The sequence below is a fragment of the Cyprinus carpio genome, chromosome A10, assembly GCF_018340385.1.
Source record: "Cyprinus carpio isolate SPL01 chromosome A10, ASM1834038v1, whole genome shotgun sequence".
Lineage (NCBI taxonomy): Eukaryota > Metazoa > Chordata > Actinopteri > Cypriniformes > Cyprinidae > Cyprinus > Cyprinus carpio.
This window is the reverse complement of record NC_056581.1, coordinates 6648181-6792359: the sequence shown is the minus strand read 5'-3', so window position 1 is coordinate 6792359 and position 144179 is coordinate 6648181. Positions and strand designations below refer to the sequence as shown.

Below are 144179 nucleotides of genomic sequence, written 5' to 3'. Positions count from 1 at the left end.
ACAGAAGCGGCCCGATCTTCTTGCAACATTTACCCAGTACCCAGACCAAGACAAGCATCCCCCAAATGGAGACAGGAACTAACAATTGGAATCTGCATTGATTAAGGCCTTAAACGTGGAGAGTTTACACCTTTTGGGGACAGGTGTTAATTTGCATGAAAGACACTGGGGAACGGCACGCCCTCTACAGTAAGCAACATATCTCTAAACTCTTGGATCTGTATTACCTTTTATTCTACTTCTTGTAGATTGAGACCATTGCACCAGTCACACGGAGACAATTCAAATGATACCAAACATGACTGTGAATATCACTTCTTGTCTGTATGTTAATGCACTGTTTGTATTGTCTGCATCTCAGAAGATCAAAGTCTCTAAGGTTCTTCAAGTCTTACACAGGTTATACCATTCTAAGAAACAGTTATCATGAATTGACCAAATATATATTTTCTGCTGTTTTATTCCATAAAAATAGAACTCAGTCATTCAGACAGGACCAAGAGTATGAATAATATTCCTACAAAGTCTATCTTTGGGTCATTTTCCCATCTTACTGTACTAACAGATCTTGGGCTGACATCTGATTTCCGAGGAAGAATTTAGTCCCGAGAGGCATTCAGTGATGCCATCTGTATTATTAATCTCCATACAGTACACACTCTTGTCAGTTGTAAGTTCATTACTTACTATGATTATGTCAGTCTAATGAAAATGCAGTTAACCATAGTTACTTTAAATGAATGTGATTGTTCAGAGAGCTGCGGGGGTGTTTGTATCCTTGTGTTTTATCTTGATTCACTGGAAGGGTCACGGTGACTCACACTGACACACAGTACTGCCCACAGATTGATAAAAACATGAAGTATGACAACCCTCAGTTGAACTAAGTTCCCCTTTCTCATAAATCCACAACTGGTTTAATCTGGAATCTGTAGAATTAATGCAACAAGAAGAAAAATACACAGCACAACAACAATATAATAATAATAATAATAAATGTTGTTACTATTATTAAATATATTTAATACATAATTATTATTAAATATGCACATTTACTACATGTATAAATGTAAATACAATCATCAGAAGCACAGGTATTTCTGCCTGTCGCACCTCCTCCGGTGCCAACTTTATGGTGTTTGTGAGAATATACATATACCTGAAAAGTCTTTCTTCACTTCAAAACACTTTAATGTGGTTGGGTCTGTAAACAAAACGTAATTTGAGAGTATTTTGAGTCAGACTAAATGAGGGTAGACAGTTAGATTAGATTCAGTGTGATCCTCGGTTTGACAATAAATGAACAGGCATTTTAGTGATAATACCTCTATAGAGACAAAGAAAATCTGAGCTTTTAACTTGATTACAGAGTCAGTCATGTGGTAAACAATAGTTTTGCTACTTAAACATATTTTTGGTTAAACTGTTTTGCTTTTGTTTTATAAAATAAAGCATGTGGGAAGCGCCACACTATCACTAGCAAAAGTCTTCTTGAAACTGGATTAAAATTTATGTTATTATGTTAAGTTATGTTTTTTTTTATTTTTTGAGAAAGTAATGTTTTTTTTCTGTATTATATTATAATTTTAATTTAATGTGATGTGTGGATTGGATTAAACGAGAAGTAACTGACTGTTGCTGATGGATAACAACTGACTGTCAACATCAGAAAACACTCTTATCTCAGAGAACAGACACGATTAGTTCTGTGACATCTGCTGGTTTATTGTGAATGATTGGCTGAAAAGATTTCTAGCATCAAATAGTTTACTCACCATAAAAATACTAGCTCTCAGGGCCTACAAGACTATTGTTCGATGTTTAATGTGGATTTAAGCCATATCGCCAGTGGTTCAGAACCATACTTTTTCTAAAACATATTTCTATTGCCTACAGTGCATGAATGAATATGAACAGTAAATAGGCACATGGTATTTTAATGGTGGGGAAAAGAGGTGTTATTATATTTAAGTGGGGCAGCTTTGGCCTAATGGTTAGAGAGTTGACTTGTAACCAGAAGGTCGCAGGTTCGAGTCTCGGTGCTGGCAGGAGTTGTAGGTGGGAGGGAGTGAATGAACAGCGCTCTCTTCCTCCCTCAATACCCATGGCTGAAGTGCCCTTGAGCAAGGCACTGAACCCCTAGTTGCTCCCCCGGGCGCTGGATATATAGCTGCCCACTGCTCCGGGTGTGTGTTCACGGTGTGTTCACTTCTCACTGCTGTGTGTGTGTTTGTGTGGTTTAATTGGTTAGATACAGTTCAGAGTTTGGGTTTATGTGTTTGGATACTTGGCAAATGTCACGACTTTCACTTTCACTTTCACTTTCAAATGTCCAACATGCACTAAATGTTGTTTTATAAAGGCTAATACTTTATTCATTATTAAAGAACCAATATGTCTGAGAATTGAAAGTCCCCACCACAGCTAAAGATATGTTTCAGAACGATCTGATGAAAGATAAAAACATTGACAGCCAATCAGAATCCAAGCTTCTTAAAGGGGCAGAGGACAGAGCTGAACAGAAATGTTTAGACACTATTTAGTTTGTTCTTAGTGTGTCCTGGCCTTAAGATATACAGTGCGCTTGAAGTCAGAGAGATTATTATGATTAAAAAAAAAAAATCTGTGATGGTAATCATTTAATTTTTATTAGGAAATCTTATGCATCCACTGAGAGAAAAAATAACTGCTGTTGATGGAGACCGGGGATGGTTGTAACACGGGTCAGATGCAATTTCTCAAATAAGGAACAAGTTACAAATCAGCTAATTCACTTCATACATTCTCAATTTAGTCTTTATTACACTTGTAAGTAGAGTTCTGTGGCAGACAGCAGATTTTAGAGGAGAAAAACTAATTTTGAAGTAAGAAAGTAACTTTTTATACTACTGTCCTGCAGATTTCAGCTCCAACCCCAATCAAACACACCTGAAGCAGTTAATCAAGGTGTTCAGGGCTACTTGATAATTACAGACAGGTGTGTTGGAGCAGGGTTGGAACTGAAGTCTGCTGGATGGTAGCTCTTCAGGAGCAGGGTTGGAGATCCCTGTGTTACATCTTACCCCAGGGTATGCTACAACTAACCCGGACTATATGGGGTGAATTGTAACATTTCACTTCTTGTGTTTGAATCTAAACCATGCATTTTCTGTTTTATGCTGCAAAGATAACAGCTTTGCCATTTAATAGCAGGCACTTGTGACTAGTTTGAATCACAATTTGAGCACACTGACTTAAAAGATACAGACAGAAAGATACAGACAGAAATGTCCAAAATGTTACAACCATCCCCAGTCTCCCCTATATCTCTACACTGGAGAAAAACAAATGGATATGTATGTTTACTTCCAATTTCTTTTCGAGAAAATGGTTATTTTTACTATTTTTACCCAAACAAGGAGTTGTGTGAGCATTAGTGAATACACATGTATTGTAATTTCTGTTTAGTTTATACCATCCTCGCGCAGAAACTCCACAAGTGAGACTCACTGAAGTAATGGAACGCAAGACGCTCCAGGAAATCCTTTATATGGACAAAGTTTTATAAATCCCTTATATATCCAGCTATGCTATGACTGAATTAAATACAGATAGAGACGTTTTACCTGATGAAACATCAATACAATAAACATACGATTGTGACATTGAATGGTTATCTGTTTACTTCAAGCCACTTTTTCATCATGGATTTCTAAAACTGTGAGAACAATTTAAATGTTACTACATTTGTTTTTATTTGGGAAGCAAAACATGTTCTATTTTCAAAAGGATCAGGGGCTTTTGACAAAACATCAGGGGCTTAAGCCCCCAAAGTGCCCCCTTAATATAGCCTAATTAATATTTTTTTTATATTTCCTTTATGTTTATATTTTTTGTCACTGAATTTGATTTGATTTTTTCGTAATTTTATTCATTTTAAGTTGGTACATTAACAACACCATAAAAGCACATGCACAAGCTTTTGAAGCATGTGCCTACAGTACAAAATATGGCTGTTTTGTCAACTCTGAATTTAACAGATGTAGCAGAAATCTATTTTGAAACCTCCCCCCCCCCAGTAGACATTCATTCAATGTTTATTATATTAATATTTCACACATTTGTTATTTGACAATGTTGACTCATTGACTGACTGGCAAAGGAAACACATTTTCAAAAAAAGGAAGAATCATGAGATAATCAATTATTTTTATTTTTTATTATTATTGTTTTTTTTTTTTAGCTGACTGTAACATGGCAATTCAGACAATAGATACCCAACGTCTTCATAAGCAAATTTCGCGCGTGGCATCAGTCCATATTTCAAGTGTTCTCCATGGTGTCAAGAAGCATCAATGCTCAGGTGGCTTCAAGCAAAACTTTTCAAGAGCTGGATCAGTTCAGCCTCCTCTCTCTGAATTTTCAGAGCACACCAACATGACTCTGGAAGGAAACCATCACAATTTCAGCACAAAGCCTAGAGGAACACCAGCATCCAGCATAAGTGATCATGGTTTCTTTCTCTGTGCACACCTCTGCACAGCTTCCCAACGAAAACTTCACTCATCGAAACTTCAGCGACTGGCGCGTCAGTCCGGTAATAAGCATACATTTGTCCATCCTGTCCTGCTGAAGAGCCATGAGCGCTCTGGAGATGCCCTCGGGATCCTGGTGCAGCGCGAGGATGCTCCTGGCTCTCTCCACCGCCTTCAGGTCTCCGGCTTTCTCGAAGAGTTTCACCAGGACGTCCTGGTTGACGTTCTCGAAGATGTTCGGCGAGGCTTTCTTGCGGTGCGCCGTGTCGAATTTGACGCCGCTTACGGCGGGCCTGATGCGACGAGAGTCTGAAGACGCGTATGAAGACATGGCGGTTGAAGTAGACCGTTTTCGAGACGTCCTGTGTTTTATAGCAGCGGTTGTGCTCTCAGTGACTCCAGCATTAGAGAGAACAGCCGGTTTTATAGGGGACTGACCGAGAATTCCCTTCAGAGATGATGTCATACGGACGGCTCGTGAACGCCCATTCGTCCGACTTTATCCGCTGCGCTCAGCAGGACGCGCTGTGGGGGACTGTTCTGACGCACAGATGAACTTACCGAAGAATTCATTAATAAGTAAGTGCAGGGCCGCTGCTCGCCAAATGGGTGCCCTAAGCAGGATTTTATTGTTGTGCCCCCCTTCCTCAAATATATGAAAAAAAAAACACCTACTATATATATAATAGAACTTTAATAAAATAAAAAAACAAATAAATTGTATTATTTACAAATTAAAATTGTAGCTCTCGACAGTTACCTATGGCCATGACTTTGTTAATACAGTTGTCTAATTTATTTTATAGTCTCAAGGATTCAGAAAATCATGCAAAAGAAAATTAAGCAGTTTTACTATGATAAAACGCTCTTCTGTGTCAGCCGCGCTGCGCCGATGCGCTGTTTGCTTTCAAACCAAAGCATAAATACACTTAAAAAATGTATCATTGTGACGTGGATGATACAGAAGAGCGTGCGCCATCTGCGTATTGCTCAGAATTGTCAAAATGGCGCTACGCTGATTTGGAGAGACACAGAGGAGAGGAATTGTTGAATAAAGTCGTTATTTTTGTTTTCTTCATGTACAGAAAGTATTCTTGTGGCTTCATAACGTTACGGTTGAATCTCTGATGGCAAACTGACTATTCTGACGATGCTTTTCATACTTTCCTGGACCTTGACACTGTTATTTATTTGGCAGTGTTATTTACGGGTTTGAAACGACATGGGGGTAAGTGAATAATGACAAAATTTTCATTTTGGGATGGAGTATTCATTCCTTAAAGCTATAAGTATTGTTTATCAGGAGTATAAAAAGCTGTAAATTTAAAAAGTTTTAAAAGAAAATGTCAAAAACTCTTTTAATCCTCTGGTGTAGATTAATATTTTTCTCAATAGATTTTTTATTATTATTATTTGATTAATAATCAATAGAGGTAAAATGTATAAGAAATATATTATTGTTATTATATTAGTGCTGGGCAACGATTAAACATTTTAAACATTGTGATTAAATGCATTATTGTCTTAAACGCACTGTTATGCACAAAACAATGCATTCAAAAGTAGTGTATTGTGCACTTTTATTCATTTAAAAGTACTGCTATATGAACAAAAGTGTAATCATATTTGGTTTGCAAACACTTTAAACAAATAAGGTGCTTTTTACAGCAGCGTTCCTTTTACATAGCAGTTAAAATATTTATTGTAGCCTAAATCTCAACTTATAACAGTAATGTGAACTATTCTGACGATGCTTTTCATACTTTCCTGGAACTTGACACTGTTATTTATTTGACAGTCTATGGGACAGTCACAAGCTTCCCTGTTTTCATCTAAAATATCTTGTGTTCCATTGACGAACAAAGCTTTTACGGGTCTGGAACGACATGGGGGTAGGTGATTAATGACAAAATTTTCATTTTGCAGTGGAGTAACCCTTTAATACCCCCCCCCCCCAATTCAATCAAACATTTTAATTGTAAGTCTACATAAGGAGTGTTATCATAATCATCATACATCATTATTGACGTGATTATATTAGTTTATGGAATATCACCTGTAACTCAAGATTGGGAGTTTTCTTGCTTTACAAGAGTTGTAAAGTATGAGTACGAGTTTGTGTACATCATATCTGTTTTATTGATGATGATGGGGACACACAGGGTGAGACAACTAAATTGCTTAGTTCAGATGATTTCATTTCTACAAGTTTAGCATTTATAAATGTTTTATGTCACCTGGGAAGTACCTACATGATGTTCGCCTTCACACTTCATGAAAATGACCAGTGTTATTTAAAATTTCAGCAATAATTTTAAATATTTCATCACTTGTCTTTCTCCTGAAGGACATTACGTAGTAAACAAGCTGTTTCATTGGCAGACTGCTATGGAGCTCATCAGTGATGCTGGTTTGGGAATGAGGAACAACATGCAACTTTTTCATTTTCTGAGATAATGTTCAGAAATAAGCACTGACTGTTCTTTCCGCATGACGGTGCATGCATTGTACATGTGCCATGAGAAGAATATTCTTTTTTCATGGCATCTGTACAATATAAAAATGTTAATAATTTTTGCACACAAAAAACTATGTAAAATGTTACAATAAAAACCTGTTATTTGGCTGACTGTAAGTGAAAAAAATGCTACTATATTTTAAGAAGCAATTATAATTTAACAATTAAGAATCAAACTTTTTAATTAACTGTACTGTAAAATATTGTACAAATATTTAAGAACTATAAAGCATGAAATCAATATTATTTAAAAAGACTTTTCAGAAAGAAATTTCACAACCACAGCTGCCGCCTTTTATTTGACTGTTTTTTTTATTTCACATTGGAGAGCTGGTGAAATAGGGCCTTTAAATGCAGTTGTATTAAAAAAAATTAACCACTTTATTTAAATGCTCTAAAAGATGTCTAAAATTGCCTTTCTGAAAATGATTTTTTATAGGCTTTTGTTTGGTATTAGTTATATTAACAACAAAAATGATTCATTGCACAAGATTATTCCAGATTATTCAAAAAAAAAAAAAAAAAAAAAAAAAACCTTCCTATGGCTTTAAAAAGCATTTGAGAAACAGACTGTTCTTTTGCCAGCTTGTGTAATCCAGTTTCATAATAAGTGTTTATATGTAGTTCCCACAAGTCATTCCTGTTCTTTCTCTACATATGATGGGAAAGTGAAAGGTCTACTATAAATATGTATTTGACTGGTAAATGTGTGTTTTTATTCTGATACTCAACATTTTTGAGGAAACAGAACACATGAAGCTATTTCTGTGTGGAGCAATCGTCAGGGGGAACAGCTGGGAACATTGCCTATAGGCTCTAGGAAGGTCTGTATAGCACTCATAGGGCTCCAGTACTGTAACCTCTGGCACTGGATAACTGTGAGAACCCTCCCAATGATTTATAGTCAAAGAAAAACTACATTAAACGTTGTACTGTTCATTCAGTAGAAGGAAGGATCCCGTCACACTGACTTCCATATTAGGCTACAGTAATAACCAATGACTATCGTGTCTTAGAATTCTAATGTTAAATACAGTCCCAGTTATTCACTGCTTATAATGTGGCTGACAACCCTCAACAGGAGGCCACTGTTATGAAGTCATGACAACAGTAACTAACACTGAGTCTTCTGTCCCGACTAAATGTCTTTTTCCTTCACATGCCCTTCCTCTACTAGTCACCCATGAAAAAGAGCAGCTCCTGCCACGCAGCAGTTCCACAGTAATATCATCGGCTAATGTCTTTTTTTTATTATTATAATCTTTTAGACTATTTTTTGTTGATGTATGTTTTCGTGTCTTCTTCACTTGGATCGTATTTAAACACTTTATCCAGGTTTGGCAAAGTGTACAGTTAGTGACTTGAGAACAGCCCTCTCTTGTGGCTGAAAAGAGAGTCATGTTTACTTATAGACTAACTGAAGTTGATCAACCACAGTTTCTGACCGTGAAAGAAAGAAAGGAGGAGGAGAAGAAGAAAACTCGACTGAAGCATTTAAACTATTTAAATACTTAAAAATCTCAAGTTAGATGTGTAAAAAGGATGTGACAATACATTGAAACCATGATTCTGTGGGAATACTTTAAGATTCTGCCTCAGGCCTGCATTCATTTGATTAGAAGAACCTGCTGTGCTGCTAGAAGTAAGCATGATGCTTATGACCTGTTTTAAGGATTAGGATTATGTTGCCAGTCCCACACTGGCTGAGGCACTTTCAACCCACGAGTAGAGCCGCGTGTAGCATGACAAGCTCCCACAGTGCTCCTGTTCCCCAGTTACCGCGTGGCGTCCTGCTGCACTCTTAGGCAAGCTACGAAACTACTCTCAACTGTGGAAAAAAGTCAGTCATACGACGTGAGCAGTGGGCGGCGTGCAACAGGGCTCGAGCCCCTGCCCTTTTAATTACTGACACTAAAGTGCCCTTTTGGTCTGATCTACGTTTCCTCGGACCGTGATTGTGCCCTTGTAACGCCACTACTCCCCTGCCCTTCTCGAGGTATCTAGAGATTTCACCAGCTCCAGCGTGGATCCAGCCTCATAGAAAGACTTCGATGAAACAATGTGTATTGTGAAAAGTGTTATGGCTACAAATACATTTGAGCTGAAGTGAAAACACAAAATATGTCTACATTGAATGAGATTTTGTTGTGTTCTGCAGCCTTTCTGCATTGAATGTGGACAAATAAATTTGAACCCATACACAACATGAAAATATGTTGTGCTTTTGTCTGTGTTTTCACCTTCATTTGAATCACTAGTCACTAGTGGACAACAGTTTCTGAACAATGAATTAAAGAACACCTTTGGTTAGATCTTTTCAGCTGCTGTGCCATGGATTCCTACTATGGCTTGAATGCAAGAGGAACAAACAGGGTTTGTATGCTGATCAAGGTTACTTTATCAGGTCAGAATTAATCCCTTGTAAATGTAGTAGTTCTATTTTTGGGTGAACAATCCCTTTAAGATATAGCTATTTGATTAGATTCAGATGCCAAGTAGCTGCTAATTAAATAGCCTTTTTAAAACATTGTTAACAAGTTAAAGTCCCACTAAGCCAAAGTGAACAAACATTCTGTTAACGACGGTTCAGGCTGCTGTTTCCTCATCTATGCAAATACTGGTTCTCAGTACTAACGTCTGTATAGGCTTACAACTCGTGTGGTGAAGGAGGAGGACCCATTTGTGCAATCGGCAGTTTTAAAATGTCCAAAAATGAGACAGCAGGTGGAGCTGTTTACACGTTATTCTCTTATGCACGGCTGAAATGCTCAGATGAGATCAGCCTTGAATGTTTTAAGTCAAGGATACCACACATGCACACAAAAGGATGATCTCATTTTATTTATTATTATAAAAATAAAAAAAATAAAGCTCCAACACGGTCAAGCTGCAGCCTTAAAATAATTTTTAAAAACACCTTAAAGTTTGTGCAATAATACAGTAAAATAAAAATGTCAGGCACTATATCATTTTGCAGAGGGGTGGAATTTAATAAAATACTATTTTAATGGAAACATTTTTTAAAAAAAGCAAAAATCGTGGCAGAAAGATTCACATAATTATTGTTCTGTGTGTCGTGCCTAACAAACACGCTTTAGCAGTCACAATACAGCACAGCCTTGTGTTCAAGAGTAGGCCTACAAGCTGCACGTATAAAAATCAAAGCCTTAAAATTTGGCTCTTGTAGGGTACAGGAGGATTCTCAACTAGAGAATGGCCTTGACAATGACAGTCCAAGATAAAGAGAAATAAATAACAAAGAACCGCCAAAAGTAGCTGAGCCAGTATGTGTGGGTGGCCAATTATGCTCTGCAAACCATTTACGCCAAAATGGGCATTTGCAGGATTCCAACTGTTTGGCTACTGCTATCAAGCACACACTTTATTATGCCTATCATTAAAACCCGAGCTGCTTTTGACCAAAAGTACTGTGCACAGAATCCAGTCAGTCAGTCAAAAAAAAAAAAAAAGTATATATATATATATATATATATATATATATATATATATATATATATATATATATATATTATATATATATATATATATATATATACACACAGTACAGACCAAAAGTTTGGAAACATTACTATTTTTAATGTTTTTGAAAGAAGTGTCTTCTGCTCATCAAGGCTGCATTTATTTGATCAAAATACAGAAAAAAAATGTAATATTGTGAAATATTATTACAATTTAAAATAATTGAATAATTAAATTTATTATACTTCAAATTATCATTTATTTCTGCGATGCAAAGCTGAATTTTTAGGATCATTATCACATGATCCTTTAGAAATCATTCTAATATGATGATTCATTATCAAAGTTGGAAACAGGTTCTGCTGCTTAATATTTTTTCAGAACATGTGATACTTTTTTAGGATACTTTGATGAATAAAAAGTAACAAAAAAATAAAAAATAAAAAAAGAAGCTATGTTTTTAAAATATAAATATTTTGTAATAACAATATACACTACTGGTCAGTAATTTGGGGTCAGTAATTTTTTTTTCTTTCTTTTTTTTTAAATAAAATCAATACTTTTATTCAGCAAGGATGTGTTAAATTGATAAAAAGTGATAGTAAAGAAAATATATTATTAGAATAAATGCAGTTCTTTTTAACCTTTTATTCATCAAATATATTAGACAGCAGAACTGTTTCCAACACTCATAATAAATCAGAATATTAGAATGATTTCTAAAAGATCATGTGATAGACTGGATGTTACATGTGACACTGAAGGCTGGAGTAATGATGCTGAAAATTCAGCTTTGCATCACAGGAATAATTTTTTTCAGGAATGTATATATATAATAGAAAACTATTATTTTAAGTTATAATAATATTTCACAATATTACTGTTTTTTTCTGTATTTTTGATCAAATAAATGCAGGCTTGATGAGCAGAAGAGACTTCTTTCAAAAAACATTAAAAATAGTAATGTTTCCAATCTTTTGGTCTGTACTAATATATATATATATATATATATATATATATATATATATATATATATATATATATATATATAAACAACCAATATGCTAGTAATATGCATGCTAATAGGCTGCTAGTTAATGGTGAGATATGGTCTTTAAAATAAAGTGTTACCAAATAAATTAATACTTTCATTCAGCAAGGATGCAATAAATTGATAAAATGCTATAGTAAAGATAATAAAAAATGTAATTTCAAATAAATGCTGTTCTTTTGAAATGTCTATTCATCACAGTTTTCACAAAAATAAGTTTTCAACTGATGATAATCAGAAATGTTTCTTGAGCAGCACATTAGCATATCAGAATGATTTCTCAAGAATCATGTAACACTGAAGACTGGAGAAATGATGCTGAAAATTCAGCTTTGCCTTTAAGAATAAATTATATTTGATAATATATTACAATATAAAACATTTATGTTAAACTGTAATATTTTACAATATCACTGCATTCAAATAAATGAAGCCTTGGTGAGCATGATAGACATCTTTCAAGAACAAAGCCTTGTCTTTTTAACTTTTTTAACCAAGTATCCCTACTATAATTTCAAATCTCCTGCAGTTATTTTACACTCTCAGAATGCATATTAAGACATTTAAATTATACACAGGTATCTCTGGTTTAATGCCATTCAATAAAACAGTCAGTCTATTAAGGTGTATTAATTCAGATACAGTTTGAATGTAGTTAACATTTTATTAATATTTCTCTAACACTCATATACAGTGTCTTCTCTCACATCCTGAAATGTGTTTTTTGTATTCTGCTCTTCTAATAACTCAAAACCAATGTCTGTTGAATGTGGGTTGAATTCTTTCACCTAGCTTCCTGTACATTGAGGGAAGTGATGAGTGCAGTATTGAATGCTACCACACTACATGACCATGTCCTTCACATTACAGAGAGAGAGAGAGAGAGAGAGAACGTTTTCATTTACTGAGTAGTGTTCGCCTCCACAGTGCTAGAGAAAAAGATGGACTGACATGAATAGAAGAGAGATTTTTAAAAGCATCCGCTGCTGTCAGATTACAAAAGTATTATTACAGGTAAAGATAAATGATCCCTCAGATTAAATCCTCAACATGGTGACTGTATTTCATCTATTGGATTAGATAATCTCATCTCTCATTGAGTGTAATGGATGAGACTGGCTTACATTAAATAAGCCAGTTTGTGGTTTGTACAATAGCATCTCCACAGTGACAATGTGCTTTAAGGAGATTATAAAAAAATGAGCTTGTGAGGCAATTCACAGCAACAAAAGACAGAAATCCTGAACAGCAACGAGCCTGAATTAACATCTTGATCCACCTACGTACCTACAGAAAACGATGTTAACTGCACTTTAAATCCACCATTGTGACCCTGCAACACCTCACTGTTCAAAAAGAGGGCGCTCTCCACTCGCTTGAGTTTCACTGCTGACTAATCAATCGAATTCAAGAGCATTTAAGAGAAACCAGAAGGATGGACGGAACTACAGGTGCTGGTCATATAATTAGAAAATCATCAAAAAGTTGATTTATTTGACTAATTCCATTCAAAAAGTGAAACTTGTGTATTATATTCATTCATTACACACAGGCTGATATATTTCAAATGTTTATTTCTTTTAATTTTGATGATTATAACTGACGACTAAGGAAAATCCCAAATTCAACTTTACACTGGACCTCAAGCAACGTGGATTGTGTGCCTCTCCTCTCTTCCTCCAGACTACTGGACCCTGATTTCCAAAGGAAATGCAAAATTTACTTTCATCAGAGAACATAGCTTTGGACCACTCAGCAGCAGTCCAGTCCTTTTTGTCTTTAGCCCAGGCAAGACGCTTCTGATGCTGTCTGTTGTTCAAGAGTGGCTTGACACAAGGAACGCGACAGCTGAAACCCATGTCTTGCATATGTCTTTGTGTAGTGGTTCTTGAAGCACTGGCTCCAGCTGCAGTCCACTCTTTGTGAATCTCCCCCACATTTTTGAATGGGTTTTGTTTCACAATCTTCTCCAGGGTGAGGTTATCCCTATTGCTTGTACACTTTTTTTCTACCACATCTTTTCCTTCCCTTCAACTCTCTATTAATGTGCTTGGACACAGAGCTCTGTGAACAGCCAGCCTCTTTTGCAATGACCTTTTGTGTCTTGCCCTCCTTGTGCAAGGTGTCAATGGTCATCTTTTGGACAACTATCAAGTCAGCAGTCTTCCCAATGATTGTGTAGCCTACAGAATTAGACTGAGAGACCATTTAATGGCCTTTGCAGGTGTATTGAGTTAATTAGCTGATTAGAGTGTGGCACCAGGTGTCTTCAATATTGAACCGTTTCACAATATTCAAATTTTCTGATACTGAATTTGGGTTTTTCCTTAGTTGTCAGTTATAATCATCAAAATTAAAAGAAAAAAACATTTGAAATATATCAGTCTGTGTGTAATGAATGAATATAATATACATGCTTCACTTTTTGGAATGGAATTAGTGAAATAAACTTTTTGATGATATTCTAATTATATGACCAGCACCTGTAGATCACTCGCAGTCACTCAGCTGCCTTTGTAATAAAGAACAAAAGGTAAAAGATGTGGCTTCATATCTTAAAACTGCTACACCACCAGCATCACCACTATACATCAATGCTGATCCCGTTCTCCTGAGGCTATGCAAATGATGGAAGAGAGATGATGATTTCTTTTTTTTTTTTACACAGGTAACTTCAAATGTAGGTTGAAAAGGTCTGAGGGAAAAAAAAAACACACTGTATAAATGATTGACCATTATGTATTGATATCAAAATGATTGATAACGAAATGTAGTTTTCAAATAAGCCTGAAGGACTTGATTAGTTGGACCAGGTGTGTGCAGAAATTGAGTTTGACGCCCCTGTTCTATTTCATCACTATGAAAACTCTTTTGGAACCTTTGTTTTCAAGAGTGTAAAAATCCATACAAAGATTCCATAGACGATAAAGGTTCTCACAGACACCAACAGAGAACCTTTATTTTTAGGAGTATATCTTATTTCCAATCAAATTCATGATTCATACATAGTATTATTCTCCAGAGAGAGTGGAAGTATAATATTTTTTGCATCAACAAACAGATCAGGTCAAATAAGCCAATATTATTTCAGCATTCCAGTAAAATTACTTCATGGGCTCTAAAGTACATTTAAATTACACATTATCATTTTTAATTGTGTTATCTTTCACCCTCACATGAAAAGAGCTTATTATGTTTAACAGACTAATTAAACACTTGTGTATAATTGCAATTAGAACTGGGTTGAGCAGTTAGAAGTAATAACTAGCAGTACAGTTAAGAAATCTATTTTTAAAATGAGGTGAGTGGTTTGTTTGACTTTCATTGCATGTTCCACATGATGTGCCGACAGATAATAAGAAACTGACATTCATCCTTTTAGCATTTCTGGGCATTTTTCAGGTTGGTTGGGAACAAGCAGGCTTTTTAATCGCATTGAACAGGCGCTTGTGAAATATTATGTGGTTATAGTTGTTTTGTTTTTGTGTGTTTGTTTGTTTGTAGGTGTTTCAATTGTTATTTTGAGTGTGTGCTTCAGTTCAAGGCCTTTAAATACTTCACATGAGTATGTGTGAAGTTGAAAAAACTAGACTAAAATGCCATTCAACAAGACCCGCGGCCTTGAAAACTGAGCTTTTTTAGAGTATGACCTCTTGTTAAGGACATAAACAACACGAACATACCACATTTAATCAGATTAAAATAAATAAGGTTTAAACATACATGCATACATATATATTTAATTTCCATTAGATGCTTAGGCAACATTTCAAATGTAAGTTTAAGTTTTATTATTATTTTATTTTGAATAGTTGCTGTGCATTCTTCATCTCAAGCACAAATATCATTCAATCTCAGCCTCGCCCCCGGCATGTGCGTGTATATGTGGGACGGGTTCAGACAGGTTACAATACATTAGCTGTCCTTCAAGCACAGAATGTTCAAAATGTGAACGTCGTAACCACAGGAAACCTTGACGAGCACAGACACGGATAAAGAAGAGAAAATGACAAAACACGAGTCTGCCATCAATCGGCAGCTTGAACGTTAAAAGCAAATGCTATATAGTGGGTGAAGAATCTGGAAACAGGCCAATTTACAAAAACACATGTTTCAAAACAGACAAATAAAGACCCGACACCAGTTTTTTTCCCCAACATTTTTTTTTATATTTACTTTCATTTTTCTTTTCTTTTTTTTTTAATGGAGAATGTCTTAAACATTTTCTGTAAGATATGTTTGGAATTTGTAACAGAAGCCCTCCTAAAATGGGGTCAGTGGTCCAAACGCCCCAATTCCTCTCCGATATCAAACAAAACCCACCCTCCCACCTGAAACCTCTGACTCTCTCACACCAGATATCCCCTTTTAAATTAAACACGAAGGAAACTAAACAAAACAATAGTTTGCAGAGGCTCATTACATAAAACAAAGACTTGAAAAGACAAACACTTAAAAAGAGGACACGAAAAGGTGGTCATGATGATCTTCTCGTCATCTTTTGGTACCTGTTAAAGGTTGTAGGCCTCTCTCAGGTGTGTTTTATATCGTAAAGAATAAAGCGTTAACTTAACCGAGGCGGTTTTTTTCTTTACAGAGTGTCTACATGACTACATCGCCGATTGAGCGCTCACCTCTTCTCAAGCAAACGAAGAGGCAATGTTCATATACAATCAGCAGTTGTTGTTGTTTTTTCTTTTGTTAATAATAAAGCCATATAATACATTAAAACACTGAATTTTCTCTTTGGATGAGAGTTATTTTTAAATACATTAATGACAACATGCAGGTTTACCCTCGCCAAGTCTTGTTTTAAGATGTGCACCATGAAAAGTATTGCGCAAGAAATTCAGACCCTGTAAAAAAACCCAAAAAGAATGGAAAATACATGTGTGAGCGAAAGTCTCGATACCTGCACACAGAACTCTTGCTATAGTTATTAGCATGGCACATGACCTCAAATGTGTAACGCACAGGAAGTTGGAGTCTTTGCGCGGCGAAATCTCCAGTCGCCCGATTATTATGCAACAATAATAGTACAGAAAACAAAAGGTTTGAAAAGACGATTTGGTAAACAGTTCTTGTAATCATGTCCTTAATTCTCAAAACACACAGTACAGTAAAAGCTATCAAAAAATAACGTTGCTTTGCTTCAGGTAAATTCAAAGATGAGGCTTCAGTCAATCATATGCGTGGAAAATGGTCCACTCTAGAGAATACAGGCATTTAGAAGAGCGCACAGCTCAGCTATAGAAATACTAGCACTGAAAATACTTATAACAAGTTTGCTGATGCAAACTATTATAGGTACATTAATTACATAAATTGAATTGAAGTTTAAAATGTTCAACTTGTGGGCTACAACTGTTTTGTAAAAATGGAAAATAAAGGCAATAGAAAAACATTTGGTTTCACTCATTTCATATGCGTTACTTTAGCCGAGATGAGACGCAGGATGTAAGGCATGCATGCTCATTTTCTGAGATGTTTAACGTCCACTTCATCCAATCACATTTAACGCACATATCATAGGATTCCTTTGACTGCTCAAGCAGGATAGCAAAAAAAAGTCAGCATAAATTCATAGCAGTTAAATCATGCCTTTAACCACTGTGGTATCTGCAAAAAAGTGTGCAAAATTACGGTAGAGGCCGATACAAGTTTGACTGACTACAAAATGGATGGAGAAAGTAAACAAAAACATGCAGACATAATCGCTTCTCCAACCATCTTGCGAAACGTCAGGGATGGTTTTTGCTTTTTTCACCTTTTCGAGTACAAATTGGTGTAGTTTGAGTCATGAACAGGAAAAAAAAAAAACTAATGAAACAAAGTAAACATGACATTTGGTTGAGGGAACACTTGAAAATGTACATGTACATATACACGTGTCAACACTTGTTATTAATGCACTCATCTTAGCTATAATTGGCATTATGAAGGTATTTTTCCACATATTGTTTCAATACCAAAACTTTTTTTTTTGTTTTGTTTTGTTTTGCATCAACAATTATCATACTCGCTTTGGGTATTATTCACAAATAAGCATTAATTATGCTGGGTCAAGAATTATTTTGCCAAGCACACAAACAATGATAAAGAAATTCTGCTGAGCAAATCTTGGTTGTTAAAAAAAAAGAAAAAGATGTCAGAAAGAAGTCTGATTTATAAACGTAAATTTACAAAATGGATTGATTTTTTTTTGTTTTGTTTTGTTTTGTTTTTTTTTTTTTAGTTTTTTTTGTTTTGTTTGACCTTACACCACCCCAATGCTATGTCTATATATATATTCTGTATTTTATATACACTTGTAATATTCATCATGCACGTATTCATTCATCTCAATTTTCCCACCATTACAGATCTTACATTTCTTATCATCTATATCAGTAAATAAATAAGAACCATGGTTTGTTTTTCACTACGTCCTCTTCATGGTATTGTGCGAATCTCCCCGAAATGGTCCTGGAGAGTTTTGCATGTAGGGGGCATCACCTCTACCAAAAAGAGAGAGAATAAGAGGAAAACAGAGGGAGAGACAGACGGGAAAAAAAGAGAGAGACAGAAAGGAAAGGATGAGGGAGAGCGTTAAGTAGCTGCTGGGTTACTACGCCTGTGCGTTGGTGCCGTTCTTGTCGGGGGAATTGGCTGCGTTGATAGAGTTGGCAGTGCCGTCTGGCTGCATGGTGTCCTTGCGCGGAGGCATTCGCTCGTTTATCCGGTCCAGTCCGCGTGCTTCCTCGAAGCTTTGGATCTTGTGTTGAGGGTTGAAGCCTTGGATGGCTGGAAGTATGGAAGCAGGACGTTAGTTAACACTAATGGTTATGAAGTGACATACAGAAATGACAAAGTTTGGTTTTGTTTTGGGTGTTATTGCTATCCTTGTGCAGCTTTTTATTATTTTATTATATAGTCATATTGATATCTAAATCACAAAGCACAGAAAATTTGGAGCTTAATTTAAAAAAAAGAAATAATTGTTTTTAATTTTTTTTGCAGAAATAGATCAGAACATTAATTTATTAGATATGAACATTTCCAAACACTAAATGTAGCATGACTACAGAGGGCTGTTCTTCCCCAAAGAGCAGCCAAAAAAGGTTGCTGAAATAAAGCTGAATATACCAGTTGGCCAATCAACCAGCTGCGATGAGAAAAGAGAAGTTGAGGGTGTACAGTAAAGCTTTGACTAGTTTAGATAACATTAACCAGAAACGCTGATTTACCCACGTCAAGCCTGACTTTAAAGGCAAAAACAGACCTTGATCTGAGTTTATTTGTGTGCTTTTTGGTCAGGAAGTGAAACTGATAAAAACAAAGATTCAGTCTAATGCTGTGGTCTGCTCACACCCCAGCCTCTGGCTTCCCTTCTTAAAACAGCTGTGCGCTTGTGAGACTTTCCGAAACGGTCCTATCTCAACAGCTAAATCTACCAGTTTATCAAGCGTTACAAGAAATGGTTAACCCAAAAATGAAAATAATGTTATTTACTCACTGCTGGCATTTCAAACCTGTACGACTTGCTTTCTCATGTGGAACACAAAAGTTATTTGGAGAACTATTTTTGTCCATACAATGGTCCAAAGTCAATGGAGACCAAAACTTTTTCTCATTGTATAACACTTTTTTTTTTTTTTCAACATAAAAAATATTTTTGGTGCTCCACAGAAAAAAAGTCATAGATGATGAGGGTCAGCAAATGGCTCAACTATCACTTTAACACAAAATCAAAACTAATCATATTTGCTTTCTTAAAGGGATAGTTAACCCAAAATTGAAAATTTGATGTTTATCTGTTTACCCCCGGGGCATCCATGATGTAAGTGACTTTGTTTCTTCAGTAGAACACAAACTAAGATTTTTAGCTCAAACCGTTGCAGTCTATCAGTCTAATAATGTAAGTGGATGGGAATCACGGCTAAAACATACGATAAAACAAACAAAAAAAAAACCATAAACAAAACCCTGCGGCTCATGACGATACACTGATGTGTAAAGACACAAAACAATCGGTCTGTGCAAGAAACTGAACAGTATTTATACCATTTTTTACCTCTGATTCAATAAAGCAAGAAGACGACGCCTCACGCGCCTGCTGCTGAGAACGCACACAAGGGGATGCCCTCAGGAGAGTTCTAACAGTTCGGACATTGCATGAATCAGAGACTGCAACGGTTTGAGATTAAAATCTTGGTTTGTGTTCTACTGAAGAAACAAAGTCGCCTACATCTTGGATGCCCTGGGGGTAAGTAGATAAACATCAAATTTTAATTTTTGGGTGAACTATCCCTTTAACACAAGTTCCTTGTTATATTGACTCACATTGTGAAAGCAAAATGTTTTGCGAATACTACTGCAGGTTGAATTTTTATCCGTTTAGTGGTGCAGAAATCACACACTTCGCACTTTTTAATGCAAACTGAACTAAGAATCAAATCTCTCAATGTGCCAATCAAACAAAACTGCTATTTTTAAAAGTAACAAGTATGTGAACTACATACACACAAATAAATACTAAATGACATCGGCGACTACAAAAGGACGAGATGCACACGAAGGACAGACAGTTAATCCAAGGGGGAGGGTAACAGACAGACAACACTGAAAAGGTTTCACAGATGTCTTGCATACCTCGTGCTTCCTCTGCTTCTATGGTGGCTGTGTAAGCATGAGTAGTAGTGCCATGCCCAAAACGAACGGGGAAAGAAAGTGAGTCAAGTTATCAATGCAATCACAAGTCCATTCAAACCCCCTCCCTGTTTCCCATTAATTCATCTTCCCCTCCCAACACCAGCCCGAACGCTTCACATGCCACACAGGAAGAAAACTGAGAGGTTAGTTAAGTTACTTCATCCAGAACATAAACAGATTTTAAGACTTGTTTTTTCCTGGCCAGGTTTGTTTTTGAGAAACTGGGCTTTTGAATTGGAGATGCAAGGCTTTCTGAACTACTCTCGACATGGATCTAGTCTATTTTTAAAGCTGAAGGTATACAATAGCCAAAAAAGGAGAGGGTTTCTCCGTAAAAAAACACCAAGCAATGAACTGTGTATGCATGATGACAGTTTATTTGTGGCCTTCACAGGAAGATGAGAGGCAAGACAACGTTGAGCGATGTGTCACTTTTTTCTATTTTCAGCTACTGAAGAATCCTTTTATTTACATCCCCTCCCCCAGTGCACCAGCAACACATTACAATCATAAGACCACGTTGTAGTTCATTGTGTCTTGTCATATGACCAACAGAGCTGGGCTTTCCAAAAATGTTTAATGCCACAGATCTCCAAGTATTAAAATTTCTTTGGAAGTGCATTTCCCACTAATAATTTTTAAAGTCTCCTTTGTTCAAGGCAGTAAACTGTAACATTGCAAAATATTATTACAATCTAAATTAATTTTACTATATTTTAAAAACTAATTTATTCCTCTGATGCAAAGCTAAATTTACAGCATCATTACGTCAGTCTTCAGTGTCACATGATCTTTCAGAAATTATTCTAAAATGCTAATTTGCTTCTCAAAAAACATTTCTTATTATCAATGTCAAAAACTGTATATTTTTGTTAATATTACCATACTTTTTTTTTCAGGATCCTTTTAATAGAAATCTCAAAAGAACAATTTATTTGAAAGATTTTTTGTTTGTGACAATGTAATTTACCCCAAACCTTTGAACTACATTAAAGATTTAAACTATAAATGTATGAAAAACAAGGTGTAAAAAAATTAAATGATATAATGCAATATTTGGAATATTTTAAATAATTTTTATGAAACCCTAGCCAAACCCAAACCCTTTTGGAGGTCTCTTTTGTAGGGGTTTTCAAACAGGGATCCAGAGTGCCCAGAGTATTCTTTAAAAATCCAAAACCATACACATTTAGTGGTTATGTCAGAACAGTGGTGTAGGAGTTGCCTAGGAGTATAATACTCAGAAACGTTTAGCTATTGTGCCCATATGAGCAACAAGAGTTAAAGCCCATCATTTTCTGCCCTCTTTATATTGTTCCTAACAAATAAAAGTCTTTTGCAAATGCAAAAACAGTCTGGCTGGCTTTGCCCTGGCTCAAGTCAAAAGAGTCAACCCTCAAGTATGAAGGATACTATAGATATGACTCGAAAACCTTAAACCTGAACACAATTTTGATGTATCTTTCAAGTCTTTATACACAAACATTGTAAGAGACACCAAAGCTAAGGTGCAGTCACATTTACTGTTGCTTGCATTTTTAAATAAGAATCCACAAGATTAGAACTTTCATTTGAGAGGAGAAAAAAAGGTACCCCAAGCAGATCTCCCCACGCTGATCAACAGAAAGCTGCTTGGTTTAAAAGTGACTTCTGTGCAGTACTTCAAACATTGCTACACTTTTGACAACAGAACATGGCCTTTTTTTGCTAAAATTGCAGTAATATGACTGCACCTTTAGGGTTAGAGATCTGTTTAAATCCTAAACCCCTAGTATGTGCAGTATGTGATATATTATACAACATTCTGAATCATACTGAATTTAAATTCCCCTACTTTCATCAAAAACAAACCTGACCATGTTAATGTGGTTGTTAGTAGGAGGGCAACAGGATGCAGCAGGCTGATGAGTTTTTACAGTGAAGGCAGGGAGAAGAAGCATATCATACCCCAGGCGCTGGTTAAATTGGGTCATATTGCGTCATAGTCATAAGCTCACAGAAGCCCCTCTCACTGTGAAAGCATCACCCACAGCAGCTCCTTGGCACTTGCTATGATCTCAGCAGTGCTTGGAAGTTTTTCAGGTCCCTGTCGGGACAGGAAATCTGAAGCCTGTTGACTGAAATCCCCTTCTTGACCAAACCCTTGTAAAATCTCCCCCCTCTTTAAACGATGATAGGTGTGCTGCACCGTGAGAGAGGCAGAGCTGTGGGACGAGGCGGGACAGAAACAGAGCGAGAGCAAGAGAGAGAGGTAAAGACAGAAATAAAGAGTGTAACAGTAGCAGGGGGTCAGTGGAGAGCAGGTATCAGCCTCCACACCACCACAGAGACAGCTCAATGATGCAGGGAGCGAGACTTACCGCTCTGTAGGGTCTGTCTGCCTCCTGACAGCACACCCAGAGGCAACGTCCCAGTGGGGGTCAAGCCCTTTAACTGCAACACACTCTCGTTCTCCTCTCTGAAAACACACCCCCACACACACCGGCATACAAAATCAGAAAGGTCAAATTATCGGATATTTTTAGAGACTTATTGACCCTAAATTCTTCAACATAAATATATAATATACATATGTATTATATTAATACATTATAAAAACACTACATGTATGAGATAGATTTAAAAAAAACCCTCTCTCTTATTGTCTTCTGATACTACTTCCATCAAGTGCTGTTGCTTATGTTTTAAAGAACAGGTTCACTTCTCTTATGTGCAGAACAGAGTGTGTGTGTGTGTGTGTGTGTGTGTGTGTGTGTGTGTGTGTGTGTAATCCTTGGCCATGAGGGATTTGTACGTTAAGTGTATACTCACCTAAGAACAGAGAAAACTCTGGCCATCTTTCCAATGGCACGGATCTTATTTCGGATCACCTCCTTGCGGACTGCCGGGGTGCCACCTGCCACAAACATGCACAAATTGGGAGGGACAGAGCAAAAGAAAAATAGAGGGAGGGAATGTTAGGGTCTAGTTTTATTGATGGGAATAATTTTGCTGTATATCTGTCAGCTTGAAACCTTTTACATTTTATGAACTTCTTTTATCCAAAACAAAAGATATTCAACATCATTACCTGCAGACTAGTCCTATCTGATGACAAGAGTCATACATACTCCAGATCAAATAAGCCATTTCATCCTGAACTCCCATAAGGAATAAATAAACCCCATTTCAGAACTCAACGGCTCACAGACACAGAGAGGAAGTGTGTCAGGCCAAGTTAAAATTATGCAAAGAAGGACAAATCAAATGGGCATCAAGAACAGTAAATGGGACACTGTATTCCTTTCTGACAGCTCCTCAGAAGTGGAGTGGGGGCGTTCAGAACAGGTTCATCTGGTTTCATTACAGCAGAAGAGGCGTCACTGTACTTCACGGCTCTTGCGTTAAGAACAGTAATACTTTTTAAATTACTGAAGTGACTGAATGGAAATACAGGTTGTCTCAGCTCAGTTAAGCTGCTAAGGGCAATGCATGTTTGGCTAGAAGGTTAGCAATACATTTAATTCACTGATAATTGATAACAAAAAGAACGTGATTTGAAGGCATTCATGAAGTATAAAACAAGCACCGTTTATGCACAAACCATAAAACAGATTGAACAATAGAACACGAAGCCCATTTAAATCACACACTTAATGCTGAGTTTGTATTTAAAGCAATTCTTACCTTCACATGTGTCATCTCCCTCTGACATGAGCTCATCATCTGAGCAGATGTTTAACACGTTGACTAGCATCTCTGTTACTGAGAGCACATGAGAGAAGACCAATTTTAACAAACTTTTCAAAAACCATACTTCTACTATTAATTACATGCTTATGCTTTAAAACTGTACACATTACATGCTTCAAAGTGTTCAAAATAATGCATATGGTCATTATGTACAGATAATTGTCTGAATATTTACATGCGGATCAATAAACCATCAAATCAGAATTTATGCACAGTAAAACTAATTTTTAAAACCACATCCCATAATTTTGCAAATGAATTTCTGATGGACATCAAAATCAATGTAAAAAAAAAAAAAAAAGATTATTCCATTCCCATTTGCTCTTTACCTTTCTCCCCGACGAAGGGCAGTGACCACGTGAACACGTCCATGAAGTTGGGCAGCCAGTACGGGTGAGGAGAGCAATTGAACTGCCGGATGTTCATGACGTTGTTCTCGTATTTCAACACAGCAGCTGAGGGGTGAAAGAAAGGAAAAAAGTCAGAAAGCCTGTTCCGATTTTGAGAGACTTTAATTTTGTAATCGAATCTGAGCAAAATAAATTGCTATGTATATCCTGACTTCATGAATTTATATGATATGTATTACGATATTTGCTGAAATTGCATAAATGACAAAAATTAAACAGCTCAGCACAATGGCACAGGCTCAAAACTGTCTTGAGAGCTCTTACCTTTATTGTTATACACATCTAAGTAGTTTGGTGCAGAGAAGATTGTGATTAAAGAGGGGAAGCCTGTTGTCTGACTTTTTCTGTACATTCGATACCTAAGGGGGTCAGTGAAATTGTCAGTTAGAGTAAATGTAAAAGAGCTATTTACATTCAGTTCAGACCAGTCTGGTTTATGATTGTGGTGTGCAGTGTACTCACCCTGCATCTTGAGCTTCATGTGCTCTTATAACTGACAACAAGTTGTTATTCATCAGAAAGTCACATACTGCAGGGTAACTGTTAGAGACGGAGAGAGGAGTAATTAGCGATTCCAGCAGTCCATCAGTCAAAACGGCATGACTAACATTGAGAGGTGCGACTGAACAGGGACTGAGTAGGCAGCTATCAAACAAATGTGCATGTGGGCAGACTGTCAGCTGGAGTACCTGTAGAAATAGGAACATCCTCTCACACTGTTGTGACAAAAGTGCTCGGAGCTCTTTTCGCTGCCGTAGTCCTCGCCAGGGTCAGACCACAGCAGATCGCACATCGGCCCGAAAGCTGGCGGCTCTTTAAACCTGTCTAACTGCAGCACAACAGTGCAAAACAAACAATCAGAACTAAACAACAACAACAACAAAAAGCATTTCTGTTCTCCAGCACCATCTTATCTGTCACTGCAACAAAACTAATTCAATCTGTTCGCATCTGCTCAAATTTTCAAATCAGTGACAGATTTTTAATGACATTAAGTGATTACTGAAAGCAAACCATCATCTTATCCAAGCACACATTAATAAGGAAATAACTAAATACAATCATTTTATGGTCTGAAAACAAATAGACTAAAAAGTGTTACAACCAAATGTGCTTACACATATCTCTAATACTTTTTAAAAGACATGTTAAACTATTATTATTATAATTATTATCCACATAAACTATGATCCCTCCTCTTTTCTGGTTTGTACTTGATCTTTTAATGCCTTTGAAACTATGGATCTCTATGGACTCTCTTCATGAACTGGTTACGAAGTTAAAACTAACCACATCTGTAACTGACATTATTCCAGCTCGCCTAGCTACTTAATCAGGTTTTTGATGTCACTGGGCCCTGTATCCTATCAATAATAAATGTCTTTCTGTAGGATTTGTTCCAGAATATTTAAAGCATGCTACTGTTTAACCTCTGTTGAAAAAAAATCTAACCTTGATGTGACAGTTCTGTTGAATTTTAGGCCAATTTTTAATTAACCTTTTATTTTTTAAATCATTGAGAAGGTAGTTTCTGTCCAATTATTACATTTTTTAGAGTCTTTGAATCTTTTCATTCTGGTATTAGGAAACATCACCGTACATAATCAGCTCTTTCAAGAGTGTCAAATGATATTTTATTATCTGTTGATTCTGGGACCTCTGTAAAACTTCTGCTGTTGGATTTGAGTGAGGCTTTTGATACAGTCGATCATGATATTCTTATTTCTCATCTTGATCACTGTGTGGGTATTAAAGGTCATGCACTGAACTGTTTCAAATCCTATTTGAACAATAGAACTTTTTTGTTTATATAAATGGATGTCTATCCTCCAGAGCCTGCTTGACCCGCGGGGTTCTCCAAGGATCCATTCTTGCCCCCATTTTGTTTTCTTTATGTATGTTCCCTTTGGGATAAATTTTTTAGAAAACACAGAGTATTATTTCATTTTTATGCAGACGATACTCAAATATATGTGCCCATCAGAAATTAAGACATGGATGTCCACAGATTTCTTAAACGAGAGTAAGAATGAGACAATTGTTTTTGGACCTTTAGATGTCTCTAGCAGCTTAAATCAAGTATTGGGCAGCTTAGCTGCTTATGTAAAGACATCTGTTAAAAACTTTTTGTTGTCTTTGACTCTGCCCTGTTACTTAAGTAGGAAAATGCAGTAGTCAAATCATGTTTTTTTTTTGTTGTTTTTTCTGACTGAGTATACTGGCCAAAATTAAAAACTTTTTAACCCATGCTGAGTTTGAGAGAGTAATACATGTATTTATATTTTCTCTAGACTACTGCAATTAAATCTATATAGGTACTGGTCAATCCTATATGAACAGCTTGCAAATAGCCCAAAATGCAGCTGCTAGACTTCTTGCTGGCACACGTAAATATGAGCACATTACCGCTGTCTTACTCTCTCTGCGTTGGTTGCCACTAAAGATTTTTTTTTTAAAGTCTTAAATGCGCTGGCACATTCTTATTTATCTGAAATTGTGACTGTTAACATATCTGCTAGATGTTTAAGGTCATCAAATCAGAAACTGCCGAAGGTTCCCTGATCACGATTAAAAAGAAAGGGAGACCAAGCTATGTCTTTGTATACTGTTTTATTGTTTTGATTGGTGTTTTTTTAATTTATTTTGGTTTTACAATTTTTGTACAGCACAATGGTCAGCGACTGTTGTTTTATTGAAATCTTATTTTTTATTATTATTGCTATTAATGTTATTTATTATTACTTATTTTATTATACATTATAATAACAATAAATAAATAAATAATAAAATGGTTGACTCAAAACAAGGCAACCATCCTGACCATCTATTTTGCTGTAATTATATAATAATAATAATAGTAATAATAAAGTACCTATTTTAAATATAACAATAAAAAATGACAAATTTATATATGCTATTTATATAAATCATCATATTTATATAAATAATTTATTATTATAATAAACTGAAAAATGTAAACATTTAGGAATTATAAATTATTATTAATGAAATGACAATAATAAAAATAATAATATTAGGACACTTTAATATATTTGTAAGTTTATTACATTAAAAAAAAACAACATTATTATTATTAATAACAGCAGTGATTTAAAAGGAGATCAGTTGAAAGATGTAACTTCTCAGAGAAGTTTTCAGCATGCTGACATCTTGCTGTTATTTAGCGGTACAACTCCCTCTGAGAAGTTGCATGTCTAAATTCATCCCTTTTAAAAAATCATCACAATAGTGAAACAAGCATCACCTTCGTAACAAATTCAGCACCTTCCAATATTGTCCTGCCATGAATGTCACACACACAATGCAACAGCACAGGGCTGTCAGCGATGCCCCACATCTTACTTACTTTCCGGATGTCATCGAGGCAGGTGATCTCTGGGGACAGGCCTCCGTGAACGCACAGGAACTGCTGGTTGAGCAGAGCGGCCAGGGGAAGGCAGTCAAAGGCCTCCATGCAGGCATCATACACGCGCTCTGAGTACTTAATCTTGCCTGCGATGAGAGAACCACAATTAAATCACCACTGTACTTCCAAACAGGCACAAGCGGAGTGAATGAGCTTTTCAAGCCAAGGCTGTCACACTGTCCATTTGACATATAGCAGTAATGCTGAGTGGGTGAGGGCAGACAGAGGCTTGCCAACTTTCCAAGCTGGAGGAATAGATGGAGGAGGAAGAGGATGTTGCATGCCTTGTTAGGTGATGTTGTAGCAGACCTGCGTGTTAATTGGGATGAACTGAGGAAACCAGCGTGGTGGGAGGCTGATTAAAGGAGGCTGAGGCCAGAGACAGGTTACATGTGAAACAAGGACCGCATACTGCTATTAAATCCTGACATTTTAGAACGGGCCAGCCGTGCAGAGTATTGTAAACAGCAGCACTGACAGATAAGAAACAGGCTGCCTCGTGATGAGCAAAGAACAACACTGCAATGAGCCAGCAAGTGGTGAAGTAGCACATCATTATCAAAGGCTCTTTGATTATAGCTGGACGGAGAAACAGCCAGCTTCGATCTAGGCTGAATGAACGCATGCATTCTGCAGATCCTAACTGAAATGCCATTGGGTGGTTCCTGATTGGCTAAATTAGGGAGTTTTGATTGGAGAGTTTTTGGTGCAGAACATCAGATCCATTTGTTTTGTTAGTTATTTGGACTGCAAGTAACAGTTAGTTTGATAATTCATCAAACTGTAGATATTTAAAAATAGATATTTAAAAATAGATATCTATAAATATTTATTTGATTGATCAGATTTAAGATTTATATTTTATGTTTTGTAATGCATATTATGTATTTTTTTTTTTATATATATATATATATATATATATATATATATATATATATATATATATATATATATATATATATATATAATTACATTTAATAAATATATATAATAACAACATTTAATTTTGATAAAAATTCTAATTACACACATAAAGTCTAAAGTATATAAAATGTATGTTAACTTCAAAAAAATTGTACATCCTGCCCAATTTAAAATGTTAACATTTAGATGATTTTGAATGCATTCATTTTTAAAAATTATAAATCCTGCCCAGTGTTGTCCTCTAAACAGTGTGCAAACTGAAGACTAAAACGCAAATTAAAAAAAAGCTATTATTTGCATTATATTAGCTATGCTATATAGCAAATGTGTAAAATAAACTGTCCAAAATAACAGTTTTTCAGTGATTTAATAATAATAATAATAATAATAATAATAATAATAATAATAATAATAATAATAACCCACACACTTCAATCATAGTAAAATGTAACATTGTAAAAATGAGGGCTGAGGAAACTACATAGTGACATCTGGAAGCACAGTTATATTAGCCAAAATATTTCATAAACAAGTCGACGAGGGCTTTATATAACTGCATGAATGATGGGTGTCACAATTTTGTACAGATTCTGTGTGGGTCTGCTGATCATCAGCTGCTGGTGGAAAGCAGGCAGCCGTTCGATGTAAGGGTTTCAGTTAGCTGTCAGAATTTGTCATGACTGGGCTGATGGCTGATGTAAATCTAAGTAGGGAGTGAAGAGCCCTGACGAGTGCTGAGGGATGTGATTGAGCTCTGTGCCTGCGGCCCGTCATCCAATACTCCCAAGACATGATCTCTCGGGATGCCACAATGGTAATGGCGGGAAAAAATTGCCATGACAGACCTGAATTATAGAACGTGGCAAAATCTCATTTTATTCTCTTGATAATGTTTAGACACACACACACACACGTTCCGAGTTTCTAAAGAGCTGAGCTTACATTCTTGTTTAAAGGTGAAGTACTCCGTGAGATGCCGACACTCGTGGTTGCCTCTGAGGAGGAAGAGGGTGGTCGGATGGTTAATCTTCAAGGCCCAAAGATAGAGCACACACTGCAGATGCAAACAGAAAAAGCATGTCACAAAAATACACAACAAACAATAGCAATATTAGCCATTCTGTTTCTCACAATTGCATTGATACTTCAGTTTTTGTGTGTGTGTGTGTCTGTGTGTGTGTATTCATATTCACTACAGCTCAAATAATGAAAAACTGAAACTGTGTTCAGAGTCGTTTCTAAAGCACTAAACTCCACATCCTGCAGACTAGGACTGCCTTGTATATTTAGTACCCTTGATACAACTGTGAAAACGTGATGAATGACAGTGTACTGAATTGTAACATATGCATCACAATGCATTTCACATTATAAGGTAGCTGCAGTTACCCAGCCCTAAACATCAGTATGGACCATGTGTTAAAGAGACTGATATCCAAGTCAAACTTAAACACAATACTGCTGAACACAATCATTAGCGTTCTGATTCAGCTCAAACTAATATGCTGGAAGGCCACGACACAGCAGGTTCGGTTTTTAAGAGGATTATACCTCCATTACTCTGATATTTTATTAAAGGAATAAATCACTGAAAATTTTAAATCATTGTATCATATAAAATATGCAGTTTTTCTTTATGCGTGGAATTCTTTAATGACTGACTTCATTTGCCACTATCTTGGGTATAAAAAAAAGCAATGGGGCGGACTCGTCTGTCCATTTCAAACAGACATATCAAATATATATTTTTTTACATTTCTGAACTCATTTTCTATGACTAAGAGTTTAAACATTTTTACACAAAACTGGAATGGATGCAACTGTTTTTGTATAACATTTTAAATTATTATTATTTTGTATTTATTTCCAAGATGACCACTGGACCAATTTTTCGGTGATGTTTTGTTAATTTACATTGAAGTAAATGAACATTTAAAGGGTTAGTTCACCCAAAAATTCAGTCATTAATTACTCACCCTCATGTCGTTTCAACCTCGGAACACAAATTAAGAAACTTTGATGGAATCTGAGAGCTGTCTGATGCTGCATAGACAGCAACGCAACTGAAATGTTCCCAAGTCCAGAAACATAGCAAGGAGATCTGTAAAATAATCCATGTGACATCAGTGGTTCATCTGCAATTATACGAAGCTACGAGAACACTTTTTGTGCGCAAAAGAAAAAGAAATAATGACTTTATTCAACAATTTGTCTCCTCAGCATCACCCTGTAATCAGCGTATGTTGTTCTGTGTCAGCTGAGTCACACTGGATAGGATACACCGTTTCCGTTCAGATCGAATCACAACAACGTAGGAAAATAGCATACTTTGTTTACAGGGTGATGCTGAGGAGACAAATTGTTGAATAAAGTGTTTTTTTTTTTTTCACACAAAAAGTATTCTTGTAGCTTCGTATAATTGCAGATGAACCACTGATGTCACATGGATTATTGTACCTTGCTACGTTTCTGGACTTGGGAACATTTCAGCTGCGTTGCTGTCTATGCAGCATCAGACAACTCTCAGATTCCATCAAAAATATCTTAATTTGTGTTCCGAAGATGAACGAAGGTCTTACAGGTTTGCAACGACATGAGGGTGAGCAATTAATGACCGAATTTTCATTTTTGGGTGAACTAACCCTTTAATGAAAAACATTATAAAAACACATCTAGGCAAATAAATATATATTGCTAAGAATACTTTTTTTGTGGGGTTGGTAAAGTAAGAGTAAGAAACTAATTCTTGACATACACACTGATGTGAACAGTTTATGGTCAGTATTTTTTTTACATTAATACTTTTATGCAAGGATGCCTTAAATTGTTGAAAAGTGAGAGTAAATATATTTGTTATGTTACTTACAACAGATTTCTATTTCAAATAAATGCTGCTCTTTTGAACTTTCTATTCAAAGAATCATGGTTCCCACAAAAAAATTAAGCAGCACAACTGTTTTCAACATTGACAATGATAAGCCAAAATATTAGAATGATTTCTGAAGGATCATGTGACACTTGAGACTGTAGTAATGATGTGGAAAATTTGCCTTTGCATTACAGGAATAAATGACCTTTTACAATATATATATATTTAAACAGAAAAGTTATTTTAAATGTTATAATATTTCACAATATTACTGTTTTTACTGTATTTTTGGTCAAATAAATGCTGTCTTTGTAAGTATAAGAGACACCTCTTAAAAACATTAAAAATCTTACTGACCCCAAACCTTTAGACTGTAGTGTACCTTTTTTAATAAAGCTAGCATCCCACTGCGAACAGAACCTTAGTCTACCAGTGGCAGATAAGAACTTCAGAAACTGAAGCTGATGTACAATCCAAACATGCTGAACCACAAACACATCCGAGCAGAGAGAGAACACTTTGCTGTGTTAGGCAAGACGACGATTTCAATCTTTTCACATCCACTTCTGATATCATCTCTCAGCCCCAAGCTCTGAAACTGTGTAACTAAGGTGCCTAAAGTTAAAGTTGCCTAAATTAATGTTCGCTTCAAATCTTAACCTGTCAGTCACTCTGCGTGCTCCATTAGCTCATCTCCACTATCCCATTAAACACCTGCAAGGCTTTACAGGTCTCACATGGTTAGATTATCCACAGAACACCACTGCGTAACAGTCAACGGAATTTCAGTGTTAATCTGCAGAATACACAATTCATTCTCCATCCTTTCAGGATAGTCTGCGCTTAGGTTACAGTTATCTTTAAAGAGGCCCAGCAGCAGTGGCCATTTCATCAAGCCCTGCACTGAGAGGAACACTGAAAATGAAGCATTCTCCACACAGCTCTGGGTGTCAGGGTGGGGCAAAGTCTGGTGGCGTAACCTATGTGAGTGTTTGATGACTGCAGCGTCCCAGTCAGAGGGCATTAGCAGGTGGTGTGGCCGATGACTGAAGTTCAGTCCTTTGTGGTGTGTGATGTCCAGGGAGGGAGTAGAAACTAAGCGTGGACTTTGTTGTGAAACACACACGTTTTCTGTCTATGCATCTCAGGTGGCCGGTGGCCCCGGACCCTCAGCTGTGTTTGATGGAATTGATCAGCGGTGTGTCCGCTCTCTTACGCTGCTTCTTTTAACCATGACATTTCTCCCGTCCCTGAACTTTGTAACCAAAGCGCGGCACAGAGGTGGAAGCTTTTTGAGGACTTGTGCTTGCTGGCCCATTCAGAGTGACATCAGACATCAAGGCCAATGATACAAAAGAAGCCAGCTGATAAACCGGACCAGAAGTTTTCTTTAGCAAATTAAACTCGGAACTTGGATATTGAGAAGCGCATTCTCTTGCCTGCAGGATGGCGGGATCAATAATCCTTTAATGCCATCTGCTTCATCAATGTGGCTACTTTACAACGATGATACAGTGTTACAGACAAAGGTGACATGCTGATTGCATCATCACAATGCATGCTGGTACAACAGAGGCTGTTTGAATAGCACTGCCACATGGCATCCTCTGAGGGCCAAGTTAAATTAAATGTGTACATCTCAAGTGGCAAAATTTCAGTGCATCACTATGGCATGCTGTTGATTATTACAGAAAATAAGGTTTTGTCCACTAGTTAATAAAAATCAAATGCAATTCTATACACTACAACACTCATAATGTAAGTCTGTAAGGCAAGACATTCTGGACAGTTTAAAAACAGAAATGGGAAGCTATATGTTTGTTAATGTGTTTACGTTGATCATTATTATTTTTTTATTACAAAAGGGAATGCTGAAAAGTCTGTACTTTATTATTAATACTATTCTTAACTGTTAGCAGGAGGAGAACTTCTAAGGATGTAACTTCTGTATGTTGAGTTTTCTCCAAATAATCCTTCACAATTGCGAAAATTACTACTTACCCGAGAACATGGTATGAAAGGAGTTGAAATATCACACTAGTCTCATGTTAGCAGCTATAAATATAAATTCTTGTGGCTGCATGGTCAATAAAATATGCATATCTTGATGTTTTTCCATGCACAATGTTTTGCTCCATAGACTTCTATTGTAAGTGCATTACTTTACACACAGTTTTTGTGAACTGAAGAGAAAGTTGAAATTATTTTCTATGGTTATCAACAGCATGCTACTGATACTGCTGATCTTAATATGTAATGATGTACTGAGAGCTTAATATGCATTGAATCTATAGTATTCCTTTAATTATATTTGTTTAGGCATTATAGAAAGTAACAGTTGTTTACCACTTAACCCTATTTTACATAACTTGTGAATTTGAACATTACAAATTACACTCACCTCAATACTGAAATAGCCTCGATCCACATAGTCTCCCAAAAATAGATAGCGTGTATTGTGCGGGGAACCCCCCACCTCAAAGAGCTTCATCAGGTCAAAAAACTGCCCATGGACATCTCCACACACTGTAGACGGAGACAAAACACATTAAGAAAACCACTTGAAGATAAAATAACAAAAACAACATGACATCATCGTGGCCAAAACAAAAACATTGGAGAACGCTGCAGAAATAAAAATTAAGAAATAGCATACATTGTGTACACACGAGAAGGTCAAGGACATATCTTTATGAGCTCAAGATGGAGGCAAAAAATGGGTGCAGAAATCTTAGGATTTGGGTGCACAAATATTAAAACCACCAAAACGGAAGTGCACAAATACTAGGCCCACTCAAAACGGCTGAGTGAAACAGATCAATAGTGGTCGCCACAAACAGGATGTGGCCAAACCAATCAACCATTTCCGCTTAAACCTCCACAAGGTAAATGGTTGTAGGCAGAAACACCATCACAGTTATTCATGCCACAACGTCTTTGGTTTTCTCTTGCAAGCCAATTATCATGCACATAAGTGTGTGTTTAGAAAAACATGAGTGTGTGCAAAGGGGGGTTGCGGGGAGAAAGATGTAGATAGACATGCCCATTTATATCCACACACCTGTGTTTGCCTGAGTGTATGGCGAGTGCTGGGGGTTTCCTGTGGCCTCCACTGGGGAATTAATGTGTGGGGGTGTGTGAGATAGAGTCTAGGATGCAACTGTTTCTCTGACCTTTACAGAGCAACCACATTAGGGGTTGCTGTGGAAGACTAGCTCCGTATGAAAATAATCACGCACTTCTCGCTGACTTGAGAATTATGTCGAGGTCAGGACTAAAACTAAAGATCAAGTATGATGATATCAGAGATGCCCACTCAAATAATGGCAAAACCTAGAGGGTACTTTTATTGGTCTTGGATAACATTCTCTATGAGAAGAACTGAATCGCTGTTAACTAACAAACTAACTCTTGTTTATGAGAAAGCATGTGGGCGAGTACCATCGCCAGTGGGAATCGTGTTTTTCTGTCATCCTACGGCATTAGGTGTAGCATTGATCCTCTGAGATGTAGAAGCTGGCTGTGAATCACGACAGGTCTATAGTGCCGCCGCACAGTGAGTCATCAAGTGTGCAGCAGCTTACCTGTGATGGGGGCCTCCACTTCCAGCATGCATTTCTCGTTGCGGAGGATGTTGGCGCCATCGTTGATGATGCATAGGGCCGCGTCTTCCTCCAGGCGGCCCTCTTTCACCAGGTGGCTCTTCAAAAGCTCCACCTTGGGCTTGCCGTCCTCGTACAGCTCTTTCATGGTGAGCCGTGTTGTGGGAGGGTACGGCACTGCTGCAGGAAAGAGGAGAAAGAAGGACTGATTTTTAGTCTTGTTAGTCACAGGGAAACCCTGCTGGCAGACATTTCATACATTAGAGAAATAATACGTATATCCAAGACGGCATTATACAGGTTTTTAAGCTATTTTGACTGTACAAAATGGATTACAGCTTTGTGCCAATTCAGCAATTCAGACCACATATTGATTTGGAACTACCCGATAGAGCATCGCAGCAAATGTCTAAATTTACAGCTGTATGTTTACAGCGATGACTGTGCAGTCGATAACAGTGTGGTGAGGTCTCAGAGTCTATAACAGTATCTGTTGACCGAGGTGTCTCCAAGTTAAGGAAGTGCAGCTCCTTCACAATTTCAAAGCCAGATGGTACGTGATAAAATTGCAGAACCAAAAGCAGAAAAATTTGTTACGGTGTTACTCAAAATAAAAATATCTCAGCCCAAGAGTTTCTTAACATGCCACTTTCAGGCTTCCATCAAAAGTAACTTTTGGTTTGTGAAACTAAATTATTACATTTTCAGAACCTGAAACCAACCTGATTATTCAAGATTTTAAAACTAGCTGCTGGAAAAATATGCAGTTTTGAACATTCCTAGTGCTTGCCGGTGCAAAACTCTCTGCAATGATACTAGGGTGTTTTAGGTGGTTGCAGGGCATGCTACAGTTGCTTAATGCTTGCTAAAAAGAACCCACTCCCAAGTCTCTCTTTAGCCCATTTTAGTAGGTCAACATGACCATTTGTCCACCAGCCATAAATCATACAATATGCCACACAATTTGAAGTCATATCACATCACTCTTGTCCATAGCACAAACAGTGAGGGATGACTGTGCTATTCTTTAATACTAAGCACCACAAAGCTTAAAAAATAACGGCTGATTTTTTTCCCTAAACAATGTCAGTGCAAACCCTAACCTTACTGTCAGTATACTGCGAGTTCATGACTTTCTAAACTTTTCTTGACAGGTGTGAATGAGTTGATGAATGACGTCAGCCAGTTAACTTTAACATCTTTCCCTGAATACAGGGAAATTAAATTGATGTGTGAAATTTCATGGTTGCAAGACGACAAGTTATTACTCAATTCATGATGTCAACTGAAAGCATACAGTTCGCAAGTTATGAGGTTGCCTGAAAAAAGCAATGCCACACTGACTGCCAGAAATTAAAAGTGAAACATACGCATGGTTATAACAGTTGCCGTTATTGGTCAGGAATTGGGACTCTCCCACAAAGCTATGTGGGTTATCAGAACACACATGGCCACAGCTGGTCCCATCCCTTCCCCCAACCCACACGCACAGACCTTGTTAAGAAGACACGAAGCCCTGGCCGTCATGGAGAAGACAGCTTAAATAAACCCTCGACAACCTGGGGGCTGGGATTTTACATTCAGACACCATGTGCATGAGCGCTGAGGCGGGCAGCATGCAACCAAATGCCTGCTAGGATCGCTCTGCAACCCCTGAGCCTCAAGCTATTTTCAGTTGCAGGAATTCCACTACATTTAAACCAGTTTAAGAGGGGTTAGGAAGTTACGTCCTGAAGTCGGGGTGGGGTAGAAGGCCAGCTGTTGGCATCGATATGGAATCCTCTCCGCCAGGGTCACAGGCCAGGTTGGCACGGCTCGCTCTCCAGAAGAATGTGGGTCTGGCCAATGGCCATGGCTTTCAGTGCTGGGGCCACAGGCATGACAGACCACAATGCTTCAAGATCGAATGACTAGGAACCTTCCAAGGACTCCAATGGTGGAATTAGGAGCAAAGAATCGGTTTGGGTTTACAAAATCAACAGTTTTTTGATGATTTTGGGGTCTGTTCAGGCAGAAACCACCAGAGGGTGTTGTTCTTGTTGTATGCCAGTATGAGGAAGAGAAAGATGACGAATCTTTCATGCCTGACAGAATAAAGGAAGAACACCTGCTCATTTGCCTATTTTACCTAAAGCTGTAACAGGGCTATTATCTGGCTGGAGGGTTGAGTTCACTCTTCTGCGGCGATGGCAGAGAAAATGTGTAACCTCTCAGTGTGGCACATTTGCATGTGAAAATGAGGCCCTCAGGATACCAGTGGGTTTTTACTATCAAAGTACCAAAAATATGTATTTACCCAGCAGTGAGGCGACTGTACTACACTCGTGGTGTACTCAACCCTTGATGATGTCAAAATCCAACCCAATGAAGGCCCATTTAAAAGGAGATCGGTTTACGAGAATAAAAATACACCCACTTGCTCACTGCAAAGCTGTGCAACCATTAAAAGTCTAAATGCCCTCAAAGATACATTTGAAACAAAACTGAGTTGGTTAAGCTTACAAGGATAGTTTATCCAAAAAAGAAAATCCTTATTTACTAGCCCACGTCATTTCAAAATCTCTATGACTTACTGTGAAATGCAAAAGAACATTTAAAAAAAAGTCTCTAAGTTTTTGTTAGTCCATACAATAGGAGTCAAATTTGGTTGTTTTCGACTACACTTACATTTATTGTATGGACAAAAGAGCTGAAATGTTTTTCAAAATCTCTTTATTCTGCAGAAGTTGGCGAGTAACTTTTTGGGTGAACTATCCCTTTAAGAGACTTCTGGACCAGACCGCATGTATATTAATAAGGAAGCTAGAAAAGGCGTAACTTCCTGTGTTTGGCCTGATCTGTGGTTTTTAATCGCACTAACTGTTTTCTTTTTTTTTTTTTGGGGGGGGGGGGTGGGGGGGTGATACTAAGAGAACCTTTTAGGTAAGTTTTATGGACTTTGACAAGAGAGGTTCTAGGCAAGGATGACGAGAGCTATATTGGGTGGTAAGAGCGATCGTCGAATGAAAAGCCATGGTGAAAGGGTGAAAGATGGGGCCCAAGGTCTGTTAATCATGCATGAAGACAGAATAATTACACAAGCAGGGTGACGCTGACCCTGACAGCTCTAGTTTCTTATCTGTAAATAAGCCAAAAAGTCAAAACATCAAATTCACCTGCAGCCTGACAGGGGTACAAAACATTATAGCATCAGCTGCATAACTCACTTATTTCCAGACGATGTGCATTTGATGGTGATATGATTTCAAGGTGGGCATTCAGGGTGATGTTGATGTCACCCCTCCAAAAAAAAAAAAAAAAAAAAAAAATGCCACTGACAGCAACCCAGCTTGATTTGCTCTTTCATGCTAACCTTTCAAGCGTTCAACTGACTGTTGACCCACGTTTAAATGCACAACACAACAACTGCCAGACTGTCTGCCATTCTAAGCGGGGGAAAGTGAGAAAAGAGTTGCGTGGAAATGTCTAGCAACTAATCAAAGCTTTTAAAGGCACTTGACCTCATCTTTCCTCCACCTCCGTCGCATTGTTCCAAGCTTGGTTCGGCTGATGAGTGCATAGTAGAAAAGTGCCGCTGCAATCCTTGATTCCCCACGCTCCGTGCTTTAACTGTGGGAGGACTCATCAAAAAGCGGCCTTGGCGAGAACCTCAACTCCCACTCAGCACTTCAATCATACTGGAGTTCGTTCTCACAGAGCTTATAGTCCTTTTAAACACAAGCTTTAGTCATTTTATCTTCAAACACAATGTTTTTTGGACAAAACAACAGGCCGGCGCGCTCTCAACAAGCTTTTTTTAAAATATTTTAACACTTGAGTCGACTGAATTAATCTTTCATCAGCCAGAAAATATGCTAATACAGAATTATCACAGACGTGGTAGAAGAATACTGCTGCACGACTCTGATTGGTCAGTGGGTAGTAGCGCTTTCAAGGTGCTAACAATCTACAATTAACACTTGCATCAGACAATATTCCCTCTCCGCTGTCCTGATTCTCTGTATAATTGCCTCATATGCAGTGAAGTTGGCATCACTGATTCTGTTACTTCCCTGTTTAATACTGTAAAGCTGCTTTGAACAATCTCTTTTGTATAAAGCGCTATATAAATAAAGGTGACTTGACTGACTAGAATTCTCCAGTTCAAACGCGGATGACTGTCCATTGTGGCTTACAAAACAAATCCCACAAAAACATTTTCAGACAGCCTGCGATTGCACATACGTGTGGCGTAAAATCCAGGTGTTGGAGTGCTTAAACTGAAAGGAGGCATTCAGTGAAACCTGGAACCAATTTGGAGCTGAAATGCTCCCGTTCCTGCAAAAAAGAAGAACTGGGATTCTAGACAGAAAGACAGTTTGGCTCTTTTTAATGAGGAGGGTTTTTTTTTTTTTTGTCTGTAGCGATTTAGATTGCTGAACGGTCTGACTTGAAAATGGAGATGCAAGTCATTATGGATCCAGAACTAGACGACTACTAAAAAGCCCAGTGCTTTCAGCTCATTACAGAGACTGTCTAATTAAGCCCGATCTGCCAAAACACAGTGAGCTGACAGCAGCACATAAGGGACTGTGAGGAAAGAACAGTGGACAAACTAGTTGTATTTGAAAACAAGTCAAAGTTCCCCGGGTGCTTCTATACCCATGAAGCCACAGACCTAATGATCCAATTAGCTGTAGTACTGCGACTCACCTCTTTGACATAAGAAACTCCCACGAGTCCTTGATAAGTTGATGCTTAAATGCATCACCTAGCCAAGGGTCAATCCTATTTTTGTGTCTAAAGTAGGATTATAAATATGAGGTTAATTGGGATCACACAGATAACTTCAGTTAGTTTAGTACTACCTCGGACAAAAGAGCAAAGCTGAAGTGACAGTTCTCACTGATGTTGCCTAAACCATAAAGAAGGATGGAAGCAGATGTACTGCAGTGATGTGAATGAATGCACTGATGATAAATGTAAACCTATGGACTTAATCTTCTAAAGTTAATCTACTAAATTAATACACACACAAAATAATGCATGCATTTCCTATTATAAAATAAGAATGTAAAATTAAAAATAACCATGAAATTGTCCATTATGTATATTAACTAACTGTTAAGGCAATCAAAATCAGTTTATATTAAGATTTTATATATATATATATATATATATATATATTAAGATTTTATATATATATATATATATATATATATAAAGTCCTACAGTAAAATATACTCTTATAGTAATACAAAAAAACACCGGTAATGCAAAATCAAATGTTTATTTTTCGTACTTAACCGTTTTAGCAGGTTCAATTTCATGAATCCCATGGGATTTGCATATTCAGACCACTTTGAGTACCATCCATCCCCACTAATATCCCTATAATGATCTAATTCACTAATGAGAGCTTTGCTTCTACGTAATGTTTGCACACTAGAGCTTAAAACTTCATTCAATTCTAATTTAATTCGTGCCAATTCATCCCATGCAGCCTGAGCCAGCCTGTCAAATAAGCCATCAACGTGTGTCATTACACTTTTTAAGTTATCCAAAAGTCAGTCAACACAACAGACGTCCTGACTTGCTTATATTTATATCACACATAAACTGAATGTCACCCGTCAGCTAACGTTACCAGCGCGGGTTAGCCAACACAACCAGGCGAACTGGATAAAATCGTACGGTTTCACACAGAAAGTGTACCTTTAACGAGCCGTTCGGTGGTGGATTGTTTATTCTGCTCCTTCCCCGACATTCTTCAGTGTCTCTCGGTGGAATAATTGTAATTCCTCTTTGTAGCTGAACCCAGCTAGTCGCGTTAGCCCGCTAGCTTGGCTAAGCTACTGACGTTTCAGTTCGCGAGGAAGAAAAGTCCTGACCGCTCCGCTGTAAGAGCGGGGAAACGGAGTCAGAGCGCTCGTCCGGGTCGGCTTGTTGATATGTACGCTCAAACGGTGGGGGAAAGGGGAAGGGGGAGCCCACTGTAACGGCAGAGTTTTATTTTCTGCCGTGTCTGTCCTTCGGGTTTGCTCACATAGGCGACCCAGCTGCTGTCAATTTCTCTGAGGGAGTAGCGATGTCCGACTCAAGAACGAATCGTTCGCTGGAGTCGAATCTTTTGAGGGAATCGTTTGAACCAGATCATAAATCCTGTCGTGGACGAAAAAGACCGAATCGGTTCTCGAGTCAACAATTCACCGACTCATTGAACCTCTTTTGGACGTGTCCTATTCATAATGAGTTGATTTAAATAATGTAAGGTAATAATTATTCCTAATAAAATTAACTGGAAATATGTTTATGACTTAACTGTAAAACAGTTTATCAATCTGGACAAATTAACGCCTTTTTATTAAAATTCGGAGTAAAAAAAAAAAAAATCGTTGTAATCTGCAATATGTCCCAGTAAATGGCACAATTTTATAGCATATTATATGCCACGCAGGTGAAGCAATTACGTAATGAAGTAAAAGAATCACTAAATTGGTTTTATGAACTGGTTCTTTAAAATGAACTGTTCAAAAGAACCGAGTCTGAAAATGACTCAGACTTCATTTCTATGAAGGAGGGGAGGCGGAGGGAGAGTGAGCAGCGCGACAATAAAAGGCTTTGTACGAGATGTTGTCTGTTTTTGTCAAGCGACCACAGTTGGCTTGTATATAATAAATACGTATTCTGGTTCGATTTTATTGTAACGATCAATTTTCGTGTCTCAGTGCTTTGTCTTTCTTCGTTCTTCTTCGATCCACTGACTCGCCCTGACTCCCTTCTTGCGGATTAAACTCTAATCCACAGTGCAAACGGATTTCCTACAACATGGCGGCTTCTTCTCAGCACATATGTTTGTGGGTAGTGTAGTTTTTAACACGCATCTAACGCTATATGACGTCAGTTATATGCATCGCTATGCAATTATCCGCTAGGATAATCTTGATGACGTGAATATTTTTATATATCCAGACAGAAGCCAACATTAATAGAAACACACAAGAAGGAGGAGGTTAGAATTATGAATAGGAGAGAATTAATAAACAGTAATCCAGCATTGTCACCCAGTGGTCAACTAGAGAAACGTCTGATTGATTCATTGTTGATTTGAAAGATGTATGATTAAAAATAAAAATAGTGGTTTTTATTTATTTACACACCACGACATATATAAGTGCATCCAGACATACATTCTACTACCCCATAGGCTAATGACCTGCATATAGAAAAAAATATTCTAATTTAGGCTACACCTATTGTTTTCTTTTCTTTACAAAACTAAATCATGGAAACTGTGAATAATTTTGTTGATTTAACAGACTCAGTAGCCAAAAAGCGGGTATAAATATGACAAAGTACATTTAAAATATCTATTCATAATAAAGAGAGGGCTAATTTACATGTAACTAGTTACATGCAACAGCGTTACGTAATTTAATTACAAAATAAATGTAAAAGTAATCAATTACAGTTACTTATGAAAATGTTAACGATTACTAAGAGGGTTACACCTGAATATTTTCTGCAGAAAACTAGAGTGTGTTGAATAATATAAATTAGCTTTGCCTGTTTTTGGTATCCACGGTGCCTCCTGCCATTTTAAGCTATTCGGATGCTTTTGATTGGTTCTCTTGTTTGAATTTGCAGCGCAAAACGTCTGCCAAATACATCAGTCCAGACTGCTGCTGAAAGCTTTAGGCTAAGTACAACCTGTCTGGGAGCTGCCATGGCGAGTGATAAAATGCATTCCAGTGCTGGAAATGTAAAAATCAGTAATCAGAACCATCTCAAAGTAGGTGCTAAAGTCTGATTTTGTGGTGGCTGTGCTTTAAAATTAAATTATGAAAATCTTGAAAATTTTGAAAGTCTGACAGTTATCAGTGTTGAGAACTACTTTAAAGTGAATGCTGCCTGGTTTAAATGTTTGAAAATGATTAAAAGTTGAAAACATTCGTTAGAAATTTAGAAAAGTAATCAAATGTAATCAGTTACATTAATAAAGTAATTGAAATAGTTACACTACTTATTACATTTTGAATGGGTACCTTTTAATCTGTAACCTTTAACATTTCCAAAACGACCTTCCCAACACTGCCCATCGTGTAGCTAATTTGATGTAGGCTATTCTAGATTCATAGGCAAAAAATACACTGACAAAGGAGATCAGAGTGGCTAAGAGAAACTACTCTGAGAGGCTAAGAAACAAGTTTACAGACAATGACCCTGCATCAGTGTGGACAGGATTGAAAGACAATCCAATTTCAAGACACCATCCCCCTGCACTGTTTTGAATCAACAATTGGCTGACGATTTGAATGAGTTCTATTGCAGGTTTGAAAAACCCTGTCTCTCACCCCACACCCATTTTGATCTTCTCTCCATGGATCTATTAACACCTCAAGCAACCCCCTCTTCCCCTTCTGCACTTCAGGTCTGTGAAAGGGATGTGCATCAGGTCTGTCTGAAATCCAGTGCTGACCAGCTGGCCCCCATCTTCACACAGATCTTCAACAGATCACTGGAGCTGTGCGAAGTCCCTTCCTGCATCAAATGCTCCACCATCATCCCCATCCCAAAGAGACCCAAAATCACAGGACTGAGGGACTACAGACCTGTTGCTTTAACGTCTGTGGTCATGAAGCCATTTGAAAGACTGGAGCTGGTCCAGCATCTGTGGATGATGCAGTCAACATGGGACTGCACTACATCCTACAAAATCTGGATAAACCATGAGGATCTCATATAATATCTCATATAAGGATCTCATCCTTATATGAGGAACTGGAGCAGTTTTAGCAACCCAGAGCTGAACACACTCAAAACAGTGGAACCCCCTGCACTCCCTCCACTCACCATCATGGACAGCACTGTAACAACAGTGGAGTCATTCAAGTTCCTGGGCACCACCATCTCTCAGGACCTGAAGTGGGAGTTCCACATTGACTCCCTTGTCATAAAGGCCCAGCAGAGGTTGTACTTCCTTCGCCGGCTGAGGAAATCCAACCTGCCACAGGAGCAGCTCCCCAACCACTCCCCAAGATCTGCACTTATCCAGAGTGAGTAAAGGAGCTGGCAAAACCATTCTGGACCCCTCACACCCAGCCCACTTCCTCTTTGAACCGTTGCCATCTGGTCAGCGCTACAGAGAGCACCAGAACAGCCAGCATAAGAACAGTTTCTTCCCTCCTCATGGACAGTTAACTTGGCAAAAAACACAACACTATTTATACATTTATTTATTTATTTAACACACCACACTTCTTATTCACATTTCCTTGCATTTGTACATATATTTTTAAATATTTGTTGTATTATTATTTCCTGTTTACTTATTCTGTTTTTACTATCTGTGTCTTGTCATTGTAATCTGCTTGTGCTGTGGAAGCTTCTATCACCAGAACAAATCCCTCGTGTTTAAACATACCTGGCATAAAGCTCTGGAATGAAAAGTGTTTGAAGCCAAGATTCATCACCAGAGGGCGACATTCTACTGCACAGAGAGGGCGCTATGTAAACATTTTGTTATGCATGAACAGTAAAATATGAGCAAAATTAATGTTTGCTAACAAAACATATCTGAATATATCCCCTCTCAAATGTGATATCATGCTGGAAAATAAGTGACAGTAATGGATAATTTAGAATTTTACAATTCGCTGCAGATGCTAATCTGTATGGGACAGGTGTGAGAGTGTTTCATTAGGCTACCCTGAGTATATTGGAATGACCATTACTGAATGCATTAAAACTAGTGAACTGCTTCTGTCTGAATTATTAATTATTATTATTATTATTTTGATGCCATTTAAAATTATAGCTTATATAATATAGAATATTAATAGCTAAAGTGAAATAATTCCGCTCGAAACCCTGACAGAACGTTGCTATGCAACAACAACAACAACAACAACAACAACAAAAACTGTCCAGCGATATAAATGCTGTTAAGAGGATTCGAACGCTGTATTGACCAATCAGGAACAAGAACCGGAATATTCGTTTATAATGTTGCCTAGGCTAATGACTTAGTCTACATTAATAAAGTTATCCTAAAGTAACTCAATATCCATATAGCTACTTAAAACATTACATTTCGTTTAAGTGTCGTGGGCTGAGGAATTTTGGTTTTTAATTTTGATGATGACCTATTCTTAGCGTCTATCAGGGTTCACTCACAGAGCGGCTCTCCAAACCTACTTATAGCTTGTATTTTTTCTACCCCTCGGCGAAACGAGACTGAGAGAGAGTTCTGTGTGTGTTCGTGAGCGGGTGCACTGTGTTTAGTTGTTGCCGGACTCGCAGAGGTCGTAGACACCATGACGCTGACTGTCCACTTCAGGCGCTCGGATGGTTTATTGACGCTCAAAATATCGATACAGTGATGTTCACGACACATGGCGCGCAACTGGTTTGGGGTTCCAGCGAGACCGAAATCGCCTTTTTAAATGGGACAACTGAGTTTCCCCCCACCGTGAAAACCACTGCGGAGCCCAAAAGTAATGAGTCGTGTGGGGAGCAGCAGACCCTGGACTTGGACTTGACTAAGACAGTGATCACTGGGATGATGCTCAGCACCATCACCGCGGTCACTGTGATGGGCAACACTCTGGTTGTGATCGCGGTGTGTGTCGTGAAGAAACTCAGACAGCCCTCAAACTATCTGCTTGTATCTCTGGCCGTGGCTGATCTGTCTGTGGCAGTTGCCGTGATGCCCTTTGTCATAGTGACTGACCTGACAGGCGTCTGGCTGTTTGGGGAGGTTTTCTGCAACATCTTTGTTGGGATGGATGTCATGTGCTGTACAGCATCAATAATGACACTGTGTGTGATCAGTGTGGATAGGTAAGTTCATATGAACCGTTAAAGATTCTTTAAAGGTTTGATTCTTTTAGGAGAAAGTGGAATTCGCATAGGCTAGTGATCGTTTTTATCTGTTTTATGACACTTTTTATTAACGTTATTATCAAATTTTATATTACACACACATATGTGTGTGTGTGTGTGTGTGTGTGTGTGTGTGTGTGTGTGTGTGTGTGTAGCCAGCATTTATGGTTTGAAAATAATATTTACGGTTTTGAAAATAATAAATAATATGTATATAAAAATGTATTAACCTTGTACTGTAAGTAATATTCTTAGAAATAAATAAAACCTGTGAAAACCCGCCCCAACCTGATATTCATTTTAAAAAAATATCAATTCATAAAAAATAAATAAACAAAAATTCTAATAAATAATAATAATAAAAAAATAACGGTTAAAATCTACCTTTACTTGAACCCGCCTTTTATCCAAAAGCTACTGCAAAATAATATTTATGGATTTTTCAACACACACATATCTAGAGAAAAGAAGCACTTAATTAGATTTTTGACTCCAGACCTTGTAAAATATCAACAAAAACTATAACTAAAATACCAAAATGTCTCCTTTGTAATTGAAAGTACATGAGCTTGTAATCTGTTAAGCATTACATTGTCTATTCATATTTTTTTTCATAAAAATTAAAACAAACAAACAAAAAACACTAGTAAACCTAAATAAATAAACTCAGCATTAAAAATGCTTCCCTGTCATTTGAGGCTGGATGAACTAGATTTTGAAGCTGCGTCCTGGTGTGTATGCAATTTTGATGGTGCTCTTTGATAAAGTTCTGAGCTGGAACTCCAGGAGGTGAGTACTGCATGCTGAAACACCCTGCTTGGCCGTGGTAATTCAATTAAATACTTAGGTGCTTGCACAAGTCTCAGTGATGAGCACTGGCCTGACAACAGCATGTATCGCCTGCCTTAAACCTAGGAATGTTTCTGGCATTTGTAGAACAGCATATGGTGCAATGTATGTAGAATAACCTCGCCTAATGGTGTCTCTGTTATATTTGCCTATATACATTTTTTTGTTAAATGTATTAGCATAATGTATGATAAAAGATTATTTCAGAGCGGTCATATTAAATGGTATTGGATATTTCCTATTTTTTCATATTATTAATCTATTATTTATCACTCTGTTGAGCTGGATATTAGCCTTTTTTTCCCTTCTTGTCATGATTTAAACAGAATTATCCAATGACCTTTGAAAATATTTCCTTGCATAGCTGTGGGCTGAGAATTATGCAAATATTTAAAAACAATCTTTTCACTTTGTTTTATGGGTGACTAAGACTGCAAGACACAGCCTTGAAGACAAAGACTATTTCACTAACCTTTAAAGTTATACCGTGAATAGTACATTTTGCAAGTGCTGAACATAAATAATTCACAGATTAGCTGGCTATAGAAATATTCTCTTTTAAAGATTTGCAGCTTCATTTAGAAGACAATGACAAAATACCATCCAACCAAGGTCTCTATGTACCTGACGGAGATTTTTCTTTTTTCACCAAGGCTTTTCTTTTCAATAAAACAGCTAGTTTTATTTTTCTCTAACAACCTTCAATCTGTCAATATGAATTGAGTAAAACAGGTATGGGAGTATACGGCAAATATGTGATTACTTGTTCTTCAAACGGTCTGAATGCACTGAAAAACAAAGGATGTAGGATTTGAAACAATTTTCACTCAGAAATTGCAAGTGTTTTAATTTTTTTTTGTTTTTGTATTTTGTCCCCCTTTTGTAAAAAGTGAAAGGCAAAATACAACACATCCCAGATGAGAGGTAAATTAATGTAATTTATCATTATGAACAGATAAGACCTCTTAATAAAATACACTAAAAGGGTTTGAAATTTAGTGGATGATACTGAAAGTACAATTCTCTAATGATGTTCCTGCAAAACATTTGTTTCTACCTTTGTTTTCGAATACTGCAGTTCTCTTAAATTAATTAGCTTTGATATATTTGATAGTTCAAGGGTGCCTTTCATTACACATAATTGAACACTGAGGTGCAAATTCAATAATATGGATGTAATCAACACCTTACAACCCTTAACAATCCTCTCATATTAAGACCTTCAACTTTGCTTTGTTCTGCCATTTTGCTTTTATCTGACCATCATGCCACAGAAACTCTCAGTTTGCACTGAGAGTTTCTGACTGAAAGCTTGTTAAACTTCCATTTAGCTGCTTTAGATTTATGTACTGCCTCTATAGACCAAATAATAGCATGCAAAACATGCTTTTATTCAAGTATTTTATAACTACCAGTGTCTGACCTTGTGGTCCCTTACAATCTTTTGCTTTCCATTGCTTATGGTTCTTGAATCATTTCTGATTCATTAAGAGTCTCAGTAACTTCTGCTGGCTGATCTTCAGTCAGCAGCTGCCTAATCTTGAGAAGTACCCCAGAATACATTGTTCATCTCCAATACCACTTATGAACCGAGTGCTGTTTTATTCCAGTTATTATTTCATATTTTCTGAGAGGCTTGTGCAAGTGTTCTGTATTTCATCCAATATGACAGGAGACACAAAGAGAAAACAAGTGTAGAAAGTACTTAACATCAAAAGATGTCCACCCAGCTGATATCACAGTGTGCTATGCCAAGAAGAGACTTTCAGACATCAGCAAATCATGAGTGTGCCTTGCTAACATCACTAATCCTATTGGGCATATAGGTTTATTTGAACAAACCTCTTTTAAAAATAAATATGAATTAGAATAATATATTTTTTTAATATATAATTCAATTGGGGAAATAGTCTATATCTAAAACATATTATATTTTAATTGTCAGAAAATAAATAAATAACGTAAAGAGAGCATTTTAGAAACTAATAAGAAATGGTTTTATGGTCCAACGATTTATTTGGAGTTTCTATGTAGGTGTATGAAGGGTTTTAACCACCTTAAATGTCAGATCCAATAAGTGTCTCTAAGCCTTTCCTTGATCAGAGGGATTCTCATGCGTGAAATGAAAGCTTTTATTTTTAGAGGAGGTCAGGGGAATAGAGACTTTCTGCTTTAGTTAGTAAAGAGAAGCCAATGTACCATGTTACATTCAAAATTTAGATCCATAGAACCTTTCTGATGAAACCAGATTTTGATGAATGCAGTGTGTTGTGGGAAAGCTGTATAGAGTGTGATTTTCCCACAGATTTAAACTCACGTCAGCCACAAGAGCACCAAGGCTCAACATGTTGGATTGCAATAACCAGCGAGCCACAGCTCCAATTACAGAATGTACACTTTAGGAGTGCATTTCAGTTTCGTTGTCTTGTATCAGTGTCTAATGATGTGGACAATGAAATTAGATAATTCGTAACAGAGGATATAGTCCTTCTTTCGTGCCCAAGGTTCCCTATAAACACTATTATAAGACAGAGAAGAGAGAGATGCAGCAAGAAAGACTGCTAATACAAACATTACATATTCATAATGGGGAACATTATGAGAGTTTTTTAAAAGCTTTTGAAGCCATGCGGAGTGAATGCGCTAATGCTGACTGAAACTTTTTGACAAAGCCATCACGTTGAACATCTCAATGCAAGTTTAATTTGCACCGAGAAATTGAGCTCTTTTTTTTTTTTTGCTACTGACATTGAGTGCATTAATAAGAAATTAACAACTGACTGTGTGTGAATCAAATACCAACCAATCAAATATGGTTCTAATATGTAAATGAATCCACTGGAGCATTCAAAATGGCATAATACTACTTTTGGTGAGGAACAAACTTTGTGACTGTTATGAAGGTATGTTCTGTATAAGGCTCTCGAAGGCCAGAGTTGAGAACCCCTGTTCTATGATATGAATGTGTGTAGTAAGAATGAAATCAAGATGTACTACATTGGCCATGTTGACATCGTCATGTGCCAGTTGCGTCATTTCACTGCCATTCACAAATCTTGTGTATCTCGGCTGAAATAGTAGTCAAGTCAAGTCAAGTCAAGTACCAAATAGTAGGCCATCCGGGTACTTTTCATTTACCTTTTTACGAATGCTGTGAATTCAGACATACTACTCTTTTCACATACTGTTTTTCACCCACTATGCAGTAGTGAAGTAGGCATATTAATACACAGGGCTAGTTTGACCAAGTAATCTGTTGGCGCTTTTCCACTGCATGGTACGGCTTGGTACGGTTCACTTTTTGTTGGGTTTTCCACTGGGTACAGTACCTGGTACTTGGTACTTTTTTTAGTACCACCTCAGTTGAGGTTCCTAGTGAACCGTACCATTACCAAAACGTGACGTGTAAACTCTGCTGATCACAGATTGGCTGGAGAGAATCGTCACTACCTGCGTCACTGAACTTGCGACACAAACACAACACAACCGCTAGATTTAAATCAGCACAGCCAGCAAAGAATCGAACCCAACTGTTTTGACCGAGCGCACCTTTTTTTAATGACCAAAAGTGGCCGTTTCGTTGTCTGTTGTGGAAGTACAGACGTTCCTCTCGTTGATAGCAGATCCAGTGAGAGCTTGATGGGGCAACGCGGAATGAAAAAGTTTTTCAGGGGTCGCTGCAGTAGAGGCAGCACAGCTATAATGATATGTAAATAATCCCTTCCACTCTAAAGCGATACTACACTGCAGTGGAAATGCAAACTGAGCCGTGCCATGCCGTTCCGTGCCGAGCCAAGTCCTACCACGCAGTGGAAAAGAACCATAAAGAACCTTTAGCATCCATGGAAACTTTCCATTCCACAAAAGGTTCTTTATAATGGAAGAAGTTTCTTTAGATTGTTGCAATCTCCTTCACGCAAAGTAAAATTGTTTGTTTTAGGAACTGTTCACCGAACGGTTCTTTGGGTAACCAAAAATGGTTCTTCTGTGGCGTCACTGCAAAAACTCCCTTTTTAAGAGTGTTGTTCAAAAATCTTCACTTCACTTGATTAGTTGGATAATCTTTCCACTCAGGTTGTTGGTGAAACTCAGGTCAGAAGGGATTTCTTGGGTCTGGTGCTTTTGAGGTATTTTGAGCCATATCAGGCATATTACGGGGTTCTCTAGATGCGAGATCTTTGGGTTCAGTCGTTTTGAGGAATGCAGTTCTCTGCTAAAACACGTCATTTGAAGTTACCTCATTAACCGCGTTATCCTCTGCTTCCGCAGATACCTCGGAATAACTCGACCTTTGACCTATCCAGCGAGACAGAATGGACAGCTGATGGCCAAGATGATAGTCAGCGTCTGGTTGGTATCGGCATCCATCACTCTGCCGCCATTCTGCGGCTGGGCTCAGAACATCAATACTGCGGGAGTGTGTCTGATCAGCCAGGATGTGGGCTACACCCTCTACTCCACCGCTGTGGCCTTCTACATCCCAATGGTGGTCATGCTTTTCATGTATTACAAGATTTTCAAAGCTGCCCGCAAAAGTGGGGCCAAGCACCACTTTACTGCACTTCCCCCAATTCAGATGGCCTGTCCTGATCCAGCGTTGGCCACCGTAGAAGGGCTCTGCATGCATGGGATGAAGAACGCTGCAGCTAACGAAGAGTTTTCTACCCTCTCCTGCCTGTTGAACCGCGAACGGCGGAGAGCCTTGATTTTAAGGCGCGAGCAGAAGGCAGCCACCACCCTCGGGGTGATTATGGGAGTTTTTTCGGTCTGTTGGTTGCCGTTTTTCCTTTTCACCACAGCGCGGCCGTTCATCTGCGGTCTGCTCTGCAATTGCGCCCCCGTCTGGCTGGAGCGAGTACTACTGTGGTTGGGCTACACCAACTCACTCATGAACCCTTTCATCTATGCCTTCTTCAACCGAGACCTACGTTCAACTTATAAAGACCTGCTACGCTGCAGATATCGAAACATTAATCGCCGACTCTCGGCTATGGGAGTGCATGAGGCTCTAAAACTCTGACTGCTCACAATCTGTTTATATGATGGGATGGTGCATAATATATCTTCTTGACTCTTCTACAAGTTAAGCAGCACAGTTTGGAGGGAGTTCACTGGGAATTACAATAATTCTAATTAAGCAAAAATATTCTAATGTAAAACATTCTAATCTAAACATTCTAAATGATTCACTGCAATTTCCAGCTGAAATGAAAAGACAGTAAAATATCAATCACTTTTATTCCTTTTCACACAAATTGTGATTATAGGACTAATAAAGACTTATTTTCATATGGTTCCTTGCACAATGCTATATTAACAATTACATACTGTACATACGTTTTGAAGCAGAAGCAGCTCTATGGTCATGGCTGTTCTGGTCACCTGGTACACTGAGCAATGCACTTGCGATTTAGAGCACTTGGGTGTGCATCCAGTGAAACACAAATCACGATAAAACAAATGAGCTAAACTTGCATGGTTACTTCAGCATTGCGTTTTTATCTCACATTTGGATTTGTTAACAAGGTAGCTAAGGGGCGCTGCTAGACCCTTACCATTTAACAGCTTGGGAATCCAAAAGAGTGCTGGATGAGGTGGATATTTACATTCCATTTTAGAAATGATTTTAAGTGGCACAATATTTCCAAAAGCGATTAAAGCATTAACACTTTTGAACATTTCATCACTTTGAAAGTGTTGTGAAACTCGTAAGAACCAGTGTAACGTCCCTTTGCAAAAATGTCACCACAGGGAAATCGATTGAGCCTGGGTTGAAAGTTTCTTGAAACCACATTCAACAGGTCTTTTTCTATTTTCTATAATATACTTTTCACTGTTTACTCTGTACATTTCCAGCATTATGCTACATACTGTAGCAAGTTTTTCCAATGAACCTTGTGTTATGCTCTCAGCAACGGTTTTCATCTGGAGGTCAAAACATGATGCGAGTCATAGGGACAGTAAAAAGGCCTTAATGCACAGCTAGATAAATCTGTTGTGCTTGTGTAAAGCCTTGAAATTTACATGAGATGATAAAATCTTGATATGAGTGACAAAAGATAATATGGCCTTTCATTTGAACAATACAGCTATGAATTCATACACAATATCTTAAACAAATAAATAATAACAATATAAATAAATAAATAAAACAAGATGATGGTATTATTTTCAGAGTTTCAGTGATTGCTACATCAGAAATTTGATGCTTTGATTCAGGTACTATGTAAATCTGCATGAAAGTGTATTGCTTTATCAAGCCTTTAAAAGTGTCATGGCATTTTTAATTTGGAAATGAAATGAGTAGATATAAGGCCTGTTTCACACTACCTTATTGCCCTTTGTTTTAGAACTACACATTTACAATGTACAAATATGTTGTTTTCTGTGTTTTAGTGTGTTTTCTGTGATGTTATCTGAGCTGCAAAACATACCGATTCACAAAGGGTTTCAAGACCTCTGTAGAAAGAATATACATATATTGTGACAAAGATGTACTGAATATTCAGTTTATAATTTGAACCTCATAGTCAACATATTATCAGTGAGCTTGTGTCAGTATTCTGATTGTACATGCTGTACACTCCTAGATGGTGTACAAACCTAGCCGTCTCAATACTCATGTTTTCTTAATAAACATTACCCTAATAAATATTCGATTGCACATGTATTTCATTAGCATACTCTTAGAAGCCCAAATGTCTTGTTTATGGTAGAGGTCTGGAATATGATTAGAACTAATGTGTTTACTTCACCTCTCAAGTCAGCATTTTAAATTTGACTAAAGCTGAAAAAGCCTGAAATGCAATATAAATACTGATTTTATATAAAGTCATTACAAATCATTTAAAATCAGAAATAAATAGCAACAGTATGTACAGCAATATAATGACAAGACATATCTCTCTGTTGAGTTATCAGTAACATACCATGTGAACTGAGGTGGATATTTTAAGGCTCTTATGATCCGGTTCTTTTTAATGAATCATTGCCCAAATCCAGAAACAAGTGACTCGATTCAAGATACAATTTTCTCTAATCTCAACCTGAAACATGTACAGCATTAGCAAAAAGCAACTTTATTTCATATGAATTCCTTGGAAATACAAAATGCTTTCATTATAGCCTGAACTGAATCGGAATCGAATTAAAGTGAATTGTTTCGGGAGCTTATGAATCAAACTGATTCTGAACCCTGTTAGAGTGCTCTACCTACTTTTTTTTTTTTTTTTGATTTTTTTTTTGTGTAAAATTAACACCAATAAGTGTAGAGCCTCCGCACACATAAAATACTGTTTTTCCAGTGGTGCAGAGCATGCAGATGAAATTTCACAGCTGTGTCACAGAAGCTCTGATGAACCACACCACACGAACATCTAGTGGAGGTGTGATGAAGCTGCAAGATGCATCATTTAGCACTGAGGAAATAGTGCAAGTCTGCTGCTCAGAATCATCACATAACTTTTCTGAGTGCTACTCAAGGCCTTCTGCACACTTCCACTTGTATACTGAAATGTAAGTTCTGAAGTAAAGCTTCTCACTTGGGGGGTTGCCATCTGCCCTGGTTTCTCCTTCCCACAGCATTGGTGCATTAAAGTGACAGCTTCTACAATCTGCTTCCCCCCCTAGCCCCCTTCTGGGGGATAAAGACACTTTGAACTTCACTTAACCTTAGACAAGATTCATGGGGTTTTGGTGCATTAAAGCTTTGTGACATTCAAAGCTAGCAAGCTGACCAGCTGATGTTGTCAGATAAGATATAAGGCTGCCTGTTTTTGCATCATCATTAAGTTCTGCATCACAGGAAATAAAAAATAAAAAAAATAAGATGGTGATTAGATGATGATGATGATGATATTTCAAAGTCTTTCAACACATAAGTGAAATGTGAGAAGAACGAATTTCAGTACAAAACACAACACAAAGCCATGCTTACATATTAGCCACATCTAATAATGAGCAGACAGTTTTATTTATTTATTTTTTTATTTTTTTTTTTATTTTGAGGCAAATAAAAATGTTTTTTCTAAATGTGTATTCAAAAATTTTATTTAAACTAAATTAAAATAAATTGTAATTTTTTGAGTATACTTTACTGCTGTAGGCTAATTTTATTTTATTTTATTTTAAATTAAATTGACATTTTGTGTCTACTTGACTAATGTATTTTATTTTATTTTAATTTAGTTTAATTGTAATTTTTTGTGTTTACTTTACTGTATGCCACATTATTTAATTGAATTTCAATTTCAATTACATTTACATTTTTGTGTCTACAGTACAAATGTAGGCTAATTTCAATTAAATGAATTTAATTAAATTTAGAATTCACAGTATGTACAGTATGGCATAAACATACAGGATCACAGCATGTTTATGCCACATTATTTAAATTTATTTTATTTGAATTATTTTATTTGAATACTTTTTGTGTCTATTTGGCTAATTTCATTTCATTTCATTTTAAATTCCCAGTATGCAGTAAGTGGTACGTTTAATATTCCACATTATTATGTGTGACATGGTGGTCACAATCAAATCAACGTGAATCACACACTAAAGTCAAGCCATGCACTAATTAAAATGAGATCAAAGTGAAAGTGACAAAACTTCAAAGTAGTAGGCTACAGTTTGAATTAATGCTGCATTATGAAAATGTTAGGCTTTACTTCTCATATCTTTGCCAATGATGCCCGTCTCAACCCATATGCGCAGTAACAGTTTCATTACTTGTGATTAATTTCCAAAACCCACACTCATTAACATGCTGCAAAGACATGAAATGCTTCCCGCATTTCTAAGCCGTGTGTGCCATGTTAAAGATAAGCACAATGGAGCACTGGGCTGGCTCGGAACCGGCTACACAGAAGGTGGTGGGTTTTTTTCAAGCACTTGGCTTCCCTGCGGCAATCCTTTGTCTTGATCTGACTCATAGGCGGTCATGTGACCTGTCTCCAGTCATGTGGGAGTGGGAGTAAAACAGCCAGAAGCCCATTTAGACCTCCAGAAAGTGAAAGGCATGGCAGCAAAGTCTAATGACCTGATGGGCCACCTGAGGGTTTGCCTCTCTAATCACACAATGAGATCCACAGCAGCGCTCCTGCAAATCCAATTCAGCTCGACATTATGGACAGCTCGTTTCCTGAGGTGGTGCAGGAGAGAGGAGAGTTAAGTAAGTAGAAGGAAACTTTCAAAAGCGTGGTCAACTATTTCCAACATTTGGACATTTAACATCCTGTTGATCCACTGTGTGTTTCCTTACCTTTCTCTAACTTTAATGCACAGAATGCCTTTTTGTTTTTTTTGCTCTATTATGCTACTTAAGCCTTTTTTTTATTTAGCCCTATATATGTTTAAAAACTATTTCTATATATAATATGTGAGAGAGTCACTAGTCACTTCTCAAAGGCCTAGTGATAGTATTGTTCACTGCTGACACCTTGTGTTCAGTGACAGACTAGACGTCAATAAATCACAAAGGAAATACTATTTCACAATATTACATTATATTTTTTACTGTATTTTTGATTAAATAAATGCAGCCTTGGTGAGCATAAGAGACTTTTCAAAAGCATTTAAAAAGTGTTACAAACCCCAAAATGTTGAACGGTATTGTTCTATTTAACAAAACTATGTATGTGTGTCTTTAGCAGATTATTATATTAATGCAACATATATATTTTTTTCAGTGAACTGACCTAACAAACATTTGCTTGACACAAATTCTAACATGAAGCTTTTATTTTTTCAACATTACACCACGTTACTAAAAACGCTGATGAAACACAGAACTATGGACAGACACATAATCGTTGGAGTGCAATGCATGATTTGATAACACCTATGCCGTTTTAAAAGACACCGCAATGGAGACCAAGAACTAAAGGCAATAAAAACATAAGAATGCATCGACAATAGACATTTTAAATCCTAGTAAATGAAGTGGCTTTGTGTGGAACTTCTAGTGTTGACAGTAATTACAACCTACTGTAAGAAGCACCAACAGTGTACAAGAACCGAAAGCCAGAGCTTACCAGCAAGCCTGAGCTATAGATATTTCATATTAGTCCACAATATAACACTGTTGCTATTAGCACGAATAGAAGTCATACATCGCAGTGCTTTTATCTGTAAAACTGAATCAATTATGTAGCGTTAGTGTCCATGCATTTTTTAAATGAATGATTATGAACATTTTGCATTTTTGCTAGATGATAGAAATGTTCATTTAGTGATTGTTAAAACTGAACTTTTACATATCAACACCAAGAATTAATAAAAACGACATGATATATGTACAGTGCCATACATGTTATGGAGAAAATAAATTAAGTTTATAGTGTAATAGTGATGACAATTAAAAAAAAAGGCGATGTTTACGAATAAACTTTGTGTAAATATATATAGGCCTATTATTATAAACATCTCTGGGCACTTTAAGAATTTGAAATAGACGTAAGGCGTAAAGAAACGGCTGGAGCAGTTTATGAAATCGATATTCCATTACTAATAATCTGGTTTTTCTGTAGGGATATGAGAACCTTCATCCTGTCTTTATTATGTACACCAGAGACGTACAGAGACTGCTGTATATGTGAGTGAAATGTGATGTGGCGTCATCTTCCGTGCTTATCTTCAAATGTCTGCATAGCATCCGCATTAGATTAGAGTGGATATTACTGGCATCTCTGGAGGGCGCGGGGGGTTAGTGTCCAAGTCCAAATGTCCAAATGTTAGAAAAGGGACACTTTCTTCTTCAGGTCGTTCCGTTTCCATAGTGACAGGCAATCAAATTCTGCGATGGACATTCCGAATAAGCTCTGGAATACCTCTGGAGACAGATGCCGCTTTTTAATGAAAAAAATAAAATAAAATAAGTCAGTTTATATGTGCGGTCAGAGACAAAATCCTATAGAGGACGGGGGAAAACATCCCCAACTACACTTGCATTTATTTATTTATTAAGTTGTAGTAGGAATGTTTGGGGGAAATTTATTTTTTATTTTAGTTTTGGTATTTTTTATTTTAATAATAATAATAATAAAAATTTAATAATAATAATAATAATAATAATAATAATATATATATTTAAATATACTTGTTTATTTATTTGTTGTAGGAGTGTTTGGAAACAACAGCAATAATAATAATAATAATAATAATAATAATAATAAATGTAAATATGAAATATTAAAATATTCAAAAAATATGAAAATGTCTTCATTATTTATGCATTTTCATAAAAATTATTTAATACAAAGTTTTAATAATTGTTATTATTTTCCCCAAACACGTAATCATAAATAAATAAATAAATAAATAAATAAATAAATAAACAAACAAAGCAAGCGTTTAGTTTATACATTTAATTAATATATCCAATAATTTTTAATGTTATTATTATTATTATGTTTTCCAAACACTCCTATCACAAATAAAAAGCAAACAAACAAATTAATAAATATTTCCCCAATTATTATTATTATTATTAAATGTAATAATAATAATGCTAATTATTAGCATTAATGCTAATGGTAATAATAATAATTGCTAAATCTTTTGAGCTCATAATGGTTTAAAAAAATCAAGAACATTAAACTTATAATTTTATTATAAACGTTATAATAAAATCCTTTATTTTCTTTTTTTTTTTTAGATTTACCTCTAATCTGGTCCTGTCAACACCTGGAGGAAGCTTACTGCGCCCTCTGTGGGTCACAACCAGCATTTCATATGGATATATCTGAAGGCAGAAGAGATTTCATAACATTTTGGTAGTATTATACAGTATATGCGGTACTCATCCTTTTTGATTGCTTGGACACAGTAAACAGGCCGTCACATGTTAACAGCTTGCTCAAGAGAGAATGTTTACAACACATACAACCTCCAAAGTTTTCACTTTGATATTGTCTTCAGTGACACTGCCGTACTGAATTTTGCATTCAATGGATGCGAGGCTTAGAAGCAACATGGATGTGAGTGAGTGAATGTATGGCATGGGGTTAGAAGAGAGAACCAGAGCATGAAAACTTTGGAGGGTCTCGTAAGATCTGCCTCACCTTCTGTTCCAGAATACTAGGAAGAGAGCTTCCTCTGTCCAATCTCCCACTCTGTGAATCGCCATTCTATGAAGACGCCACCCCAGCCCCAAAAATACCCCCCGGGACAAAGGAGATCGATATGAGAGAAGTACATTTAGAGAGGAGGGTCTCACTACATCCATAATAATGAATCAGCCTCATTTGACTCATTATTAACAGTGTGTGGACATCAAATGAGTCTGAAGCCATGAAGCAGTGTAGGCTAATGTCAGGGTAAATATACATTAGTAGCAGGAAAAGGATGTGGTTTCTATGTCAGAGCTTATTATCTGCTGCTGCTGGCATATTAGAAAACTCAACAGCCATGCTTGTGAAATCGAATAAACAAAAGCCATTTTACCTGTACACCTGAGGAACATAGAAAGAAAAAAAGAAAAATTCAGCAACATTAGATATTAGATATTTTCAGTTAATTTAAATATAAATTCTCACTCAAATTGTTATGCTGATAATTAAATTAGCAGAAACATTTATGTAAATAATGAGAATTTTTAATACCCTGCTTATGTATACAAAAAATTTTGACCATACCTGTTTTTGCTTTTCCATTGTCTGTGGAGGTGAAGTCTGCAGACTGGAGCTACATGCACGAGGAGAAACAATTACACTCATTAGAGACTCGAAAGAGCTATAGGAACATCTTAAAGGGATCGTTCACCCAGTGACAAACACGCAAGCACAGAGGAGAGAGCAAAACAAAACACTGGTCACGAATTTGAAGTACAAAACGAGGATTTATAAAGAAAAATGTCAGAGGATTTCAATATAAGCAAAGAGACTGGTTTTCCTTTTCCTACACCTACATCATCCGCTGGAACGCCACTATTTAATATTACAAGTAAAAAACGTATGATAGTAATCAGTAAAGAAAGGCTCCGTGTTTATTATTACAATTAATAATGTTGATAATTAATATTATGAATTAATAATCATATTTAATGTTACAAAAAAATTGATACTGATCAGTAAAGAAAACTACATTTTAATTACTGCAATGAATAATGTCAGAAATTAATATTATTATTTTTAATTTTGAATATAACAAATAATATTAATCAGTAAAGAAAAATAAAATGCAATTACTACAATTAATAATAATTAATATTCATATGTGATATTAAAAAAGACTACATTTAAATTTTTACATTTGTTAATAATTAGCATTATATAATATATTTAAAGACTATAATTTATTAACAAATAATGTAATATAATAATAATTATTAATAATAATTATTTTTAGTAGTAGTATTCATATTTAATATTAACAATCTTAGAGTATTTATTAATTTTACATTTTAAAAGAAAAAAAAAGATGAACATTATAGGCAAACTCATGTTATGATTACAATTTATAATATTATACTTTTGAAGATGATTTTCTCTTACCCTTGTGAGACCTGTTCGACTGCAAGGAGGTAAAGAGGCGGATTTAGTAGCACTGGCTGATGATCCTGCAATGAATGTAGATGAAACATTTAATTATAGGCAAAATAGACATTTCTCAATAGACTTTCTATTCACACAAATGCAATTCATCATTTGAACACTGGGTGTCCTCTGTGACTTGCTGGTAGGTACTATATCAGCTGCACAATACAAATTCACTGTGATGTGTAAAGGCAGATCAGCCAACTAAAAAGAAATGTTTCGAAAGGGTGTTTTGCAGCGTTTTCCCAAACCAACCTTTCTGTTAACAGAAAAAAAAACTTTTTCTTAGTGTAAAGAACACTTGAAGGTGCTTTATTTTTCCAATGGAAAGTTGTCATGGATATTAAAGGTTCTGAAGACTAAAACAGACATGACATACCCAAATGTATGTTTGTCCCATCTGGCAGGGAACGTGTTTTTCTGCGAATGAGCACTGATTTCTCAATTTCCTCCTTCAGGATCAATTTGCCCAAGTTGGACGGTATCTGAAAAACAAACAGCTCCATTAAGCGCTAGCCTCATGTTGTGTGTGCTTACCCTTCCAGCACTCTCTTCAGTTTAATGGCCTGAAAAGAAAACACTTAATCATCTAGCCTTAGAGAAAATATTCCCAGCCCAGCGATTTATTGTAGGCAATCTCCAGACATATTAATCCTAACAGTATTGATATGGGGCAGTGAGTCCGGCTTTTTTAACCTTCTGAAGTTCCTGTTCCTGGAGTCTCTTTGCATCTTCTGTCAGGTCCTCAAACTCATCGTCCTCCATTTCTTTTCCCTGTTTGGCTGCTTTCTTCTCGATCTCTGTGAGCAATTGACAGGAGTTGTAAAATAAGTGTAAGTGTGAGTACCAATGAATAATATTTCATATACTGTTATGCTGACGTTTCCTTAATCACTGCAGCCTAATAAAGTGTCCTAACCCGATGTGAAAAGAAGTTTCCTGCATTAGGTTTCACACTATTTTCCTAGAGCATTTTAGCAAAGCAAAGCAAAACAAAACAAAACAAAACAAAAAATAGCAAAACAAAAAATAGCAAAACAAAACAAACAAAACAAAACAAAACAAAGCAAAGCAAAGCAAAACAAAACTACTTGCATGTACCACTTAACAGACCATATCATGAAGTTTAGTAGTTCATTCATTTATAATAATAATTTATATTATAACAATACAAATAATAATATATAATTCACATTAATCATAATTTACAATAAATAATAATATTAATGTAGAAAGACTACATTTTAATTATTATAATTAATAATGTTAATAATAATTATTAATAGTAGTAAAAAGTAATTAATTATTATTAATTAATATTTGTATTTAATATTACAATCATATTAGAATATTACAATATTGTATTATATAATAAAAAGTAATACAATTTCTATAATTAAATGAATCATTTAAAATTATTATAATTAATGCTAATAATTAATAGCATTCATTAATATTCATCTTTAAAATCACAATAATATCAGAATACTACAATATAATTGAAATAATATTAATTACAATTTAAAAAATAATAATTATATTAATGAAGCCTAAATATTAATTCTTATCATTAATAATGTTAATAATAATCATTAGTAGTACTTAATTAGTATTAAAATTTATATTTAATATTGCAATATTCTAAGAATACTACAATATAATATTGTAATATTGCATAATAATAATAATAATAATAATAATAATAATAATAATAATAATAATAATAAAAACAAGACTACAATTTAAACACATATGCTAAAAAGTGAATCATCTCTCAGCTTCAGCTTTTTTAATGCTGCAATAGCAGTAGGACACACTTCAGGTGATTTCCCCTTTAATATACAGATATGTGTAGTGAGAGTTTGGACCAATAAAATTTCATTGTGGGAGGGGCTACAGAAATCTGAAGCTGGTGAGATTTACCCATAGTGGCTAGAGAGGGTGGACAGGGCCAGTACTCTGTCTCTATCTTTGAAGGTTGGTTGGGATCAGGCGGCTGGGCTGCTGGGAACTTGGAGGACTCAATGATAACATCATGTTTACTATGAGACGTTCCCGTCTGTCCGTCTGAGGACGGAGACAAGACAAACATCAAAACATCAGCAGCAGAATGTGACCAGTTCATCTTTTAATACACTCCGGAAAACCAATATTCCTACATGAAAGTGAGGTATAGATCACTAACTACAAAATATAAATAATAAAAGAACAAATACCGTGTTTGTAAATTGGTGGCTTCTTATAGATGTTGGTGCCACTGTCTGAAACATAAATGCATGTACAGTTAAACACACATTTGAATGATTATGAAGAATGTCGTTGTGCTGTAAAATCGTACCTGGCCTGTGGAAGTGCTGCATGGGGCCTTTGGAGGCGGGGCTGATTTTACGGAGCTGCACCGTGGAGCCCATGTTGGAGCCTCCTGGCGACCCCTGCTCTGACCACTCCTTTGACTCTTTTGAGGCAAATATCTGAAGAAACAGGGGAATTGCATAAACCTTCTATTATTCTAGAATGCTAGTAATAGAAGCACTTGCTTATGGTAACGTAACTTCATGTTTCAATCCTGATCGTAAGAGTGGACATAAGTTAAAAACTTAGCATGTTAACAGAAGTTTGAATATCATATTTTACCTCCTGACACTGCAAACTCAAGCCTTTCTGTAAAATGTGCTTACTGTGGTCAGCAGCATAATGCCATTTGATTCCACTGTTCAGTGTTCTAGTTAAATGTAGTTAATTAGCAATGCACAATATTACAATTCTGGCTCATACAGATATGCTGTAACAGTATAAATTCATATTCAATATTAAAAATATTGGAATATTACAATATAATATTTTAATGGATTGTATTAATTATGATTCATTCACTAAAAGTAAAATGAATTATATCATGTTAAAATTCATGAGAGCAACATGTCGCTAATTATTTAAATGTTATTGCCAATAACCAATTCATGGTCAATATCAAAATCAAATAGCATTTTTTTTATGTAACTCTAAAAACTAAAATGAAACATACTATGGATAATAAGTGGATATTCATTTTGAGATGTATTAATTCATTGAATAATATTTATATGACTGCACCATAATAATATAAAAGACATGATTGGTTACACTTTGTTTTCAGGTGTCCTTGTTACAGTGTAATTATGCATTTAAGTACTGAGTAATATTACTTAACTGCATGTACTTACTATATGGTTAGGGTTAGGATTTGGGTTTTGCTTAGTTGTACTTGCATGTAATTATGCATAATTAATTATTATAATAGTAAGTACATGTAACATGTAACAAGGACACCTTAAAATAAAGTGTTACCACATGACTTTTTAAAAATATTATTATTAAACATAAAATAATACAATATAACATATAATAGAATATTAAATAGAATATTTCATATTAAATTAAATAACTTTTAACTGTAATAATTAATATTATTGACCTATATTCAGTGTTACAACATTATAATTATAATTATACAGTATACTATTATAATCAAAAGTGTTATATTAATACAAATTGATAATATTAATCATACAAGAAAGACTACATTTAAAATATTAAAATGTAGAAATAATGAAATATTAATAGTGCTAATAATTAATAGTAGATTTCTCAGATTTGTATTCAATATAAAAATACATACTACAATATAATTATTATAATGAATAATAATAAAAAAAAAAAAAATAGTGTTAAAATTTATAATATTAAATTTCTGGCTGATAATACTGATATGCCCGATAGTGGCCTCCTTTACAATTCATCATTTAAAAAAAAATATATATATATATATTAATAACTAATATTAAAAAAATAATAATATGGATAATAAGTGGGTATTCCTTTTGAGATTTGCTAAATAATATTTTTTTATATATTTATATGACAGCAACTCAATAATGTGAATTAAATACATTTAAATAAAATCATTACATTGCAATAATATTAATTAATATTCAATATTAAAATAATATTTGAATACTATTGTATTATAATTAATAATAACAATAAGAAGAAGCACAAATTAATAATATAATCAGTGGAGAAGGACTATAATTAAACTTATGATTAATAAATGTTAATGATTAATAGTATTGATTCATATTCAATACTTAAAAAAATTTAATACTACAATATAATATTATAATTAATAGTAATAATTATAATGAATAAAAATGAAATCATATTAAAATGCTGTATGATAACAATATGCTGCTAATTATTTTCATATCATGGCCGATGACCGAAAAATAGACATTATAAATTTCAATGATTAAACTATTACAAATTAAATTCAATTATTAACATTGTTATTAACATTAATTAAACATAACTAAAGACACTGAGTCATATTTGCTTTGGCAAACATAGTTCAAATACAAAACTGAAACTGAATGTCATTTACAGTGGCTGCATCCTTCATTAACTGAGTGGCTCAGTAAAACAATCACAATGGAAGTGTGCAGGAAGATAAATGCGGTAGTTAAAGCTAGTGATCGGTGACTAGTGTCAGTCCTGATCGATAGAGGCTTGATGTCTCACCTCAGGGGAAGGAGGGGGCGAGATAGAATGAGGTGACATTGATCTCTGGAGGAGACAAGGAGAGAAAACAGAACACACACATACATGCATCATCATCAACGCCTGACATTCAGTGGCTCTGTGTCACTTTTACCCACAAATGATTTCCCATGCATAACAAAGCTTGACTAAAATCATTAAAGTTACATCTCACCATTATATTCAGCTTCCTGCTCACCAAAACACATATACTGTTTCCACTTTAAGTGGAAGTTGTAAAACGCACAATAAAGCTTCTCAAATGCTTCTCAATGCTACTATAATGAAACAAAGACTGAATCTAAAGAGACACTCTTTCTTTTCTGACCTCTCTGCTTCTGGAAAGACCCACATGATCCAGGGCTGAGATATTGAAATGCGGCTCGTACACCATCAGATCTGGCCGTTCCACCTCAAGAATGGCTTTGTCTTTGGGAATGGCGGCCAAGTCTTTATATCCAATGACCTGATTGTCCATTCGTGCCTTTGGGGAGTTAGAAAGAAAGAGGGTGAGTTAAGTTTGGTGTGAAAGAAACTCTTGTCCTCTGAAATGCCTCACAGGGTTCCTAGGAACAGGGATATCAAGCATGTGCTTTATGGCAGATAACAGAACGCATGTGTTATCTGTGAAACTGAAAGTGTTCTGGCTAAGGTTTTACTTACCACAATAGAGGTGGCTGGGGACCCAGGAGCACTTGGACCTTGGGAGGACGGGGCCGTCCCTGCCTGTGGCGGGAGAGCGGAGCAAAAAGGTCAGAGGTCATCATTTAACTCCTATCCAGTGACATGTTGCTAATGAGAAATAAGATCTATAAATAATTTCATCAATCAAACTGATGATGTGTGTCACTCAGCCACGCCCCCTTTCCATTCTCACTAAGTGAAGAAACCCACTGCAGATCTGATCAAATTTTAACGGGTTTACTTTGACTGAAAGACAGTATAAAGATTAATATCCACATATGAGAAAAAGCTACAGAAACATTTTGGAAATTCCAGTGTTAGGAGATCAATGACATTTTAGCAAAAAAAAGACTGTATAGAGATTAATATCCACATATGAGAAAAATATATATATATATATATATATATATATATATATATATATATATATATATATATATATATATATATATATATATATATATATATATATATATATATATATATAAGCATATACAGTATATATATATTGTCAAGCAAGATATCATCCACAGACATTACCTTTTGCATGACTGAAGTAAATTATAAAACTAATTCTTTGTTCTTCCAGCTACACAGATCTGCAAAAAAGCACAAAAAGGCCAAACATGAAATCAAAATAGAAACAAATAAAGCTGGGTATTATAAATATTTAGCCAAATTATTAGCTGGAAATGCAGACATGCTAAATGAAAATGCTAAAGTGGTTTTAAGGTAAAAAAAAATTGTTGAGCAGTATTTTAATCTAATTTTCCAGTAAAAATGTATTTTTTTTAATGATTAAAAAAGATTTGAGAAACAAAAATGTGTCAGACATTAGGATTTATTTCAGAAAGTATCTTTTGAATCACATTTATTTTTATTTATTAGAAAGTTAAGAAATGTATTATTATTATTATTATTATTATGTATACTACCATTCAATATGGGGTCTGTAAGATTTTTTTGGTTTTTGAAAAAAGTCTCTTCTTTCAGTTCTCACCAATGTCGCATTTATTAAATTAAAAATGCAGTAAAACTGTTATATCATGAAATATTATTAGAATTTAAAATAACTGTTTTCTAATTCAGTGTTTCAACTGGTGGGTCACAAGACCGTTCTGAGTGGAATGTACAGTCAAGGAAACATAAACAAACAAACAAAAAAATATTCTAAATGTTTTTCTGATGCACTTTTTTTTTCTCTTACCTCAGAAAACGAACTCTCCTGTCCTGTCAGACGTTAACTAAGAGCATGCAACGTGTGAAATAAACGTAAAGTACCAATAGATAAAATAGATAGTGCTTTGTGTTTTATATGTAATGTGTTTGGGTTTGTTGGTATGATATTCATTTTATTCATGAGCAGTTTCCACGTTTCATTATCAGCTCATGTTAGTATTGTGTATTCAGCATGGTAACTGTTGTTTCCATAACCCCAAAATGCCATGTTATTTTCACTTTGTGTTATTTTCTATATGTTTAAATGACTGCAGTGGCTCATACCAGCTGAAATGTATTAACAAAAACTAGTTTGGGACTGCTATTTAATAGCCTTACATTATATTTTCTATATGTTTTATATATATATATATATATATATATATATATATATATATATATATATATATATATATATATCTATATAAAGGGGGACAGTACTTGTGTGTGTCAACAATGTTTGTGAAATAAATTTTTTAGGTTGAGTGTATATTTTATTTCCAATACTTGGGGGTTAGGAATATTCGCTTTTACTTAGCAACCATCCAGAAAACCACTGCAAATCTATAGCAATGTGTTAAAAATGGCTCAGAACACCTTAGTAACCACATAACAATGGCTTTATGATCACATCACAACAACCCAGCATTGTGGTACCACTCACATTTTCTTCTGGAAATGTCAAAATCAAGTTGGAAATGGAATATAACAATGGTCTTGTATGATATGGTGTGATATAAATCACAATTGTAGACAAGCTGAAATGACAGTCTGCCCAAAACAACATTGTGAAGATCACACATTAGCAGACTCAGCGTAACAGTTCTCAAATTCAGTCTGAGGCGATCCATTTAATTAGGCTCCCACTGAGGGTGTTCAACACACTCACATATCACACACATTCAGCGCTCAGCACACCATACATGCATAACCAGGTTATTCCACATGTAGCTTATGCCACTGGATTCAGAGATGCATATCATCTGTTTTATGGTAGAAAGGTTCCATAAAAATCCTCTTAAAGCTGACATGTCATTTTTGTGTTAAAATACTTTCTCCTACAGTAGCTCAGTTTAATATGCAGAGACAACTATAAGTAAAACCATTTGTAAGTTGATCCCCAAGACCTGCAATCCTATGCAGTGTTATTTTAGTATTATTTATATATAATATTGTAGTATTTATTTATATTTCAATCAATAGCATGTTTTTGTCCAACTATTGGAAGAATTGACTTTAAAAGCTGCTATCTGTGTGAATAAATATGAAGGAGAGCAGTTACACCATTTGTCTGATCTCCACTAAGAGGATCAGTGGACTCGTGTCTTTATGAAATGAGATGTTAATTCATTAGATGCAGGGATAGTATCCTGTTAGTGTGGGGGAGGGGAAGTGACATCATGATAGCAGAGAATTGAGAATTGACCACAGCTTTTATCAGATTCCAGCATCAGAAAACATCAGAGAGTTATGATCAGTACAGATGGTTGCGGGTTGGCAACGGTTAATGTGCTAATTAGTTTTAACAGTAATTTCAATTTCATATAAGGATGAGCTTTGAATATTTTATGACAAGAGCATAAAGCACACTCTGAGCAGGGACAAGCCTCAAGGCATTTTGAATCCATTTTTCTTGCATTAAAATAGTCACCAAAGATGCTCTTTTTGCAGTTTTTTGACTGGTTGAGGTTCACTCGGGGTAATGCGAGAGGTTTTTTCGTTCCGCTTTGTTTTGACTGCTCGTGCCTTGCTTCAGGGGAAAAGAGGCAAAATGTCAAGCATTGCATTTATAAATCTCAAAAAGAAATGTCTAGGCCATATTTCATCTTAAAACCAAATGAAGATGAAAAAAAAATATTTTGCATTAAAAAAAAAAAAAAAAAAAAAAAAAAACTATTGTAGGAAAAAAATGTTGTTGTTGTTATATTTTTTTGATGATTATTAAAAATTCCACTCAAATTCTCAATACTGTAATAAAATTCAATTCAAATCAAATTTTAAAATAGAAATATTTTCAAAAATACTGTATTACAATTTCTAATTATAAAGTAAGATAAAATAGCTCCATTTAATATGCACAACTATAAGTAAAGCCATTTTTTAGTTGATATCCATAAAAAGAGTTTCTGTGTAGTGTTATTTGAATATTATATATATAACAACATAAAATAACAAAAGCATTCACTAAAACTAAAATTAAAATATAAATGTAAAAGATAAATTAAAATATTATATATATATATATATATAAATATATATATATATATATATATATGCTATTATTGTTTTTATTAATATTTTAATTTATCTTTTACATTTATATTTTAATTTTAGTTTTAGTGAATGCTTTTGTTATTTTATGTATTTAAATATTTATATTTGTTTTTCATCTATTTTCATTTTAGTAATTTTAGTAATTACTTTAATTCAGATAGTTGCAAAGGCAAAATTTCTTCACTTTTAACACTTTCTCAATTTAATACTTTAATTGCACACTGTAATTATTTAATTACAGCCAATCACCCCTTTACTTGTTCAGTGTAAAATAATTGATATTCAGTAATATTATCAGTTTAACTGCACTGACACTACTGGATGAGAACATCTGAACTGAATTGAGCCGGAAAATTACACTTACTTTACAACATCGACACTGTTATTGAACTGAATAATGACACTATAATCTTCTGTAGAGCTCCATTACAGCTGAAATTGATGAACTGATTAATTTTACAACATTAACACTGTTATATAACACTGTCATATTAAACCTTCCTTTTTTGACTATTCTAAAAGAGTAAAAACAAAGCTTTGACACAAAAGGCAGTGAGACTAATATATTGTAGCACCAAACTATCACTATTTGTTTCCTTTCCTGCATCTTTCCCACCCTGCCTGACCTTAGCCATATCCATCTGTCCCTGCTGGTTAGGAGGGTTAGCGATCAGCTCAGGTCAGGTTTACTCTGCCATGAAGGACATTGTACTGAGACCCTCAGCACCTATACTGACATGATTGATCACCTTGAGCACAATGTAAATGGCTGTTGTTTGAGATGAAGGGACCCATGTGCATCAAGCCGTCTGTAATTCAAGTTCAATCTGGCTAAGAAGAGGCCCTGAGCACCAGGCTTAAATAAAGTTTGATTTACTGGTCATTCACACGCTGAGAAGACAATATGGCATTTAAATAATTACATTACATATGTAATCTGTATGTAAGTAATGTAATTTTTGTTAATGTAACTGTTTTTGTTAATTCATTGTTAGTTCACTTAAGTTCAGGTTTATGAACAGAATATAAAACTTTTGATTTAAATTTTTTTATTTAATATTAAATGTTAACTTAATTTAAATTAACTAACTAAAATTCATAAATGCTTTAGATCTATTTATCAATGTTAGTTCATGTTAACTAATGTTAACAACTGAAACCTTATAAATACAATTAAATTAAAAATAAGCAGCAGCAACAAAATATTCTTTAAATGATGACCCACAGACTTTAACAAGCTGGTGTGCTTCTGCTACTGAAAACATGCTGATCAACCAGAGAGAAACTTATGATACCATTACTAACATCACTCTGTTAAAGACAGCACAGTGTGTATTAATGGACCTGCTTCTGGCATTAGAGAAAACAGTGTGTGTTGATAAGGAAGCAGGGCAGCGCACCCATGAGATCCAGAGAAAGCCCTTATCTCCCATCGGACGGGGAGTCTTAGCGTGCATGAGTAAGCAGTCAGTGAATATGATTCTTATTCACTGCAAAGAAATCATTTTCTTAATCAGTATTTGTGCCTCAAAACTAAATAACAAACACAGTTTTGCTCCTCAAGTAAATTTCTCTTGTTTTAGGGATGTTTAGGTGGATTTTTACTGGAAGACAAGACAACAATAATGATAAGAAAATAGTTTTTTTGTTTGAACATTCAAAATCGTAGAAGTCTTTTATATTGAGGCAAAAAGACCACCTTCTAGCACCATCACGACACACTTCCTAGCACAACATAATCACATAAGTATGTTTTTTTTAACCATTTTCAGTCAAATCAGTCGACTTTTAAATGGAAAAGAACCAGATTTAAATCTGATCTTTAATATAAATAATAATTTGGTTTGGTTTACTGTAGTAAATGATCAGTCATGATACAACAAATATATTATATTTTAAATTTAAGTCATAAACTGCACAGGACCAAGCACCAAGAATCCATAACTTAATTAAATAAATAAATAAATAAATAAATAAAACAAAACAAAAATTAAGGAAGGGATCACAGAACCAACCTCAATCAGTCTGAAAGAAAACGGTCACTTTGGAGGCAAAACAAGCCACAATACACCCCAGCATTCCACCTCAGCTCCAGTTCTGTGATGAAGAGGAAATCCTACGCTGAGAGATCCAGACTTCCTGTCATCCCACTCTCGTTCTCCACAGTCCTCTTCGTCTCTTTCTCTCTCTCTCTGCACGTTGCCTTGAAGACCCCACCCACTTCTCTCTCCACCCAAACTGAAAAGCACTTATCTCAGCAGACCAAGAGCAGCCAACGCCCAATCAGACCCGTCGGTTGCATCACCAGGGCAACGCTCTGCTCCGTCTGAAGAGAATTCTCCAAGCAACACTGATGGATACAGGATCTATTACCTCTGTGAGGCCACTGGGAGAGTGATGTGATGAGGTGAGGAGCTGGGGAGCTTGTGTTTCTGGCTTGACATAAACAGCCTGAGGAAGCCCTCCTCTTGAAGATCTTTCATGCTAGAACAATGGTAAAGCTGCACATCACAGCCTAGAAAACAAGCTCTTCTTAACTCCTCCCCATCACTTCTGATGTCGGGCAGCCATGTTTCTTTATTCCAGCCTTAGCTTTATTCCGCGTGTAGTGCTATCCAGGTCATAAGCCTGGGGGTTTAGCAGAGCTCTGGATTGTCTTGCCTAGATCAGTCAACAAGCTTGTGAAGATCAGAACAGCGGAGAGACTGACTGCTGGATTTGTTCAATCAGATTAGTGTTCCATTGATTAAACCTGCAATGCTTCTCAGTTCTTACTCTTAGTGAATCACTTAACAGCAATCCCAGTGACATGTCTTATTACAACTCTAGCCCTGTCCTAGAATAGAATAGAATAGAATAGAATATGACTGAAAATAATAAATTATGACAAAATAGAACACGAGGGGACAGATCTAGACCAAATAGAATAGAAAAGAATAGACATATCCAAAAATTGTGAAATAGAATATGGCAGAATATAATAAAATTGAATAGAATATTCCTGCCCTAAAAACGGCGACATGGAATAAAATAGAATATGACAAGGATGAATAGAATATGGCAGAATAGAATTAAAGTGAAAGGAATAGATCTAGACCAGACAGGAAGAATAGAATAGACTAGACTAGACTAGTCCTGTCCTAAAAATGGAAAATGGAATATAATATCATATGACAGGAAAGAATAGAATATGGCAGAATAGAAAAGAATAGTCCTGTCCTAAAAGCTGATAAATATAATGGAACGGAATATGAGTAGAAAGAAAAGAATATGACAGAATAAAATAGAAAAGAAGAACAGATCTAAACCAGACAGGAAAGAATAAAATAGTCCTGCAAACTGACAATATGACAAGAATTAATAGAATATGGCAGAATAGGATAGAAAAGAAGAGAAGAAAATAGATCTGAACCAGACAGGAGAGAATAGAATAGTCCTGAAACGGACAAAATGACCTTAATTAATAGAATATGGTAGAATATTCCTGTCCTAAGAACTGCAAAATAGAATCAAATACATTAGAGTAGACTAGAATATGAAAGATGGAATAGAATAGAATAGAATATGAAAGGAATAAATAGAACATGACTATAGAATAGAAGGGAGAAGAGCAAGCAGGAAAGAATAGAATAGAATAGAATAGAATAGAAAGAATATTCCTGTCTTAAAATCAAAATTGAATAAAAAAGAATATGGCAGGAATTAATAGATATGTCAGAATAGAATATAAATTTTACATTAGCATTGATCTTCCATCTAAATCCAATCCAAGTGAAACAGCGCAGGAGGGTGAGGTCATCTGCTGTCTAACTGGATTTATAATATGAAAGAGATGTTCAGTCTGCTTCAAGGTTTCATTATGCACCGTCACTCGTTCATAGACTCCCGACTGTCGTGAGGAACACAAAATAAACCCGCAGCGATATTCAGCTACAGGTGGAAATACCAGCAGGGAATATGCCATCAGAGACTGAAAGATCCCTGGATCAAGACAATCAGCACGTGACTCTTTGCTCTTTACATGATGTCTCAGCCTTTTTGTGATGATGAGAAAGTATTTTCACTGCCACCATCAATGCTGTCACTTCAGAGTGTGTGATCTTTTTTTTTTCATCTGAAATCAGGCCTTTGATAAATATTTCTACAAATATGAATCAGAGCTTCTTGTATTAGTCAAACACTTGTATTTACCCACTAGTAAAAAACAAAAAAAAAAAAACAAGTATACATTTAAAAGTCTATATAGAAGTCTTTAATAATAATAATAATAATAATAAAGCTATGATGCCTGTTTGGATAAAAGCGTCTGCTAAATGACTAAATGTAAATGTAATAATAATAGTAGCCTAACTATTATTGTCATTATTATTACTATAGTATATTTAATTTATTTGCCCTTATCATAAAAAAACAAGTGTTCCTCAAAGAAAAAACTGCAGGACTGAAGGAAGCAGTAGTTTCCTGTCACTTTTGACAGGAAAACACTGAAGCAGCGGGAACGCGCAGCTGTTCGGGGCGCGTCTGAAGTGCCACCAATAAGACTGTTGCTGTTTTCCTTTCGTTTTTTATTTATTTATCCCCCTGTTATTTCGGGCCGCTAGAAGGGCGCAAGTAAAATGTAATCCGCTAATAAATCATACAAATACGTTTATAGTCTATATGCGCGAAATTTCATTGAATCATAATACAATTTGTTTAAATTTCAAACTGCGTAAAAATGGTTAATTATATGACCAAGTCATGAATAGCCTAATAAGGGCAGATAAAGGAAGTCCTATACAGAACACACTCTTTTTTAAGGTCTCAATATTTTGTTTAATGTTACGTGGTCTAAGGACACATTTTATTTTCTAGTCGGGCCTTTTAAATCCAGATTTGACATTTTCAAATAAAGCTATAATTGTCCTCTAGACTCGAGAGAGATCGCGAGACTTCTGTGTAGCTGTAGAAGGACAAGTGTATGATGATGCCTCTGTACCACAACCTCTAGCCTACTGATGCTTATGATCGATTACGGCAAAATATTAACAAACATATCCATCAATACGCCAATAGGTAGCTTACAATAAAAAACAGCAAATCCATATAGCTACATCTATAAGTGCAACATATCCTGCACATTCCCGCTGAATCCCAGCTATGTGATGAGAAATAAACATGTCGCGTAATCGTACCTGAGACTGTAAAACAGCGGTTTATTCCGTCCTTCTCACCGGAGATGCAGATATTCAAAGGTCTCTCAAACACTCAAGATCATTGCGTGGATTACGCGTTCACTGGTCGTGTCTCAAACACCAGTGAGCTGCCTACCTAGAGCGCATTTTTGGGCGTCAGTTGCTTTCGGTGTCAGCTGACTCGGAACGCATTAATAATCCCAAAAACGCGGTTTATAGTTTTTGAGACATAAGAGCAGAGCAAAATATGATAAAATGGGTAAAAACATATTTTACAGTAAAAAGCCAACCAGTCAGATAAATTAAGTGTAAAACAGCTGCAATGAACTCAAGATAGGACAGTCCTGTTCCTCTTTCCTCCCAATGCGAACTATTTTATTTATTTATTTATTTTTAGAAGGGCATGCACTATTGCTGGAAATGACCTGGATATGTGCTATATTTTATCCTCCCCTGGCCTTCACAAACCTGTGATTATGTTTGGCTTTATTCAGACTTTGCAAGTAGCCTACTCTGTCATTAACCCCTGGAAATAATACAAAACCTTAAACTTAGATTCTACTGCGATTATCAATTAGAGCCAGGATACAATTTCTTGATCTGAATAAGTCAAGGTATTTGAAAAAGCTATTTTAAAAATAAATAAACAAACAATAAATCAACAAAAAGGCCTACATGAAGGCTTTGATCAGAAAGTTACCACTAGAGGGCGCAGAAAGGTAGAAAGGGGGAACTATGATGTCACTTTGTAGGCAAAACCCCGGAAGCGAGTTAGCATTTTAGCATTTCCGGTTCCATCATTCCGGAGTCAGTGGGTTTTTTGAATGGGAGTTTGATTAAATCCCCTAAAATTAAGGTCCGTGGTTAACACAGGCTCGAGATATGTTCTACAACATAAAACACACCAGTTGCACCCCACTCGTGATTTTTTTCAAACTGTTATGTTTCTTGAAAAAGACGGTTGCTAACAAGTTGCTAAATGGGACTACAGGCATTGTAGGAGACATTAAACGTCATCACGCTGAACAGCTGATAAATTGTATTTTCCAGTTATACTATAATTAGTGCAATTAAATGTAGAATAACCAATAAATAGTTTCCCGCATTTTATAGTGTTGTTCGACAATGTTTTTGTTTTGCCTCAAAATGCAACCACAAGTCTTCAGATAGAAGATAATCATTTTATCGCTTGTTTCTGATGTGGAGACTCTGGGTTGGTAGTATAGGTAAACTCATATTACGATTATTCCATGGGACGAATTCCAAACGGAAGTTAGCATCCCTATGCCCTACTCCCTTCAAAGGGTTTACCCTCCGGAGTGAGGGCTTCGAAGGGATGAAACAACTGTTTCTTGAAGTGCCCTTCTGCGTCCTCATCACGTGCCCACACAGAGGCTCCGTCATCATGCAAAGAATCTGTGCAAAGGATTATGGGAACCCGAAGTGTCAATCAGTTGTACCCTTCGAAATCCTTCATTCCGAAACGACCCTTCAATATGGTGCCCATGATTGTTTTCACTCCAAAGTGCCCTTCGGAGGGCGATATATCCCGTTTGGAACGCACCGAGTATCTCCTAACTGAAGATCACATGATCACAAACGAAAATCTCTTCTATGAAGTGACCATTGTATGTTCCTTTGAATTCGCTAACGGACTTCTGGAAGGGCCCTTCATGAAGGGATTCAGATGTTCACTCTCGATTCCTCTTCCCGAAGTGACCCCTTGGAGGGCGCAAAAAAGCCATTTGGAATTCGCCCACTGCATGTAAACACCACATTTACCAGCTTTACTCTGTGAAAGTGAAACTTTAATGATGCATAGTGCTTGAAGCCACGTTAAAATTAAATGTTTACGGACACATGAAGCTGTTAGAAAAGCAGAAAGACTGAAGATGTTCTAGAAGCAAGAATAAAATAACATTTTGTTACCATCCTAACAGCTGAAATGTGGTACTTAATTAACTTAATATCCAAAAACTTGCTCATTCTGCTGTTATTTAATAGATTAAAGGCACTAGAATTTTAATGAAAAACTTAAAAAGTGGAGACACATTTTTAATTTAAATATTCATATTAATCAAGGGTTTATTGACTTTTAATGCACCTTATTTTCGAAATGTACATAAATACATGCTTTCATATGTGCTTTATTTCATTTATTCAATACTATTTACAATTAATTTGATCATTTCAGTTTTAGTTTGGCTCTAGTTTTGTATTTATTCCAGTTTTTGTATAAAAGGTTCATGTAACGTCGATTAAAATTCATCCACAGAGTAAATCCTTTTCACTGAACATGTTTCTAAAAATAAGTTTGAAACGGTTGTCGGAAGCGTAGGAGAGCAGCTCCACCCCCATCATCATTACACCTCTAAATAAGATAAAACATTTAACTGGATGAGAAAAAAAAACTTTCACAAAAACCAACGAGATCTGTAACAGAGTGGCTATGTGGTCGCGTCTCATTTTATATTCTTTAATATAAATGCATTTCATTTTACATTATACAACAGCAGACCGAAAACAGCAAAACGCATTTTAATCACATGACCTGTGGTCGTCACGTGTTCGTAGCACATCCGGGTCAAAGGCCGTCAGCATGGACACGGGGGATGTTCTTGCATCTCTGGTAGGCAAAATTTATTATTTTAACTAATCAACACACACAAAGCACTGTACAATAATGTGATAGGCAAAATAGTATTTTATTGAACAGACGCTCTCAGCGAAATCTCATAACCGTTCAGAGCCCAGAATAACACATCTGTTTATCTCAGCTAGCCTGCATGCTATGAGCATACGACAAAAATAACGAAACAGGTCAGGAATACGAAATAATTTCCTTAACCATCACTGATATTTATATTCACCTATGTTTAATACACCGAGGTAGTGCGTTAGTAGACTGACAAGAGTAACGTTACTTGACAGCGTTGATAAATACGTGAATTCTAGTCTCTTGTGGCAGTTTTTGTTTTTTAAGGCGCGGGTTTTACGTATTACATTTATGGATACACTAATACCAGAGCCCGTCTACGGAGCCTTCCCACTCCCTATTAAGTCCTATTGTACCGAATTTTGGTTGCAGTTCCACCAGAGTTCCACTGGGGGCGATCGCCATGAGTGCAAAATGAATGGGAGTCTATGGGGCTAGACGGCTAAATTAGTCCCTTTCACCCGATTGCCGTTGAGAAATCTCAGATCTGATTGTAGGTTTTGCAAGTTCAACATGGGTTATAGGTCGTGAAGTGAAACTTCTCGCCATATTAGACATTCTCTGCTAATACTCAAATATTTCTGTCTTTAATAAACAGGGGGTAGAGGGAGCCACCGCAGCTGCGCATGCGCTCTCTCTTCCAGCAGAGGCGTACGGAAATGACGTGAGTTGGGATGTTTTGATATTTGCAAATAAATAAGAAATTGCAAACATCGAACTTAAAACATTAACAATGTTTTATTTTTTTTTATATCAGGCCCAGCTGGAAGTCATGTGGGCTATGAAAGCCTACAATCACGCAGAAGTTTACTATAATGTAAGTGAATGAATGTCACAGTCACCCTGTCCTTTAAATATCCAGCTTCACCCACGGTTTTATTCCTCTACAGCTTATTGCTTCAGTTGACCCCAAACTTCTAAAACTAACAAAATCCGACGAGCAGATATATAATAAGTTCCGGGAAGCGTTTCCTGACCTCAGTATTGATGTTCTGGACCCGGAGCTGCTGAAGTCAGCGGACGCTAAAGAGGTGCGTGACACCGCGCTCGCGCTTAATGTTAGATTTCACTTGTGGCGAGTCGGTCAAACTTTTTACGTTGTTTTTATTTTTCCAGAAATGGAGGCCCTTTTGTAACGAGTTTGAAGGAGTTGTAGAGGACTTCAACTATGGCACATTATTACGTCTAGACTGTCAGAAGGACTACACGGAGGAGAACACTATATTTGGTATGTCGTGCACTCCTTTAGTAGTTTACACACATCGCACAAGTCCACAGGAAACAGATCAAGAACTTATAAATGAAAAAAAGCCTGATTTCCCCCTCCGTTTTCATTTCAGCGACCAGGATCCAGTTTTACGCCATCGAGATTGCGAGAAACAGAGAAGGATATAATGACTTTGTCCACAAAACCAGTTCAAAAAACAAACAACAGAAAAAAGAGGAGAGTTAATCATAACCGCTTAATATTTCAAGTGACCTTCTTGTTGTAGAGGAGATCTTTCTACACATAAGGCCAAACAAGTGGAGAAACAGTTATAAATGTCCTACTTATTTTTTTTCCCCCATATGTAAATGTGTGTAAAAGAGTTGCTTTTCTCATTTGTACACTAAAGTTGGTTGGTTATTAATTTAGTTTTGATTTTCCTGCAATGTCTGGCACCTTTTGTTTGTAATGAATAACAGTACATATTTCCCCTGAAAAACTGCTGCTGTGCTGTGTGGATTGACTGTATTGTAATTAGGATTGCCATGACTTAAATACATCCAGAACCTGCTTTTGAGGAGGATTTTGATGGGATGCGGAGGCTCAAGAACATCCTGATGTATCCCAATGCTGACTTTTTCAATTTTATCATCATTGGCATTTTTGTTGCAACTTTTACTGCATCACCAGGCATTAAATTACTGCTACACAGATTATTCCAAGAGTATGTTCCCTCCAATAAAACATTGAGCAGATTCCATTCCCTACAGACTTCCATGACTTTGATTTACAGGAAATTCCAGGTTTTCTATGACCAAGGGAACCCTGCTGATTATAAGAATAGAAATGTTTATTACAAAAAAGAATAGAGTGTTTGATCTAATTTTGTGATCACAAAATGTGCACATGCTAATACAAACCAATGATGTTTATTTTGCAGTCACAATGCTTACACTATATGTAGCAGACATCCAAACAAACAATCAAACAATTCAACCAGCTACCTTATCACTCAATGGACCCAACACACAGTCGCCAGGAAAAACACATTCACATCAGGGAACCAAGAAAAGAAAGTGAACATCCATGAGTGTTGGACATGGTTAAGAGATGAGCTAGTTCTTCACAAACGGTTAGCAGCAACATCTGTTGAGTAGCACAAGTTGCTAATATATTCCATTCGGCCTCTGTGTTTAAATCTACCATATTCTGACGCGGTTTCTGTTATTAAAAATAAAACTGGAATCCAGGGGGACAATGAATGGGAAAAAAAAAAAAAAAAAAAAAAACGGGGTTCAAGCTAGATACAACTGTCGAAAGTGATCCTGTCACGATGACTTGAGTACCTGGGTCTTTTTTATTTGAAGGACACTGCTACATTCTATAGGCTCCACTACTGAAGAACGCCAGATCAACAACAAAGCCACAAGAGACTGGAAGCCTGTGAGATTAAAAAGCAGGGAAAACAGTTGAACGAAAGCTCAGAGAGCTACTTCACCACAGCCAAGTCACTTTATCTAATCAAATCCACAGATGATATGATCCCTTCAGAGACAAAAGGGGAAAGGGTACACGAGCGTTCTCCAATCAATTTCACACGAGGATGGGGTCATTTAAGGACCATTCCCAGACCAGCAGTAAGCAGATCTAAGAACATCCTCGGTGACAGAGGTGGTGGGGATGTAGAGGTGACCTAAAGGTTGACGCAAGACGGACTTCATCATGCCAAAGATTTGAGGGAAACGGTATTCCTTCTGAAGACGTTTACGCAAGAGGTTTAGTGTATTTACAGAGCTCCTGTTTGCGTTCCAGAGTCAATTCGAGGGGGGAAAAATAATAAATGTACAACTTGTGATCCTATTCAACTTTCATCCTGCCCCTTCTGCGGACAGCTGTCAATCCCAGCACTCATCCCTCAATCCCACATAGTCACCCAGATATAAACGGCTCTCTTCATACAGACAGACCCACACTTCAGCACAGTTGCACTAACTTACTAGACTGTAAAAAGTTTTCAATCACACTCATTATTTGTCTTAAATCGTAATCATTATAAACATTGTTGAAAATGTTATGAAAAAAAATGTACACTTTTTTTTTCCTTATGTGTTTCTATACAAGGCAGGCAAAAGCAGAGCACTATGTATACCAGCTCATCCTAACCCGTCCTCTCACAGACATGCTCTCCAACACACTCACGCTCAAACACACACACACAGACACACACACACACACACACACACACAGATGCCCACTTCCCATCGTCCCTAAGAGTGGTTTGGGTGTGCCGCCCACTCTAGAGTCCACACTGGTGCCGTCCCACACCCCAAACCCATTCCCAGCCATTCCCCAGCCGTACCCTCTTCTCTCTCTTTGGACTTTGAGCCCCAAATGACAAGAGAATGGTCAAGGATGACCTCTAGAAACTGGCTTTAAAATATGTATATATTTATATGTGTATATATATATATATATATATATATATTTATATATATAAAAAGGGGTGGAGGGAGGAGGTGTGAAGGGAGAGAGGTAATGGGGTATTTTTAGGGACTGGGGAGCGGGAGGTGCAGGCTTGCGCAGCGGTGGTCCCCCGGCAGCCGGGCCAGGGGCAGGTGGGAGTACGGGCCGGGGCCGGGCCACGTGGGTGGGGCCTGGTGTTCTATGGAATGTCAGCTCATCATATCGTTGCTGTTTACCCCGTATGTGGAATTCTTCATGGAGTCATTGACTTCTCTTCTAAATACTGAAAGATTCTGTGTAAACCTGTGAAAAATAAATAAATAAAAAGTGAGAATGTATACTATATATTACACTAGCGTTAATTGAGACAATAATAAGGTCATGAAATGATAGTTGAGACTAAATAAACATGAAATGTCATTGACGAAAAAAGATGAGACTAAAATGTAGTTAAAGTAGAGCCAAAACATTTCAGAGTACTGTACAAGACTATGCGAGCGTTTATGTTTGTGGTTGCCAGATATCGAGATCAAATCCCACAATCAGAGTTTGGTGTTAAATGGATGAGTTACTCTGCCCGGCTTTTTGCTTTATGCAATCTGGCAACCATTCAAACGCGTGCTCTCTGCGGAGGCGCCGTGATCTGAAAACAACGACACAGTATGATGACTTGTACAAGACATGTACAACTAAGCTAGAGTTCAGCGATCTCCTTTGAGGTATTCTGCTTAAATGAAAGCGTGATTCAGCCAATCAGCGATCTCGACTGTATTGTTTGCGATAGTGGTTTTGGATTGTAATGTTACTTACGCAACCTCGGTGCGCGTGTGTGGCAGTAAGTCTTTTTTGATGTTGTTTTACAAGAGAAACATTAAAGGTGGGTTATATTTTTTCAAAACGCTTTAGAAAACTGAGTCGGGCCGAGTACCAAAACAAACTTAGCCAATCAGGTGAGTAACATTGGTTGTGCTTTGTTTCACCGAACTAATATATGCTGGCTTTTGCTTGAATATGCTTGTGTGTCATGTTCGCTTGTTGGTTCGTCTGCAATCGTATTGTCGTTCCCTTCAGCTATGATAAAGACACATTCATTTCCACACACTATAAGCCTGGAGCGTCTAAACCGCCTCCACTGTCTGTTTCAAGTGTCAGCTCCCAAAGCGTGTCCGAAAAGTAGGATAAAATGTTTAATACAGCAGATTATAATACAGCACATTCCGCCATAATTGTTGCCTGGGTTGCGTACTTATGTCTGGGGTGGAGCTATCAAAATAGGGGTGAGACCCTTTTGGTTTAGGGGCGAAATATCAACATTGGCTACCAGAAATCACTTACCCCACCTTTAATGCAATTTGGAATGACTGGAATTACTATTAGGAATTTCTCTGTTATAATATTTGAGAGAAGGTTTTTGTTATGCCAGTTTTCATAACGTAGACAGGGCAAGTGTATATCTAAAGTCTTTGGTGTTTATTTAGCCTGTAATTGATATCCTGTTATAAATCTGTACAGGAAATCAAATTACCTGTCTCTGTTTTTGGTCAGCAAGTTTCGCTCTATGCCCTCCATGAGATTTTCAAAGCATAAGTGCATGGCTTGCTGCTTTTCTGGTGGTTGGCTGTTTACAATGCTGTTCCTCAAATCTGCAAAATACTACAAACACAACGCAGCAAATCAGCATATTAGAATGATTTCTGAAGGATCACGTGACACTGAAGACTGGAGTAATGCTGCTGAAAATTCAGCGTTGCCATCACACAAATACATTTTAAACTATATTCAAATACAAAAATTATTTTAAAGTGTAAGAGTATTTCAAAACATTACTATTTTACAGTATTTTTGATGTAGTCTTTGTGAGCATAAGAGACTTAAAAAAAAATCATAAAACATCTATCACATACCTTCTCATTGAGTAGAATCAAGCCAAGCAGTGGCCGTGACATTGACCACTGATTCCTACAATCTTCAAAAATGATGATATTCAACACTGTGGACAGCATCTGGATAAGATTGTAAGAACTCTTGTCAGATTAAGTATCTCCAATACATGTCAAAATGTAGAAGTATTTGATAGACATACACAAGGAAAATATATTTTATAACGAACATAAATGGCTGTCAAAATTACCTATTTTGTTCCTCTTATGCTTTAAATATGATGAAACACTAAATTATTAAAAACAAGTGTTTATTTTATGATTTATTTTTATTTTTAAATCTAAGGTCTTTCAAAGCCTCAGCTCACCTGCTGGATCATCTCAGGGTGCTGCTGCATTATGTGAAGGAAGCGGTCGCTCTCCTGGGCCATGGGCGCCGCTCGTTTCTTTGTGCTGCGTGACAACTGCTTGAATAGATAAGTAACTATGTGGTCCAAGCTTGAGCAGCAACCGGTGCATACCATTGTGTCTGTAAGGAGAAAAACAGAAACAGAGTTCTGGTTTAAAGGATCACAAACACCTAAGAGTCCATAATGGAACTGCAGGAAGGTTTGTGAGATTAAATAGTGTAAAAAAAAGAAGCTACACACAAAAAAATCATAATCATGATGAGAAGGTCCTTACCAAGTGCTGTGAGCCCCTCTGATATGGAGGACAGGATGTACATAACAACATGAGGTTCCAGGCTGGCGATGAAGTTCATATGGTCTTGGGTTAGCACCTCCAGAAGAGAGTAGTAAGACTGACTAAGCTTTGGATAGTCCTGCAAGAACAAGGACAAACCAACCAAAAATCAACCAATATGAATGCTGAAGGACACAATCCTAAAGCTGACAGCTGACGCTTTTTACCAGCAGGTCACTGTGAGGGATGGACAAGAGCAGCTTAATAAAGGTCTGCAGGGCATTGTCCAAGGCGTCATCGCCGTACAGACGGAAGACGCCAAAGTTGACGTAGTTGCCACTTAATACAGCTTTCAGCATGGAGAAACAAATGGAGATTCCCTTCAGTTTCAGCGCGTACACCTGATCTTTTGGCACCTCACCCAGCGTCAGGATCCGATTCCCTTTAAGTGGAAAAATGACATTACTATTATATTAAAATATTACTATTTTAATATTTAATAAAGCTACACCATACCAGAGGAACAGTTCACTGAAACATGAAAACTGGGTTATTATAGGCGTGTTTGTACCATATGTTGTAATCATCTTGCTGGTCTCCCTGAACAGCAGGATTCCATTCGGCGACGACACATCAAACTGTAATCTCTGTGACCTTAATGTTAAAAAAAACAAACAAACACACTATAAGCCAGAGAACATACATAACCTTTAAACTCAGCTCGGAAGGACACATGTGAGAGGTTACATTGCATACCTGTTGTGGACGAGCTCAGCCATGAGTTTGAGGACCGGTGTGGTGCAGGCAGGTACATGGTACCAGAGCTCTATAGCCCTCTGTAAGATGGGCATGTAAGAGGGGTAACTAAGATCTGTTAAGGAGCACATTAAAACTGGCTTTCAATCTGAATTGACCTAAGAGATCAATAAAATAAACAAATACATTACACCAATAAAATAAACATATAAACAAACAAATAAATGTAAATTAAAGGATACATCCAATCAAAGAGCATCATAAAGCTGGTCTTGGCATTAAAGGCAAAGGCAATTCCCCGCAGATCTCTCACCAGTCCTACTAAAGTCCTCTGAAAGAAACAAATACACAACAAATAAGAAAACACAAGGTATTTTGCAAATGTTTAATGCCACGCTGAGGTTGTACGATAAACAATATAACATCTCACTTTTGCTTCTTGTTCATTGAAGGTGTTGGTGCTGAACATCTGAGCGATGGCCTCAAATGCAGCAGTGAGAGGAAGCATGAACTGTTCAAACTGGTCCTCATCCTCACCTTTCAAAGACAGAGAAGGTCTCTAAAGATGTCTTTTTACATGACACTTGTATGCTATATCTATAGATACTTATATGTTATAGCTAATAGTTACACCCTTACCCAAATCTACCATGAGAAGTCTTCCCAAGGCCGTGTAGAAAGTGGTCCGACACCTCATGTCACTAAGGTTGGCCTGATTGTTCACACCCAGGAAAGAAAAGTGCTCACTCTGTCACACAGTAGGAAAACAAGACACTGTCAGCTTCTTAAAGTAACTCAAGAAACAAAGAATAGTAAAAAAAAAAAAAATAATAATAATAATAAAAACACTTAATTGTGCTTCAGGGACAAATACAGTTGAAGTGGAGTTAAGGAGGAGAAAGGCTCAGGTTGGTCACTTACTGTGTGGTTGTTTAGCATGAACTGGACAGCACTGAGTTTCACAAGTTTTCTAACACTGCTGTATGTGAGAAATAATGTTAAGGAAACAGACGAGAACATATTCACTGTCAATAGCATCATGGACCATTTTATACATTTACATTAAATAACAGTCCATCATCCTCAATAACAATGCTAATATTTTTTCTTTTTACATTTTAACCAGCAACGTGTGTGTAAGGATATCCAATCGAGAGGTCATTGAGGAGCTGTAGTGTCTTAGATGTGATAGGTTCACACTGTCCCCAGTACTTCAAGTTGGTGATTCTGCATTAAAACAAAACTCTACATTAAAAACATTGCTTTAAAAAAAAATAAAAAATTGTTCTATTTGGCAAAACTAAGTTTAATGATAATTAAACCCATCACCTATTATATACACTCACATTTTCCCAATGAAAACACTGAGTACCATGGTCTCATCATTCAAGCCAAGAACCTCTGATAGTCTTCGATATAACTAGGGATCAAACAAAAGTATATTATTTCCTGTCATCTTGTATTCATCCTGAACTGGTGCTTTGCATTGTAGTTTGAAGGATCTATTTTATAAATTTAGCATTTAGTATGTTAAACTACTATAAAAACAGGCTGGGAGATAAAGCCTCAAGCAGTAAGCAAATATGACAAATCACAGGGGGTTCTCACACATCCAAAAAAACTACATAGATTTGGTCAGAAAAGAGGAAAAAAGCAGGTCAATTAAATTTCCAAGTGAAAAAATTAAATGTAACATTTAGTGACAAATTCAGTACACATACATACATACTTGTATACTTTATATATATATATATATATATATATATATATATATATATATATATATAGTGGGATCGGCATAGGACCTAGAGATGGGAATCAAACTCGGGTCGCTGTGAGCTCACTTGTGCTGTATATGTTGGCGCACTAACCACGAGGCTCTAAAATCTTGGAAGCAAAAAATCCTTATTGTCGAGTTCTGATTATGGTACAGTCCCAAATGGCACATTCCTCTGAGTCTACACTTTGCTGCATGGGATGCTGGGTAACAGTACACTCTGAAATCTATATCCCTATGGTCCAAATTAAGTGTGCCATTTGGGACAATTCTCCATTAAATCTAATACATCCAATTATCAAGATCCAATCTTGCAATAGATCTCCAGCTGGTGGGGATCTTGCAATAGACTTTGCAATAGTTTTTGCACGAATCGTACACTTTTTAACAGGATAAGCAATTTTAAGGTGATAAATTTCAAGGTAAAGGACAACAGGTTAAAGCAGAACAAAAGAGGAAATGTTTAGAGGAATTGCTAGTCTTTCTATGTGCACTTATCTTCTCTGTTCACAGTTTGGAATCTGAGCAACAAGAGAGAAAACTTCAGCTTTCTGGTCAGTTGAGACAGGACACTGTCATCTCCAACATAACCCCCCACTCTATGTTTTCAAACCCACAAGTCTACTAAGCATGCAAAAAAGCTGAATTGACTGCCTCTTTTCAAAGCCCAGGCACAACACATTCACAAATTTCATCCATTCTGAGCGTTCACAGGCAAAACCCTGTGAATGTTACTGCTAGCTATTTTTTTTGTTTGTTTTAGATTTGCTGTCTAAACAAACCACAGCTTGAAGTTCACGCTCACACAGTCAGACAAATTACAACATAACTACAATTACCTTTGATGATTTTTGCACCTGGTCACCGATGTAAATTTTGCGAAACTGCTCAAAGAAACTGAGCATGGCCAACTCAAGCTTCTCATTTCCTGCTTGAGCCAGTCGTGAGTCTGTGAGGTTCATTAACTGCAAAACTCTGAAAATGACAAAATAAAAAGTCTGTGACTATGAAGAAATAAACAATGAGAAGCGAGAACCCCCCTTTTTTACTACTAGAAATAAATGAAAAGTAAAAAAACTACAACCATAAATCTTCTCTTAAATACTACACGTGAAATTAAAACCACAATTAGTAAGTACAGTAAAATATAGTATTAAAGACATCTTTTTTAGATTTGCTAAAGATCATATTTAACAGTTAAATAAATTATTTGCTTTTAAAAATTGAAAATTAAAATGTTATATTACTTTTGTTGTTATCATTAAGACAAATGTTCTGTGTGAAAATTCAATGCAGTAAACATTTTAATATATTAGAACAGGCAGGTGTTCTAATCTTTTTCAACTGGACTGAGAACAAAAAACAGACAACCAATAAGACATTTGGTCACATATCCAGAGCCTCTGCTGTTACATAAAATTACAACTTGGTGGCGCTCATGAACAGACTTTTTTGTGAGCAGAGGAAAAATCTGGAACAGACTATCTTTCTCTGTACTCTTGTATATGGTGCTGTTTGATAAACATCATAGTGAATACAAATATCTCAATGGCTTCTTGAAAATATGTAAATACTGTTCAACTTCCTTCATTCTTGTGACCGAACATGCAGTGCTTTGTGTCCCGGGGTATTTCTGCTTTTTTGTAAGCACTACCTACTGTCAAAGAATAAATTTCCATATTCATCCAGCCCATCTGTTTTTTGTTTTTTTGTACACATTGGTCAGAATAGACTAATTGTTTAACTGAATTTTCATTTCGTCTTGGTGTGAACAGGCCTTTATTGGCGATTCCTCACCGACACACAAGCTCCCCATCCATGGCATCCTGCTCATCTGTGCTGGCGAAGGATACTCGTCCTCCAATGACTGCACCAATGATGTACACTAGCCACGTCAAGCGACCTGGACAGCACATACGTAACATAAGCATTGGTTAAGTTATGATGCAATATATTGATTTGTATATTAAGTTTTGTTTCAAGCTCACCCTCCTGCACTGCTATGTCCATTGTGCTGGAGTTGGTGGACTGCAGCAGCTCCTGGTATGACTGGGCCGACTGATCGAAGAGCTGGACCAGCAGGGCACAGGTCTTCTCATACTCGCACCGGCCGATAGTAGACAGCTGGTCCAGCTGCTGTTGCACCAAGCCAGCATCATCCAAGGGGTCTTCAAGACCATCCCTGCATAGAATGGATATTGTATATTCACCCATTTATGGCATTCTTGCTCATCGGACCTTACTGTGAGTTCAAGTAGTGCTCACTCTACCTCAGAATGATGTGCACAGACTCTAGACGGGACGTGATGTAGGCCTTGGTCACCTCAGGGGTGTAGGTCTCCAGCATGTGGGGCTCTGTGGCTTTCACATAAGGGACAGATGCTGCCAACCGCTGCCACAGGCTTAGCAGATAGTGCACACTGTTGGGGGCAAACTCCCAGTGCTGGGACACACCAAAGTCATCAGTCTTTGAAATGCCAATTTTTCATATTCACTTAATTTCATCAGCAAATTAACAACAACAACAAAAAAACTGCAGTCAAGTTGGTTCAACTTCTGTAGAAATCACATAATAGCTTTATGTTTAGCACACAAAGTCATTCACTCACCTGCAGACTAGTTACGGTGAAGTTAGCAATCAGTCTTATGACCTCGGGGTAGTTCTCTACTTTAACCAGCTCTCCCAGCTGATAGTTACTCTTGAGTCGAGCCAGCAGTCGGCAGAACTCATGGTAGTTGTTTGGGTCTGACAAACTCTGCAAATCAAACATGGGAAAAAAACAAAAAAAAAAAACAACATAAGCATTTCCATGTTACCATATCAACCACATAATACCTGCAAATAAATCTGACATTTTAAAGCAGCTATTTTCAGGCTACATGTATAATATACAGCATTATTAAACTTTTTTTTAAAATATAAATATTATCTAAACAATACAATGACAAATATAAATAATAAATAATATCAGGACAGATGGCATACTTGAGGGTTCTCCAATATTCTCTTCACACCATCTACTAAATGGGAGAGGAACTTTGCTCTCTCTGCGTTGTTGAAGAGGGACCTCCGGACAGATGCTATTTGGACTAGACAAGACAAAACCTGAAAGACAAACAGCACATTTAATACTAAACAGTTCACATTATTATTGGAAGAGTCTTCTTAACATTATCTATGAGGCAAAGGCTTGTTTATCTTCACATTCATGTCCTGCTGTTTATCTGACACTCACCAGGGGGGACAGCGAGGGAGGGATGGAATGATACAAATCAAAAAACAGCTGCAAGGTTGAGGAATCCAAAAAGGCTGCAGAAGAGAGAAAAATCACAAAAATATGCATGAATTCAACACGGATACCCCGTTACTGCTCAAAATGACTTTTTGAGAGAAGTCTCTCATGCTCACCAAGGCAGCATTTATTTTATCAAAAATAATTAAACCAGTAATATTGTGAAATATTATTAGAATTTAACTCTTTTTAACTCTTCTGTTAATGTCAGGTCACCTGATCTCCAGCTGGTGGGGATCTGGACGGTGCACAGATCATCTGAGGATTCATCGGTGGATGTACCAATGAAATCAAAGTTGAGGCAATTGTGGGCCAGTTTGAGTAGCTGCATGAGTAGCCCATGCTGGCTCTCATCATTTAGATTCAAGTTCTTCCCAGATGCCTGCAGACATACAGAACAATCCACTGAGTCCTTGACATAAATCCCAAGCAGGCTGGTTTAGCAGTTGTGAAGAAGAATATATAAACAGACAGTTCTTTTGTGCAGTCTCTGAAGCTTTAGCCTTACCTGCTTGAGGAGGTTGCAGGAGAGGGTAAAGATGTCAAACAAAGAGGAATCTCGAAACGATGACGCAATCTTTCTATGTTTCGTAAGTGGATGTGTTGAGTCTGCCTGGAGAATCGAAAGAAGATTCTAGGAATAAGTCATTTATCTTTAATGTGACTTTCAGTTATTGATCCCAAACAAACAGCGAACAATTTCCAAGCACCGAGGAAAGACTAAATGAAGAATACTGTGAGTGTAGAAACTTACTTGGTTAATCTCATTGGTTAACTGGGAAAGAATTGTGACTCCTATGATGCAGTGTTCAACACTATCCTGAAAGAGTCAAAATAAATACGTTTCAAATACAAACAACTTCAGAACTTCTGGAACATTACTCAGATTTAACATAAACCAATTTTAGCTTTTGCCTTTAAACATGCAATGCCATCATTTATGCCATCACGCCGAGTATGACGGTGTGAGTAACAAACACTTCACATGAGACAACTCCGCTTTAGTGATGTACTGTAATGCAAATTTTTGACTAAAAAAGAAACACTAAAGAGAAAACAAATGCAATGAAATTCAACCACAAAATGCTTCTTTAGACTTAGTTACAATTATATAATAATTATCTAGTTGTTGTACAGTTATGTTTAAATGTCCTCATTCGTGAAACTCATAAATCATTTCTGTGGAAATGGATGCATTTTCCTTGCATTTAATACAACACATTATATAAGAATGGTTTTATAAACCATTGACAATTTTATTGCTTGTTTCATGATAAATGAGGGCAAATGTTTACACAAAGTTCAACGTGATTTTGATAATCGCATTAAAAATATCAAACAAAATCTAGGCATTAATATGCGCTTTATAAGTACTAATAAACAGCCAATATGCTAGTAATATGCATGCTAATAAGCAACTAGTTAATAGTGTTCCCTAATCTAAAGTGTTACAAAATAATCTAACTTCAACTTTAACAGATTGTGATGAGATGAGAAAACACATCCATATTAAATTATCCACGTTCATTTGGATTCTTTATATGGAAACAGCAATTAATGATGCGCTACAAAATACAAGTAGTCTATGGGCAACATCTTGTTTGATATTTTTGATGCAATAATCAAAATCACCTTGAACTTTGTCAGGACATTTGTCCTTATTCATGAAACATGAGCAATACATTATTGTGTAAATGGTTAATAAAACCATTCTTATGTAAAGTGTTGCATTAAATGCAAGGTAAATGCATGCTAAGTGCTACCGATTTTTTTATTTTTATTTTTTATTCAGATGAACATCAAAAATGTCATTTTCGTGCGTCCCTACTTGTCTTAAAGATGTGATAACAAAAAAACAAGAAAATATTTCCAAGTAGTATAACTCGACAGAATATGATCTTTTCTAATAATACTATAAAACTGATCATACCTGCAGGAATCTTGTCACGTCGACAATGACATTCCTGAAGATGTAATCTTCCTTTTGGCAGTCAAACCAGCCAAGCTTGGTGATTCTGGCATAGAGCTGGATCAGGGCTTGTGTCACAAAGGCAGCAAGCTTTGGCCGGGTCGCCAGATAGTTAAGAACATAATTTCCTGAGGAACCAATGTGACATTTATTTCAAAATGTGGTCTTTTCATGGTTTTTGGGTTCTAAATCTCATGGCTGATCTGATAAACTTACGAATGTCAATGCGCTGCTCCAGGGGAAGTGGATTGCTTGTACGAGACACCAACTTGGAGAGACATGTTGCAGCCAACAACTGCGAGTACGAGGACTGTAAAGATTTTACAAATACAGTGTCAAGTTAAACAGCTGCTTAACTCAAACTAAAGGACTAGGATTTTTGAGAAAACTGTTGTCAGATTAATTCAGATGTCCTCTTCTTCACAGTTTTCAAAAAGTTTAATTCTTACACTTCCGCTTTCCAGCAACAACTGGCATTTACTCAGACAGTCCGGACTGTTGGTGAACTCCACCAGAGCTTTCTCGGCCTGTAGACGTGTGGTGGTGTCTGTGGTCTCATATAGTTGCTTGCACAGGATCTCTAGCTGGGCTAGGCTCTGGAAGAGAGACCCACGTGAGTTTAGTGTCAGCAAAAAACATTCAGAGGATATTTGAGAGAGGAATCAATAAAACTATGTCTAAACTATTTACTCATCTGAACTATTTTTATAAACCAAGTCCTACAAGGTCTACTTGCAGAAATGTGTTAGTATTCAAGTGGCCATTTAATCAAAAATACATTAAAAATGAAATTCATACATACACCAACTTGAAAACAACTATTCAGACATAAGCATGTTTTTAATATATGCATTCAAATCTATTTCAATATTATTTAGGGCATACATTTTTTTAAATGTCAGGGTGACTAAAGTTAAAAGTAGCAGGACAATCTTTAATTATTTCTTGAAAATACAATTTTGACAAAACTGCTTTAACTAAACTTTTGTACGCCAAATCTTAAGTCATGTGGTTTTGAAGCAGTAAGTGTCAAGATCATTAAGTACCCTAAAATATCAAATAATTTGACCTGTTTATGACAAGGCTAGTAAAATGTCATGTGGTGCAACTCCACAAAAACAGTTATAAATAAATAAATAATAGTATTTGTATAAAAATACTTTTACCTTAAATTCATATTAAAAAAAGGTAAAAATGTAAATATTTTCTGAAAATAAAGATAAAGACGCATTCACTGTTTTAAGGAATTCTGTTATTAATTTTTACTTGGTTACACCACATGACAGTGTTAGTGTCATTAAATTGTTCCAATTGCTTAAAACTGTAATAGCACAACATCCTCAACAAACTATGCAATTTGAACTATCATTCATGTCCACGCTAAAGTTGTACCCCAAGTCTTATAATCTTAAAATAGAGAGCTTCATTATCTTGTACAATCACAACATCAAACATCAGGTTTATGAAAAACTAGACACTAATGTTCCATTGAGCAAATTTATGCACACAGACATCACGTCCACAAGTTATTGTTCTAGGTCACCGAGGGAGTATCTGGTTCATGGATGCATGAAAGACTATATGTTGACTGGAGAAAAAAAGTCAGCGATACACTTTGGTAATACATAGAGGAGCAATGAAAGTGATAATAAGTGTTGTTATGCAGCAAGAATCTTATAAGTTGTTTTTTGTTTGTTGTGGAGAAGTATTAAAAATCAGCATCAGCAGAAAAACAGCAGATGCAACAAATGCACAGCCTCAATGAAAAACATCAAGTTTATTACGCTAACAAAATCTGAACTAATGAACTCAGGAGCCTATAGAGCTATTTCTAATTTTTTTTGCACTCAAATGTTAAATCCCTTATTAAATAAACACTTTAATACTCGTAAAAATGCACAATTTCTTGTGCATTCCACAACTTTAAGCTGGTTTTCATGTCCATGTAGGTATATGCTTGATGCAACTTTCTGATAACTGAATCAAGAGACCTTAAAAGAACAGGGAGTACCCCTAAACATACAAGAAAAAAATACAAGATAAAATGCAAGCTGTATTTGCAAGCAACTGCACAGAAAAGATAAGACGCCTCCAAGTGGAAAAACTCTAAATGAAAACACATGTATCATTTTTTTTTTTACTAAAACTAACATCAATAACCACCATCAAACTGTTTGTGCCTACCTACAACATTTTAACATCAACTATTAACATGCTTTAAGATTTACAGTTGTATCATTTTTTTTTTTACTAAAACTAACATCAATTAACATGCTTTAAGCATTCCGCATTAAACATTTAAGTGTACTTAAACGCTTCTGAATTACAATTTTACAATAAACAAAAAGTTTAAACATGTAAGAAATACTGCCGAGTCATAACAACCTACTGACCTCACAACATGTTCTGTGATAATTGTGTAAACACACATATATTGAACCATTTTTTGGTTGGGTTAGGTCTAAAACAAGCGTGTTGCACCACCAAGATGTGATCGGCAACACTCAAACGGACTTTAAGACACAAAGCTGCTCCGGTGGTAATTAATAATCTATTACTGCAAATGGAATGGCTTCTTCAGCACCTACAGAGTAACAGGACGCGAGACAACAGCACTGGGAAGCTCATGTTTACTGTGCACATGAGAGTCAGGTTAACACAAGCACTGTCCCACACCTTATTAAATTTAATGGGAATATGCAGTTATTCAACACTGTGTTTAACCTAGAGACCCCCTTAACCTTTGCCCTCAAATATGACCTGTCTTGTCATTTGTGATTAGCAGCTTTTTACAAGTTGACAGATGACAAGCCGAGGCTGTGTCTGAAAACACGGTAGCGTTTAACGCTCCAGTCACGTCCAAAAAATACTGTTTAGCTATGGAGGTTTTCAGCAACCAGCCATATCGAGCCTGTCAAAAGAGAATGGGGAGTCGAAAAATAATAATTTATTTTAATTTCTGAGCGGACTTTAGCTGTCAATTACATCCGAGGCGACTTTGGTTGCCAAGTTGGCCTTATTAACCCCTCGGTTATCAAAGATCGTTATCAGGACAGTCTTATTAAATACCAGTGAAACGAAATTAATTTTAGTAAATGTAACAAAATTTCGACTAATAAACATTCATAAAGAAAATAAAACATTACATATGACATATATTATACAACAGTGAAAAGTGCTGACAAAAGACATCACCGGTTCACTGCCTTCACTTCATCCATTCATTTCACTCTCCTTAACCACTACAGGTGATAAAAACCATTTATATTTGGATGACTTTAAACTCTATTACCTGTTTTAAATTCGCAGGGGTTGTTAATGTGCATAGCGTTTTTATAACTTTGAGGAAACACTAGTTTCTAGTCGGGCTTTTGGTTTGACGAGGCGGCGCGCGGGAGAATCTCATGCGTTAGCACGCGAGCTACAGGCTAACAGCGAGAGAGCTCAGCGAACCGGACACATTTGCGTCTAGCACTTACACAATGACAGATAACCGCGTGCAAATACGCGTTTGGGCTCACCGAGAGGCTTTTCTCTTGGGATAAGCCTCGCTGAGCTCGGGTTACTATGGCTTGTGTATACAAGGCCAGTGCATTCACTGCATGGCAAGCGGTTGGATGAAGGATGGTGCCTTGTTTACAATGTAGAACATCACTGTCGCTATAGAGTTACATGCAGTTTAATATAAACGATCTCTCATGATCTACCGACCTCTGCTGCTTGATATAAAATACATTACATTTTGCTTCAAAACAACTTTCAGAGTTGTGTGTCTGCCTGGATCACAGAGCTAAAATCAACATGATGACAGGCCACAAGTCAACACTTGATAATCGCATCCAATAAAGCACGCGCGTCAACCTCTCCAGCCGCGCGACGCGTGCATTTAAAACCAACACACGCGCATCGCCGAAACAAGCCTCTGAATCTATCATTAGACCGCAGTGGCTCATATTTCGTTAATTTAATAAAAACAAAACAAAATCATTTACTTACCTGCACATGATCCGCCATTTTGCTCCATTCATGCGCCTCTCACTCCCCCTCACAATGAGCATGCGCGCGTCTGCCCATGATCACGGGGAGATTTACGCAATTGACGCACGTAGCGATAAAGCCCAGATGTTCGCTCGGGGCTTCGTGAATCCCGTTAGGACAGACAGCCGCCGCCGCCGCAAACAACGCAGAAAAGAGCCTTTGTTTACATGCTTCTTAAAGTGAAACTGCGGATTCAGATTTGGGAGGTCACGTGACTCTAATCGTGATTGACAGTGCTTATTGTGAAGTTGAGAAATAAGGCTATTAAACTTTCAAAGAGGCTCCCGCGGGCGTTCTGACACCTGTTGCAAACGTGCACACAGTAATTAGGCTAATTAGAACATTTCAAACAGACACAATACTGTTCTTGTTATTATTTTTATTATATAAATTTTCAGGATATGAAGACTCCAGACAGGTTGTTTTCTGTAGTTTTAATGTACATGGAGCGGGTTTTCTCAATTTTCTTCTCTATATTGTGATGTAGGCTATACGAGCAACTGATTTTAAAATATGACAAATAACTGAATAACAGATTTAATAATGTAATACCTTGTAATGATTTTAAATAAGTAATGACCTGCATGAATAATCCAGAAGACTAGATTTTCCGATGGGTTTTTATGATGGGGTTTTTCAGTACAAAGTCTGTGGCAAATATAAATTAATGAACATTTTATTGCAAATAATAACTGTTAATTTTGATTTCACTGTGACTTCAACATTGGGACCAAGGATTGATGAGACATGGATTTCATAATAAAAGCTCAGTATGAGCCAATATGACCAGATGGTCCTGTTAACCACAAACAAACAAACAAATGAATGAGATTTAATGTAGTCATCATTTTCCCTCTCATCTGTGAGTTCTCACCACGGTTTGTGAAACTGTCACATTAGAGTTTGTTTACAATTCTAATGAATAAAACGCGACCCACAAATAACTGTCTATAATAATATAAATGTGTTTATATAAGCTCAATAAAAAAGACAACATTATTATAAATAGTTATGATTAAAAATGTACTGAAACTTTATTTGGTTGTTGCTTGCATTTTGATAGGGAGTTACTACAAACCCGATTCCAAAAAAGTTGGGACACTGTAAAAATTGTGAGTAAAAAAGGAATGGAATAATTTACAAATCTCATAAGCTTATATTTTATTCACAATAGAATATAGGTAACATATCAAATGTTGAAAGTGAGATATTTTGAAATGTCATGCCAAATATTGGCTCATTTTGGATTTCATGAGTGCTACACATTTCAAAAAAGTTGGGACAGATAGCAATAAGAGGCTGGAAAAGTTAAAAGTACATATAAGGAACAGCCTGAGGACCAATTTGCAACTTATTAGGTCAATTAGCAACATGATTGGGTATAAAAAGAGCCTCTCAGAGTGGCAGTGTCTCTCAGAAGTCAAGATGGGCAGAGGATCAGTAATTCCCCCAATGCTGCGGCGAAAAATAGTGGAGCAATATCAGAAAGGAGTTTCTCAGAGAAAAATTGCAAAGAGTTTGAAGTTATCATCATCTACAGTGCATAATATCATCCAAAGATTCAGAGAATCTGGAACAATCCCTGTGCGTAAGGGTCAAGGCCGGAAAACCATACTGGATGCCCATGATCTTCGGGCCCTTAGACAGCACTGCATCACATACAGGAATGCTGCTGTAATGGAAATCACAACATGGGCTCAGGAATACTTCCAGAAAATATTGTAGGTGAACACAATCCACCGTGCCATTCGCCGTTGCCGCCTAAAACTCTATAGGTCAAAAAAGAATCCATATCTAAACATGATCCAGAAGTGCAGCCGTTTTCTCTCATTTAAAATGGACTGTGGCAAAGTGGAAAACTGTTCTGTGGTCAGACGAATCAAAATTTGAAGTTCTTTTTGGAAAACTGGGACGCCATGTCATCTGGACTAAAGAGGACAAGGACAACCCAAGCTGTTATCAGCGCTCAGTTCAGAAGCCTGCATCTCTGATGGTATGGGGTTTCATGAGTACGTGTGGCATGGGCAGCTTACACATCTGGAAAGGCACCATCAATGCGGAAAGCTATATCCAAGTTCTAGAACAACATATGCTCCCATCCAGACGTTGTCTCTTTCAGGGAAGACCTTGCATTTTCCAACATGACAATGCCAGACCACATACTGCATCAATTACAACATCATGGCTGCGTAGAAGAAGGATCTGGGTACTGAAATGGCCAGCCTGCAGTCCAGATCTTTCACACATAGAAAACATTTCCTGCATCATAAAGAGAAAGATGCGACAAAGAAGACCTAAGACAGTTGAGCAACTAGAAGCCTGTATTAGACAAGAATGGGACAACATTCCTATTCCTAAACTTGAGCAACTTGTCTCCTCAGTCCCCAGACGTTTGCAGACTGTTATAAAAAGAAGAGGGGATGCCAAACATGGCCTTGTCCCAACTTTTTTGAGATGTGTTGATGCCATGAAATTTAAAATCAGCTTATTTTTCCCTTAAAATTATACATTTTCTAAGTTTTTAAACATTTGATATGTCATCTATGTTGTGTTCTGAATAAAATATGGAAATTTAAAACTTCCACATCATTGCATTCTGTTTTTATTCACAATTTGTACAGTGTCCCAACTTTTTTGGAATCGGGTTTGTATATTGCTAGCACATTGCTAAGTGGTTGCTAAAGAGTTCTTGGTGGTTGCTAAGTTGTTAATAAAACCATTGGGGTTTTTGGATCCTAAAATAAGTTAACTTACTGATGATGATGTGAGGTTTTATGGGGGATTTTATGGTCCTAAAGTATATACAGTAGTTATGATCCATTTATTACCCATTAACCACTTTTTGAGCATAGACCTGAAAATGAATTTTTCAACTTAAACTGTTGTAAATCTTAAATGCTTGGCACACAGTCTGAAGTTTGGTCTCTTTTTAAAGAAGAAACATTGCAGATTATTGAAGTGAAGAAAAAAACTAAAGTAAAAAAAGTGGGATAAAAAGTTTATTATCATGCACAGAAATACTAGTTCAAAATTTTATATGAATTAAATATTTTCCAAACCACGTTTTACTCTAAAACCGAGGACATGAAAATCAAAGCTATACATTTAAACAAGTTGTGTTCCAAATTTGAGTTTGAAATCTCAAAAATCTTTCAGTAAGATTTTGTGTGGGTGCTCAAACATTTCTACTATAGATGAAATTTGCTTACATTCATTTCCAGTGCGATCATTTGTGACCACGAACAGTACAAGTGTGCAAGTTAACCTTTCAAATCGTGTTCAAGGATTTTTTTTCTTCACATAGCAAGTGCCAAAAACTTTACCAATGTTTGTATAGCATTCCAATTAAGTAAAAAATTCTACAAAACCAAAATGTATTTTTATTATTATTATTTTTTTTTCAGTTAAAAATGACTGAAGAGCACTGGAGGGTTAAACTTACCAAGAGGTTTTGATGACCAGATTGTTGTATTTTTGGTTCAGTAGGATAAACAGTCAACTAAGTAATGCAAATATGGCTAAACTAACAGCTTTCAGGCTCTCTACCAAACCACAAGATATTCACAGTTTATTACGCCTGTGCCAGCTAACAGCTTATTCAAAGTATTCACTGAAGTGAAAAAGAGCATGGAGACAGCAACAGGATTAGATGCTTTTTCATTCAGAGTTCGTTCGCTGTCATTGTATTGGATTTATCACATTGTGACTTAGAATTGCTTTGAACTGAACAGTTTTGTAACTGAGTAACTGACATTGTCAAGGATTTAAAAAAAAAAAATTTTTTAATGAACATCAAAATTTTAGGTTAAAGTGTATAGCAAGTATCAGAATTTCATTTCAGTTTTTTTTTCACAATGTTCCTGGCATGACAAATTATTTATTTTAAAATACAAATGTCCCATTTAGTCTCCCAGTATATTCATGCATGTAACAAAATAATTACCAAAATACTGTTTAAAACAGTTATTTTTAACTAAAGCTAAAACTAAATAAAAAATCATTTTCAGTAATTTAAGTAAAGCTAGATAATAAATATTAAAAAAAAAGAAACTGAAATAAAAAAAATAGCTAAAGCTATACAGAAATATTTGAAAAACAAACACTAATAAAAACAACAAATGGCTAAAATAAAAATTAAATTGAATTTAGCATGTGACACCACAGGACATTTTCTGACAGCTTCTGCAACAGGATGTCACACAACTAAAGATGACATTTGCAGTGTTTTAGCTCTGGCCTTTTGACCCTTTCCAAACTACACTATATCAATTCAGTTTTGAGGCTTAAAAATTGACATTTCTATGTGCTTGTATTGAAAGACTAAGAAAAAGGGGGTTCTAAAGAATTATTGTTTCATTAGCAGCAGCTGCTCTTCAAAATTTTGCATATGTAGACCTGTTTGTGAATGTGCTGTAATAGCCCCCACTGGTCACAAAGGGGCACTCTAGATACACCATCAGACCAAAGGCCTATGACAAGAAACCTTAGCATGTTCATTTGACATCCACTGACCAGTTTCCTGAGTGTTATTTTCACACAACTTTGGTGACAAATAATGCACATTTTGATTAGTTTTGCATACTGTTCCTAGAAAATTCTAATATTTTGCAGATCATGTTAATATACAGTAATTTGGACTGACATTTGTAACAATGCACAACTTTGCATAGCATTAAGATATGAGGAAAAGTGCCATTTCCCCATGACCCTGAGATTGATTCTAATGAGGTGCTAGTAGGAGGTTTAATGCATTCACAGATTCACAGAAGATATACAGTCTTCAGCCCTGAATAGTGTCAAACAGGAAGAATCATAGAGTAGGAAACTAACCATACCACAGCAATACAGACACACGCCCACTCATCTGACTTCTCCAAGTGACTGATTTAGACTTCATCTATCCAGGAAGTCAGACTTACAATGTACCTAAGGTCAGTCCGCCATTGACAGCAATGCCTCTCATAGTCATTCAAGCAGTTTAAAAGCAAACCGTAATCAAGGGAACCTAGAGAGAGAGAGGGAAGGAGAGAAAAACAAGACAAAGGTCAGCTGAGGAACCATGGAGGAAGACATCAGGAGGAAAGGGATGCTTTATTTTCATCAGCAACGCTTCGGCAAGGTGAGACTCAATGTCCTTTTCAGAGCTTTATAAGCAGTGTGATTATATATATATATATATTATATGAATATACATATAAATTACATACATATATATTCATATAAACATATATTATATATATATATATATATATATATATATATATATATATATATATATATATACACACACACACATATATATGTTATATGTTTATATGGATATATATGTATGTAATTTATATGTATATTCATCATAGAATGCTGGAAAATATGTATTATGATTTACACAAAAATATGAAGCACCACAACCCTTTTCAACATTGATAATAATAAAAAAAAATATTTTATTGTTACATATATTATTTTTTATATTGCAATAATTTCATATTCATTTTCAAATTAATGTAGAAACAACATAAAGACAGTATTTTTTTTATGTTTAACAGCATCTTTGTTTTATGACTGAAGGGAGTATCAGTGATTCCAATACTACTGATGTCTGTATAAAATAGTTTTCTTCTTCTAATATTTAACCATTAACTATAGCCATTCAACATTACATTATAATTGAGAGCTTTCATTTTCAACAATTATTAGACTAATTTAAGTGAACTTATAGCAATTTCTCACATAAACCCTATAAATGTCATATTTAGGCACCTGCGTCCTTCAGCAAGTAAAATACAAAAACTGAATAAAGTTATCAAACACTAAATTCTAAATTAAATATAGATGAATCCTTAAAGCTACAAACGTTATTGATTTCCTCTTTTTTCGTTTGCTCTTTGATGAACAGACATCACAGCAGCTGGGTTTTTAGGTTATTTTGGCTGTTTTAAGAGTTGCTGCTGCTGAACAAGACGTGGATCTGACACGCATCACATTTTCTCACAACTTTTTATCTTTTCTGACCCACTTCAGGTCATAAAGTCTCTACTAATGAGCTAGCTGACGAGTTGAATCGGGTGTGTTAGATGAGGGACACAGTGTGCTGGGCCTCTCCAGGACAGTTTTGAAAACCAATGCATTTCAGAGGCTTAAATGTGACTCTTACGTTGTTCTACTGAAGCTCCCTTGTCACCTGTACCGTTCCCGCACTAGTTTGACTCATACCTGGCGCTGAAGTGAAGTTGGAGTGCGTGTTTATTGTGGTTGTAAAGACATTCTGCATCAGAATAAACGTAATTGTTTTCAAGAAAAAAGAGACAGAAGCAGTAGTTGTGAGTAGGGTGGCCAACCTTAGCTCCACCCCTCCGTTAATTGCGTTAAATATTTTTAACGCGCTAAACTGAAAAAAATTATCGCATGCCTTAACGTGCTGATTTTGACAACACTCAGGGCTGGCCCATCGCATAGGTGAAATAGGCAAATGCTAGGGGTGCTGTCCATCTATAGGGGCACCCAATTTTTTCTTTAACAATATTATTTTAATTAGGGGTGCACTATATATCGAAATATAATCGATTTCGCATTATAGCTTAATGCCATAGTCATAGCCTACATATGTGCTGCAGTTTTCAGATTGAAGAGGGTAATGTGTTCGAGTGCAGCCAATGACATGCAGCTCTTCACTCTGAAACATATGAATGTGACATATGAAACTTTGAAAATATGAATGTATCTGAGGGGGACCGACTGTCTTAAGAAAAAGCTGAAATGGTATTTTCCTTTCATCTTGCCTCTGTATAATGCATTGTGTTTACAGCAGTATCAAGGAATCAATGCATCACTGTTGTTCCTTAAGCGCCACCTGCTGACAGAGAGTGAATTTACATTTTCATTCAGCCCATCTGTTGCTTTTTGTTTGTTTAGTGTGATTTTATTTCACAAAGCTAAAGTCAGACCATTCTGTTTTTGCTTCAGGTTTTGAAATTATACAGGCTAATTTAGATCAAAATATTGGCTAATAAAGCAACTAACCATATTCTTCATCCATTCATATTTTCATTCTTTCTTGTCTTTTGCTTAAGTAAAATACATAAAAAAATCATTTGGATTCTGCTATGAGAAGTTAAGATCAGTGCATCCCTATGAATGTCTGAAATTAAGAAATTAAGATTTAAATGTTAGTATTGTAGTTGCTTTTGCACAATAAAGTTCTAATTTAACTAGCTAGCTGAGTCAGTGTCAGTTTATTTATTTTTTGTGCAACCGTCTTATTTCTTTCATATGTAATATGTTTTATGTCATAAAGCTATGCAGTTTCTGTGTGAATTATGGGTGCTGGAATTGGATGCGATGCAAGGGGCACCAGCTAAAATCTTGCTTAGGGCACCAAATTGGTTAAGGCCGGCCGTGATGACACTGTAAATAATAATATATTATATCATTAGGCTTATAGAATGTTAAAAGATGATAAAAAGAATTTTAAAAAGTCTTGCTGAGCCCAATATTCAAAATATAAGTGTGATTTACATTGTGTACATTTAAGTGATTTTAGTAGTTAGCTATATATTATATCGACATTATTATTATTATTTACTAAAATTAACCCAAAAGTAGTTTGAATACATTACTTAAAATGAGTAATCAAAATTACATTACTTATTATAAGTTTTAGTAATGGACCACAATTGGTAGCCAGAGTGTACCCAGCACTGTATGACCATCACTAACTTTTGCCAACCATGAAGCACGTCCAAATACCTTTTCTATTCATTTTGATCAATACCTCTATTGTTTTATCATTCATTTTTAATTATTTTATTTTTTAATGTTTTGCTTGAAAGTTTCTTTGTGCTTTTAAGTTTTCTTTTCTTTTTCTTTTTTTCTAAATAAACACTGCTTGGTTTGATATTTGCTATGTAATGCAATGACATGTGACCTAAAAAGTATAAAGTATATGTATTCAAATAGCACAAAGCGAGCATATTTCAGACTGTGATGTGCGTGTGTGTTCTTCAGAGATGGAGGAAGGTGTGGTGTGTGCTGGTGGCGGAGGGCAGACGCAGCGTGTCACGCCTGGAGCTGTACGAGAACAAACAATCCTCCATCAAACAGGGCTCCAGCAAACACAAACCTGACTACAAACAGGTGATCCGGCTGCGAGAGTGCATCCAAATATCAGAAAGAAAGATGGCTGACTGCCCCAAAGACTGCGCTGCCTTTTATCTCGAGACCTCAGACAAACTTTACGTGTTCGCTGCCCAACATTCAGAGCTGAAGGGCTGGATCGACAGTCTGTGCGAGCAGGCGTTCCCTGTAGGTTGAATCGCATCAAATCACAGCACATAATGATGATGAGCGTTTTGCTAATTGCTCATAATACATAATTGACATGTTCAGGTACAGATGTCACACTTTAAAATCACTAAATGCCTTTCAGGACACCGAGGCTGAACAAAGATTACAGAGAGAGAGCTGCCTCTATTCTGAACCTGTGAGCATTTCCTACAGCAGAGAAATGCAGGAAAACTCACTTTATGACACAGCAGAGAACGGTAAGGCAGTTAAAGTCACGCTTACAACCTTAATATAAGTTATAAATGACTATAAAATTAAGTTCATTAAAATTTATCTATATTTACCATTGTGAATTAGGTTGCACAAGTATTATTAAGACCCTAAAATACTGTAAAGCCAAGGGTAAACTTGCTTTTTCGTCATTACATCAGTTTAACACCTTCATGCAGAAAGAATAATAAATGGTAGATAATAATACATAAATGGTAGTCTATATTTTATCTTATTATTTTATCTTATTTATTTTATTTTTTACTTGGAGTTGCGTTCAGAATGTATAATTTTTTTATATCACTTGTATACTATTTATTTATTTAAATTAAATTAAAACTGTAATACATGGATATTATTATTTTTCAGATTTTATATATTAAAAGATAATTAAAAAAGTGTAGTGTACTGTATATATACATACATATATACATATATACACTTACATACACTTATTACATATACATATATATACACATATATATACACTTACATACATATATAATTGATTATTATGTTATTAATTTAATACACAACAATAACCTTTTTAGTCTAATATTTTATATATCGGGTAATGCTTTAATGCATCTCACCCTAACAGGTAATATTAGTGATATTGGAGGGACAGAGAGGAGGGTAGAGATGCTATTTTAGTTTGTCCTATTGCAAGGACGAACAGCCTCTTTTTCAAGCGAAACCTCAGGCTCGAGTCAAATTGCCCATTTGGGCCACAGGTGGCCAACCTTGATTCCATTAAAGGACAGGAAAGAGGGGACACTGTTTTCAGGTGTATGTATAGAGAGAACATTCAGGGGGGACGACAAATGAAATGAAGCAGAGGGATGCAAGCTGTCCTCAGATTCACCTGAGGCCACTCCTTATTGACTTCCAGCTTCTTCCTTTTCATCTAGCTAAAGATTTTTATTGGTCCTTGTGCATTATTGACAACAGGGCACTTCTTTTGTGGCGCTCGCTAAGGCAAGCATCACTACCACTACTACTAAGGTTTTAGTGTGCAACTTATTCCAGACGAGAATGAAAAGCCACTGGAGTTGTGAAAATAAATCTTATAGAGTTGCCTTGAAAGAGGGTCCTGGGGGGAATATTTGGGAATCAGTACATCATTAATAGTATTTTCACATGAATCAGCAAATAACCAGCTAGCAAAACACCAAGAACAATGAATGAGAAACCACCCACAAAGTGGCTGTGACTATTGCACAGGCAAGCACCACTCACATTTGCATAATAATAATAATAATAATGGTAAATTCAGCTTTAAATTATGTTGTTCAAAATTTCACAATTGGATGTGACTGTCTTACATCTGACTTCATTTTTGGCCAGAAGAGCAGCTGGCCAAAAAAAGCTCTAACTTCCGTTTTATCACTTTGGGTGAAAGCTCTCAGACTGTCATAAGGGCTTCGTGTTGGTTCCGTTGTGCAAGTTTTTAGAGCAGCACATGCAGACAGACATTATGACACAAAGGAGAGGAGAGTGAGTGAAAGGGTGGGGAAGGGAGGAGGATGAAACTTGTCTGACTATAAATCAGTACTTCATGAACATCAAGACGTTTCTATTTTCATCTGAGGAGGGGAGGAGGGGTGAAGTATGACATCCTCATTTTCCTGAATGCCATGCAGTGACAACAGTTTTTTAGATATTGACTTCTCCATTGACAAACACACACACACACACACACACACACACACACACACACACACACACACACACACACACACACACACACACACACACACACACACACAGTATATATAATATATATATATTATAAAAATAAATATAAATACAAAGTAAAAATTTTGATGTCTGTAAGATTTTTTAATGTTTTAAGATAGAAAGAAGATTCTTATATTCACCAAGGTTGCATTTATAAAACAAAAAATAACAATAATATTGTTAAATATTATTATAATTTTGAATAGCTTTTTTCTGTGTTTTGTTTTTTCTGTGTTTTTATGTATTTATGTGATGTAATGCTAAATTACTCTAGTCTTAAGTGTCACATGATCCTTCAGAAATTATTCTAATATGCTGATTTGCTGCTCAAGAAATTCTAAAAACATTTTATTGCTGCTTAATATTTTTTTTTGTGTGAACTATGCTATACACTTTTAGGATTCTTTGATAAATAAAAAGTGTAAAAACAAAAACATATACAAATAAATATAATAACTCTTTTGTAACATTATAAAATACCTTTTCTGTCAATTTTGATCAATTTAACACATCCTTGCTGAATAAAAGTACTAAGTTCTAAAAAAAAAAAAAAAAATCTGACCCCAAACCTTTAAATGGTAGTGTATATATTATAATTGTTATAAGTTATAATTATAACTTGTTCTTGATGTGTAAATCTCACAAAACTGTAGAACAAGTTATAAAAACTATAGAAAAATTATTTTGAATCCAATTTGTGTAAAATAAATAAATAAATAAAAAGGCAAAACCAATCAAATATTGAGTCGAGAAAGATATGTTGAAGGGAAAATTCACCTAAAAAAATATTGCTTCAAATACTTTTATTACACTGGAAATGCAAGGTAATGTCAGACGCATTAAATAGTGGACTACAGTATCCACACACAGCTGCATACTACACATTTATCATATTCTCTTCATACAGAACATTTGGATACTTTACATACTGTTTATAACCGCTCACTAAAGCTGCATTTATTTGATTAAAAATACAGAAAATGCAAGTCAGACGCACTGCATTTTGGGATACAGTGTTTCGTGTCATGCGCTCTGTCCACACATTTAGACAAATACAGTAGTTTATCTGAGAGCTGTTCACACTTTCATACTGCACACTGCACTGCAATAGTAGTACACTATTTTACACTAACTTAGCAAAACTGACACTAGGAAGACAGATATTTTTAAGATAGACTTTGGGTTAGCAAACCAAGTATTGTAGTTCCTGTAGTTATTTTTAGCCGATAGATGCTCAGTGTGAACACCCATGGGCCAGATAGAAAGGAAGTGGTATTTTTTGCTCTGATCTATAGTTGGAGAGTCAAGACAGTATCAGCAGCTCACAGTTGGGATTGCATTTATCATGCCTTTTCTTTCCGAGAAGCCCCTGACTCATCTACTGAATCCGCTGCGCAGTACCTGAATCTTATTTATGCAGGTGTTGCAGTTTCATAGTGAGGTGAACTTCACACTGGCCTTGTGGTGGTCTCTAATAATACCACCGATGCTGCTGCGGTTTGACCGTGCCTTTGATACGGCTGTGGGTTAAAAGCCAAAAACACAAACAGACAACCAATTAGGGGCGGAAATGTTTTTTAATTCATGCATTGTCTGAAATGAGTAAATAAATTAGGAAATTAGGACTTAGGAAATGTAAAAATAAACATATACATATGCACAGTTACGCTGCAGCACAAAATTCATGGCTAATTAATGTATCGTCTCTTGTGATCTGCGCAATACGCTGATGAACTGGGGTCGTTAAGACTCTTTTTAATCAGTGACCCAACAATTATGGGCTGATTAACACTCTCCAGATCTCATCAGACGCCCTTGAAATCAAGATGGGCACTGGGAGTCAATTTATCATAAATGAACACATAAAAGTAAGTGTCAAGTGAGGAAAGCAGGATAACAACAGAGAGTTTGCATGAGTTGTTCCCAAAATGGTAATATGGTCACCCTATTTGGCCAAAATGAGGTATCTTATCTTCTTGAACCTTTAATGTGTGTCAAGAATTCTATGCTGTCTATGTAGGTAGCTCACTAGGTTAGTGGATTGATTTAGTGTTGGTGGGGTATTGGTGCATTCAGGTCCTCCTAGAAAGTTCATAATTACCAGTTGGGAAGTCGTAATTAATACATCAGGTATGTTTAGATAACTTTGGTTGAGCAAGTTAGCAGTGTACCTTTTCCACAAAAAATACAGCAAGGTTGTTAATGCCTACTAATTGATGAATAAAAAAATGTGCATTAGTTGTGTTTTTGCTTTTTTATGTTTTTATTCAATTTAAGAAGTCAATTCGTAACTATTTTACATTTAGGCAAATTGGTGGCTAATTTGTATTGGCTAATTCAAACATTGTTATATGTTTTTGTACAATCTGCTTATGTTAGGTTTAGGGGTAGACCTTCATGCTCATGTTTTATGTTTTTTTTTTTTTTTTTTTTTAAAACCATACATTTCTGTATGAATCACATGGAATAACATGAAATCGGCGTCTTGTAAAATAGCATATAATTTTCTCGTGAGATCATGTTGAAGGTGCTGAAAACTAAATTGTTATATAATCGATCATAATTGTACAATGCCATTGTATTTTGTACATGCAACTTAGCTACTTTTATTTTAAATGAAAAAATAAATAAACTTATGTGCATATGAACCTGAATGATTATTTATTCAGTGGAAGATAATTGCTTGCACATATATGAATATTAAGCACAGCTATTAGTGAATGATAATTTATCTTAACAGAGAGGTGTTACTAAAATATCAAATGAGGGAGACATACAAAGGTGCAAAATCAAATGATTCTTGTACATCATCCAGCTAAATCAGAAGCTTTACGTCTGACACTAACTGTAGCATATGTCCGGTGAGTCATCCAGGTTAACAGAGTTGTGGTTCACACGTGTGCCATCTATATCTTCAGACAGCATGAGAACTGTGCACGTCTGCGTGCAACGTTCTCCCTGAGCAGTGCTGCAAACGAGAGCGAACAGGAAAAACAAGTAGGTTTGACATTCACGGCCGTGGGTGAGGCCTCACAGGGCAACAAGCCAACAGTCTGAGAGCTTGTTTCATCCTGGAAGATGTAGAGCGAGGAGGAAGAGGCTCAGAAAATGACAGCCGTGAACATCAACTGAAGGAACAACAAAACTTAGACAGGGCTGCCTTCTTTGGCTTCTTCCTGCTTCTGTGGACATCCAGTTTTGAATTTCAAAGCTATCTCTAGAGGAAAACCAATAGGTTGTGTTCCCTGCTGACTTCAGGTGCAAGTCTAAGTTTCAGTGAAAAAAAAATAAAAAATAAAAATTGATTCAGCTATATTGTTTTTGCAATCTTACAGTAAGTTCAGAAATTGAAATTATGGGAGTGGATGCAAATATTTAAAGAATAGCTCATTCTAAAGGACTTACCCTTTATGATTTTCCAAACTTGTATGAATTGTTCACATAGCACAAGATATTCACTTTTTTTTCTGATTTCATTTTGTGCTAACACATGTTTTTTTTTTTTTTTTTTTTGTCTTGCAGTTCGAGAGTTTCTGGTGATGGCAGTGGGCACAGAGGCTGCTGTTCGGTGCAATCTGTATGGGGAATATATCCTCACTCCCCTGCCGGACTGCTTGTTCCTGAAGGACGTTAAAACTAAGAAAGTACTATTCAAATGGCCGTACTGTTACGTAAGGAAGTTTGGACAAGACATGGTAAGCTGGGGCATTTTTTGTCGTATTTATTTATTCAAAAATACATTAATAAATATCCAAAGGAGCATTAAATGATCTAAATTTAAAGACATGCAAACAATGTTACAAAAGATTTCTATTTCAAATAATGTATGTTCTTTTGAAATTCTATTCATCAGCCTATTCATCATATTAGAATGACTTCTGAAAGATCATGTGATACGTGATCGTGTGAAGAAGTGTCGAGGCTTTTTAACATTTTTTTTTTTTTCAAATGAAACAGTTATTTGAAGTAATAATATCATTTCACAATTATATCATAAATATGTGACCCTGGAGCACAAAACCAGTCTTAAGTCTCAATTTGTCGAAATTAAGATTTATACATCACCTGAAAGCTGAATAAATACACTTTCCATTGATGTATGGTTTATTAGGATTGGACAATATTTGGCTGAGATACAACTATTTGAAAATCTGGAATCTGACGGTGCAAAAAAATAAAAAAATATTGAGAAAATCGCCTTTAAAGTTGTCCAAATGAAGTCCTTAGCAATGCATATTGCAAAAAAAATGCAAAAAAATAAGTTTTGATATATTTACGGTAGGAAATTTACAAAATATCTTCTTGGAAAATTATTTTTAATTAATATCCTAATGATTTTTAGCATAAAAGAAAAATCAATAATTTTGACCCATACAATGTATTTTTTGCTATTGCTACAAATATTCCCCAGACTGGTTTTGTAGTCTAGGGTTACATATAACATAAAAATAAGCTTTGGTAAACACTTAAAATGTCAGAAAATTTGGCCTTTTTATGAAAAGGATAGGTTAGTTTAGGTTGTATTGGAAATTACTTTTTTTTTTATTGGTTGTTACAACATGTGATTTTATGTTTTTTTTAATATAAGTTTTTTTTGAATATTGTTTTTTAACCACCTGAAACCACCTTGAATAAAGATTCTGTAATGATTTTTCCTTTTTCTTCATCTTGACATTGATCCTTTGTAGGTTAAATATTCATGTAATTTTTCTCCACTTGTTAGTGTAGCACGTGTGAGGTTTCCTCTTATAAACGTATCGAATTTCATTTGCATGCCTTTTCTCATGAGAAATAAACATCCTGTCTTTATTATCGCTCGAGTGATTGTGGACAAACTTCTCTGCCCTGAAAATAGATTTCATAACTTCCCCTTCTCTTTTCTTTCCATTAGCTGTCTTTTTCCTTTGAGGCTGGTCGCAGATGTGAGTCTGGCGAGGGGAATTTCGAGTTTGCAACCCATCAGGGTGAAAAACTGTTCAATGTTGTCAGTGCAGCCATCCTGAATCTACCCAAACCCTCCACAGCAAAACCAATCAGCCCTGACCATGTAGAACAAAGTATAGTTCAAGAAACCACGGCCACGGATGAAACGTACGATAGTCAAGCATCTGACTTTTTACCTGAGGGGAAAATGCAGAAAGTGCCTAAGCATTCATCAGAAATGCCCAACCCCTTTTTTAGGAGGATTTTTTTTTTGTGTGATTTTGAGACAAAGTGTGAGTCAAGTGATGTGAGTATAGACAGAGATTTTGAGTATGGGGAACGTGTGTGCCACAGTGTCAAAAGCTCAGCTGAAAACCACTTCCCCTACAGACCCTAAAGTGCACTGGCAAAACCTGAAAAAAGCTCTCAGACAGTCTGCCTCTTTCCAAGACTATTTCAAGACCGACACTGACATTTCGCAGTTGTCTGATTTCGCGATCCCCTGGGAAGAGGGTGTGTATGAAGAGACGACGGCCGAGGAAGATTCGACTGACTTGTTGGGTGATTCCATCCAGCAATTAGCAATTAATGACGCATTACAGGACATCAGCGCAGAAGCTATTTATGCAGATCCACAGGACTTCCAAGCCATGTACGAAGAACCAGAGGAGGTCATCAAGGCTAATCAAAGAGCTCATGATGGGGCAGAGCACCTAGCTGAGCACGACTTCTTCTACAGCCCTGACATGGGCATTACACAGGCCATGGCTGCCCCCTCTAACCCTGTCCAAAGTTCAGATGATTTGTTCTCAACTTATGACAATTTCAGGTTGAAGGGACGGCGAATGTAACATAACATTCCACAGTCAAAATCAAGTGGGGAAATTACTAATAATTGTGTCAGTTCAAAGCAACATTTATTGGTATACGCTAATGTCTGTCATTAAAATATATATACAGATAGTTGGACACACATTGTACTGTATTACACTGTAATAAAATACAGAAATAATAATATTATTTAACTATACAAATGTACATTTTAATAATATTATATTGCATTTGTACTGTATTACAAAATGTAACTATAATATAATTACAAAAAATATATTATAAAAATAAAATGTATAAATTTAAATATAAATTTTAGAACTATTATTAAATATTCATATACTATACAAACATTTTATATTATTATTAATATTTTATAATACAGTACAATCAAATATAGTTCTATGTGTGGGTACATACACACATACATTTAAATTGTACAAAATTATATTATAAAATGTATATAAAAACTATTTTTTATTTCTATATATACATTTTATATTTTATAATATAGTACAGTATAATATATTAATGTGTATACATATATGTACTGTATATACAAATTGGGATGTACATTTTAACTGTACCTAATATTGTGCTGTATTACAAAATATAATTAAATTCTAAATATAAAAAATATTAATTATAATTAATATTTTAAATTTTGTATATTTTTTATATTTAATATTATAAATATTTTATAGTACAGTACATAATAAGGTAATATTTGTGGGTACATGTATATATATATATATATATATATATATATATATATATATATATATATATATATATAATATAATTCTCTTCTTTTGCAGTTAGACTAGTAATTCATTTCAAACTTTCTTACTAGTGATTTTTAGGCACTGTACAATGTAGCAAAGCTTGTTATCATTCTTAAGGAAAGTATTATAAAGTTTTAATGAGAAAATCTATCTTTTTTTATACACTGTGCTTTGGTTGGCTAAAAGTCTGGATGGGGGTCCCTGGGTCTGGAACAGCTGAACAGCCATGGTTTAGTGAATTCGCCATGCTCTTTACTTGATGGAAAACAACAAAACCTCTCCTGCCATTTCATGCATCGTGTTTTCCACTCCAGCGCCTCTTCCAGGAAATCTTTGATTGCTAGCTGAAGAAATGTTCATGAAATCTGCTTGACTGTAATGGAACAGTAATAATTACAGTTGGTGGTACACGCATTGGCGGCGGTTTGGACTGGAGGGGCTCTTTCTCTTGCAGACTGATATAATTAACTGTGCGAAGGGACCTGCGGCTTGAAGCTGATTGGGATCCCGACCTGCCTGAGAATGAAGATGTCACAGCGCCCCATTCATCTAGTGCTGTCTGTCACTCTCTCTGCTAAGATGGATGTCTGCTGTAACGGACCAGTACTGTGCAGAATGAGGGTGCGGTTTGGAGAGCCTTAATTGAATTAATTTTATACTCTACAGAAAAAGTGTGTGTTCTCAGTTAATCAACGGATGGTTAATAAAAGCAATTGTAAAAAGTAGTAATCAACCATTACTAAATAATATAATGTCATTATAATAAGAGTTAAAGTCATTTAGAAACAATCACCTTCTCTGATAGGCATCATTTACATGTACTTATATGCATTAGTCAGTGAATAAAACTATTTAAAAATAGACTTCACATATTTCTGCACCCAATGTAAAGGGTTCTGTCTGTGCGCTTTGGTTAGACAGGTTTCCTGCTTAACACAGACTTTTTATAGCTGCCTTTTTAATACAATTATTTGTTTGACAGAAGCTTTCCTTAATAAACCTTTATCTGACTGAGTTCTTCTGTGCTCTAAATCACTTGCAAATCTTTTGTCAGTTAACAATCTCTAAGTAGGTTTTCCATTTACCTAAGAAGACCTGGCAAACTAACAAACTTTAACAAACCTGTCTGAGACTGATACCAGTTATCTACAAAGATATGAGGAATAAAATAAACACTGAATCTGAATGTTTATTTTATTGAAATCCTACTGATATATCACTTGCATAATCATTTGGAACACAGTGTGTGTGTGTGTGTGTGTGTGTGTGTGTGTGTGTGTATATATAAATGATAGATAGATAGATAGATAGATAGATAGATAGATAGATAGATAGATAGATAGATAGATAGAGAGATGGACCACTAAGCAAAGATTACTTACACATGCAATATAAACTAATCTGCAATATTACTATAGATGGGTGTCATATTCCTGAATTTTTATGTTGAAATGATCAATTTTTACCCCAAAAGTGCAATTTTTACCCCACCTTTTAATATCCACTTTGATGGTCTGACACTAGGGGGCAGTGTCTCTCTCTCCCCCAACTCATAATGACAGAATGTGGCGCTTGTGAGAGTCCTTCTGAATAAGGAAGACTGTTTTGCAGATGTAAAATATAAAATGATCAATTTGATATGAATCTCCAGAGAAGCCCATGAGATCCGTTGCTCTGAAGTGATTCTGCATTCAGAGACATTGCAATAAAAACTAGTCTTCTTGAATATTGATATTCTGTTTTCTCTCAAGAGGGTTGGGTTGGGCGAAAATAACGTTGTGTAACAGCAAAAAAAAAAAAAAAAAAAAAAAAAAAAAAAGCCAGCAGTTGACCTCTGAGCTTGAGCCATCAAATGTCTCCTGCTGACAAACACTACACACACTCATCTGACCTGCTGTAAACTTTCACCCAGAAGAGTGACATTAAAGACAATTTTTTCAAATAAATCACAAAATTATTACGCAGCACAACAAGTTTTTTTTTTTTATACTGATAATAAGAAACAGCAAATCAGCATATTAGAATGATTTCTGAAGGATCATGTGACCCTGAAGACTGGAGTAATGATGCTGAAAATTAAGCTTTGCGTCACAGGAATAAATTACATTTTGAATAACTATTCAACAGAAAAATAAACAGTTATTTTAAGTTGTAATAATATTTCACAATATAACTGTTTTACTCAATGTTTTCATCAAATAAATGCACCCTCTGTGAGCGTAAGAGACTTTTTCAAATCTTACTGACCCCAAGTTTTAAACAGTTTGGATTGATTATAGTGGTATCGTGACACATATCTTAACTGCATTCCATGCTATTTTGTCATATTCAAACACAGAAGAATACACATCTTAAAATCTCTTATTATAACACAGGGTGATGAAATACATTGTAATCATGAGATTGCCCTATAATGAGCTCCATACCGGGAATCTGGTGTCTTTTTTTAACTTGCCATTTTCTAGAACATGTGCTCTCTCTTCATACTCTCTCCCTATCTAGGGACAAATGTGGCATGTCCGTACCTCAGGCTCTGTCAGTACAATTCACCATGTGCTCTCACACTAAACATTCGTCTCCACTTTAAAGGAGCAATTCAGCCCAAAAAATGACATTTCTGTCATTTATGCACCCCCACATCATTTTGAACCCATATGAACCTCTTTCCTTTGTAGAACACAAGAATATCCTTAGAATATTTTCAACAAATCATTCTAGAAGAGGAGATTTGACTCAAAAGAACAATTAGTGCATGAATCATAGCCACTTTTCTCATTAAGGACAAGAATTTCAACTTAAATTTCAGTCGTTTTTTTTGCACAAAACTATTATATGACTTCAAAAGACTTGGAATATAATGCATGAGTCATATGTACTGCTTTTATGATGGATGGATGAATGGATGGACGGATGGATAGATCTGGTCAGAACTGATCACAAGGTGTAAGGCTAACAATCTCACACTGAACATCAGCAAGACCAAGGAGATGGTTGTGGACATGAGGAGGAGTAAGTGTATCTATCAGCCTCTGCTGATCAGAGATGCTGAGGTTGAGAGAGTGGACCGCTATAAGTTCCTTGGTGTACACATCTGTGAGGACCTCAAGTGACAGAGAACACATTCAAATTAGTAAGGAAGGTCAGTCAAAGAATGTACTTCGTTAGGAGACTAAGGAAATTTGGATTGTCATCACAAATACTCCATCACTTCTACAGATGCACTGTGGAGAGCGTGCTAACATGCTGCATTGTTGTGTAGTCTGGCAACAGCACAAGACCTGAAAGAAAGGCTTTACAGAGGATGATAAAGCTGGCCCAGAAAATCACAGGGACAGATCTCCCCTCACTGCAGGACATCTACAATAAAAGTATGGTGCATGCCCAGTTGCAGATCCCATCCTTCCATCCCATCTACAATTTCTTCACCCTCATGAAGTCTGGCAAGCGGTACTGGAGCACTGTGGCCAGAACATCCAGACTCCAGAACAGTTTATATCCCCAGGCCATTACACTGATAAATAGTCAAAACCCACTGCCACTTCCACCTGAATCATCAGGATAAAATCAGCCTGTTCAATGGCACTCTGCACTTTACCTGATGGACCATCATACATTCACCTCATAATGCATTAGACTGATAATCATGGACAATTTACACTTTATCACCACCTGACATTTTAACATTGTCACTTTATTGTTACTTGCACTGCATCCTTATACTGTGAAGAATTTTATTGTCAGTTGTTTTTCTTATTTGCATACAGGTTCTTTTTTATTTTCTTTCAATACTTTCCTTTTAATGCTATTGTTATTTATTTGTATTATTCTTTCTGGTTTATACTTTACTACATATTCTATATATATATTTTTTATGTTGTATTGTCCTAGTAAGTTATGTTTGTTCCCCTTCTTCCCTTTCTAGGAGTAAACAAAGTAGGAATTTCATTGTACTATACATTTGACAATAAAGCTCGAAGAATCTTGAGTCTCAAAACTCTTCCAGGCAGATTTGTAATATCTTTAGATGATTGGAACTTCTTAATTATTGCTCTGACGGTGGAAATGGGGATTTTAAATGATTTAGCTATTTTCTGTCTGCCACTTTCTGTTTTGTGAAGCTCAACAATCTTGTTCTGCACATCTTTGGTTTTACTCTTTGTGATGGATGATTAAGGGAATTTGGCTTGTGTGTCCTTCTGTTTATAATCCTGTGGAACAGGAAGTCATGGCTGGAGAATTTCATGCTTTTAGTCACCCCGGTGTGCTAAAAAAATTGTTAATATGAATGGGAATATACTTTATTTTACTCATAAGAATTTCTGGGGGTGCCAATAATTGCGGCCAAAAACATTTATTTCATAATGTGAGTTTCCCCTCAATTTCAATTGTTTTACTTCAATGATAGGTTAGAATTTTGTGAATTTTTTTAATGAAAGCTCAAAATGATGAACAATGCAGATTTATTTTCACAACCACCTTTGCTCATATTTACCAAGGGTGCCAATATTAGTGGTTGGCACTGTGATATGAGCCACTTTTATTATGCTTTTTTTCATTTCGGAGCTTGACAGCTCGATTCATTTTCATTACATGGAAAAGAGTGGTCAGGGTTTGAGTGATTTATCCCTTTAAAGTCTTCCAAAAACGTCTCAGTTCCTGCTCGGATGTGGTCGTAATTAGAAGTCAGATCTATAGGAGTTCTTCCAACCCTGTCATCCGACAGCTTCAGAAGGATCTCACCGATAAAACCAGCTGGAAGTTTAATGAGCCTTTTCTCTTGCTTTCCCTGGATGTGAATGTCACACTGAGACTCCACACAGGCTTTCACAGCACTTGCTAAAAGCATGTATAACCCCCCCTTCCATCGCTCGAGTTTTGGGTGGGAAAGTGCTAAGGCGTCTGGGTAGTGTTCTTACACTGCTGTAGTCTGTGGGTGGTTGGTAATCTGATTAGCCTATGTGTTCACCTTCATCGTACTCCTTTACACCAGGGGGACAATAGATGATGGATGTTTTTTATCGTTTCATTGGAAGCATACCAGAGGACAGTCAAGTGCATAATTGAATGGGATTACTTAAACAGATATGCAAATGAACTACAAGTTAAATAATCATGACTTAATCTCAGATTTACATTGATGCATAATGTCAAAATCACTTTAATCAGTAATCCAAAAATCCAGAATACTGTCCACATACAGAAGGGTGAATAGTTAATAGCTATTTTTGTGGTCTGCACTCAATATTATTTATTAGGGCCCGAGCACCGATGGTGTGAGGACCCTCTTGTATCTGCTTTGTTTCTTCTTCTTCTTCTTCTTCTTCTTCTTCTTCCTTCTTCTTCTTCTTCTTCTTCTTCTTCTCCTTCCTTCTTCTTCTTCTTCTTCTTCTTCTTCTTCTCCAAAATGAATCGCATTTTTGAGGGCCTAGACATGCTCAAAAACTCATGAACTTTGCACACGCGTCAGACCTGGTGAAAAATTTACGTCTGATATAGGGTTTCAGAAGAGGGTGTGGCAAAATGGCTCGACAGCGCCACCTATCGTAAAAAAATCAACAGCCCTCCAGCTGTGTTTCACTTACATGCACGAAAATTGGCACACATATGTAAAGCATCAGTACCTACAAAAAAGACTCTTGGAGCAATATCCGAAACCCAACAGGAAGTCGGTTATTTTTAATTTTATGAACAAATTTTGCATCATTTTTTTGTCATTTGCATGCCTTGTATTTTAACGAACTCCTCCTAGAGATTTTTTCAGATCAACACCAAATTTGGTATGCCTAATCTAAAGGCCTTTGCGATGTGAAATTGCGAAGATCTTGAGTTTTCATTGAAGGGCGTGTCCGTGACGGCCTGACGAATTTCGATGTTTCGCCATGAAAAATGAAGTTGCTGTAACTCAGACATACAATGTCCAATCTGCCACAAACTTCACATGTTTGATAATACTCCTGACCTGAACAGATTGACATGTCCATATTCAGTTATAGTCATAGCGCCACCTACTGGCAACAGGAAGTGACATATTTTACGCTGTAACAAACTACTCCGAGAAATTTTATGAAATAAATTTTTTTTTTTAGTCACTCTATTCTAAAGGCCTGTGCGATGTTAAATTGTGAAGATCTTGAGTTTTCATTAAAGGGCTTGTCCATGGTGCCATCACAAAGTTCGATGTCTCGCCATGGGAATAAAAGTTATTGTAACTCAGGCAAAAAATGTCCGATCTTGCCCAAACTTCACATGTTCGATAAGAGTCCTGGCCTGAACAAATCTGAAGGCCAATATTCCATCGGGTGTGGCAAAATGCCTCGATAGCGCCACCTATACATATTCAACGGAGTGCGCCTCGAGCTACGTTTCACGTACATGTACAAAAATCGGTATACACATGTAACACACCAATACCTACAAAAAGTCTCTTGGTACGAAATTCGAATCCCAATAGGAAGTCAGTTATTTTGAATTTTCTCTGCAAAATTTGTGTCGTTTTTATTGCCATTTTCAGGGGTTGTACTTTAACGAGACTCCTCCTAGAGATTTATTCAGATCAACACCAAACTTTGTCTGTGTAATCTAAAGGCCTTTGCGTTGTTAAATTGCGAAGATCTTGAGGTTTCGTTTAAGGGCGTGTCTGTGGCGGCCTTACAAATTTCAATGTTTCGCCATGAGAAAGGAAGTTGCTATAATTCAGACATACAATGTCCAATCTGCCCCAAACTTCACATGTTTGAGAAGACTCCTGACCTGAACAGATTGATATGCCCATATTCAGTTATAGTCATAGTGCCACCTACTGGCAACAGGAAGTGACATATTTTACACTGTAACAAACTACCCCGAGAAATTTTATGACATAAATGTTTTTTTTTTCAGTCACTCTATTCTAAAGGCCTGTGCGATGTTAAATTGTGAAGATCTTGAGTTTTCGTTAAAGGGCGTGTCCATGGCGCCCGTCACAAAGTTCGATGTCTCGCCATGGGAATAAAAGTTATTGTAACTCAGGCATAAAATGTCCGATCTTGCCCAAACTTCACATGTTCGATAAGAGTCCTGGCCTGAACAAATCTGAAGGCCAATATTCCATCGGCTGTGGCAAAATGCCTCGATAGCGCCACCTATACATTTTTCAACGGAGTGCGCCTCGAGCTACATTTCACGTACATGTACAAAAATCGGTACACACATGTAACACACCAATACCTACAAAAAAGTCTCTTGGTACGAAATTCGAATCCGAACAGGAAGTCAGTTATTTTGAATTTTCTCTGCAAAATTTGTGTCGTTTTTGCCATTTTCAGGGGCTGTACTTTAACGAACTCCTCCTTGAGATTTATTCAGATCAACACCAAACTTTGTCTGTGTAATCTAAAGGCCTTTGCGATGTTAAATTGCGAAGATCTTGAGGTTTCGTTTAAGGGCGTGTCTGTGGCGGCCTTACAAATTTCGATGTTTCGCCATGAGAAAGGAAGTTGCTATAACTCAGACATACAATTTCCAATCTGACCCAAACTTCACATGTTTGAGAAGACTCCTGACCTGAATAAATCTACATGCCAATATTCAGATATCGCTATAGCACCACCTGCTGGCAACAGGAAGTGACATGTTTTACGCTGTAACGAACTACTCCTAGAAATTTTATGACACTTTGTAATTTTTTTTGGTCAGTCTAATCTAAAGGCCTTTGCGATTGTTAAATTGTGAACATCTTGAGTTTTCATTAAAGGGTGTGGCCATGGCGCCGTGACAAAGTTCAATGTCTCGCCATGGGAATAGAAGTTGTTGTAACTCAGGCATAAGACGTCCGATCTTCCCCAAACTTCACATGTTCGAAAACAGTCTTGGCCTGAACACATCTGAAGGTGGATATTGCACTATAATCATAGCGCCACCTGCTGGCAACAGGAAATGTCTTGTTTTACACTAACTTAACCATGCAATGTCCAATCTGCACCAAACTTCAAATATTTGGAAAGAGTCATGGCCTGAAGATATCTAAGGGCCAATATTCAGTTATAATCATAGCGCCACCTGTTGGCAAAAGGACACCTCATGCTTTATACTAGCTCAAACATTCCATGTTCAATTTGCACTAAATTTCATATGCTTGATAAAAGTGCTGGACTGAAGAAATGTACATGCCGAAATCCAGTTATAGTCATAGCGCCACCAGCTGGCAGCAGGAAGATTGGCACATATAAATGACTTTGCCATATTTCTCTTATATTTACCACATTAAACACATATATCTCGCCGTTCGCTGTTTTACAAAAGCTACACGCTGGAGGTGAGCCCGGGTGCGAGGGCCCGTTCATCGCTGCTTGCAGCTTTAATTATTGTTTATAATTCCGTATTGTGATGTAATCATTTCATGTCTACTTTTTCTTTCAAGTTTTCTTGAAATTACAAATTCATATATGAAATTCAATGGCTTTCACTACTTTTTAAAACCAATGTGGTAATTGACCCTTCACAGGGTGTTTGATTGACAGGTGATCTAACCAATCATAATGCTGAATCTGCCATTTTGTCAAAAAAAAAAAAAAAAAACAGAATAGTAGATTATTTTAGGTGGAATTGAAAAATGTGTGTATTTATGTCTTTCTATGGTTGAAACAAGATGCCTTCTGATGTTCATTCCTGTTTATTTTGTGCTACAACTAGTAAAGAGGAAGAGATGATTGGTTTATGTGCTGCTTGAAATGAGGTGCTACAGTGATCTGTCACGACACATTAAAGAGCCACAAAACGGAATTTATTGTTTGAATTTCTTAAAAATGGCAAAATTTGAAAGATGAGACTTTATTTAATACCAAAAGTAACCTGCTCTGTCTTGTCTGTCGGTGCATTGTCCATGATCTGCAATGCATTTTTCATTGCGTGAGAACATGATGTGTGGCATGAGAGCGTAAGTAGCGGACACAGCAACATTATTTAGGTTTGAACAGGTAAATTACATCATTGGCAGTATTTTAAGCACTAAAAGTGTGATACTTCAGTGGGAGTATTTGATAAATATTACTGTAAATTCAGTCATTGGCATTATTTGACAAAGTGACTTTTTTCAATGCAAATAAAAAAAATAATAATAAAAAAAATGATATTTGCCTGGTGCATTCAAAGGGACAATTCACCCAAATAAGAAAATTCTGTCATCATTTACTCATTCTCATGTCGATCCAAACCTGTATGAACTTCTTTCTTCTGTTGAACACAAAAGAAGATATTTTACGAAATGAACATTCAACATTCTTCAAAATATCTTTCACATTTTGCTGGAAAAAGTCAGTCATACAGGTTTAGAACAACATGAGGATGAATAAATAATGAGAAAACTTTCAGTTTTAATATGAACTATCCTTTTAATGTAAAGCACACCAGATTGCTGTAATTTGCTGCATCCTTGATAATTTGGCAGTCTAAACCAACCAGTAAGATGGAAAATTGCGCTATGCAACTGTGTTCAGCACAAATGTTGTTGGTAAATTTGCTCTGTTAGCTGCGCAAATCGTTTGTAGTGATTTCTTTCCAGAAATCCGATCCGATCATCTTTAACAAACACCCTTTAATATCAAACTATTACAAGCAACATTTAAACTACTGGATCTAGGCCTTGCTTCACATACATAACTTCTTCTATGCTGCTTAGATGGAATCTGACTTCAATTTCCGTAGAGCTAGTTTACAAATGAAGGTGTGAAATATATTTAGTGGTGTGAAAATTGAAGATAAACCAAATAACATACTCTCTTCTGACATGCATTGATTTCACTGCAGGATAGACATAAGATACAGATGATTGTGTTGAATCAACACCTCGAATTCGAAATGAATGACAATGTCTGGTGAATAAATTCATGTTTTATGCATCTGGTTTGTTTCATTTTCTTTCATTTGAATGTGCCTACAGATTCACAGATGATAATGATCATTTCAGATATACTGTGTACATTCGACAACAAAGCCAAGGGTTTATCGCAGAGCTGTGCTAAGTGAATCGAATGGTGAATGTGTGAAATCTGTCTGTAAGAGCTCCACAAAATCTGTTGTTTGAACTTGATGTTCCTTGTCTTCCACCCTCTGTCTGAAATAACTCTCCCAACTTTACACCTCCAGAGGAATGTTGACGGTTTAACCTTCAGTAAGTGGGAGAGGACACAAAACCGCAGCCACGTGATTTAAAGAGAGGTCAAAAGGGACAATGGATGCTGAGTTTAGCAGGTGGCCCATGAAACAGAAAAAGACCCTTCGCCCGTACTTGCTGCTCTGTATATGTTGGCATAATATGTTATAGTCAGTGATGGTAGAGTGAAATACCGCAAAGGCAAAGAAAATATGTAGATAGATTTTCAAAGGATCCTTTGATATATGCAAAATTGTTGATTTTAAAAGTAGATATTTCAAGCTATCTATAGACATGGTTCTATGTCTGTTTTACATGAGCCTAGTTCATTTCTGATGTGTTTCAGAAAGAAGTTCAGGGAGACAGACCAAGATGGCAGAAAGCACACCCTGTTAGGTTTCTTCATTTTACAACAGAGTTTTGTAATGTTTTGTTGTATTTAGGGTGTCTTACCACCAAAACTGACGGAGCTGAAGCTCTTTCCGCTGTTATCGGGATGGCGCGTGAAGATCGGGATCCGCCGACCGGAGAAGTGCAATGGCCTACTTGTTGTGCTCTTTAAGATATAGCTTCAGTTGCTGTTGTTTGTAATAGAAAATGAAGACATGTTACCTGTGAGGTTTTACTTAAATAGGCATAGAATAAAACGAGTAGGCTAAAAATCGGTAGGCTATTATAGGCCTATTCCATGTCATTGTAGATCACATACAGTAAAATTCAGATGCCATTGAATAAAGTCATTTCTGTTTTAACATGTAGCAAACAATAACATGCAGCAGCTGAGAAAAAAGAAAAAAAAGTAATGTGGTCACATCCACACTCTATTTATACTGTCATCATCCCCGGAATTCGTAAATTCAGTTCATAATTCCAAAGTAACCTAATTGAAGATATATATATATATATATATATATATATATATATATATATATATATATATATATATATATATATATATATATATATATATATACATATATATATATATATATATATATATATATATATATATATACATATATATATATATATATATACATATATATATATATATATATATATATATATATACATATACATATATATATATATATATATATATATATATATATATATATATATATATATATATATATATATATATATATATATATACATATAAATTCTGCATATAAATTCTGCTGTTGTTTGTAATAAAAACATGCTACCTTTTTTTTTCTAATAGGCCTAGAATAAAATGAGTAGGCTAAAAAAAATTGTAGTATCATATTTTATTTCCATGTCGTTTTGTAGATCACATAGGCTAAAGTAAATTTTGTTTTGTCTATATATATATATATATATATATATATATATATATATATATATATATATATATATATATATATACTTATACAATGTTTCCAAACTTTTGACCTGTATATATATCGGTGCAGTACAGAAGGGATGAAAGGGGCGTTTCAGCGCCACCCACACATTCAAAGCAAATATTAAAGCATAATCTCATCTTTTTACCCATAAACAAAAACAGGAAAAATCCAGCTACATTATCATTTCCCGTTTCTTAAACAAAATGAACAAACGAAAATCAAACCGTTTCTCATTTCTCTTTATTTATTTTTAAGTAGAAAATCAAATGACCAAAAGATACACGGACCCAACTGCATAGAATCTTTTGTTTTATATCCAGTTTAGAAAATAATTACTTGTATGTTTTTAAAGGATTTATGTGCATCTTTTGAAACGTGCAATTTAGAAAGAATAATTTAAGATCTATTGATGTATAATTTCAAAAGAGGTCCAAATTATCTTTTGATGAATGTAAAATTTACAAACAATTGTGTAGGATCATTTGATGTATGCACAATTTAAAAACAGCTATAGGTTCCTTTGATATATGTTGGATTTAGAAATAGTTCTATAAGATCCTTTGATGTATGTACAATTTAAAATCAGCTGGATCATTTGGTGTATGTTGAATTTAAAAGGAATCAGATTCAATTGATGTATAAATAGTTTAGAAATAATTCTATAGGATCATTTGATGTAGAATTTAGAAACCATTGCACAGGGTCCTTTAATGTGTGCAGAATTAAAAAAAAGTATTCTATAGGATCATTTGATGTTTGAAGAATTAAAAAAGCAATTATATACTTTGATGCATATAGAACTTAAAAACAATTTCACAGGATCCGTTGGTGTATAGAATTCAAGAACATTAATATAGAATCCATTGATGTATGTAGAATTCACCAAAAATAGCATAGGATCCTTTGATTTATGTAAACTTAAAGTAATCCTATAGTTTCCTTTGATATATGTTACAATTTAAAAGCAATTAGATTTTTTTATGCATATAGAAATTAGAAATAATTGCACAGGATCATTTGATGTATGTTAAATTTAGAAAAGAATCCTATTGGATCCATTGATGTATGTACGATCAGTGGTGGAAAGAGAATTGAGAAAAAAAAAACCTGGAAAGTACCATTACATTCCAAAAAATGTAGTGTGAGTAGAGTAAAAAGTACTTGTCCAAAAGGCTACCTGAGTAAGAGTAAAAGAGTAGCCTTTTTAAAAAAGTACTCATGAATAGTAAGTAGTGAGTACTGAGCTGTGGATTCTACCCCTTATAATAAATGCTGTACACTGCAATTTAGAAATTTACAAAACATTGTGCATACTGTAATTCATATTATCTTTTGTTGTTTGTCAGAAAGAATGAAGAATATCTATAATCCAGCAGTTTTAATTGAAAATACATCAAAACAACAGAAAAACTGATACAGAGGTGAAAAGATGAAAGAGGTATTCTTGTACACTCATCGCCATTTAAATCATAATGTTTGAAAAAATAGATTTAAATTACAATTACATTGATGTAATTGATAAAGAATTCTATAGGATCCTTTGATGTACATTCAATTTAAAAGCAACTGGATTCTTTGATGTATCAAATATTCAGGAATCGATCTGATACAAATGTAATTTTTCATGTACATTACATTTTCAAAGAATTCCATAGAATGCTTTGATGTATACAGAGTTAGCATTCAATTCCACTGCAAATATTTTCTTTTGCATTTTGAAGACAGGAAGTTAAGGCTTTGATTAGTTGTGATCTGACCTGCACATCTAGAGGATGGGTGGTGAGGAGTGTGAATTGTTTAATGTGCTTTGCAGAGATGCCACTGAACGGCATGTCAACTCTGCTCTGTGTCAACTTGTGAGGACCAGGATCTGCGCAGGCTTTATCACATGTGGCCAGGCCAGGGGAGGGCTGACAGTGAAACGAACTGACGACTTCATCGAGGGCCACATGACAGTAGCAGGCCCGAAACTGATGAGCCGCTGAATCGTTCCTGACAGGGACTTGTGGAGCGGCGCTGGGGCCAAACAGGACAGCTTAAATAGAATTCTGTCCATCTTTAAAACAAGACATCTTAGAACACATCTAAACCTCTAAGCAAATGACTGAAAAACAAATAAAAGGTTAACCAGAGGATCATTCACAACTAGTCCTTCACCTGAAGACTTATTCCACAGGCTGTTTAGCAAAACAAACAATGACAAAAGAGTTTTAACACAGTGCTGTCGCAACAGTGTTTGCTTTAATGTTGACTGATGCTGATTTATCATGATGTGAACTGTTGGATTTGGATATAAAAACTGCAATATTCTTGGGATGGATGCTGTGAATCGCCCTCTTGAGGTCGTGCCAAAACATCTCAATCGGATTGAGGTCAAGACTCTGACTGGGACACTCCAGAAAGCATATTTTCTTCTGTTCAAGACATTTTGTTTTTCATTTTCAGTGCTTTGGGTTGTTGTCCAGTTGCAGTTGCTGCACCAAAACTTCTGCTGAACTTCAATTTGTGGACAAATGGACTGAAAAATGTCCTGATAATCTTCATTAGATTGATTCATTTAAGACTTGATCAATATACACAGAAATCTAAGGGTTCACATACTTTTCCCTCCAGCTGTATATCAGCCAAATGAAAGCCACGATGTGGGGCAACATCAAAAATGTTAGTTCTAGTCTTTATTTCTATGGTAACAGGGCTTGATGCTGTATTCTTATGTGTATTTTAATGAGCACATTTTTAAATGTAAGTCATGCATGTCACCACTGAATGAGCCATACAGTGATAACCATATTAAGAGATAGTGCAGTGAATATGCAAACCAGTATTATTATCCATTTTGCAATCTGCCTACAACCCTGAATCGGGACAGCAACAATGTATCCATCCCTGGAATCACATCTCTCTGCTTGCATACTGGATATGTTATTAAAATCAAGGTTCAAGCTCAAATTTGGGTGCAATTTATGCTTGATAACTGAATTATGCCATACCTGACCTTAAGGTGCTGGTTACACTATGTGTCAATATTTGAATTTCCAAAGAGCGAGCAAGTAGAAAAGATATTCATGACTCCGTCTCAGTTTATGTTAAAAAAGAGGAATTAAAAATGTGCTCCTCACTAGGAGTGTGTAGACTGAGACTTCTCATTCTCACAAAATATCAATCCTAGATAGTAATACTTTTATTTATTTATTTATTTCTATTATGCATTCAATTATGTCGGGTAGTAGTCCTATGTTTAATGTTTAATGTTTATTTAATTTCGGTCCTCACAGACAATCAATCATACAAAAATAAATAAAGTTGTACATAATGAAACAAGAGTCATGACAAAAGAGCTCAAAGACTAGCTAAAATTGCAGGGTTACTTCAGCAAAGAAGTTTTTATCTCATGTTTGCTTTGGTTAACATTATTGATTAATAGTAGGGTTTAGTGTATGGGGTTTAATGGTATGTTATTTTTAAAAATGATTCAGCCATTCACCGGATATTTGATTTCCAAACTGCCACAATACGTACAGCAAGCAATTTCATAAAACAGGACCAGTTTCACAAAGTGTTTTGGAGAAAACGGAACAAAGTTTTAGTGCCACTCATTGGATATTTTACTATGAAGGTGTAATGTATATGATCAAAGAAATATAATTCCAGTGTGCCTATAGGCTTAATAGTGGGTGAAGTTCTATAATGGTGAACAGAAACTACAAGAAATGTAATTTTTACATTCCCCTTTGCTCCAATAACAAAATAAAGACAACAACAACAATAAAGATTCTATGACTTATAAAAATATTTTGAGATTATGTCAGAAGAAAGAAAGATGTCATGCTGTCACACTCATGCAGCAGCGTTAACTTAGTTGATTTGACTGAGCTCATTGCAGTGCATTCTGGGACTACAGTACATTCATTGTGAAATATAGGCTAAATGTGATTCTGCCTAAGAGTTCGGCCAAAATGGAACAGCCTTTGCAAAGTGAATAGACCTTTTTTTGCCTGACTTCCTGTGGCTAAACCCATTTATGCTCGCAAAAGTCTCTACAACTCAGATGGTTGTGTGTGTGTGTGTGTGTGCTTCATCAGTTATCACAGTCTTCTTTCATACAGAATCTCAAGGCTTTAAGACACAGTGAAACACTCCTAAGACCATGAGCTGAATGTCAGAATGAGGCATATCGTGGTGTACATCAGGCTCATTGACAATGAAAGACAACTGCCTGTGCCTGAGGCTCCATGATAACCCTGCTGCACTCCAGGGCGATGTCGGGCCGCTCTCCACAGCATGCTAAAACTCTCCTCAGCGCACACAGACACACTGCAGACAGGATACGAGGGTATATAACAGCTAGAACAAACAGCTGTGGTTTCTTCTTACTAGAATACCAAGAGAGGGATGAATGTTGTTTGTTGGGGTAAATAAATAGTTCATCCTTATAGGCTGGAAAATTCACTGCTGACTGAGATGTTTTTATTGTCACTCTGTTGTTATTGGAATGGGAGTTATTTTTCCTACCAAACATATGTAGGAGTTGACAGATACATAGTATAATCCCTACGACATCTTTCTGCACTTTGAATATAGTTGCAGCCATATATATTCATATTCTGGCATCTGTACATGAAAACTCAAATAGCAGAACGTGTAGATGAATAAAAAGACTAAATTAAAGAAGTGAGCAGGAGAACGTTATAATAAAGCTGTGAAATTCATAGGCGGATATAATAGAAATAAATATTTCTAGCTGGATGAATGACCATCACCTTCAGCTCAACCTTACTAAGACTGAACTGCTGGTGGTTCCAGCTAACTCATCGTTTCATCACAACTTCTCTATACAGCTGGGTTCGTCAACCATAACTCCTTCCAGGACAGCCAGAAACCTAGGAGTTGTGATGGATCATCAGTTAAGCTTCACAGACCATATTGCTACTACGACCCGGTCCTCCAGATTTGCCTTATTCAACATTAGGAAGATTAGACCCTTCCTGTCAGAGCAAGCCACCCAACTTCTTGTCCAAGCTCTTGTTCTCTCCAGACTGGACTATTGCAATGCTCTCCTGGCAGGCCTTCCTGCATGTACTATCAAGCCTCTACAACTGATCCAGAATGCAGCAGCGAGGGTTGTCTTCAATGAGCCAAAAAACAGCTCATGTTACTCCTCTCCTCATCAGGTTACACTGGCTACCAGTAGCCGCTCGCATCAAATTCAAGGTACTGATGCTTGCCTACAAAACGACCACTGGCACGGCGCCAAGATACCTAAACTCATTAGTTCAATCTTATGCACCCTCCAGAAGTTTGCCGCTCTGCAAGTGAACGGCGCCTTGTGGTGTCATCCCAAAGAGGCTCGAAATCACTCTCACTGACTTTTTCCTGGACTGCGCCCAGCTGGTGGAATGACCTCCCGATCTCAATTCGAACAACTGAGTCTTTGCTCATTTTCAAAAAAAATCTAAAGACTCATCTTTTTCGCCTGCACTTAACCAACTAATACTAGTACTTACCTTTTCTTTTTCTTGTCTATCATATTCAAAAAAAAAAAAAAAAAAAAACCCTGGCTACGTGTTTCTGTACTAGACTAACTGAGACTTGTCGTAGCACTTGTATACCGTTGTTGTTCTCTCATTGATCTGATTGTTTCTACTGTTCTCATTTGTAAGTCGCTTTGGATAAAAGCGTCTGCTAAATGATTAAATGTAAATGTAAATGTAAATATGAAAATATGAAATCCAAGCGCTATAAGCAAAACGAGTATGCAGTAATTAAATACCTTGTTAATTTTTTTTCTAATCAAAATACATAAAAAAATGTGTTATATTTATTTGATGATTTAATGGTGTTATTTATTTTGATGTTTTTTTTTTTTTTTTTAAATTGTTGTATCTAATTTCATAGAACAGATGCTGCAGAAAAAGTTTGCAATATTTCTGTGGAGAAGGAAAATATATATTTTTATATTCCTTTTATGTAGCTGGTACATAAAATTTGGTCAGAAATGTTGAATTTATAATTTCATTAATACTTTATTTATTTATTTATATTTTTTTATATTCCATCTTGAATACACCTTTCTTTCTTCTGCAGAACACAAACATTCATATTTTGATCTGAAAAACAAAAGTCCCCATAGAGCCCAAAATATTGGACCCCATTGACTTTCTAAGTATGGATAAAAACATTTTTTTTTTTTTTTTTTCAAAATATCACATGAAGGTGAATTAATGTTTTTCATTTTTGGGCAAACTTTTATCTTTATCAACAGAATGTTGATTTGTAGTATTAATCAAGAATTTGTAGAATTAGTTGTTAGAAGAAGATGATTATTATTATTTGGAAATTCATTTTCATATATGTTCTGAATTTTTTATCTTTAATGTTCTACAGTACAACATTGTAAGTGTTGCCCAGACAACTGAGTCATATTTTTCAGTGTTTAGTGGATCATGATATAATGATTACACAATCAACTCTAAAATCAAATGACTTTTTCGAAATGTTGCGCAATGCTTTTTTAAATAGAGGTTCCTCACATTCTTCTGAAATCAGTGCTGTCAACTCCAGAATAACAATGACAGCTCAATCAGAAAGTCACAGTGCACGTCACTGTGCTGAGCAGAAGCTGTCTGTTTTTTTCCCCAAAGAGCAAGAAAATCCATTGAGTCATAGTACTATTTTCCTAGTCACCATTTTAACGCTGATTTAAAAGCCATTTTCACTGTGACTCAGGCCAGTGAAAATTTAGCAGCCTGAAGTTCCACAGTGACACTTTATCACCTGCACCAGCCTGGACCACATGACCCCAGTCCATTAGGAACCAGCTTGAAAATAGCATTACTGATGACATTCAAACCTAAATGGATAAATTGTATATATATATATACATATATACATTCACACACGTCGCTATATGGGGACTCTCCATAGGCGTAATGGTTTTTATTCTGTACAAACTGTATTTTCTATTGCCCTACCCCAACCCTACTCCTAAACCTACCCCTCACAGGAAAATTTGTGCAGTTTTGGATTTTCAAAAAAACTCATTCTGAATTATTTATAAGCATTTTGAATTACGGGGACACTGAAAATGTCCTCATAAATCACCTCCTCATTGTAATACCTATGTCATAACCATGTCATTATACAAATTTGTGTCCTCATAAACACCCCCCCCCCCCCCCCCACACACACACTAATATATATGTATATTTATATATAATCTCATGTTTGCCTCTGGTCAAAATACATAGGCTAAACCATCCAGTGAAAACCATCCAAAAAGAGGCAGATTACAAAGAGTGGTAAGAAGAATAAACTGCAAGTAGCCTTGGAAAATAAGAATATATGCAAAAAGGAACTAATATTATTACATTGCAATCTCATTTAAAATATAATCAAGAAGAAAAATGTGCAAAGTTTTCTATAAGACTTCTAAAATCATGAACTTCATAAAAAAATATATATAGAAAAAAAGAATTTCAAATAGGATATTGTGAATTGGTTAGTCTGTAAGAAACGGTTATGACATTTCAGACATGAGATGTACTAAAATACATTTTTATAATTAAATCTTGAAATATCTATCCAATTATTTACTCATCTGCTATAATGTCTTTTAATTACTGCCATTTGGAATTTTTCTCAACAGTCATTGATATACTGTAAGTGATTATTTGTGATTAATTAATCAGCATATCATAATTAACACAATTAAGAAAATCTAATTGATTGACAGCCCTAAACTTTCACAATCTATGCATAAATGGGATAACGGGTCCATAAGCAAAATATGTCTTGAAAACGAATGCCTAGCTTTTGCATTGAGTTTGAGAAGCCACCAAATCTATTTACTGTATTTTTTATTTTATTTATTTTTTTACAATTCACACGTTAGCATAATTTAGATTTTCTAAGACAGCTTCTGCCTGTAGAGAAGAAATGATGATGATTGCTTTAGATTTGTTTGTATGAGCCTCAAACAATTCACTATGAAGCATTCGCAATTCCCTTCACTTTTCTTTATCACTGGTCATCAGAAGCATCAAAATGATTGCAGTCTCCTTCTGGGGAAGAACAGTGTCTTCGGAGACATAGATAAACAATTCAAATGAGCATCAAACCATCTGACTAGCCTCACCAATCCTCTTGCTATTAGGTTAGCTCAGAGCGTTAGCCAGCAAGCTTCGCTCAAACACTCCGGTGAGGCACGGGGCTTCTCTCAGCACTAGATTGCCAGTTGTCTTCAGATTCAGCACAAATAGCTGCTTTTTGCTCCAGCAAGTCAGTGACAGATAGAAATCTTTTTACTGCAAACCTTTGAGACAACTGAGTGAGACTCCCCTGTTTCATGTGATCCACACATTCTGCTAATGGCTACAGCACAGACTCAACTGAACTGTCAGCATCTGAGTTTACAGTTGTCTGGCAATACAATAAACAGCCATGAACTGAAGCCAAGCTGTCATAAAAAAACATGTCAATGATTTAAATGTGTCTTTACCTTCAGCATCTCTGCATACTTTTTTTTCCTCAGATATCAAAGGTGTAAGAAAAAGTTGGGCTACAAGAGCGTACAGCAACACATCAAGGCCACAAATATTAAGACATTTGATTCCTTGCCTCATTTCATTACATTTACTTAGACATAACAGACTTTGTTTAATACTCCACCAGAAAGAGAAGCGTTGTCCAGCCCAAATTAATTTGGGGCATGCTGTCACTGGATCATTCTAGTAATGCTTTGACATTGGCACACAATTTCATTTAGTGACACTGTTTCATTCCTCTCATGTAAGAAAAACTGTACATGTAAGATGTCATGTAAGAAAAATTCTGAATTAAGAGAGCAAAGTGTTTTGTAGGTCACATGACCAGACGTGCACTATTCAGAATTGAATAGAGAATTCCTGTTAAATACTAATTAATTTGCTGAATTGGATGATAGATTATGATAAAAAAAAAAATAATAACAGGTTAATATTATTAGTGCATTTAATGCACCCTGCCCTCGCCCAAAACTATATGTCATCTTACACTGAATGCAGTTGCTGATGAACATGATGCAGGACAGTGACTGACTGCGTGATGTAGCCAATTAGAGAGCAGTTTTATGCCCTTAAACAAATTGCGTGAGTCAATGATTCAGTGATTCCGGTGATTATGAAGAAGAATTATTTAATGATTCGTGCCTTACCGAAGTACGAGTCATTGACTCAGTGATAAAGATGCTTTGTTTCTAAATGAATCAGCCACTTGAATGAATCTGTTGAATGAATGACTTAATGACTCATTAAAACAGTGACTTTTGGCGTAATATGTTTTTTTTTTTTTTTTCACATTTCAGTATTATAAAAAAAAAAAAACATTTATTATGAATATTCATGCAATGATGAATCAAAATATTTCGTTCTCAAGCTACTTTTTACAGTGTCTACTTAATGCTTCACTCATTTAACACAGTAATGATGGTATTTTGAAGGGTAATTCCTCATCCAAAATTGATGTGCAATTAATTTGCAATTAAAAATTGCAATCACTTGACAGCCCTATTATTTCAATTTTTGTGGGAAGAAGTTCACATAGAAGGTCTGAAGAGACTCATGTGAAATTATACAGGAGAAAAGCCAGTCCATTGTGTTTGTGGCAAAACCTTTTACAGCGCTTGCATATTGTCCTGTCTTTTACTGCATATGATCATTTATACTCAGAAAGTAGAATTGACATTCATTACAAGATGATTAATTGTAAGTTAAAAATATTTCACCTGCATTGTTTGCATTTTGTGACTTTCATTCAGATAAAAGACTATTTTTTCCAGTCATATATTTCATCAATGATGTTTTCTTAATAGTGTTAAAATAATATATTAAACATTTACCACTAGGGACTAACTGGACCATGTTAACCAGGCAAAACCCTTGGTGTTTACACACATACAACAAGATCCAATCTGTGCCAAATGCCTGTAAAAAATAATAACTGGTTGACAGTATGACCAGAGTACCCTGGAGTAACAAAGCTATCTGAGAACATTACAGTGGGTGGAGAACATTGTTTATTTATAGGCAAAACACGAGTCAGTTGAACTGAACTGGCCCCAAGCGCCTTTACATTTCACGGTTCTCCTTTGAGTTCTCCAAGAGTTCCTCAAATTATTTCTTCAAGATAAGATAGTGGAAATCAAAAAGGCTTGCTTGAGGCCCCTTTGGTGCTTCAGGTGCAACTAAAAAGTGCATCTTCTCAAACAGCCTTTTCGTTCTTTTCCATAAATGTTTATCCTAAGCAATGGTGGGGCCTGTGATTTTTACTGCCGGGGGATTTTTTTTGGCAGAAGTACAGCATCAGGATCGCGTAAAGTTGTTTAAAATTTCATAGGTCTATCGCCTTGAGTTACAGCGCTCTGCAAAGTAATGAGATCGTATGGGAGTCCTCTACTGATTCACATGCCCTTACTACCAGACACTCAGCCTTGCCTTAAAGCCAAGTTTGCAGTGAGGATGCTGCACCGCCAGATGGCTGCCCTCAACTTACAAAGCTATTAAGCTCTTAATGAGAACTTCTAAATTAAACTGCAGCCACATCTATTCGACCGGCCAACTGTATCCAACTGAGAGGTCTGAACATAAGGAAATCTAGTCTCCTGATTGTGGAGTCATGCAAGAAACCAAATGAGGATATCTCATCCACCTTATCCTAGCGGTGACTATGCATGCATGATAGAGGACTGTAAAGAGGTGGCAAATAGGGCAAGAGGATAGCTGAAGGAAGACCAGTGTCAGCAACTCTTAAGCCGTAATAAGGCACAATATGGTCTAGGCCATTCCCCTGGGTTTTTCCCTCACTCCCTGATTCTGCCTGAAGCTTTGCTGGGCAGTTATACGGTTGAAGCATTAAGCTGCTCTCTGGAAATTTGGATAAACCTTACAGTGTGGAATATGAAACCCTTTAAGTGGAACTTGAGGGAATATTCTCCTCATGCAAAGGAGATCTTTGTAGAAAACTAAAGCCACTTTTAAGCCAACCATGAGGGAAATGGTCTCAAAGCCTTGTCTTATAAATAGGTATTTCTTAAAACCAATACATATGTCAATGTAGCAGGATCCATGCATGCTCCCCTTCTAGTACCTTTTTTGCCTATTTAGACTTGTTACTTCAAGCATTTTCTCTGATCAGATAGCTATACAATTTGTTAAAAAACAGGCTCCCAGTTGTGGTCAGAATCAAATTGACAGTTTTGACACTGACTATCAGGACTACCCTACCTCAACTCACTACTACAAATGTATGCTCCCTCCCACCAGCTCAGGTCACTGAATGAGGGACACCTTGTTGTTTCCTCACAATGAGGCATAAAGTCACTCTCCAGAGCACCCTCTCTGTTCCTCTGGTGGAATGAGCTGCCAACCTCCACCCAAACTGCTGAGACCATCACATCTTTCAAGAAGCAACTGAAGACACCTCTTCTGCAAGCCATACTTTTACACAAACACACACACACACACACACACACACACACACACACACACACACACACACACACACACACACACACACACACACACACACACACACACACACACACACACACACACACACACACACACACACACACACACACAAATTCTCCTTTGCATTTCTTTTCTTCTCTAACTGGTTTCTTAATCTAGTTGTCTAATGAACCTGGCATTACATACTACAATGATTGTTAGTTCTTTTGATTAATCGCTTTGTGCCTCTTTTGTAAGTCACTTTGGATAAAAGCATCTGGTAAATGCATAAATGTAAATGTGAAACTCTTCCATTTACATTGGGTACATAAATGTGCCACCACAAAATGAATGTAAATCCAAGGTGAGTTTCATTTGTGTTAGTTTGCACATGCTTACCAAAGCTCATCTCCATATTGCATTTCAAATCACCTTCTGAAGTGGTTTGCATGATTGGATTGCCATCCGTCTCAAAAGCATTATTGATAGTGTTATTTTTTATTTTTATTTTTACATTTAGTCAAATTTCCTTTTTATTTATTTATTTTCATCATATTTATTCAACCTATCATGTTTTGTTGAGTCAAGTTTTAGTAGACTTAAATTCTGGGAATTTTAGTCTAGTTTTAGTTAATGAAAACTTTTTTTAGTCATATTTTAGTCATGATGCATGATGGTTAAACTGATAATCACAATTATTTTGCTCAATATGATAAATTTTAATCTATTCATGGTCATGATAGTTGTCATTTGAAAAACATTCATCAGGATTATTGCACTTTTCACTTTTCAAGTACGAATAAAGACAACAGTTTATTTTACTTCATCCTGATTAATTAAATTATCATATAAACCAACATACTGTCAACAAGTTTGTGTTGCTGCGATGAAAAAGTAAAACAGTGGGCAGAAAACGTGTCCTTAAGAGTAAACTCGGCTTAACATAACACCAAGTATGAAAACAAGTGGAGATCTATATATTTTTTCTCTACTTTGAAGAAAATAAATGAGATCTTGGATATAGAAAATATTTTTTTAAACTACATTTTAGTCTTGTATTTTTTTCACCAATAATATTGCATATTGATATAGTCACAGTTAATATTTAATAATATTGGTGTTGTCTTGCCTGGAAAAAGAGTCTGGAAAAAAGTTGTCAACTAATATTTTTCATCATAGTTTTCATTAACAAAATGAACACTAGTTTCGGAGCGAATTTAAACCTGGTCTTTTAATTATTAGATAGCTATACTTTTTTCAATAATTCAAAATTAAAATAATTGCATGAAGAAAACATGCTACTCTATTGTCCTCAATGCTCTGTCTTTTCCCTCCCTGTAGTTTCAGTTCTTTTTAGATGTCAACCCTGGCAGATAACAAACTGTTATCAGCTGGGGTATAGGTCCTTTTGTAATTGCCTTTCACTCACAGGCAGGACCTGCCGGTGATGTGAGTTCCATGTTTGGCCTTCGTTTTCTCATCCCTACCGGCCCATGCCCCCGCCCCGCCAGCAGACACAAACACAGCTGATGCCTGATGCCATGCCTCACGGGGGTCATGATTGAATGCGTGATTGCAGTACACCACTGCCTGGCTGGTGCCTTTCCTCTGCCGTCAGCAACAGACACACAAACACAAATACACAATTTTTCGAGAAGTATGCCTCTCAAACACTAAGCTGCCCACAAACACATCTGCATTGTCACTGATATCCATAACCACTGCAGTGTCACATGTTTCTGTGTAATGCATTTCATCTGACTCCATGGTTGAATTGCAAACGATTACTCCTATAATTATCAATGTTATGCGAAACCAAGAGTGTTATAACTGTTTTGAACCCAGCAGGTGTATTTTTCAAACAATGATTTTATTCCCTCTCATCCTGGCACATCTCGATACAGAGGCTCTTTCATTTAAAGTGACAAAGCTGCAGTTCTCAAGGTTAAAGACAACAATGTGTCATATTTAAAAAAGTCTGTTCCTGTGAGGTGAAGATGAACATATCTGTTCCTGTGACAAGAAAGAAGTATTATTAAAAAAAAAACATTTTGTTTTGTGTATATAATGTGAAACAATGCATCTTTGATACAAATGTGAAATATTTAACATCATTTACTGTTTGAAAAGTTTGAATCTAGTCTGTGTCACTCTCACATCCTGTTTTTACCCATCATTTCCTCTCTATCACCCTATCCATGTTATTAAACTTCATGTTCCATTTGTCGGATCTAAACACATAATACTGAATTATCTAGATGATACTTCAAGATTTTCTCCAATTTTGAGTAGTGATTACTAAATTTCTTTATAACCAAAACTTGATAATACTTCACACACATGCACCATAAAAAAGACCCCACCTATAAAATATGAAAAAATGATTTTTAATATGCTAAGCTAACTTTATACTAGTATATGCTAATACTGTATATACTCATACTACTTACCAACTAATTATAAATAATAATCATTATTATTAAAAAAATAAATAATACATAATATAATTAGTGGATTTCAATCAAATCTTAATCAAAGTTAAATATACAGTAAATAGTTATATACATGATAAGATTATTACAAGATTACTGGAGTATATGTTTTACAAGAAAATATTATTTAAGTTTTTTTCTACATGAAAAATTTCACATTTAATTCAGTGTGTTATTTTGTGAAATTTACTAGCAATTACTGAGAAGTTTCTTTACCTATTGTTTATTTTCTACACCATTTTTTTTCTCAGTGTATAAATCTTAATTCAAACATTTATTTAGATTAATCATTCTCAAAAAAATTGCTTTTTTAATTAATCAACAGACCTAATTTATTTTACCATTTTTTTAACCAAATAATAAAAAAAGACAATATAGTCAATCTTAACAGAACATGAAGTTTGAAGGTGACCATGATGTTCAGATCTATATCTAGAGCTGTGACGTGTGTGTGATGTACATGTGGAGAAGGAGTGATATTACAAAGACTCATATGGCACAAAGCTTTAAAAACAGAGCCTAAAGACACTGCGGCACAAACAGCCAGTTTTATTATTCATTCTTAGAAAAAGGTGAATTAAGTTTCTGCTGTTATGCACACAAAACCATTGACATCTAAATCCATATCCTGTTTCACTGGGGTGGCAAGATCAGTCTCTTTCTCTCTCTCTCTTTTTTCCCCCTTTTATCATTGTCGTCCTGCCACTATGAGGGGCCGCTTGTGTCCTTTTCAGAAGCTATTCATCCTACACATCCATCATCCAAACTCATTGTGCCATGCTTGTTATTTTCCAATTTTCAGCTGGTGAAAGAAATTATTTACTCATAATCGTGGCCCACACTCTAAATTAAATGGCACACTTTGGAAAACAATGTCATTTTCAGTGACTATTTTATGAGCCGATCCAAATAATTTACGACGCCACTGAATGGCAGTTACGGCATGTGAAATGCCACCATATAATAATGCGATGCAGTCTCAAGTGCTCCCCACAGGAGATAATCTAAATTAACGAACTGCACTATCTTGTCATGCTTCAAACTAGGGCATCCTTAACAGATGCTGAAAATGTATCATCCAAATCAAAACCCCCCGAAAAGAGCAATGCAGAATAAAAAAATCCTACTGTAGAATTATCTTATGCATGAGTGACTCCTGTATTCGCAGGCTCATCAAACATCAGTTCTTCAGCAATGTGGGATACAGTCTCTGGGTAGCTACTTTGGAACTGTAGCTTGTCAAACTACAAGCTGCTCTTAATTTAAAGATGTCATGTGATGCAATTTAAATTTTTCCTTTCTCTTTCAAATGTTATAAGCTCTTGGTGCATAAAGAAGATCTGTAAAGTGGCTAATCTAAAGAGAAATTCTTTATAAAAGTTAAGACTTGTCCGCGCCGTCCTAAAACGCCTCGTTTAGACACACCCCCACATGTCTACGTCACTGTGTGGGAAAATTTGTAAAACACTGCCGAAATGTTCACGCAAAGAAAGAAGGTGTAACTTTTATTCTCGCTGTAGTATTGTTGCCACCATGTGACTTATTTTATGGAGGACTGTTTCCAGAACCTGCAGATTAGCCTACAATGGGTCTTTGCTCAAAGGCTGTTCTATAAAGTGAGGCAGTTCCAACTTTGCAAGAACAGTCTGGCGCTTCTGACTCACAGCCTGTCAGTACATATTTTATATTTAAAGAATTTGCTACTGATGATTCAAACACAAGTTTTAAGCAGTGTAAAGTAAAGCTTGTTGTTTGTCGTTTCTCCGATCACAAATGCAGACATGGTTTTGTTTACGTGGCGCGATGCGCAATACATAAAAACACTTTAATTATGTCCCCAATGGATGCAACAAATGCCTCGTTTGTAATGGGTTTTATTGGTTTTGTCTCATCATGCCGGGAAACGGCATCACAGTATAGTAAGGTACGTAACATTTCCATCACACGCTTGAGGTATTCAGCCAATCACAACACACTGGATAGCTGGCCAATCAGTGCACACCTCACTTTTCAGAACGATGAGCTTTGTAAAAATCAACGCGTTTCAGAAAGATGGGGCATAGAGGAGCAACAATAACATACAGTATGTAAAAAATAATGTGTTTATTGAACCTTAAACCACATAAACACATAGCATTACACCAAACACACAACATAATGTTCTTTTTAGCAATGCCATATGACCCCTTTAAAGTAATTCATCTAGAGTAAAGATAAAAAGTTTTTTTTTTGTTTTTTTTGCCAAACATACAGAAAATTTGCAAAACAACTACAATTCCTGATACAAGAATATATGAAAAATTCCTGCTAATAAGTGTCCTCATTTACAAACTTACAGTTAACATATTTAATTTTAAAAAATAATAATAATAAAAAAAACATTTTGGCAGATTTTAGTTACCGTTTTACAGTAATCAAAAACAGCCATATAACATTTGTATTTAAATCTAAATATTATATCTTTCAAATAATACTAAAATATTATTTGATAATATTTATAAAAATTTGGGGAAGGAAGATTTAAAAAAAAAATATTACTTTTATTCTGTAAGGATGTGTTGAATTTATCAAAAGTGAAAGCTAAAACATAATGTTACATATGATGTTACTTTGTGTTCTTTAAAAAAAGAATCAAGTGTTTTCAACATTGATAATAAATCAGTGTTGTGTTACTCTAAAAAAGCAATTCATCACTACTGTAGTTACCAATTACATCTTAAACAGTGGAATTAGATCATTATACTAATTACTCTTTCAGAAAAGTATTGCATTACTTATTACTAATTACTTTTTTAATCCCATATCAACCTTGATCAGTTGAACATACAAGGAAAGACATGAAACGATGTTTTGGATTTTGATGTTTTGATGTTAACTCCACTATTGTTTTATATAGAATTGTTCTATAGTCTTTACAGTATTTAATGCGATTACATGAGAAGTAACTGTAATTAAATTACTAATTACTTATGCATTACACCCAACACTGATGTGAATATTAATATTCTATCACACTTCTTTTCGCAGAAAAATAAAAAATCTTGTTACTTGAAAAGCTACTGAAAAACTGTCAGGCCACTGAAAATAAGTTAAGTTAGTGTTATCGCTGTTTTTAGTTAGTGACTCTTAATTTGCTCTACAACACTGGTGATATCTGTACTTTCATACTTGCTGTCTAAATAGGCAGCAAAGGAAATGGAAGCTGTCACATGAAGGTGGCTAGCATCAGAAGGATATCTCAATAATGCTTAAAGTATATTCACTCGGCTAGCACAAAACTCAGCATATACACATGCAGCCAACAGCGAGCCAGCAGGAGCGCACCATAGATGTGAGGAGGAAAATACACATCATCATTAGCTCTCTCAACTTCCTCTCTGCTTGACTGCCGCGTGGAGCAGCCCTCCAGTTGTTCTACAATATTCTGTCAGCTAGAGTCGTCCTGGAAGGGGGGCAGCGCAGCAGAGCTGACAGAAAGCATACTTCCCTTACTGATGTTAAGAAGAATACTACTGTAAACCGCATGCTGCAGGGGGAAATCACAGCAAGATCTGGAAATATTTCATAGTGATTGTGAGACTATGGCATACAATACACATACTGGGCATAAACAAAATGTAGGTTTTATGTTATGGCCTGAACAGTGTGTCACATTTACGCACTTGTGATGATTCAGCTGGCAGATTAATTTAACAAATATACAGTAAAGGCCCGTTCACACCATTGACAATAACTATATCTCTAAAGTTTTAATAATCTTTCTATTTCTGTGAGAACAGGGAAGACCATTCTACAGCTATAACGATAACAACACCATTCAGAATGAGTTTTTACGATGTTGAATGATAAAACCATTGATAGCCAATCAGAATCCACTCAGTGTCTAAAAGCTAAATCAATTTAAAGCAGCTGATGATAAAACTGCATTAAGTGTTTTAAATTAACATAATGTTCTCGCCCATTGGTTAATGTAGTTATCATCATAGTTAACGAGCCTTTAGAGCTTTTATTTACTATTCATACACTTTGTTCCTCTGAATCAGAGTTCTGAATCGACTGAATCGAGTCATTGGTTTGAGTCGATTCATTAATGATTCAATTGCATCATCACTCAAAAGTGTTCATGGAAGTCCATGTGTGGCACTTCTGCATATCAAAATGTTTTGGTACAAATACATATATGTAGATAAATATGGCAGCTTATTGTTATTGGTCAAATGAAAATGATTAAATATCATTATTCAATATCAATATTATTAATAATAATTTATTGAAAAACTGGAAAATACAGTTTGATTATTTTTTAGCTGTACTGCATTTTACTTCTTGCACTAAACATTTGAACGTGGCAACAATATTTTATAGTAATAACAATATTTGATAGTAATAACAATACTTCATAGTAATAATGATAGTAAAATAAAATAAAACATTTTTTTTTTTACTTTATTTTTTTTTAAAGTAAAATAAAATTTATTTTATACAATCTATCAAGAAAAAAAAATACCTTTTAAGTAATTTTGGAAATAAATCTCTCAAATTATACTGTAGCTTTTATATTACAATACCCACATACCCCTCCCCGCCCAAGTAATATTAAAATAATGTTTTGTTATGTTATTCTTTTTTGCCATTAAATCTAAATACACTCCTATGATTTTAAAGGACAAGTGAAACCTAACAAAAACAAAGATGGGACATTAACGAAAGCACACTTTAAATTATAAGAGAGAGAGAGAGAGAAAAAAAAAATATACAGTAAATTGTTAAAATAACTCAAGTGTGCATGTAGTTTATCTCTGCCCCCGTGGGTTAATACTGCTCAGCCTCTATGCATGTTCCCAACAGCTGATAACAGCACTTTAAGAGAACTGAGTCTTATTTATGGCTAGATGAGCAAGTTTAATAGTAGATATAATTTGATTCAGTCAATACTGATTTCTACTCAACATTAAGTGCTTATTGTGGTTCAGTTGTGCTTATCGAAGTGGCAGTGCAATTAGTCAGGCGAGGGCAGCAGGGTCAAAATCATTCAGCCAATCATTCCTTGAGTGTAACAATCAGGCCAGTTACAGAAGGACATGACGGTAATGGCATGCAGGGCCAGAAAAAGGTTATTTCCTGTAATATGGATTGTTTGTTATAAAACTGGGGATCATATTCAGTCATGAAATGTTTTAAATGGACAGGGTTTGAATATTTATGTATTTCAAGAATATGCACTTTTTCTAATGGAGAATGTGAAATTAAGTTTGTGATCATTATTAAAAAAGACAAAAGAAAAATGTGAAAATTGTGGGAAATACTTACTTTTTTATTATGTTACTGCCTCTGTCCTTTTTTCACTAAAATTGGTCTGTTTTATTGTCTGAAATAGTTAAAAAAATTACTTTGTAATTTGATTACTAAAATGTTTTTTTTTTTATGTGCAGGTTTTATATATAGCAAACTACATAGAAACCACCCAGAATACCCTGACAACCACATAACGGATGACAACGTTCAGATTTTCTTCTTTTTTTTTTTTTTTTTTACAAATTTAGTTCTCTAATAATCTTTGAAGCTATACAGGGGAGCTAATTTTGTTTTTCTTCTTATAAACAGTAATAAAATGCCAAGAAGATCCGGAATCTTAAATCAAAAAAAAAAAAAAGCTTTCATGTGTGTGGTTACTATGAGCCTTCCCAGGGAAAAGCAATTTGTTGTATGTGTGTGTATCAGAAGTATAAAAGAAGAAATCATGTGTATGTGTGTGCTTGTGCGTATGTTGCCTCCATCCTTTTATGGCTTATCTCTTATCTTGACCAATACCTCAGTATCATCCCTTTGCAGCTGCACACAGTTGTAGCTCTTGCCATCCATAAACAGACCCATACGGTTTCATTAACCTCAGGCGGTAACAACGCAATTAATTTTTTTCCATCTTCTCAAGACTCACTCAAACCTGTCCTCAGTATGTAAAGGGCAAGGGGGAAAGACTCAATCATTGAAATTACACCTAAATCAATGTGTTTCTGTGATTGAAAAGTGAGGAATGGGTGCTGTCTTACACAAGGGGATTTAAAGAGATTCACCCAAAGATGAAATTCTGATAGAATTTACCCACCTTCATGTCATTCCAACCTTGTATGTCTTTCTTCTGCAGAACGAGAAGAAAGATATTTTGAAAAAGGTTTGACTGCAAAATGTTTTATTTACATCCAGGTTCTAGCATTAATATATATATTTAAAAAAATCAGCACCCTCATGTCTTTCCAAGACTTTATGACTTTCTTTCTTCTGTGGAACATGAAGGAAAACATTTTAAAGAATGTTTCAAATGTTTTTGAATGTTTCAACCATTTTCAATTAAACACAATTAAAATCAATCCGGTCCAAAACAATGTAGAAATATATTGTTAATTCTGACCTCACACTTATAGTTTTGATTAGAATACATCACATCCGGTCACACACGGTTTAACCGCAGAAGATAAATATTTTAATACATTCGAAACTCATGATCAAAACTCCACGCAGCTCCTTCACTACTCTCTATTGTAAATGAATGACTTCTGGTCTATCGCTTGCCGTTTGTCGGAGATAGTGGAAAGGCGCTTTACACCTTTATTTATCATGATTCTTGACAAAAAAAAACACACTACTTTTATGAATTTTGAAACATAAATACAATCCCAAGAAGTAAAAAGCTAAACGCAGG

At 35.9% G+C, this 144179-nt stretch overlaps 7 protein-coding genes across 15 annotated transcripts; 3 read left to right on the top strand and 4 right to left on the bottom strand.

Annotated features, from left to right (window-relative positions):
* Window positions 1–4171: 4171 nt before the first annotated feature.
* On the bottom strand, window positions 4172–5146 carry LOC109109952 (transcriptional and immune response regulator-like). The gene is made up of 2 exons (XM_019122982.2): window positions 4513–5146; window positions 4172–4422 (listed from the first exon to the last, which is right to left on the bottom strand). The coding sequence occupies exon 1, from the start codon at window positions 4978–4980 to the stop codon at window positions 4543–4545; it is 438 nt and encodes a 145-aa protein (XP_018978527.1). The 5' UTR covers window positions 4981–5146; the 3' UTR covers window positions 4172–4422; window positions 4513–4542.
* Window positions 5147–17852: 12706 nt separating this feature from the next.
* On the bottom strand, window positions 17853–41308 carry LOC109047393 (serine/threonine-protein phosphatase 2B catalytic subunit gamma isoform-like). 3 transcript variants are annotated; one of them, XM_019065111.2, is made up of 14 exons: window positions 40913–41308; window positions 35201–35395; window positions 34018–34142; window positions 29690–29801; window positions 27764–27909; window positions 25086–25225; window positions 24859–24936; window positions 24661–24755; window positions 24316–24441; window positions 23921–23998; window positions 23066–23150; window positions 22615–22712; window positions 20195–20221; window positions 17853–18346 (listed from the first exon to the last, which is right to left on the bottom strand). In XM_019065111.2, exons 1-14 carry the CDS (start codon window positions 40962–40964, stop codon window positions 18171–18173), a joined length of 1533 nt encoding a protein of 510 aa, XP_018920656.2. In that variant the 5' UTR covers window positions 40965–41308; the 3' UTR covers window positions 17853–18170. The 3 variants fall into 3 exon arrangements, with proteins under 3 accessions (XP_018920656.2, XP_018920655.2, XP_018920657.2); XM_019065110.2 differs by having other exon boundaries at window positions 35201–35398; window positions 40913–41307; XM_019065112.2 differs by lacking the exon at window positions 20195–20221 and having other exon boundaries at window positions 35201–35398.
* Window positions 41309–45346: 4038 nt separating this feature from the next.
* Window positions 45347–52681, top strand: LOC109072953 (5-hydroxytryptamine receptor 7-like). Its single transcript, XM_042764889.1, has 2 exons — window positions 45347–46039; window positions 51200–52681. The coding sequence occupies exons 1-2, from the start codon at window positions 45579–45581 to the stop codon at window positions 51948–51950; spliced, it is 1212 nt and encodes a 403-aa protein (XP_042620823.1). The 5' UTR covers window positions 45347–45578; the 3' UTR covers window positions 51951–52681.
* Window positions 52682–56653: 3972 nt separating this feature from the next.
* On the bottom strand, window positions 56654–75561 carry LOC109047608 (dematin-like). 7 transcript variants are annotated; one of them, XM_042764888.1, is made up of 17 exons: window positions 71232–72052; window positions 68594–68692; window positions 66265–66323; window positions 65704–65832; window positions 65369–65524; window positions 65023–65067; window positions 62804–62936; window positions 62682–62726; window positions 62389–62532; window positions 61162–61265; window positions 60845–60950; window positions 60424–60488; window positions 59566–59614; window positions 59375–59382; window positions 58993–59058; window positions 58593–58673; window positions 56654–57777 (listed from the first exon to the last, which is right to left on the bottom strand). In XM_042764888.1, exons 5-17 carry the CDS (start codon window positions 65516–65518, stop codon window positions 57664–57666), a joined length of 1110 nt encoding a protein of 369 aa, XP_042620822.1. In that variant the 5' UTR covers window positions 65519–65524; window positions 65704–65832; window positions 66265–66323; window positions 68594–68692; window positions 71232–72052; the 3' UTR covers window positions 56654–57663. The 7 variants fall into 7 exon arrangements, with proteins under 7 accessions (XP_042620822.1, XP_042620818.1, XP_042620817.1 ...); XM_042764884.1 differs by having other exon boundaries at window positions 65704–65766; XM_042764883.1 differs by lacking the exons at window positions 68594–68692; window positions 71232–72052 and adding an exon at window positions 74391–75561 and having other exon boundaries at window positions 65704–65766.
* A 1334-nt stretch (window positions 75562–76895) lies between these two features.
* Window positions 76896–79077, top strand: LOC109047395 (protein PBDC1-like). The gene is made up of 6 exons (XM_019065114.2): window positions 76896–77019; window positions 77705–77770; window positions 77864–77923; window positions 77997–78137; window positions 78223–78334; window positions 78447–79077. The coding sequence occupies exons 1-6, from the start codon at window positions 76990–76992 to the stop codon at window positions 78557–78559; spliced, it is 522 nt and encodes a 173-aa protein (XP_018920659.2). The 5' UTR covers window positions 76896–76989; the 3' UTR covers window positions 78560–79077.
* A 149-nt stretch (window positions 79078–79226) lies between these two features.
* On the bottom strand, window positions 79227–95290 carry LOC109095753 (exportin-7). The gene is made up of 28 exons (XM_042764880.1): window positions 95132–95290; window positions 91585–91731; window positions 91352–91445; window positions 91097–91263; window positions 89921–89986; window positions 89675–89779; window positions 89383–89548; window positions 89110–89183; window positions 88860–88979; window positions 88483–88629; window positions 88144–88316; window positions 87862–88055; window positions 87671–87776; window positions 86713–86848; window positions 85443–85516; window positions 85243–85323; window positions 85018–85081; window positions 84736–84844; window positions 84527–84633; window positions 84339–84427; window positions 84097–84204; window positions 83912–83994; window positions 83568–83782; window positions 83341–83479; window positions 83025–83185; window positions 82681–82779; window positions 82302–82429; window positions 79227–81079 (listed from the first exon to the last, which is right to left on the bottom strand). The coding sequence occupies exons 1-28, from the start codon at window positions 95147–95149 to the stop codon at window positions 80986–80988; spliced, it is 3264 nt and encodes a 1087-aa protein (XP_042620814.1). The 5' UTR covers window positions 95150–95290; the 3' UTR covers window positions 79227–80985.
* Window positions 95291–99950: 4660 nt separating this feature from the next.
* On the top strand, window positions 99951–111240 carry LOC109081891 (docking protein 3-like). Its single transcript, XM_042764554.1, has 6 exons — window positions 99951–100292; window positions 103178–103474; window positions 103599–103713; window positions 108989–109161; window positions 110358–110682; window positions 110744–111240. Exons 1-6 carry the CDS (start codon window positions 100233–100235, stop codon window positions 111238–111240), a joined length of 1467 nt encoding a protein of 488 aa, XP_042620488.1. The 5' UTR covers window positions 99951–100232.
* Window positions 111241–144179: the final 32939 nt, after the last annotated feature.

Bases quoted from the DNA above. Each gene is read 5' to 3' on its own strand.
- LOC109109952 (XM_019122982.2), bottom strand. From the start codon at position 4,980: ATGACATCATCTCTGAAGGGAATTCTCGGTCAGTCCCCTATAAAACCG.
- LOC109047393 (XM_019065110.2), bottom strand. From the start codon at position 40,964: ATGTCGGGGAAGGAGCAGAATAAACAATCCACCACCGAACGGCTCGTT. The intron at 34,143-35,200 runs GTAAGCTGCTGC...CTCCGTCTACAG, and splicing joins AGTGGAGGCCCCCATCACAG to TGTGTGGAGATGTCCATGGG. The intron at 29,802-34,017 runs GTGAGTGTAATT...TTGCATCTGCAG, and splicing joins GAGGCTATTTCAGTATTGAG to TGTGTGCTCTATCTTTGGGC.
- LOC109072953 (XM_042764889.1), top strand. From the start codon at position 45,579: ATGTTCACGACACATGGCGCGCAACTGGTTTGGGGTTCCAGCGAGACC. The intron at 46,040-51,199 runs GTAAGTTCATAT...CTGCTTCCGCAG, and splicing joins TGTGTGATCAGTGTGGATAG to ATACCTCGGAATAACTCGAC.
- LOC109047608 (XM_042764883.1), bottom strand. The intron at 60,951-61,161 runs GTTAAAAAAGCC...TTTGTTTTTCAG, and splicing joins AGGAACAGGAACTTCAGAAG to ATACCGTCCAACTTGGGCAA. The intron at 60,489-60,844 runs GTATGTCATGTC...CATTCATTGCAG, and splicing joins TGGGACAAACATACATTTGG to GATCATCAGCCAGTGCTACT.
- LOC109047395 (XM_019065114.2), top strand. From the start codon at position 76,990: ATGGACACGGGGGATGTTCTTGCATCTCTG. The intron at 77,924-77,996 runs GTAAGTGAATGA...ATTCCTCTACAG, and splicing joins ACGCAGAAGTTTACTATAAT to CTTATTGCTTCAGTTGACCC. The intron at 78,138-78,222 runs GTGCGTGACACC...TTATTTTTCCAG, and splicing joins AGTCAGCGGACGCTAAAGAG to AAATGGAGGCCCTTTTGTAA.
- LOC109095753 (XM_042764880.1), bottom strand. The intron at 86,849-87,670 runs GTGAGGAATCGC...TGTCATTTTCAG, and splicing joins GATGGGGAGCTTGTGTGTCG to AGTTTTGCAGTTAATGAACC. The intron at 84,634-84,735 runs GTAAGGGTGTAA...TGTCTTTGAAAG, and splicing joins ACTTCTCATGGTAGATTTGG to GTGAGGATGAGGACCAGTTT.
- LOC109081891 (XM_042764554.1), top strand. From the start codon at position 100,233: ATGGAGGAAGACATCAGGAGGAAAGGGATGCTTTATTTTCATCAGCAA. The intron at 103,714-108,988 runs GTAAGGCAGTTA...TTTGTCTTGCAG, and splicing joins TTATGACACAGCAGAGAACG to TTCGAGAGTTTCTGGTGATG. The intron at 109,162-110,357 runs GTAAGCTGGGGC...TCTTTCCATTAG, and splicing joins GGAAGTTTGGACAAGACATG to CTGTCTTTTTCCTTTGAGGC.